The sequence below is a fragment of the Saccostrea echinata genome, unplaced genomic scaffold, assembly GCF_033153115.1.
Source record: "Saccostrea echinata isolate AGI-Se365-2 ecotype Australia unplaced genomic scaffold, CSIRO_AGI_Sech_v1 ptg000020l, whole genome shotgun sequence".
NCBI lineage: Eukaryota > Metazoa > Mollusca > Bivalvia > Ostreida > Ostreidae > Saccostrea > Saccostrea echinata.
The window spans coordinates 3,650,431-3,794,609 of NW_026889769.1; the positions used below are offsets into that span (position 1 = coordinate 3,650,431).

At 34.2% G+C, this 144,179-nt stretch overlaps 12 protein-coding genes and 1 pseudogene across 12 annotated transcripts in view; 4 read left to right on the forward strand and 9 right to left on the reverse strand.

Moving 5' to 3' along the window:
* The window catches only part of LOC133189843 (acid-sensing ion channel 1A-like), a 6,856-nt gene extending 449 nt beyond the window's left edge, over nucleotides 1-6,407 (reverse strand). The window contains exons 1-6 of the mRNA XM_061325235.1: nucleotides 5,877-6,407; nucleotides 2,642-2,740; nucleotides 1,226-1,403; nucleotides 442-498; nucleotides 169-331; nucleotides 1-27 (exon numbers count right to left, since the gene is read on the reverse strand). The exon at nucleotides 1-27 is cut by the window's left edge and continues 68 nt beyond it. Of these exons, the coding sequence (XP_061181219.1) occupies nucleotides 1-27; nucleotides 169-331; nucleotides 442-498; nucleotides 1,226-1,403; nucleotides 2,642-2,740; nucleotides 5,877-6,407 (1,055 nt within the window). The remainder of the gene's footprint in view (nucleotides 28-168; nucleotides 332-441; nucleotides 499-1,225; nucleotides 1,404-2,641; nucleotides 2,741-5,876) is intronic.
* A 7,567-nt stretch (nucleotides 6,408-13,974) lies between these two features.
* LOC133190079 (acid-sensing ion channel 1A-like) lies at nucleotides 13,975-28,394 on the reverse strand. Its single transcript, XM_061325550.1, has 8 exons — nucleotides 28,176-28,394; nucleotides 27,245-27,779; nucleotides 18,321-18,419; nucleotides 15,564-15,741; nucleotides 14,782-14,838; nucleotides 14,509-14,671; nucleotides 14,273-14,367; nucleotides 13,975-14,159 (listed from the first exon to the last, which is right to left on the reverse strand). The coding sequence occupies exons 1-8, from the start codon at nucleotides 28,388-28,390 to the stop codon at nucleotides 14,011-14,013; spliced, it is 1,491 nt and encodes a 496-aa protein (XP_061181534.1). The 5' UTR covers nucleotides 28,391-28,394; the 3' UTR covers nucleotides 13,975-14,010.
* Nucleotides 28,395-30,261: 1,867 nt separating this feature from the next.
* On the reverse strand, nucleotides 30,262-35,175 carry LOC133190080 (uncharacterized; annotated as a pseudogene).
* Nucleotides 35,176-36,639: 1,464 nt separating this feature from the next.
* Nucleotides 36,640-54,273, forward strand: LOC133190081 (farnesyl pyrophosphate synthase-like). Its single transcript, XM_061325551.1, has 9 exons — nucleotides 36,640-36,656; nucleotides 36,996-37,207; nucleotides 37,292-37,426; nucleotides 48,542-48,622; nucleotides 48,882-49,004; nucleotides 50,731-50,895; nucleotides 52,256-52,333; nucleotides 52,513-52,647; nucleotides 53,882-54,273. The coding sequence occupies exons 2-9, from the start codon at nucleotides 37,064-37,066 to the stop codon at nucleotides 54,080-54,082; spliced, it is 1,062 nt and encodes a 353-aa protein (XP_061181535.1). The 5' UTR covers nucleotides 36,640-36,656; nucleotides 36,996-37,063; the 3' UTR covers nucleotides 54,083-54,273.
* Nucleotides 54,274-59,435: 5,162 nt separating this feature from the next.
* Nucleotides 59,436-61,696, forward strand: LOC133190082 (cytochrome P450 2B4-like). Its single transcript, XM_061325552.1, has 4 exons — nucleotides 59,436-59,840; nucleotides 59,979-60,491; nucleotides 60,934-61,377; nucleotides 61,513-61,696. The coding sequence occupies exons 1-4, from the start codon at nucleotides 59,522-59,524 to the stop codon at nucleotides 61,689-61,691; spliced, it is 1,455 nt and encodes a 484-aa protein (XP_061181536.1). The 5' UTR covers nucleotides 59,436-59,521; the 3' UTR covers nucleotides 61,692-61,696.
* Nucleotides 61,697-72,134: 10,438 nt separating this feature from the next.
* Nucleotides 72,135-73,062, reverse strand: LOC133190083 (complement component 1 Q subcomponent-binding protein, mitochondrial-like). Its single transcript, XM_061325553.1, has one exon. The coding sequence runs from the start codon at nucleotides 73,023-73,025 to the stop codon at nucleotides 72,249-72,251; it is 777 nt and encodes a 258-aa protein (XP_061181537.1). The 5' UTR covers nucleotides 73,026-73,062; the 3' UTR covers nucleotides 72,135-72,248.
* Nucleotides 73,063-77,785: 4,723 nt separating this feature from the next.
* On the reverse strand, nucleotides 77,786-78,988 carry LOC133190085 (uncharacterized). The gene has a single exon (XM_061325554.1). The coding sequence runs from the start codon at nucleotides 78,861-78,863 to the stop codon at nucleotides 78,213-78,215; it is 651 nt and encodes a 216-aa protein (XP_061181538.1). The 5' UTR covers nucleotides 78,864-78,988; the 3' UTR covers nucleotides 77,786-78,212.
* A 6,596-nt stretch (nucleotides 78,989-85,584) lies between these two features.
* On the reverse strand, nucleotides 85,585-99,721 carry LOC133189948 (probable dolichyl pyrophosphate Glc1Man9GlcNAc2 alpha-1,3-glucosyltransferase). The gene is made up of 13 exons (XM_061325389.1): nucleotides 99,617-99,721; nucleotides 96,134-96,212; nucleotides 95,500-95,693; nucleotides 93,819-93,943; nucleotides 92,966-93,033; nucleotides 92,712-92,832; nucleotides 92,482-92,585; nucleotides 92,182-92,302; nucleotides 91,958-92,091; nucleotides 91,529-91,668; nucleotides 91,275-91,372; nucleotides 86,745-86,817; nucleotides 85,585-85,990 (listed from the first exon to the last, which is right to left on the reverse strand). Exons 1-13 carry the CDS (start codon nucleotides 99,679-99,681, stop codon nucleotides 85,753-85,755), a joined length of 1,560 nt encoding a protein of 519 aa, XP_061181373.1. The 5' UTR covers nucleotides 99,682-99,721; the 3' UTR covers nucleotides 85,585-85,752.
* A 6,293-nt stretch (nucleotides 99,722-106,014) lies between these two features.
* Nucleotides 106,015-115,541, forward strand: LOC133189947 (ras-related and estrogen-regulated growth inhibitor-like). Its single transcript, XM_061325388.1, has 5 exons — nucleotides 106,015-106,518; nucleotides 112,524-112,654; nucleotides 113,305-113,498; nucleotides 114,043-114,166; nucleotides 114,808-115,541. Exons 1-5 carry the CDS (start codon nucleotides 106,464-106,466, stop codon nucleotides 114,943-114,945), a joined length of 642 nt encoding a protein of 213 aa, XP_061181372.1. The 5' UTR covers nucleotides 106,015-106,463; the 3' UTR covers nucleotides 114,946-115,541.
* Nucleotides 115,542-115,977: 436 nt separating this feature from the next.
* On the reverse strand, nucleotides 115,978-118,489 carry LOC133189949 (uncharacterized). Its single transcript, XM_061325390.1, has one exon. It carries the CDS (start codon nucleotides 118,484-118,486, stop codon nucleotides 116,120-116,122), a length of 2,367 nt encoding a protein of 788 aa, XP_061181374.1. The 5' UTR covers nucleotides 118,487-118,489; the 3' UTR covers nucleotides 115,978-116,119.
* Nucleotides 118,490-122,665: 4,176 nt separating this feature from the next.
* Nucleotides 122,666-125,208, reverse strand: LOC133189844 (ankyrin repeat domain-containing protein 50-like). The gene is made up of 2 exons (XM_061325236.1): nucleotides 125,113-125,208; nucleotides 122,666-124,778 (listed from the first exon to the last, which is right to left on the reverse strand). The coding sequence occupies exons 1-2, from the start codon at nucleotides 125,206-125,208 to the stop codon at nucleotides 122,790-122,792; spliced, it is 2,085 nt and encodes a 694-aa protein (XP_061181220.1). The 3' UTR covers nucleotides 122,666-122,789.
* A 704-nt stretch (nucleotides 125,209-125,912) lies between these two features.
* On the forward strand, nucleotides 125,913-128,543 carry LOC133190086 (uncharacterized). Its single transcript, XM_061325555.1, has 4 exons — nucleotides 125,913-126,095; nucleotides 126,593-126,663; nucleotides 127,468-127,617; nucleotides 128,182-128,543. The coding sequence occupies exons 1-4, from the start codon at nucleotides 125,914-125,916 to the stop codon at nucleotides 128,493-128,495; spliced, it is 717 nt and encodes a 238-aa protein (XP_061181539.1). The 5' UTR covers nucleotide 125,913; the 3' UTR covers nucleotides 128,496-128,543.
* A 2,744-nt stretch (nucleotides 128,544-131,287) lies between these two features.
* LOC133190087 (putative nuclease HARBI1) lies at nucleotides 131,288-134,335 on the reverse strand. The gene is made up of 4 exons (XM_061325556.1): nucleotides 133,694-134,335; nucleotides 133,013-133,125; nucleotides 132,681-132,792; nucleotides 131,288-132,272 (listed from the first exon to the last, which is right to left on the reverse strand). Exons 1-4 carry the CDS (start codon nucleotides 134,139-134,141, stop codon nucleotides 131,881-131,883), a joined length of 1,065 nt encoding a protein of 354 aa, XP_061181540.1. The 5' UTR covers nucleotides 134,142-134,335; the 3' UTR covers nucleotides 131,288-131,880.
* Between the last annotated feature and the right edge of the window lie 9,844 nt (nucleotides 134,336-144,179).

A 144,179-nucleotide genomic window follows, 5' to 3' on the forward strand; every position in this document is an offset into this window, starting at 1 on the left:
AATATCGATATTTCCAATATATTGTCCCTATTTCGAAGATGTACATTTGTATATTAATATTTATGTGTAATTTGTTTTTGAGGAATAAAAAGAAATAATTCAGAAAATGGGCGTGTAAAAAGTTGACATTTTTCTCCATTAAATTGGAAAAATTTGAAATTGTATTACTTTAATCGTTCCTTTGATGTGTTGAAGTGTGAAGACAGAATCTGGACCAAAATATCGGAGGGAAACTGACTAGTGGACACTGAGACGTCATAATTCGTTTGCTGGCACGGGAAGGGGCAGTCACAATGGATAACATTCTGAGCTTCCTGGTATATCAGTTTCACTGGAAAATTACTTCATAAATAAAATTTTACAGTTTTCAAATCTCATCCAGAAAACATATATATACTTATATGTGTTAAGTATAATGACTTTCTTCAAAATTCTACGTACCTATTTCTTTCAGGTAACATTTCGAGATCTGGTACTTTGAACAAATAGGGTGAATTCCTGAAAAAGAATTACTAGTACTAGTATACCAAAAAATTTCATATATAATAATAAATATATAATAATTGGGGCGAATAAATCTCATATCATGTACCACCCACTATATCAGTGTCATGAGAAATTCATGATTTTAAATACTTCTTTCAGGAATCTAGTTTAAAACACAAGAGCGAATATTGCTAAGTATTGATTATTTTTTAGAGAATTTTTATAGCACAAGTCAGGTCAGTAGAAAAAAGTAAAGAAATACCATACCTTAGAAGACTGTTTGTTGCAGGGGTAGCACGGTCGAATGTTGCCCATTATCTTTGACGTAACTTCGACCTGGCATTTCTTAAAGCTTATGACATGAAGAAATGAAATTTGCCCCCCCCCCCCCCAATGAGCCAAATGGCTCTCCAGAAACATGATTAAGTGCACGATATTGACTAACACCTGGGACAGCGCTTAGAACGCGGGGGGGGGGGTGTTACTATGTAAATTTTCAGTTGGAAGCTGCTTGCCCCCCCTCTCCCCCCCACACACTCTTTGTTGCTGTACGGTCAAACACTGGCGAATTCAGGCAATTGAAAATAAAATGTACCGATTTTTTTTATATTTTTACTTGTCAATTTTTTTCGGAGGTCAGACCCCACTTTGAAAAACGTTGCTACGGGCCTGTGGGATATGGCAACTTGGTGATACTGGCGGAAGAAAAGCACGTGATCATTAGGAAAAAAATATTTACCTAAATCACCAACCCGCACACAACCACATTTCTTGAATATTAATTCTGAGAGGCAGAACTTTTTACAAATGCCAACACTGTACGGTCTGGGATGAAATTTGTTGACAAAATCTGGCGCATCTGTGTTCAAACAATACCCATCCGCAAATGCTTTGAACGGATATGGCAAAAAGGTAAACTAAAACAAATCAGTGAAATACATTCTCATTAGTTAGAATTTGTATGGTGTTAATTACATTAAGGTTCATGCACGATTGTTTTTTATTATCTTCATGTCACAAAAATATTTCTGGCAATATAAATTTCAAAACCAGAAATCGTCTCTAAAAAGGTATGGCCAGAATGATATATGTATTCACAATTCATTATGAGATCTCGTATGATGTTACCATGCAGCTCATTAATCAACCAAAGATTTGCGATCTTTATATATTTTTGCAACTAGCTATTTTGTATTTATATGCGAGAAAAAAAATCACGAATTTTGGTTATTGCTTTAAATACAACCTTTCATAATACAAATATACGTGACGTTTTCTAGAGAAAAAGGTCTTGAGTAATTACGCAGAAAATAAAGTTAATACGGAAGAAAAAAAATAAAAGTTGAGATAGGCGCATGCCCGCTTAACTTATATATCTACCAGTTCCGAAACTAAGTTCGATCAATTTTCAAAAAATAATGCCTGGGTCAACTTGATTGAAATGTGAAGATAACGAACAATGATCATGAGCAAAAGTCCATTTAAACAATACAAGTCGTGAACAGGGTTCGGTGCCATGGAGGAGTAAGGATCCCCTGTCGACCGGTCACACCCGCCATATGCTTCTTGTCATGATCGGGTAAACGGAAAAATTCCGTACCCAATATAATGTGAATCTTAATTTTACGTATACTTAAAGTGGAAGAAGTTAATTAGAAAAGGTACATGTAATTTACAATAGAGATGAGATGTGAAATTGACCAATAATAAGTCAAATTACTCAAATATCAAGACAAGGCAACGAGAGTCCAAAAGCAACATATAAAAGGGTTATTCAATCATATCTTTGTGCAGCTCAGATACTTGTACTAATACATGGTCATCCTCTACAGGGATTCACATGTTTTGATACCAGTCTCAAAGGTTTTCAAGGAAAAGAAACAAAAATAGAAAAAAATGGGGGTTATTTTTTTTAGGGGAGTAAGGTTGTGTCTCGAAAGAAAAGAATTGCACTTTTGAGTAAAACCATACTTTTGCAACCTTTGAAATTGTAAAGCAACCATGGCATGGTCATGGTTACATATTCCCAAATCCCATGTTTATTTTCTACACCCGCCCCCTTTGTCCGTACCACTGCCAAGATACTACAAGTAGAACTACTAAAACAAAACTACTGAGTAGATGAGTGGATTAAAGCCACTATTTTTATGGTTACCCTCTTCTTGGACACAGCTGCCAGTGCAGACACTCCGGGGGCGACAACAAACCCTTGATTGATAGGATCCGGTACGGTGCCTGGCTCATGTACCACAACCTATATCATATATAAAAGAATGAGAAAAGACATGCATGTAGCTTGAGTAGAGTCTTTAAAGTAGAAAGAAGAGGTGTCCTGCCACATTTTGAAATACAATCAGTGTTTATATATTAGGAGTAAAATCTTTTCATCTTAAAATTACTGGTTAACATATGTTGTGGATATTTAATGCATATTGTGTGATTTTAGCTCAATCCAACGATTTAAAATAGCAGATATGTTCGAGAGCTTTGTTGTAAAAAGTTCCAATGACTAAAAGATGTCCTGGCTTTAACTCGTGGTCAGATCTCATATATTTACGTCAAGGCATTAAGCCCACTTTTTTCTGAGTATAGTAATTTGTTATAGTAAATTTTCATTTAGATACTGGTCCCCCCCTCCCCCGACTTTTTGTTGCAGTAAGATCGTGCACCTGCATGCAAATTCTAGAATTTGGATAGTTAAGGACGTTTTTTTTCCTTGTCAGATAGTTTTTGGAACTCACGACCCCCCCCCCCACCCCACCCCACCCCACCCTTCGGACAGTTGAAGATTTTTTTTGGTTAGATTTTGGGGAGGGGGGGGGTTGCACCCCTCCACTTTATGTCACTTACAAATTTACCGTTGTAATATCTAAAGTATAAATTTAAAGATCGATTTCAACTCTTAACATACACACATGGTTTTGTATATATTAATCCGATACAGTTACAGTTTTGATATGAACATAATGTAATGTTGAAAAACGTATTCCACTGCAAATCCTGATGTCACTTCATTTACTTACAAATTTCAAGATGAAATTTTCAGCCGTAAAAGCGTTCCGAATACATTGTAATGAATGTTAAAAAAAGTTTATTATCCTATATAAAAAGAAATCAAACCACTTCTTGCAAAGAAATGCATGGATCTTCTTTCATGCGAAATTATAGCATGTTGCTAAAAATCGATTAACTTCCGTAACGATTTTGTTTTAAATTTCACGCACATAATGCATATTTCAAAAAGAGCTGAAACTTATCTGAAAGTGACCACGGAACCTAATATCATTGATTCTAGTTGCGAGTCAGCTATTTTAGACAATTACATTTTCGACATAACAAAATGAATTGGACAAAAACAGTTGTCTCTTAAAATTTTACCTTCCGTAATTCAGGAAAGTTTTTGCATTAAAGGTATAAAAAAAATTATTATGTTGGGAGCGAAATGCTTCATGCTTTTGTTTCATATCCTAAAACAAACTTTAATTTTAACTATTGCCGAGAATTTTAACTTTTATTGCTGGGAATTAACTTCCGTAACGATTAACTTTCGTAACGATATTTTTCCCGAAATTTTAACTTAAAATCGGATTCATGCGAGACTTCATGAATACTGTTGTGTTCTATACTGTACATCAGAAACGAAAAATTGGTCAAATTCAGCTTTATTCAAAAAATAATAAGACTTGTTCAAGCAGTTACTTCCGTAACATTACCTTTAAATCAATGGTATATTAAAATTGTTGTAAAAAGTTAACGATACCAGATTTGTGGACAATTGATTTTTTTTCAAGTTCACTGATATGTCCTTTAAAGAATTACATATATGATGTTCATTTTGCTCTTTGAAACAATTATTTTTTTCATGTTTTAATTTTATACTCTGATATGGTCCATTTATCGTAGAATGACTGTGCTACGGGCCTGCTATTGTAGCAATGCGGCAATAACAGTTTGCTTTTGATCTTTTCCCTCTCATTTTCAATTATAAAAAAAAATCAGTCTACATGTGTAAACTTGGGGGCCGAGGGTGGGGGCTTACATTTTTATTTTACATTATTGAACAATCTTAGCTCTATTTACTCCTCAAATATTTAAAACAGATTCTGTTGCGTTTGTATCTTACTGCTTATTATAATAAAATAACCAGAAGTCTCTGATGAGACTGTAGCACTACTGGTTTGTATTTATAACAATGGAAGAAAAAAGTAGCACTTGCACTTGAAACTATGCAACAGCAATAAATAGAATAATGGTCCTTGATTTAGTCTCTTTGTGGCAAGATTTATTGCAATCAGATTAAAACTGTTGGATGAGTAGCCTTTTGAAAGAATTTCACCAACATTTCTATTTTTAGTAACCATAGCAAGACTGTTAATCAAAAACAAAAATGAAATAAAATTATGTATCTCAATGTAGTCTACTTTTGGGCAAAGTTATACTGAAATCAGATCAAAACTGTATAGGAGGAGTAGCATATTGGAAGTATTTCACAGAGATTTCTATTTTTTTAGCATGGCAACACTATTATTCCAAATCAAAAATCGATACACAGAATTATTTATCTGGGTTTGAAATCTTGTGTCCAAATTATATTCAAATCAGACCAAAACTGTACAAGTGTTTTGAAAGTATTTCACTTTTTTTTCTATTACCGTAACCACAGCTACAATGCTCACAAAAAATCCATTAAAAGAATTTTGTATCTCATTGTATTCTACTTGTGTGCCATGTTATCCTGAAATCAGACTATAACTATAAGAGAAATAGCATTTTGAAAGTATTTCACAGAAATTTCTATTTTTAGAAACCATGGCGGCAACACTGCTCAAAAAAGAAGCAAAAAAACAAAAACAAAAAAAAAAAAAAAAAAAAAAAAAAACAAATAAAAATCAAACACTCATGTACTAAATTGATAATTATGCATCTTAGTGCAGTCTACTTGTGTGCCAAGTTATATTGATATCAGACCAAAACTGTAGGAGGGGTAGCGTTTTAAAGGAATTTCACAGAAAATTCTATTTTTAGTAACCCTTGCAACGCCGTTCATCAAAATCAAAAACCTCTGCACTATATTATGCATTTTAGTGTATTCTACTTGTGTACCGAGTTATACTAATATCATACCAAAACTGTAGGAGGAGTAGTGTTTTGAAAAGTTGTTTACAGACAGACGGACAGCAGACAGACGGACGATCGCCGGACACCTTACTATCACATAAGCTCCTCTGGTCTCTGACCAGTATGGCTAAAAATATTGAAAATTTGACCAAACATAAATGGTTTTATACAGGCATCGAACGAGATTATGTTTGAAGAAACTTTCACTGTCTTTTTCCTAAAATACGAAAGGCAATTTGTCTCTGTTTGAAAATACAAACATAGATATAGACCTTGACTCCAGCCGTGGAGATGAATCCGGCTTCATAAAGATCCCTATGTATGTCCAGTAGGACGTAAAGATTGTAAAGAGATCCGCTCACTTTTGTTGTCACGTTTCCGTCACCGTTCCATGTAAAGCAAACTCCTAAAGAGGTCAGGGTAGGTTCGAACACCTGTCCATCCACAAAGTCGAAGGTGCTCATCAAAATAAACTTTGAGACGTCCATGCTCATGCTCAGTTCTTGTTTCAAACTATTTGGCTCAAAATAGCCATTTTCCTTGTAATACGAATCATTCCAATCCACTTCATTGGTAAAAGCGGCCATGGTGGAGATCGATAACCAATAATCAGTATCTTTTTGAGATTTAGAAGATCTTGATTTGTTCTTGGAACCCATATTGCAGATAGTAACCGCGGGAAATTGCATTCTTCCAAAACTCTCCAGAGATATTTTGCTTAGAAACGGATAGGAGTAGTAACTCCGAAACTCGTCTATCAAAAACCAGACGATGGAAACCAGTGAGGTTAGAAGGAAAAGCATCCATAAAACTCTATTTGAATAAGAAAACACATTTATTTAGATTTTGCATATTTTGTTCGATTGTTCTTTTTTCCAGGTAACATCATATGAATACAATTGTAATAAAAAAATCCTCTCAAAATAAAATTAATGTATTTTGTTTAAAGAAAGGCTTTGGAAACTACAGATATTCCAAAATGTGGCAGCATCTGTGAATCAATTAAAAAAAAAATCGAGTATTGATTTCGAAAACTAGACTAAGAAACAAAACCTATATAACAAAAACACAAATCTTCTATATAGTCTTTATTTGTATTGGTACAGTTGCACTATTAAAGTAAGAAGAGCATCTGTGGTTAGTGACACAGGAAGACTTATGAACAGCATGAGGTATAATTTGAACAGATCAAACAAATCAAAATTGTAAAACATTCAAAGAAACACAATTTATTTACCCTTTCAATCTGTTTCCTCGCACGGTGCCCACTTTTCCAAATCCATGACAAGTTGTCTCGGATACAAATTTCCACCAAAGTTCGCCGAGTGAATCCTTTCTTTTTTCGACATCCGCATCTTTCAAGTTAATCGAGTTCGCACGATCTGATGAAATGCCTGTCCGACTTTTTTGTCGAGGTAAGGATTGCTTCGGGTGTGTCACAACTTGTATCATCATATGTCTTCTTTTAGCATCGCTTCAAAAGTTTCATATACTACATTTTAAACTCAAAGTTTCCTTGTTGAGTTTGAATAAAAAGGTAGTTCTCAAATAAATTTCCTTTTCTGACAATTTTCGTCTTTTTAAGCTGAAAGTAACTCAATCACAGTTCCAAATACCATCTTTTAATTTAAAACAACAGCTCAAAGATTTTGTCTTGCAGGAATACAGCGGAAAACAATTAATTATTACTAGTAATCGTCATACCCCATATATCCAATTGGTAAATTACAATTATCTTTATACTCGATGTATCGATTTGGGAAATTGCAATTTTCATTAAACAATAGTTCAGAAACAAATGTACTAAATTTTTTCATGCGTAATGCCTTATATGAGAAACTTTTGAGTATTACAAACATGAATTTTAAAGATATTTCTCATGAACTGATATAAAAAATGATAAAACAAATATAATAGCCTTTTGATTCGGAACAATCCCTCGGTCGATATGCTTTCTCTAAGCTATATATCTACGGATTGACCTCATCAAAAGACTATATGAAAGTATTTCAAAATATTTGCATTCAAATGAATTCTGTCCTTAATCTTAAATAAATCATCGTTACCAGCTATGATTGTATGAAGACTAAGTGGAATCTTTCATTAAATGAATACCTTTATATTTGACTTATTCCCCAACAGAACATAACACCGACTATAGGATGATTTAAAATGAATGTTTAATGCAGGAAGGGAATTCAACGTAAAACAGCAATATACAGTTGTTGACTGGGGGAGAGGGAAACAGTCGATCTGTTGGACCGGAGTGCAAGCTGTTGCCCAAGGCCGTAGGCCGCGGGCAACAGCTTGCACTCCGGTCCAACAGATCGACTGTTTCCCTAGACTCCTGTCAACAACTGTTTTATTATACTCCTATACTAAATTAGATTCATAAATTTAACGATTTATCCCGAAGAAGAGGTAGCGATAAGTCCAGAGTCACCAAATATTCGTTGAGAATATTTTCAGCGTTTTCACAACATTTTTCGTATTTTTACTGTCCCTACTTTCAAGTATCGCCTGGATTTCATCCTCGTTCGCCGCAGCAAAACGAACATCGGCCATTGTTATACCCCTACTAAACAGTCCCTATATACTTTCTTACTTTAAAAAGTCCAACAGTTTTAATTAACAGGTTTAAATCACTCGGCATCCTTCGGCTGATTACATTTAACTTACGGTTACCCGAATCAGCCGAGTTTGCCGAATGAGGAAAAGATAACTCAATTTAGCGCCATTTGAGGTCAGCGGGCAACAGCGCCTCGGGAAATAGACTTGCTCTTGGAGAACTGGAATCTTGCTGACTCCCTCAAAGATATACTTTACTGTTTTATTACACCGATACAAACAAGAAATTGGAAAAAAATATAAATAAAATCAATACTGTAACAATGTTTAATTTTAATTCAAGTATCCAATTTTGTAACAGCGATAAATAAAAAACATAACAACACAACAGAATTTATAACAGTCATTTAAGAAATTCCATTTTATCATTAAATAATTTAGTTCATTGTCTGAACTACTTTGTAAAATATTGAAGGAAACATTACCGTTAGCCGAGTTTACAAAGTTACGTGATCTGTCTAGCTCTCTGCACATCAGTTTACCATCGCAGCTCTAGCTGTTGTAAATTAAAAGAGGTAGAAGATGAAGTACATTTTCTTTTGGGTTGTCCTTGCCATAGTCTATCAAGAATTAATTTACTCTCCACAATATCTCTGAGATCTCATCTTTTTAATAGTATGTCTAAAAGTAACCAATTTTTATGGTTAATGAACTGTGAAGATGTTGATGTGCTATGCAATTTGTGTGAATTTATAAGTCATGTGTAGTTAGACAAATTCAAAGTCACATGTTGATCTTGACTTTACTTACATGTACTTTGATTTAATACTTATACTATAGTATGTTATGTTGTTAATATGCGTGTGTTGTTGTATACTCTGCATTGAGCAGAAGTGGATTAATTAAAATAATAATACTATCCTTCAGCACTGACTCTTGCTGTCCATTGCAGTTTAATGTAATTTACACATGCCATTCAACATACTATTTTTTTTCTTAATTATTATTATTATTATACTATTATTATTGTTATTATTATTATTTTTTTTTAATACTCTTTTCCATAGATTATGTATCTGTTTATTCTACATGAGGCAGAAGTGGATTTCTGTATATCCTTTAGCACCGTCTCTTGCTGCCTCTTGTTGATGTATCAGACATTTTTTATGTGTTCAGTTATATGTATAATATTAGTAATAGTAATGCACATCATTGCACATTAAGTTGTATTAATTAAGAGTACAGATATATCTTAAATAAAGACAACCTATGTCTACATGTGAAACTCAAAACACCACCAATGTACTAAATGGGAAGAATTGCTCTTCATTATATGTTGTATTCTGTCTGTTATCTTATCTGTAATTATACATGTTATATGTTTATGCCCATTGGGTCCTGATTTGGTAATAAATCCTATTCTATTCTATTCTATAAAAAGAGCGGGACCTTAATTATACGGGAAATGCTTACTGTGACATCACACAAAAATAGCAATTCCTCACACTAACAGAAAATGAAAAAAAATTGCGATTTTAAACTGCATATGAGTAATGAACTACATCAAAACTAACCACTGCATTTGTTACGGTGTAAAATACGACTTTTCGGACTAATTATAAATTACTGTGTAAATTAACTTTTCGGACTATGTGTAAATTGTTATAAAAACTTTTCGTATATTTCGGCAAATGTGATAAATTCTATAAATTCCGCACAGCTTTAATCCTACCTGAGGCAGTCTGACATGGACAGTTAATCTCCTAATTGACTTCTGTTTATATTTATTGTCACTTAATCTTTCATCTTCTTTAATTCTATTATATACATATGTCGCTAAAATGTCATCAGTCGCTCAATAATTGTTGATACTTGATTTCTTTATACGTTCTTGTTAATCCCTTTATTTTGTCATATCTTTGTTCAATATGTATGTTTTGTTGTTAAAAATTATAGTCAGTTGGAATCAGACCTTCGGTGCTGATACATCCCAAACTCATGTAAAAGTATATTCCATGCTGATTCTATATAAAAGTACTAAACTATAACGCGTGTTGGCTTATTGGGGGTTTCATGAAACTGGGTTCAACAATAAGAGGAAAACTCACGGTTGGCCCAGAATTAAAATTTGACGGACAAATCCATCCCGTAATACTTGGTGTGAGAAACCTAAGGGTAACGACACCCGGGGCTGCTACATATATTTTGTAGTAGTCAGATCCTGGACCTCTACAAGAGCCAAATAGCGAGTTTCCCCCGGTTTTTTAGTGCTGATACACATGAAGCAGACGTACACGTGTTAGGACTAGCAATGGAATATTCTTTCCGACCGCAGTGGAGACAGAAGAAGTTCAACTTCCCTTCATGTCAGCATCCAGTGTGCGGAAGGTGTGGTAACGTGCATCCTAACGTTTTATGTTTCGCGTTTAACCAGAAGTGCTACAGATGTCAAAGAATTGGACATTATTCTAGAATGTGCTTCACACTGATTAAAGAAACAAAGCCAAAAAGTGAAGACAAGGGACCGGTTGCTAGCAGGAAAAACGCTCGAGACATGAAACGACTGTGCAAGTATCTCGAAAATAAACGAATTCTGCGAGAATTGCCATTCAGTTCTCTTCGGGACAGTCAGTTTCGTTCAATATGTGATAATTCGTGTGTTCTACGAACTGAGCTGAAAAATCTAAAAATTCAAATATGCAATGCAAATAAAGAGAAAAGGAGATTGACAGCCGAATTAACAAAAGCCGAATCTGAAATCAAAAAACTTCAAAATCAAAATATGGTTATGAAAAAGATGCAAGAACAATCTAACAATTCTAATGATAACATCTATCGTGAGAAAATTCGCAAATTGGAAGACGACGCGCACGGTGACAGAGTGATTATGGACTTAATGCAGAGGAAATTGAACGAGATCGGAAAGGAACATAATCAGTATGTAATGAAAATTCAGGCAGAAGCTGTGAAAACAACCAAACAGTTAAGGGAAGAAAACAAAGCCCTGCTACAGACCATCCGAATATTGGAAAATGAAAAGGATCATTTGCTCGCCTTGTTTGTGGAAAATAAACAACGATATCAACCACGTAGACATCAGGGAAGACCAAGAAGAGGCCAGTTTTATTGAAAAAAAAATCAAAACACGAGGACGTGTTTTACGCGAAGGCGGAGCATGTGTTACGGTGTAAAATACGACTTTTCGGACTAATTATAAATTACTGTGTAAATTAACTTTTCGGACTATGTGTAAATTGTTATAAAAACTTTTCGTATATTTCGGCAAATGTGATAAATTCTATAAATTCCGCACAGCTTTAATCCTACCTGAGGCAGTCTGACATGGACAGTTAATCTCCTAATTGACTTCTGTTTATATTTATTGTCACTTAATCTTTCATCTTCTTTAATTCTATTATATACATATGTCGCTAAAATGTCATCAGTCGCTCAATAATTGTTGATACTTGATTTCTTTATACGTTCTTGTTAATCCCTTTATTTTGTCATATCTTTGTTCAATATGTATGTTTTGTTGTTAAAAATTATAGTCAGTTGGAATCAGACCTTCGGTGCTGATACATCCCAAACTCATGTAAAAGTATATTCCATGCTGATTCTATATAAAAGTACTAAACTATAACGCGTGTTGGCTTATTGGGGGTTTCATGAAACTGGGTTCAACAATAAGAGGAAAACTCACGGTTGGCCCAGAATTAAAATTTGACGGACAAATCCATCCCGTAATACATTCATTTTTATCGCCAGTTAAATCCCACAAAGCAAGATATAAACAAGTCACTGATTACAATGCACTTGTCGACATGACATCATCATGGTAAAATTTGACGCATTTTATGTGCAGTAAGAGGAGGATCAAGTAATTTTTTCACAGTGAAAACTGTATTTTATTATTAAAGAGAATATTTTTTGCAAATGTTAGGAAGACCATTAATGCAAATCTGAAACCATTGTTTAGTGCCACCATTTAAAAACTATCAAGAGAATGTATTGAATTAATTCTACCGTGTTTTTTGTACAGGGTTTGAATGTTTCACGCCGAGGTGTCTCATTAAATCGCCTTTTCGCAAGGGCATACACTTTATAGATCTTGACCAATTTTTAAATATACACAACGGAAACAATCCTTAACTTGAAAAGTGCTGCTGCTCTCCTGAAATCGAGAGCATTTCTTAATAAATACATAAAATACTTGGTAAAGATCATGCAAACATATTTCGACTAGAGCTAAATAACTTGAAATTTAAACTAATAAAATGCGAATTCTATTTAAAGTAGTAGCACTTTCAATAAACTACAAGATATGTAGAAACAATTTATTACTTAAGTTTTTAATTTGATTTAGGGTATGCCCTTGCGATATTGAAATTTGTTTATGACCTACTCTGATACAGTACACATTACATACATTTATCACGTGACTGTCAAATAACGTGACCAAACCAAATTCAATACAGAGCGGCGTATACAATGTTATTTCTATTAATATTAAAGTCATGTGATAATATAGTAGCTTTACAAAAATAAATTCAGTTTAAAAAGATATGCATTTATGCACGTTCATATTCCGTTGATTTCTTCGTAGCCTGTGATTTATACTATGGTATATCTAAAAGGAACTACATATAGGTTCCCAGAAATTACACATAATCGTGTCAAGCGATGCAAGTCTTATGCTATACTATAGTCAGTCCCTTTTTAAGTATCTTTATCCGGCAAATCTCTAGTCGGAGAAGCTTCATAAAGATATATCCAACTTTTTATTTGTTATGCAGTTATAAACGAACCAATCTTGTTCTAAATGTATGCGACATTTGATAATTGTGTTCGTGTTCCGAGTGTTACAGGCTCTAAACTTGATTGAAAATTAAAACAGGCGGACAATGACTGGAATGCTCCCATAGGATTAGTACATACATCCAGGTCATAAGCGGTAATTTCTTGATTAAACTACACTCAGATAGTTTCAACGAAATACCTCTATATGATATAAATGACGTAAAGACATTCATAAGACAGGTGTGAGCGATCTAAGTTTGAGTAGGGGGGGGGGCACAACAGGTTTTTCAATATTATTAGGGCTGGGACGATATATCGAGATGTCGATAATATCGATTCTATGTGAAGACGATACGCATATCGATACGTACGAAGAAATATCGCAAAAAAAATTCTGACGTATGTTTTTCTTTGTTTACTTAAGTAAACATTTTTTGGTTTAATATGTAAAATAATTATGCTAAATATAGATATGAAATACATAATAATTAACATCAATTATGTAAAATAATTTTGTTTTACAACAGATAAGCAACTTCGTTGAATAAATCTTTCTTATTTGTGAAGAAATGTTTTGTTCATTTCAATTTTTAAAAAAACAAATTTATAACCAATTCAACATATCGTTATACATATCGTATCATGGCTCAAATATCGTGATACGTATCGATATAGAAAAAGTTGTAAGTTGTCCCAGCCCTAAATATTATCCGTGAGCATTCTTGTTTATTCACGATTAAAAACGCTTAACGTTTCCCCCTAAAATAATACAATGCAAATAAATACACTTTGCTGAATCTGATTTCAATATTCACAAATTAAATATATATATATAAATCATATTGACATACAATTTATACATGACAGTTTACATCAACAAGTATTACAAACTTTATTGTACAAAATTCACCGGTTATGTTTATTAAAAATCTCTTTCTATATGTATTTGTCAGCTTTTATTTTTTTTACTTAATATCCTTACTCACTCACAAAACTCTCTCTCTCTCACTCTTTCTCTCTCTCGTAAAAAATAAGATGCTAGGCACCATTGTCTTTCGGATGTTTTCTTGACTTGGAGCTTAGTTGTTTGAAGATAAACAGCAAGACTAAAAACATTATTTCCATGAATTCCATTATTGTGAGAACACTTGCTCCAATGAATAATCCCATCTGGCCACCAATGTTAGCTAAATAACAATTTTAAGGACCATAAATATATGAATATATGCATAATAAAGTGAATTCCTTTACACAAATTTAGGTATTATCACAGAAAGGCACAGACACCAAAAGTACGCACCCAAGACATCTCCTATTCTTTCATACTTCGGAATTTGCCTCGTCCAGAAGTAATTCAGCTTGTCATAAAATATCGATATTTCCAATATGGTGTCCCTATTTCGAAGATGTACATTTGTATATTAATATTTATGTGTAATTTGTTTTTGAGGAATAAATAGAAATGATTCAGAAAATGGGCGTGTAAAAAGTTAACATTTTTCTCCATTAAATTGGGAAAATTTGAAATTGTGTTACTTTAATCGTTCCTTTGATGTGTTGAAGTGTGAAGACAGAATCTGGACCAAAATATCGGAGGGAAACTGACTAGTGGACACTGAGACGTCATAATTCGTTTGCTGGCACGGGTAGGGGCAGTCACAATGGATAACATTCTGAGCTTCCCGGTATATCAGTTTCACTGGAAAATTACTTCATAAATAAAAATTTACAGTTTTCAAATCTCATCCAGAAAACATATATATACTTATATGTGTTAATTATAATGACTTTCTTCAAAATTCTACATACCTATTTCTTTCAGGTAACATTTCGAGATCTGGTACTTTGAACAAATAGGGTGAATTCCTGAAAAAGAATTACTAGTATACCAAAAAATTTCATATATGATAATAAATATATAATAATTGGGGCGAATAAATCTCATATCATGTACCACCCACTATATCAGTATCATGAGAAATTCATGATTTTAAATACTTCTTTCAGGAATCTAGTTTAAAATACAATTGCTAAGTATTGATTATTTTTTAAAGAATTTTTATAGCACAAGTCAGGTCAGTAGAAAAAAGTAAAGAAATCCCATACCTTAGAAGACTGTTTGTTGCAGGGGTAGCACGGTCGAATGTTGCCCATTATCTATGACGTTACTTCGACCTGGCATTTCTTAAAGCTTATGACATGAAGAAATGAAATTTGCCCCCCCCCCCAATAAGCCAAATGGCTCTCCAGAAACATGATTAAGTGCACGATATTGACTAACACCTGGGACAGGGCCCTAGAACGCGGGGGGGGGGGGGGGGGTTACTATGTAAATTTTCAGTTGGGAGCTGCTTGCCCCCCCCCCCCCCCTCTCCCACATACACACTTTTTGTTGCTGTACGGTCAAACACTGGCGAATTCAGGCAATTGAAAATAAAATGTACCGATTTTTTTTTTATTTTTACTTGTCAATTTTTTTTCGGAGGTCAGACCCCACTTTGAAAAAAGTTGCTACGGGCCTGTGGGATATGGCAACTTGGGTGATACTGGCGGAAGAAAAGCACGTGATCATTAGGGAAAAAAATATTTACCTAAATCACCAACCCGCACACAACCACATTTCTTGAATATTAATTCTGAGAGGCAGAACTTTTTACAAATGCCAACACTGTACGGTCTGGGATGAAATTTGTTGACAAAATCTGGAGCATCTGTGTTCAAACAATACCCATCCGCAAATGCTTTGAACGGATATGGCAAAAAGGTAAACTAAAACAAATCAGTGAAATACATTCTCATTAGTTAGAACTTGTATGGTGTTAATTACATCAAGGTTCATGCAGGATTGTTTTTTATTATCTTCATGACACAAAAATATTTCTGGCAATATAAATTTCAAAACCAGAAATCGTCTCTAAAAAAGGTATGGCCAGAATGATATATGTATTCACAATTCATTATGAGATCTCGTATGATGTTACAATGCAGCTCATTAATCAACCAAAGATTTGCGATCTTTATATATTTTTGCAACTAGCTATTTTGTATTTATATGCGAGAAAAAAATCACGAATTTTGGTTATTTCTTTAAATACAACCTTTCATAATACAAATATACGTGACATTTGTGGCAACGCACTTTGAAAAAATTACGCACTTTGAAAAAAATTTTCAAAGTGCGTTAAAATTGGGACAAAATCAACGCACTTTGAAAAAAAATTTCAAAGTGCGTTAAATTTTGGACTAAATCAACGCACTTTGAAAATTTTTTTCAAAGTGCGTTAAGAGTGTACATCAACATTTTTTACCATGGAGACACTCAACGCACTTTGAAAAAATACGTATAAAACAAAAATTGTGGACTTAGATTTTAATAATAGACAGCATTAATTTGTTACATTTCTTCCGAAAAACTGATGAATTGATCTACCCTCATCGAGAATGAGGAGATGGCAGGTAGAAAGGCCCTCAGCCCAGCTCTCTATCTTTCGTACACAAATATATGTATTTACATAACTGGTGTGACATTGATATTATTTCTCTCAATAAATTTGAGTTAACGTAAAATAGATGAAAAAATTGAGATAAGCTTCCCTGAAAAAAAAAAATACGAACCCTATTATATTAAAGAAGAAAGCCGCATAACCTTTATTCAAAAATATATCCACAATGATTCCTCAGAAAAAATGCTTTTACGTGGTAATTAAAACACGCTATTTGACATGTCTAGCGTTTTTATGATATCAAATTACAGATTTCGAAGTAATCTGACTGCATAAATTTTTGAGAAAAAGGTATTAGTGAACGAGGTAAAAATTTCAGTCGAGTGAGTAATGTTGCCAAGGTTTATTTTCTTACTATCAAATAAATGAGTCAACCATTGTTTCATATATGTTCACAATAGATAGATAGATGAATATGATAGAAAAAGAGATGAGATAGAGAGAGGTATGGAAAAATCATGATTGCTCCCTTTTCCCTAAGAAAAATGCGATGCTTTAAGTCACTTCTCGACACCTATATCTACCGAACTTATTAGAGACTGGGTAAAATTTAAAAAAGAAAAGAAAAAAAGAAACGAAACTGTGCCATTAAAAAATCATTCCTCCATTATTCCTAGGACCCATTTCCCTTTTATAACAGTTACAAGAACCTTTGGAAACAAGACAACTCCTAAAAATCTTTAAAACGTCTATATCTCAGATCCTGACGTCATCACCGAAAAGTTATCCAACCAGGTTCAAATAATTATTTATCATACCTAAAATTTGCAAGAATATTGACCAAGCCGTGCACAATTTTTTTTTTCAAAGTGCGTTAATATGGTCGATATTAACGCACTTTGAAAAGAAATATTTTTTTTTCAAAGTGCGTTAACGTGGTCCCAAAATTAACGCACTTTGAAAAATTTTTTCAAAGTGCGTAATTTTTCAAAGTGCGTTGTAACAGACGTTTTCTAGAGAAAAAGGTCTTGACATTAGTCTAATTACGCAGAAAATAAAGTTAATACGGAAGAAAAAAAAATAAAAGTTGAGATAGGCGCATGCCCGCTTAACTTATAGATCTACCAGTTCCGAAACTAAGTTCAGTTAATATTCAAAGAACAATGCCTGGGTCAATTTGATTGAAATGTGAAGATAACGAACAATGATCATGAGCAAAAGTCCATTTAAACAATACAAGTCGTGAACAGGGTCCGGTGCCATGGAGGAGTAAGGATCCCCTGTCGACCGGTCACACCCGCCATATGCTTCTTGTCATGATCGGGTAAACGGAAAAAATTCCGTACCCAATATAATGTGAATCTTAATTTACGTATACTTAAAGTGGAAGAAGTTAATTAGAAAAGGTACATGTAATTTACAATAGAGATTAGATGTGAAATTGACCAATAATTAAGTCAAATTACTCAAATATCAAGACAAGGCAACGAGAGTCCAAAAGCAACATATAAAAGGGTTATTCAATCATATCTTTGTGCAGCTCAGATACTTGTACTAATACATGGTCATCCTCTACAGGGATTCACATGTTTTGATACCAGTCTCAAAGGTTTTCAAGGAAAAGAAACAAAAATAGAAAAAAATTAGGGGTTATTTTTTTTAGGGGAGTAAGGTTGTGTTTCGAAAGAAAAGAATTGCACTTTTGTGTAAAACTATAATACTTTTGCAACCTTTGAAATTGTAAAGCAACCATGGCATGGTCAATGTTACATATTCCCAAATCCCATGTTTATTTTCTACACCCGCCCCCTTTGTCCGTACCACTGCCAAGATACTACAAGTAGAACTACTAAAACAAAACTACTGAGTAGATGAGTAGATTTAAGCCAGTATTTCTATGGTTACCCTCTTCTTGGACACGGATGCCAATGCAGACACTCCGGGGGCGACAACAAACCCCTGATTGATAGGATCCGGTACGGTGCCTGGCTCATGTACCACAACCTATATCATATAAAAGAACGAGAAATGACATGCATGTAGCTTGAGTAGAGTCTTCAAACGTAGTAGAAAGAAGAAGTGTCCTGCCACAGTTTGAAATACAATCAGTGTTTATATTAGGAGTAGAATCTTTTCATCTTAAAATTACTGGTTAACATATCGGCTTGGCCAAGACCAGGTGCCCATTTCCAACTAAATGATGTTATATAGATGTAACTCTTTATAGTTACATCTAATCTAAATGTCTTTTGTTGCATTGCAAAGAGCAGAAAGAGAGCTTTCCATTGGTATATAATATCATATATATAGTATCTGCGTCTTTGAAAAAACAACAGAATAAAGTCAAAGATTCATAATATTTGAAGCGTTATGCTGTTGCACTTGATTTTTTACATTTTAAATAATGGTGAATTAAAATTATTTTGAATGAAACATTTAAAAATAAATATACTTAATTATAGAAAAATCACTCTGGTTTAGTTTAATTTTTACAGAAAAGAAAAAGGATAAAAATTGTGGAAATTGTGAATAAATGTGTGTAGATATACTTTTGTTATATAATTCAAGATTTATCAATGTTGGAATAAATGCATAATTTTTAGCAAAAAAGAGCAAATATAATGTGTTTAATTTTTTTTATTTTACTTAAGAAAAAAAGTACTATGAGAAAAATATAGTGGTTATATGGTAAAATGCGTGCACATTTTGTAATTTTTTTCCCATACTGGTCAAAGTTTTTGTATAGTCCGTAGCCCCATATTTCTTTATAGTTTGTGTTCAACAAAAGAATGTATAATTAATCATGCTCTTGCTTGATATTTTCACAGTTACCAGTCAAATAAAAAACAGTAATGAATAGCTTTTGCGCTAACACCAAAAGAAGTTATTAAAGAATAATTGGTGTCCGTAGCCCTGTATAGTCCGTAGCCCTAATATAATAACTTCCAGAAAAAGTCATATACATTATTGATACAATAACTACAATACAATAATATCTTTATTCAAACAAATGCAATGTTTTTAAATACAAATACCACTGTAATTAAAGATAAAATGTCTGAAAATTAACATTTTTCAACTAAAGGCTTGCTTCTGTAGTCTATCCTGTTATGTTTGTGGTCACAACATATTTCTAAATATACAAGATAATGTTTTCCTTCTTGTGATACATACTATCATTCCATTTAAAATAATTTGCATTGTAATATTTCTAAAAGGATATTTAGCCACAAAAATCCTACTTACAAAAGGGCTACGGACTCTACAAATAAAAGCATATTCAAAGCTGACATGAATTCTTAAAAACGCAACATTTGCATCAATGTACGACTTGTTTCATACCAACTATTCCGCCATATTTCTTTCAGATACCTTGTCTTATGGTAACGATATATACCCCAGTGCCTTCGTTACACTTGAGTGAATTTTTGGTTTGGCTATCGACGCGTGCACATCTCCGATAGTAAAGTATTTGGGAACACATGAATTGATGAAAACATTTAAAATCCAGAACAGATAAAAACAGTCATAACGATAATTATGAATAATTATCGTTTTGAATAATATAAATGCAAGTTTGGAAGAAAAAACATAGTTGCGCGTGTTTTTTAAGGCATACCAATATATGCATAATAAACTTGAAATTATACATAGTAAACTCGTACAAACAATTTGCAATAATCTATCGTAAGAATGGAACAAACAACCAGCATATTTGCTATGCATATCCATATGCATTCAAATACAATTGAGAGAACACGTCGAACGCTGTAAACTTATTCATACCTGGAAATAGACCACTATACCTGTTCGAAGATGTGCACATGCCGAGTGAATTACACCTTGTATTCCATTTATTGAAATATGCATCACAAAAAAGTAATAAGTCCATAAATACTCAACAATAAACACGTTGTCACTTCATCGTACAGTCTAGCACTCAAATACACTTAGTCCGTGCTGATCAGATTTTGGTCAGGGAAAATATCAAAAGTGAAAAAGGGAATTAGTATTTGCGCGACTGGGTAAAAATTAAGAAATCACTAAAAAAGTTTGATTGCTGATTATCTAAAAAAATAAACTGAGTAATTTGGTGTAAGAAAATGATTTAGAACACAACACAAAAGCATTTAACCAGAACACAAATCAACAAATATATAAACACACACGTGGAGCGGGGGGGGGGGGGGGATACCCCCTTTTCTCAGAGTCTTTCAGGCATGTGTGTCGTTTAGCATCTAAGAAATAATTAACACTTTACCTGAAAAATCTTTGACAAGTAAATATATATATATATATATATATATATATATATATATATATATATATATATATATATATATATATATATATATATATATATATATATATATAATAAAAATTATAACAATAATAATAATGATAAAAAATAAACAAAAATAATTATAAAAAATCTCCAAAATCCAATTTTGTGGCGGTGATGGGGGGGGGGGGGGGGTAGCGGCTTTTTCGACGATTTGACTATAGTGCAACAAAAAGTGGAGGGGGTCAGCCTTTGAGTGTGTATTTCATACTAAACAGTAAAACATTATGCTCGAAAAAAACCCACCCACGCGTTCTACAGGCCTGTCTTTTACGGTTGATTTTGTAAGGATTTTTTTTTATTTCAAGACTCCCCCCCCCCAACTCTTATCCAACATTATTGTACATTGTATTCAATTATTTTTCTGCTGAAAATGATAGTATGAATGGAATCTGTCCCTCCCCTGACTATTTTTTTTAAGTGCCTGTTTTCTTCTTCACTTCCCCAAATTTTTAAGTGCCTAAGTTTTAAGTTTTTCTTTTGCTTGTCAATCATTTTACTCCCCCCCCCATTCTCCCTCGCATACACACATTTTGAGAAACGGTGCTACGTGCCTGTTTTATATGCATGTATAGGAAGCCTTTCCAGACTGGAGAGTTTCCACAGGCAGTCTAAAATTTGGTACCTAATCAATTTCTTGTATTTTGAAAAAATCTTAAAAGATAGTTTAAGGATTACTTGAAATCTTATCCGCAAGATTATGGATAAATATTTTTTTGCATTTTCAATACAAGTATATTCTCTCTCTCTCTCTCTCTCTCTCTCTCTCTCTCTCTCTCTCTCTCGTGTAAGCATCTTTACATGTAAGAGCAATAATGCATAAAAAAATCCGATGTAGTAGAAATCTTGGGAAATGTTATAGTCTTTATAACGGCAGATCAAGGAATTTTTCTGGGGCAGAGTGGATCAAACCTGCTGAAAAAAAGTCTCCTTTTTTTGACAAGCCAAAAAAAAAAAAGAAAGAAAAGAAGAAAAAACCTACACACCCAAACGAAAGGGGAACTAAACAATTGTGAAAACTATATTTCACGGGAATGGAAACATGTGGACCCCTCTCACGTACTTTCCAGAGGAAACAAAGTCAGTTTTTTTTGTTTCTCTATACCTATTAGAAACACTGAAGAGCACAGAGGCTTCCTACCAGAAATATTTAGACAAGAAAAAAAATATCAAAACTTAAAAAAAAAAAAAAAAAAAAAAAACTTGGAGGGGGGGGGGGACACTCTCAGGGGCACATGTTTTCCTTTCCTACAAACTTTGACTATTAATTATATAATATTTAAAGAAATAATACACATGCACGCGCAACTATATTTTAATCACTCAGTCATATTACAATTTTTATATTTTAATCATTCAGTCATATTACAATTTTTTTTTAATATCTAGAACGTGTAAATATGTGTAATTGTTAAAAAAAAAACACTTACGTAATGTAATGATTAGTACTTTTGCATCGCCTCGTGATATCTTTGACAATACGAGGATTGTTGAATCAGCCCACTTTACATTTGGGTACACAGTAGAACTATTTCAGTTATCAATATTAGTTTCATATAATACTAATAGTGTAATATATACTCAACTTCAAACATGTAATGTAGATTATTTTAACTACACATAATTATGTCTGTGCTTATGTGTATATAAAATAATCTACATTACATGTTTTTGTATATATTGAAGTTGAGTAAGTCTGTCAGTGCTTGTTGATAATTGTGCTTGTAATTTGTAACGCCTAAAAGGGCTCTAATTTGAAAATAATTTGTCTACAGAAACAAATTGTTCAGTGTGTGTAAATTTAAGATATATTAGTTTTATATCTAAAATAGTTGAGGCCAGTTCATTGCACGTATTTAAATATATTTGATCAAGGAAAATCCTACCTTTTTCCGACATATTGAAAAAAATGTATTCTACATATCCCCCCCCCCCGCCCCCTTTTCATTCTCTTTAAAAGATGTAATTAAGATCCGTAACAAGAATGTATCTTTATGTAATAAATTTGAAGTAGTGAAGCCACATTCATGAACATATTTACTACATGTACCGACAACAGCTAGTTCGATTTCTTTGCGTGACTATATTGTCTAATCAGGCAAATAACACCAATGTCATTTCCACCTTCGATATTTTCCCTGACCAAAAATGCTGATCGGCAGGGACCACGTGTGTTCAAGTGCTAGTGACAATGTGTTTGCCGTTTGAGTTACAAATGGATTTATTTCTTCTGTGATGCATATTTCAATAAAAGGAAAATAGGAAATAATTCTTTCGACATGTGCACATCCCTGTAGCGATAGCAGTATTTCAGGCAGATGATTTTAGAGCGTTCGACGCGTTTTCTCGGCATGCATGCATTTACAACTTGAATGCGTAAGTTGCATAGTATGTGCTTATACCGTGTAGCATGCATAAAGCTCAAGAGTAGTGTTATTTGGAGGAAAAAAAATGGATGTGGTAGCCTTTTCTTCTTTATTGTTCAAATATATACGTATACCAAACTTGAATTTTCCGTTTTGATTTTTTAGCATTGCATCTAAATTATTCAAATTTTATATACTCATTTCCAGTTTTCAAAATAAAAAATCCGAGTTTTGGTAGGATTGCTAAATTTATTGCATATTCCAAAACTGCTTTATCGGAGATGTGTACAGGCCTACATGTTTTCGGTCAGTTCATAGCGTGTTCCAAAACTTTGCTATCGGAGATGTGTACATGTCAACAGCCAGGCTAGAAAATCACTCAAGTGTAAAAAAGGCATCAGGGTTTATATAGCCGGTAAAATAAGTGAGCGAATATGAAAGAAATATGGCGGGAAAGGGAGTACGGGAATGAAATAAGTCGTACAAGGATGAAAATATCACATATTTAAGAGTTCATGTCAGCTTTAAGGCCATATAACCGTACTTCTGTATTAGCAAGATTTTTTTTCCTGCATGCATCTACTGCAAAATTGGGCTTCAATGGTTTATTACTTCTCATCAACCAGTCTTAACATCCCATAGTGGGATTTGATCCCAAAACATAAGGATCAACTCCTTACTTTGCAATTTAGTACAGAGTGAGACCTTCACTCTTATAATTGTGTCACCCACTCTACTTGTCACTGAATCGTTAATTTAAAAAAAGCATTGATTCTTGATGGATAAATATTGTACTAATCATGTTTTTACTTCAAATGATCAATCATGTTTTGTAACTTTTTTATGAATTACACCATATGATCATGAGAAATTATATACCCATACACCTTTTGAATGACCACCTTGAGCTCCATGTATTACAATGTATTACATTAAAGTAAAAAAAATATGAAGCAATATAGTCTGTAACCCCCATCCCCCCCCCAAAAAAAAAAAACATGCCTCGATTTAAATACAGCTCCTTTTGCTTTTATTCATTATAGTTTGAATACCAATAATGCATTAATTAGTTGAACTGAAATTTCATTTGGCATTAAAAGTACACAATACATTAGACAATTGATTTTTAAATATGGTATTTTGAATACTCAAACTCAGTAGCGTGAACTTTTATGGAATGCCAAATAATAAAAAAAATTGCCCAAAATTTAATTATACAATTATATTTTCTTTAAGTGGATTGTTCACAACAGAGATGTCTAACGGTATAGTCCGTAGCCCCAGTGCTCACGTGAAATCCAGCCTTCATAGATGCTAAATTAAAGCCAATTCTTCGTCTCCAGATGGTCTTGAACTATATTTTGTTTTCAAAACACCAATTACATGTAATTCAGACATGTATTATTTTGTTCTGACAATTTATATTTTACTCGTATTGTGAATTTATTCGAAGTTTTTCGTTTTATTTCGTTAAATTTCACGGGATTTTTGTATAAATTGATTTAATATCCAAATGAAAGAATTCATTAAACACTTGTGAACTCCATGATGATAATTTTAACAAATATTTACTGATACAAACAGGTATTTTTCAACAAATAAGTTTGAAATTTTCATCCCCACATACAATATCTTTAGAAAAATTGAAAGTACTTTAATGTATTTTTACTTCAGATGTCCAAATAATAAGGGTAGAAAAACTCCCAAAGATTAACAAATTTACCCATGTCCTTTATATACTGTAACATTTTAATGGAAATGAGTTATGTGATTTTTCTTGCTCAGACAATGTTTTGTGAAGAGTTTGTATTTGGGTTATACTTTTTTGTTTAGTTGAATATGATACAGATAAATGTTATGCCTGAATATGTATAGTCCGTAGTCCACTTGGGTCTCTGCTATATTAAGAGTGAAATCTTTTTAACCGCTTGACAGAAATGGACAGAAATTTCAGACAATCTGCCAAAAGGATGTAGTGTTACATAGAACATATTTGTAATACATTTTGTTTGACTTCATTTTTTTGTTAATCTGCAACCAATACGGGCACCTGATCTTGGCCAAGCCGATATGTAGTGGATATTTAATTCATATTGTGTGATTTTAGCTCAATCCAACGAGTTAGAATAGAATATATTCGAGGGCTTTGTTGTAAAAAATTCCAATGACTAAAAGATTCCCCGGCTTTAACTCGAGGTCAGATCTCATTTATTGAGCAATCTTAAGTTAAAATAATGATACATCACAAGAGTGAACTAAATTTCAGTATTACACTCTTTTTTCTTAGTGTAGTATTTTTGCTTTAGTAAATTTTAATTATATACTGGTTGCGCCCCCCCCCCCTCCCCGTTTTTTTTTTCTGTAATATCGTGTACCTGCAAATTCTAGGATTTGGATAGTTAAGGAGGTTTTTTTTTGCTTGTCAGATAATTTTTGGAAAATCCCCCCCCCCCAACTTTTTGGACCGTTGAAGATTTTTTTTTTTTTGCCTGTTAGATTTTTTGGAGGGGGAGGGAGGATTTGCTTCCCCCTTCCACTTTTGAAACCGTTCCTACGGGCCTGCTATTGTAGCCATGCGGCAATAACATTTTGCTTTCGATCTTTCCCCTCTCATTTTCAATCATAAAAAATCAGTCTACATGTGTAAAACATGGGGGCCGGGGGTGGGAAGCTTACATTTTTATTTATCTTATTGAACAATCTTTGCTCTATGTACTCATCAAATATTTACAAAGATTCTGTTGCGTTTGTATCTCACTGCTTATTATAATAAGATAACCAGAAGTTTCTGATGAGGCTGTAGCTCTGCTGCTTTGTATTTATAACAATTAAAGGAAGAGAAAAGTAGCACTTGAAACTATGCATCAGCAATAAATAGAATAATGGTCCTTGGTTTAGTCTCTTTGTGGCAAGATTTATTGCAATCAGATTAAAAATGTTAGATGAGTAGCCTTTTAAAAGAATTTCACCAAAATTTCTAATTTTAGTAACCATAGCAAGATTGTTCATCAAAATCAAAAACAAATAAAATTATGCATCTCAGTGAAGTCTACTTTTGGGCAAAGTATCTTAAAATCAGATCAAAACTGTAGGAGGAGTAGCATTTTGGAAGTATTTCATAGAAGTTTCTATTTTTAGTAACCATGGCAACACTATTATTCCAAATCAAAAATCGATACACAGAATTATTTATCTGAGTTTGAAATCTTGTGTCCAAGTTATATTCAAATCAGACCAAAATTGTAGTAGTGTTTTGAAAGTATTTTACAAGCTTTTCTATTAAAGTAACCACGGCTACAATGCTCAAAAAAAAAAAAATCGATAAAAGAATTATGTATCTCAGAGTAGTCTACTTGTGTGTCATGTTATACTGAAATCAGACTATAAATGTAGGAGAGGTAGCATTTTGAAAGTATTTCACAGAAATTTCTATTTTTAGAAACCATAGCAAAACTGCTCCAAAAGAATCTAACACTCATGTACTAAATTATGTATCTTAGTGCAGTCTACTTGTATGCAAAGTTATATTGAATTCAGACCAAAACTGTAGGAGGGGTAGCGTTTTAAATGAATTTCACAGAAATTTCTATTTTTAGTAACCATAGCAACACCGTTCATCAAAATCAAAAACCGATGTACTAAATTATGCATTTTAGTGCATTCTACTTGTGTGGCAAGATATATTAAAATCACATCAAAACTGTAGTTTGAAAGGAATTTCACAGAACTTTCTATTTTTAGTAACCATGGCAACACCCCCGTTCATCAAAATGCACTATATTATGTGCACTATATTATGTATCTTGGTGTTGGCTACTTGTGTGCCAAGTTATATTGAAATTAAACCAAAACTGTAGGAGGAGTAGAGTTTTGAAAAATTGTTTAAAGACAGACGGACAGACAGACAGACGGATGGAGGTCGGACACCTTACCATCGCATAAAATCTTCTGGTGTCTGACCAGTAGAGCTAAAAATATCGAAAATTTGACCAAACATGAATGGTTTTATACAGACATCGAACAAGATGATCTTTGAAAAACGTTCACTGTCGTTTTTTTAATTAAAATACGAATCAAAGGTGATCAGTCTCTTTGTTTAAAATACAAAAATAGCTATAGACCTTGACTCCAGCCGTGGAGATGAATCCGGCTTCATAAAGATCCCTATGTATGTCCAGTAGGACGTGAAGATTGTAAAGAGATCCGCTCATTTTTGTAGTCACGTTTCCGTTACCGTTCCATGTAAAGCAAACCCCTAAAGAGGTCAGGATAGGTTCGAACACCTGTCCATCCAGGAAGTCGAAGGTGCTCGTCAAAATAAACTTTGAGACGTCCATGCTCAGTTCTTGTTCCAAACTATTTGGCTCAAAATATCCATTTTCCTTGTAATACGAATCATTCCAGTCCACTTCATTGCTAAAAGCCGCCATGGTGGAGATCGATAACCAATAATCAGTATCTTTTTGAGATTTAGAAGATCTTGATTTGTTCTTGGAACCCATGTTGCAGATAGTAACCGCGGGAAATTGCATTCTTTCGAAACTCTCCAGAGATATTTTGCTTAGAAACGGATATGAGTAGTAACTCCGAAACTCGTCTATCAAAAACCAGACGATGGAAACCAGTGAGGTTGGAAGGAAAAGTATCCATAAAACTCTATTTGAATAAGAAAACACATGTATTCAGATTTTGCATATTCGATTGTTCTCTTTTCTCGGTAACATCATATGAATACAATTGTAATGAAAAAAAATCCTCTCAAGATAAATGTACATGTATTTTGAATTTTGGTTAAAAAGGCTTTCGAAACTACAAATATACCAAAATGTCGCAGCATCTGTGAATCATATAAAGAAATCGAGTATTGATTTCGAAAACTAGACTAAGAAACAAAACCTATATAACTTTGTAGTCTTTGTGTTGGTACAGTTGCACTGGTAGTGGCAAAATGAGCACCCGTAGTTAGTGACTCAGGAAGACTTACGTATGGCATAAGATATAATTGGAACAGATCAAAATTGTAAAACATTCAAAGTAACACAGTTTACTTACCCTCTCAATCGGTTTCCTCGCACGGTGCCTACTTTTCCAAATCCATGACAAGTTGTCTCGGATACAAATTTCCACCAAAGTTCGCGGAGTGAATCCTTTCTTTTTTCGACACCCGCATCTTTCAAGTTAATAGAGTTCGCACGATCTGATGAAATACCAGTCCGACTTTCTTGTCGAGGTACGGATTTCTTCGGGTGTATCGCAACTTGTATCATGATATGTCTTCTTGGAGCATCGCTTCGAAAGTTTGACATATTACATATTAAACTCAAAGTTTTTTTGTTGAGTTTGAGTAAAAAAAGTAGTTCTCAAATAAATTTCCCTTTCTAGCAATTTTTGTCTTTTTAAGCAGAAAGTAACTCAATCACAGTTCCAAATACCATCTTTTAATTTAAAACAACAGCTCAAAAATTTCGCCTTGGAGGAACACAGCGGAAAACAATGAATTATTAATCGTCATACCCCATATATCCATTTAATAAATTGCAATTTTCTTTATACCCGAAGTATCAATTTGGGAAATTGCAATTTTCATTAAACATTAATTCAGAAATAAATGTACTAAATTTTTTATGCGTAATGCCTAATATGAGAAACTATTGAGATATTTCTCATGAATTGATATAAAAAGTAATAAAACAAATATAATAGCCTTTTGATTCGGAACAATCCCTCGGTCGATATGCTTTCTCTAAGCTATATATTTACGGATTGACCTCATCAAAATACTATATGAAAGTATTTCAAAATGTTTGCATTCAAATGAATTCTGTCCTTAATCTAAAATATGTCATCATTACCAGCTATGATTGTATGAAGACTAAGTGGAATCTTTCATTAAATGAATACCTTTATATTTGACTTATTCCCCAACAGAACAGAACACCGACTATAGGATGATTTAGTCCAATAACTAAAATGAATGTTTAATGCAGGAAGGGAATTCAGCGTAAAACGGCAAATATTGAGTAGTACACAATAGATAGGCCAAATTTTAATTTCTTTGAAACTTTGAAATTTTGTCGTAGGATACAAAATCTCTTTTCATATGTAACTTGAAAGAAATTCAACCGAACATTTTTTGCCCACATAGTTTGAAATATGGCCTATCAGCCCCCTGTAATAAGATTGTTAAATCAGACAATACACTCCAGAATATGCATTTTTTAAATTACCGATCAATCTATTGCAAAGTTGTGTGAGGCATTTTATAGATACAACCTTTCTGTTACTAAATTTCAGTAAATTATATTGATACTGATATATTTGAATAAAATGTGATGAAAAAATAGAACATACATAGCCCAGGAATTGAAAATTCACATGTAAGTTTGCTACACTTTAAGTTCTCTTAAGAGAAAAAGTATAAATCAATTTTTACAAAAAATCAACAGAATGATATTGAAATGGAACTCATATTAAAATATGTCAGAATGAGGAACATTCAACCGACAGTTTTGGATATTTTGGCGATTAAAAACAAATTCAATGCAAAAAACTGAAAAGAATCAGTAGGTGTCACAATATTTGATCTTTGACCTTGACCTTTATTGTGTGTAAAGAATGGAGACTTATTATAAATATGTCCGAATATCAGGTCTCTACTAAAAATGGATCAAAACTGACTAAATGAAGTAAAGTCTTTTGATTTAAATGATTATTTTCTTTCTAAACCAAGTCAAAGCTTGTATGTATGTACAGTTTACTTGCACCGTGAACACACACTGAGTTGGAACTCGTCGAAAAAATCTAGAGGAAAGTAGCCATGCGAGTTGGAAGAAAGTATTGGCATGTTTTCCTCTTCCAGTGTCGCTTGTGTGTGTGTGTGTGTGGGGGGGGGGGGGGGGGGGGGGAGTTACATCTATATGAAAGTACGGTCTTTTTTCAAGCAAGTATTGACTATAATGCTGATATTTAATCAAAGGTAATTGCAGCAGCAATCCCGAGGTACTTCTGGGCTTCATAGTAGCTGCCGGGAGCCATTTCGGCTTGTCAGTATACATATTATGGCATTTACAGACATATTTTTCTTACCAATTCATCTCGAAAAATATGGTAGTACCGTCTCTAAAATGTCTACAACTTCTTCAATAATGGTTAAAACCTCATAAAATTTAGTATACATGTAAATCAAAGTTTTTCCTTTCTAAAACTGCAAACCAATATTTATGTTACCTGGTAAAAAGTATTGAAATACATTGGCTCTCTATGACTTCCACAATATATTTTCTACTCTTATCTTTAAATCCAGTGATGTGTTAACTCAATAAATCTTGAAATATAATTGACACTTCAATTACTCAATCAAGAAATAATGCTAAAACTGAAAATATATTACATTTCTACTATTCCACTTATGACTACATTTTCTCCCCACTTTCTACATGTACATGTCAGTTCAATATACATATGTACCATACATAAAATGTATGTATGCTTACATACTAAGATAATCAACAACCTTTTGAATAATCTTTGAGGATTTTGTTATTCTTACACTCTTAGGATTTTCTTTCAATGGTTCTGAAAATATATATCTAATCCCATTTTCTGGGTCTCTAGCATGAATTTGTCTTAGTTTTGACAAAGTAAGTCCACATAGAAACAATTTTCGAAGTATTAAAGCTGACACAACTTTGCCTCTCAACAATGGCTCTAAAGACTCTTTACATGTGTAATATGATAAATAAAAAGCATTTTCAGACACTGTACTTTCTGACAGACACAACTTAGAGTAATATAACTTTTCTAATGCTGTCACATCTGCCATCGCATTATGAGCCTCATATTCCTCTCCTAATAGATTCTGAACCAATGTCTCTTGCTTGTAGTTTGGAAGCTGGATATCTTTCAATAATTTCTTGGAAATCTTTAGAGTATCTAAAAATCCAGTTACATTCTTACGAAATCTTTCAAGAAGATCACAGTTTCCCAAATGGTGTCGCAGTATTGGTAAGTCAAAGTTTTGAATGTTGTGTCCCACTAACACTGGAAGGTCAAAAGACTCTAAAAATGTAAGAAACTTGGTGAGTGCTTCAGGTGGAGGAAATGCAGCGACTGCTTCTCCCTTGTAGCAGAGGTTGTTTCCATCGAAGGTCAAAGAGGTTGCTTCAGATGCTTCCTTGCTGATGGAGCGAGTGGGCAAGGCATACACTGAGAACTCCTTTTCTTTGCATTTTGCAGCAATTTGAAGTATATCAGATGTTCTTCCTATAGAAAGAAACAAAATGTGTGATCTTATGATATTGGCATACTCAATGTAATGATTACAAGAGGGATTTTGAAAGTATTATATGATTAACAAACACCTATAAATTATACATGTACTGAAATTTAAGTATGAACAAACCTAATCCTCCTGTTTCCAAATCAAAGAACACCAATGGATGTGTATGCAGATTGTCAACAGGGGCATCCAGTTGAATATCATCTATATCTAGGTTTTCTTCAGCCTCTAAGCATATATTTGGCTTATATGTATCTCCTTGAAAAATAAATCATTTTGTTCTCAGATTGTATCAACATATGAGTAAATATATTAAAGATGACGAAATCACTAAAAATTAGTCAATACTAAATAAATGTACATACTAAATAAATGTACATGTACCTTCAAGAACAGACTGTGATGCATTCTTAGATTGCCTTTCAGCTTTTAGCTCCAGTCTTCTTCTTTTGGCACTTGGCTGTATATTTCTCAGGCGCTTTCTTTTCAGCTTAGCATCCTTGCGTCTCATGTGTCTCATGGTGTATGTACCAGGTGATAATGAGCAACTCTTATTTAGCTACAAATCAAAGTTACTTAATTACTAAACATTGAAACACATATCAGCACATTTGACACACGAGAAAACAATTATAATAATTGTGGAAGTTTAAAGTAAATTCTTCTCTTTAAGTTCCAAGACATATCACTGGTTAAAAATTTTTAAGTTTATATTATTATTTAATACATATATTAGAAAGAATTAATGTTATAAATATTAGTTGGTAGAGTCCCAAATTAAAAAAAAAAGGTAAAAATAAGGTGCAATTAAAGAAAATGTAAACAGACATAAAACAATATTCAAATTACTCTGAACAAAAATAATGCCCAAAATTCGGCAAATATAAACATGATAAATAACATAAAAAAAATCAAATCATGAATGGCTGCACGTAACACATTCTACCTCAGATATGTATTCAAAACCATCATTTTTTGGCAAACTGTGGCAGAGAGCCTTGAGGCAAGGCTTTCTGAGCCCCCATAAAACCTGCATTACAGATGTATTGCAAAATAAGCTACACTGCTCTTATATATTTATTGCTTTTAATGCTATGGGGCTGAGTACATGTAACAATTTGCTCACAGACATGTAAGTTTCAAACTTAAATTCAAGAACTATTTTAATTATAGTATGCACAGGTATGTCATGTACTTACAATCTCTTTGGTGCTTTAGAAGCTGCCATATGGTTAAAGCTTTCATTTGACTGAGTGGACCCCATATTGGCCAATTCAGATGATCTTGATATGAATTTCTCCATCAGAGACTGCAAGGCCACCCTAAGGTCTTTGTCATCAAGTGGTTTTCCATGTGGCAGTGCCTTGTGTTTATATCCCTCCTCATTACCCCTGCACCAGGTTCCACAACTAGAATGCTCACCTACACAAGATAATACTTCATTAGCAATATATACATATCATTACATAATCATGATAACAACCATTACCCAGATAGCAATAAGTTTTTCAACAGACTTTTAACAGTAGTTCTAATATCTCACTCAGCAAACATTCTAGTTGACCTTCATTACACACCGTACAAATGAGGAATAATACTGCTTAGTCCAATGGCTAGTTGCTCTGGTTGGCCCTTGTTTTGCGAAATACTGTAGCTGAAACATCTTTCAATGTGGGAGCGGACTTTAGTGTTTCGCAGTAGCTTGTGGGTCTTGCTCAGTTCTATGAGGGAAGCCGTGAACCCTTTCCTTGCGTGATTACTGTCGCACTGCTTTCTGATGTTCTTGTCTACAGTTGACTTCACTCTAGCTATCGTAGTGCTATCATTGTCCATCACTAATGTGGATACCTGTAAAATAATAATGATATAAGGCTTATTCAGAATCATCTCAAAGATTACTTTGGAAAAACATTCTGATTATTAACATATTTTACTTTTTCTCCCTGGTCCAAAACAGACTGTAGCATTTCACAGGCCATGGCTGGTTCCATTGATTTAGCAGAACCTTCCCAATTTTTCTTACAGTTATGCTTTCTTGGTGTTACATTTTTCTCTTTAGCTGCACTGCAGATACGACATTTCTTACTCTTCAGTGCATAACCAACACATTTTCCTGTTTTCTGCCCTATTAGAGTGGCATGACCTGAAAGACATTTTCAGTTATTTTTAGAAAGTTCCTTCAACTGTACAGAAAATATAAATTGTTACTCTTATCAGTAAAAGAATAATGTCAAAACACATCTCACCAGTAAGACTATTATAAGACCTGCCAGTGCCTCTTTTTTGCCATGCTCCATCAAAACTTACAACAATGCCATCCTCTTGAGAATCAGTTCTACAAGAAATAAACCATAAAAATGATGGTCATAGCCAGTAAAACTTACAGATAGCATGTGCAACAAGTGGTCACTCACAAAGGGTGCTCTACATTCTAAAGTACATGAATAGTGGAAATTCTGATAAATTATTGTGTGTAATTTCCTGTATTCCTATGCAGTGCTACCAAAATTCTATGAGATAATTGCAGACTGTATATAATATAGTATCAAGAAACATTTACATTTTTCAAATATTTTCCATAAGATACTTTGCTAATTTAAAAAGGTTCATTTTCTCTTGAGCTACTATGGAGGAGTATGAATATATCCACTTTGACGTCATAATACCGTACTGACATCTAACTATAGTGCAAACTGTTTTGCTTCAAAAATGATAGTTGAATAAAAGAAATTTGTGGAAAGTCTGGCATATAAATAAGTAGTAGACTTCATAAAATATGCCAGAATGAAGGGTAATAGTTTATGTTCTCATAATTTCTCTAATACTATCAGTACATATATCAATTCTTTGTGTTTCTAAATGAATTATCCATGTTTATACTTACAAAGCTACTTCAGTTGCCAGATTTCTTGAACATGATGCAGTTGCCATTCTCTCAAGCTTCTCTCCAACTTCCCTTTCTCTCTCTTTTAAGTTTTTATGACATATTCCAGGAATATTGAGCATTGCCAGAAGAGTGTTAACATGGCTTTCTCCAAACCCTCCATTGACCATACCTATGTTGCACATAAAATATATATGTGTTAGACTATAAAACCATAAATACAATATGAAATTGGATAGAAATATTTGATGTAATAGCAAATCTAAATGATCCACTTTTGTCTATTGTATTATTGAACTAAATGATGCAATATTGGAAGTTTTAAACGACAAATTATCATGTTATTTTACACTGGCCATCTTACCTGCTGCTAGTTTTGTATTGGCATCCCATGCCAGTCCCCCTTTTTCTGTCCGATGACGGCTTCCTGTGGCAACGTCGTTTACTAGCTGACAGCTTTCACACTTAATTTCCAAGATCTGGGAAAGTCCAAACTTTCGTTCGTTTATGCAGTTATGTAAATGTAGGGGGGACTGGCAAAGCTGACAAGCCCTTAACCCATCTGCAAGAACGCTCAGTTCCACAATACGTCTACCCACCCGCCAATCATAGCTTTTACCGTTGTCTATAGAGGGATATCCATCATCACACACAGTCACTTCTTCCTCTACACCAAAATAATCATGATCTAAGTGCACGAATTGTTCACATTCAGTGTGATCAATGTTATTCCGGTCACCTTCCGAATGAATCGGTGGTAAAGGTTCACCCCTGTTCTTGGCTAAGCGCGCTAACAAACCTTTTTTTAATCCAAGTACTTTTTTGCTATGTCCTCGCTTGGTAAATTGTCCGTTTTTCTTACGCAGCAGATGTCCGTTTTTGGCGGACATTGTAAATGCATAGCCGGACTTTAACTACCGCTAACTAATATTAAAAACGATAACGGCATAAATATTCCGGAATATTACTCGTGATGCTGATGACGTCATACGACAATCGAAACACCTTAAACTTTACTTTGACCTATATATAAAGATTGATCAGTGCCTTAAATATAAAATAGAACACATACCGGATGGTGTTGGTGCGTTTATTGAACCGGGCCATATTGTTTTAGGATTGTTTCTGTGTCCTGTTAATAAGTCTGCATGCAACTTTGACACAAAAGAAAACTTCATGTTTGGTCAGATTGTCCCTGATTACTTTAAGACTAGAGAATATGCTATGGCCTTGAACTGAAATCATTCGAGGAAAGCCAATATCATATATAGATGGGCAATGTTAAATTCGATTATGATCCTTGATGACAGTCATGATTTACTACAGAAATTTACATAGCAAGAAAAGCGGAAAACCATAGTGATGGCCTTGCCCAAACTCACAATATTCACAAGATGACAGGAGTTCGAAGACTAAGTCAGTGTCATATATGTAATTTTGTAAATGAGAAACAGTTTACTTTAAAATTGCTGATGAGTATGGTGTATAAAACGTTGCTTTATTCGAAAATCTTGTGAACTAATATTCAAAATCTTAATTGTTGTGTATATTCAAAATCGCCATAGATGAGGGTGGAGTATCATATACCTGAATTGAGGTCATATGAGGGTCAATATTTACAATGTTACCTCCAATAATTGATTCTTAAAAGATTATCATTCAAATGATCGCCAAATTAATTAAAACGTGCCTAGTTGGTCACATATACATTATATTTCTGTCAGTTCAGTCTCGCGTTGAATTATTCTCCTGTCATCTTGTGGATGGAAATGCAAAACGGGGAAAAATTGAAAAAAATCTAACGAAAAAATACTTTTTTTTCTACAAAAGAACATCATAAATCACTCATTTTTATGTTCAATTATTTCATACAGTTGTACTAAGCAATAATTCATACATAATCATGCGCGGATCGAGAGGGGTCGGGGGGGGGGGGGTCCGGACTCCCTCCTCCCCCCGGAATTTGCAGTTATTAAATGTACATACTAAACCAAAAGTGACCTTGGACCCCCCCCCCCCCTAGAAAACGCGGATTTGTGTTAAGTTGGTATGGAAAGTCATAGGTATGAACCTTTGGAAGTGAACACGCCCTCCCCCCGAAATAGGTTTATCGAGTGTAGGTTTTTTTTTTTTTTTTTTTGCTTGTCAAGAAATTTCTGGATTGGATTTTTTTTGGGGGGGGGGATTCCTGGATCCGCGCCTGATAATTATGAAAGAGAATTACGAAGTAATTTTTTCAAAGCTGTTTTTAAATGTCTCTTAAACATACCATTTTTTTAAAAAAATGATCCGCTCCTTTATTTCTATTCAAGGGCAGATCACTCTAAACGATACACAAAGCAACATGCAGCATGATCCACTTGATTAGCCGGTATTTCACATTTACACTGTTTATTTTCTACTTGAAACACTGAAAACATTTATGAGTTGAATCATTAGGTTAACAGAATTACTGACGGCTAGAGCTAGGTAATGTCCCTTAGCTGCTATGCAACTTCAATTCGAATTTTCTCAATGACAAAGATGCAATGTGCTGTATGTCGATTGCGCTATTTATTAAGTAGGACTCCATTGATGCCTTTTTGTCTTTATGATTAACAGCAACTGTTTGGGTTACAGTATGTGTGATGCCTTGAAGCCACATATGCTGAAGACGTGTTCATTAATCATATCGCTAATAATAGAAATTCTAGTTTCCTTTTATTTTTAGGGACATGCCGTCGCACTAATGATCATTTGACCTTACACCGCCAAAGTAATAAGAAATTTTTCAGCACCATGAACCATAATTCAGTCCCAAAAAGAGCTAAAATGGACGATCTGGGAGAATTTGACAAACTTTTTCCTGAGTTGCTGGAATGTCTGAATGAAGGATGTACAAAAGAAAAACAGTTAGACAAAGTATTTGCATGGTTCAGAGAGGTAAATATTATTAATGGCATGTTCTGTGATCAATACATGTTGTTTGATTTTACAAAATATAATTTGTGGCATCTTTATTCCCAGGTATCGGAGTATAATGTTCCACATGGCAAGAGGAACAGAGGTCTGTCTGTCATTGCTTCATTAAGATGCTTGAAAGAAATAGTTTCAGAGGAGGAAGAAAAATTAGCCAGAGTGTTAGGATGGTGTGTGGAGTGGGTGAGTTACATCAGAGACATATAATAGAGACATATAATCTCTATTATATGTATGTCTATTATATGTCTCTGGTTACATGTACTGAGTACATAAACACAGATTTTGACATGAAAAATTATCAACTGACAAGGATTCAAATACATGTACTCATCATGCTCATGTATATATACTGTAAGCTACCCAAGGGGTGGCTAGTATTTCTGAATCCTCAGTATGTATACAGGTCATTGCTTCATCATCTAAATAAATCATCTATTTACCAGGATGCACCAATTTAATTTGTTCTCATGTAAAATAGACCAGGCTCTTCTCTCTGTAGATACTTAGTGGAATAATACTTAAGATGATGATCAGTCATGCTTATCATTTATTGTACGTACAGCATCTCATTATCATAACAATATAGGCAATACACAAGTAACAACATAAGAAAACATAGCTGATTCTTCAGAAACACAAGTTTAGGTCGTCCAGTGTGGTAGGAGATTTCTAACTAGGCTAATTACGTGTAATTTACATTATAAGTATCTCACCGTCTTAGCTTTCTTCTTTATCTTTTTAAATGTTGCCGCCGTACAACTAGCTGAAATCTGTCGTAACGTAGTACGCGCTTGCTTATATAACCTCCTATCCCCTGTCACATGACACAAATTATCCAATGAAAATATGCCGTACGAACTATCAACCAATCAACAGCTTGTACGGGAAGCTGAGTTCCCACACAAGTTCCCACACAGAACTACTTTTGCCACACAAGCTGCCGTACAATATCGTAACAAAAATAACAACGTAAAAATAACAACTGGAAATAGAATACATAAAATAAACTTGACTAGACGAATAAATTAATACCTTCAATGTTTATAAAACATTCCTAGGTTGTACAATAGGTACTAAACAAAGTAGCGTATGAATATCGTAACTACCAACGATAGCGTAAACAAATGTAGTTCCGATTAAGCTGACTGATAATAAAGTTAATGCTGACAATAAAGGACTACTTATAGCCTCAAAATACACAACAACTCAAATTAAAATGTAGAATCTGATCCAATATTCATAACTTGAATCATAGATTACTATAGTAAATATGTCACTAAACCGGAAGTGACGATCCGAGTAAAGTATGATGGCTACCAAAACATGAAATGTAAAATCCACCCTCTTATCCCTGATATTATAAATCCTACGACTTTACATGAAGCAACAACAGGTAAAATATGATGACAATAGCTATTTCTACAATCGTATCAAGATAGGCTGACATATTATTTTCAATAAAATCGTAAATGAACAACTTTTCTGGCAGGCACATGATGAACATAGATTTAACAAGTAAGAGAACTGGACGACCGCACAATATTACGTATAAAATAAAGTGATATATTACAATATATTACACTCCCCACAACTTAATTACAAAATTCTCCTGAATTTGAAATTTACATCAACTCAACATAGCATTAACAGTCTTTACAGATTTTAAAGTCTGATGGGAATGTTCTTAGAGTCTATAATTGCAAGAAGGTCATCAGTGGAGCGGTCCCTAAGAGCACAAGATCTCTCAAGCATCTTTACCCAGGTCGAATCCCCATTGTCTTCGCTAACTATTGTCTTCAGTTGTTCATATATGTACCGAGCCTTTCGAACAATTTGTTCCTCCTTTTTCCCAATCTTCTCTACTGTGCCCGGAAGTGCGAGGAAATTGAACTTGTCTAATAAATCCACACGTTCGATACTGGAACTTCTTGTTGGGTCCATCTTCTGTTGAATGGTCATGGAAGTGAATTCCCAAGATAGAAGCTTTCTATCAGATGACATCCCCTGCCAGTCCTTTGGAGGCCATAAAATACTGAGATCTTTCAACTTCAGCGTAATCTGTTCTGTGCCCCAGTCCCTTCTTGCTGGAGGAAATAATGGCAAACATCCACGTTTTAGGAGGTTGAGGGCCCTTTCTGACATACTTGCTCTGGGTTTATTACTAGAAGAAGATTCTTTCACTGACTGTGAGGCTGGCTCAGATGGAGTTTCTGCTATGGCTGGTGCAGTGAGAGCAGGGGTTGGGCTTGAACATCTGATTTTCTTTGCGGGAGGACTGTTGTCATCTGCCTCTGTCGTTGTATATATCATGTCAAGGTAGTTCTTGTCAAGGCCAGCAAATTTCAATAATCTGGACTGGAAGGTAGGTGAACTTAATTGCACCATCTTAGTCTGGTCAACCTGAGGGGCTTCATTCCTCTTCTGTACCGACATCTTCCTTGAGAGACTGGCTACTCCTTTAGCGTCTGTGAGGATGGCATCTCTTATATTCATCTTAAAGATCTGTCTGCCCTGGCCTATAAACAAGCAAATTTTCCCCAACATCAGGGAGACGTGTAGTATCTCCATCTCTTCTATCTCAGGGGCAGAGGGCGTGTAGCATATAGTTGGTACATGTATGTCTAGGGCTTCTTCATCATAGTCAGGTTGAAATAGAGCTTCTGGGGTTGGGGCCTGTGTGTGTGTGATCTTTAACTTGTCCCATCCTCTCTGCCACTCATCCTTCTTTCTGGTTGTTCTTCTTGTGGTGGAAAGCCATTCCAAGACTAAAACTCTAGCATGGGTGGCAGAGGTACTCCCCCATTCTGTTCCGTTGACCAAGCGACTATATCCTTCTGGGTCGAGGCTGAACCACACACCATTACTTTCAGAAATCAAGTCAGATGGGTATTTGGCGAGCTGGTGAGGATGTGTTGACTTGATGTGGCTCCTGAGGTCTGTGACTCTTTTATATGTTCTTTCGTCAGGGCACCAAGGACAAACAACTCTCATAGTTCCATGTGTAGGCATCATATGGTTCTTGAGGTCTCTGTTGGAGGGAAAATTCAGGTGGCATATCCAGCACTCCATTACAATAGTCTAAAATCAAAGTAAATGGTTGTTAAAGGGGAGTTCATGCGTCATCTTACATCGTCTTATCTTCTTAAAGAGTTTCTTTGTTGTTTAAACTAAATAGGAAATCATAACATCAACACTTCTACTTCTGAAGTTAGCTACCACATGCACTAACATCTACATCTAAATCTCTAAGAGACTGGTTAGAACAAGACATCAAACATCTATAGGATTCAATGTGTGATGTGTACCAGGTAGTAGGTCCACGTCTATAATACTGTCTTATAAACGACTTGTTAACCATCTCTTTCAACATCTTTGGGAGAAGAGTTCTGGGTGATCAGGCCAGCTCTATCCCAATCTCAATGGTGCACCAATCTCACATCTACCATCTACATAAACATCTAAGTATGACTTCTTAAAAGTAACTTGAAACATAGGAATACAAAACAACATCTGAAGAAACTTCTATGCTTTATTTAAAATTTTCTTAAACCAGTTAGGGAGGGTTTTTCCTTTGTAGGGCATTAATCTGTCAACATGATAAACTTTTGCTGGTTTCCGAAGTGTTCTTTGCACGAGGTAGTTCAAATCATCTATTCGTTTGGTGATGAGGTAAGGACCCTTCCATTTTGAAGTTAGTTTTGGACACACCCCAACTTTCCTGGTATCATCATACAACCAGACAGGTTGACCTCTTTCTAACAGTTGTTTCTTTGCTTTAAGATCATAGTGGCATTTATTATATTCTGTACTCTTTTTCAGATGTTCCCTGGCCAGGGCATGAACATCAATCAAAGTTCTTTGTAGCTCATCTATGTACTCATTTGGTTCTATGCCATCATCTGTCTGACTGGGAGGTTTGCCAACAACTGCTTCTAGGGGTAGATTAACATTTCTGCCTAACATCATGAGATTTGGTGTTGTATTGATACTAGAGTGTATGGAAGCTCGGTATGCCATCATGACTTGAGGGAGATACTTATCCCATATTTTCTGGTTGTGCTCGCAGTACATAGTCAACATAGTAGCTAAGGTACGATTGAAGCGTTCCACACTGCCATTAGCTTGAGGTCGCATACTACTTGTCCTAGTTTTGTCAATATGGAGAAGTTCACACATTTCTTTAAAAGCTTTAGACTCAAAATTTCTTCCTTGATCAGAGTGGACTTGTAAAGGTGTACCAAACCGGCAGACTATTTCATTGACAAAAGTTGTAATAACAGTTTCAGCTTCTTGATCTGGGATAGCTATAGCTTCGGTCCATTTAGTGAAACAATCAATCATGACCAGAATGTATCTGTTACCTTTTGTAGACTCGGGAAGAGGTCCCAAAATATCTAGAGCTATCCTTTCCATTGGTTCTCCAACTATGTACTGTCCTAATGGTGCTCTGTTTTGTCTTTGGCTGGATTTACGAGCAGCACATAAATCACATTTTTTACAATATCTTGCAATTTCTTTTGACATTGATGGCCAGTAAAATGAATTTTTTATGCGGGACGTGGTCTTCTCAGCACCAAGGTGGGCTCCTGTGGGAACATCATGAAAGTAATGAATAACCTCTGATCTCTTCTGTTTTGGTACAACTAATTGTAATATGACCTTGTTTGTATCCACATCTTGGAACTCTCTGTATAACAGACCATTGATGACTTTAAGTCTATCCCATTGTCTCCATAAGGTTTTGAATGCCTCAGAATTGTGTGATATGACATCCCATTTTGGTCTTACAGAACCATCTGTCAAGGCTAATAAAAGCATGCCCATAGATTGGTCTTCCAGTTGCATCTGTCGAATTTCATCCACCCCCCATCCCTCTAGTATTACTTGGTTTCTGAATTGGCATTGGGCTATTTCTTTACTTCTGGTTGTCACTCTAATTGTTGGGATGGATTCAAGACCTTCACTTCCATTGCATTTTTCATCATCGCTATTGTCACTGTCATCTTTGTTTTGTTGTTGTCTTAGACATGGTTTGCAAGGATTTCTCGACAAGGCGTCTGCATTTTGATGACTTCGCCCTGGGCGGTGAGTAACTGTAAGGTCATAAGTTTCGATCTCTTGAAGCCATCGTACTGTTTGACCAGTGGGGTTCTTCAAGCTTCTGACCCAGCTGACAGCAGCATTATCAGTGCGAAGTAAAACCTTCTGGCCATAGAGGTAGGGATGAAACTTCCGAAGGGCAGTGACAACAGCTAACAACTCTTTACGTGTGACACAATAGGATTGCTCATGGCGGTTCATTGTTTTACTCATATAGGCAATTACTCTTTCTTTGCCCTCTTGATTCTGAGACAAAACTGCACCAACAGCTTTATCGCTGGCATCGGTATCTAGTGTAAATGGTAGTCCAGGTAATGGGAACCCAAGTATTGGCGAAGTTGTAAGAGCTGTTTTGAGGGTGTCAAATGCATTCTGACATTCAGGGGTCCATAAGAACTTTGTCTTTTTCTTGTATAAATCATGGAGGGGCTTTGCTATCTCTGCAAAATTCTTCACAAATCTTCTGTAGTAAGAACAAAGTCCAAGGAATGATCGGATTTGTCTTTCATTCCTTGGAATTGGCCAGTTTTTGACAGCTGATATTTTCTCAGTATCTGTCTGGATACCCTGTGAAGAAACTATGTGACCTAAGAATTTGACTTGTTTTTGGAAAAATATACATTTTGATGGCTTGAGCTTTAGATTTGCTTCTTGAAGTCTCGTAAAAATATTGGCTAAGCGCTGAAGGCCTTCCTCAAAAGTTGAACTGTAGGAAATTATGTCATCCATATAGACTAAGCATTCAGTCCACTGTAGACCTTTCAGTACATTCTCCATAAGTCGCTCAAATGTAGACGGGACATTAACTAGACCAAATGGCATGACTCGAAATTGGAAAAGTCCTAGTGTTGTTAAAAATGCAGTCTTCTCTTTGTCCTTTCCAGCCATTTCTATTTGCCAAAAACCTGAATTGAGGTCCATTGTTGAAAACCATTTGGCACCAGACAGAGAATCAAGGCATTCATCTATACGGGGCAATGGATAGGCATCTTTCACAGTTTTCGCATTCAACTGTCTGTAGTCGACACATGCTCTAGTGGCTCCATTTTGCTTTGCTACTAAAACTAGATTTGATGCCCAGGCACTGGTGGATGGTTCAATTACACCTTTCTCTAACATGTTCTGAACTTCTCTTCTTTCAATATCTCTTTTTGCTATAGGTTGTCTTCTTAGGGGTTGTCTCACAGGCTTCTCATTTTCTGTATCTATCTTGTGTTTTATTATACCAGTGCAGCCAAGATCATCTGGTGTCTTAGAGAATACATCTTTGTGCTGTAAGAGTAGTTTGAAGAAAGCATCTTTCTGTTCTTGGTCTAGATTTATGGAACTTCTTTCAAACATGTCAAGGAGATGTTCTGGTAAATCTTTTTCAAGAGTTGTATTTTCCTTGGTATCCTTAAGAACTAAGACTCTCTGTGGTATGGTACCCTGATCCAGTAAATATGCATTTCTGCATTTACCAATTGTAGTTCTGGCTTGAAGTTTTACAGGTTCTTCTCCAAAGTTTACAATGTTTACATGTATCTGATCAGACTGGGTATCTATCAAACCATCCAGTACTTGTATGTCATCACTGAAGGTGTTAAGTTGCTCTAGGAAGCCTATGTCGGTGAGGTCACCATTTCTGGTCAAAGCTACTGGAACCCAGACACCACAATTTGCAGGTATGGAAACTGTTTTCTTGACCTCCACATTTGTAGCTGCTTGATCATTGGCAATCCAGCATTGAACAGTTGTCTTCTTGGTCTGAAGTGTTTTTGTTTTGTAGTTAATGTGATGACAATACTGCAAGAGGAAGTCTTGTCCGAGTATAGCAGGAAGATCCATGTCAACCACCAACAAGTCAACTGCATGTGGAACATCTTCTAGAGAAATGTAAAATCTTCCAATACCATGGACCGACAATGTATGACCATTCAAATCTTGCACACACATGTTTGAGGGTTGAAGATCAGGACACGACTCCTTCGGAATCTTCAGAAATTCCACATGTGACAAAAGTGATGCAGTAGAACCACTGTCTAGTAAAAAATTAACATCCACCCCACCCAGTGTTCCAGTAATATGGAAACCATTATCTGAGATATTTTTCTCTTTATTTAAAACCACCCCCCTAGAGTCATCAGAACTAGGTCTTGGCTCCTCCACCAGCTGTCGACCTACAAGGCTGATGGTCTCCCATTTCCCTGTTGGTAATTTTGTCGCCTTAGTACATCTTGATTTCTTCTCTGCCCAGGTCTTTGTTTGTCCAAATAAGGACAGTCTTTAATAAAATGTTTAGGTGAGCTGCAATGGAAACAGAGTTGAGGGGAAAACTTCTTGTTGGCTCTTTCCAGGCGGTCCAATCTGCTACTGATTTCTTGAATTAGTGAAGATGAATCAGGAGAGTTGCTTCTAGGCGCAGTAGAAGATGTTAACTTACTCATCACTGGCACAGCTTGTGGAACATTAAATTCCTCATCATTTGTTTTAACAGCTCTAGCATGTTGTTTCTTTTTGTCATAGTTTTCACCAAGGATGGCTTCATATCTGTCAATTATATCAGCAGCTTCTGAAATGCTCTGACAATCTTTATCAATACATCTGCACTTCATCTCTACAGTTACCAGCTTGTAAAGGTGATTTAAAGCTAAGATTTCTTGAGCTTGCTCATCTAAATTACAGTAGGCTTTTTGAACCATCTGTCGGATATCATCACCTAGAGCAGCAGCACTCTCACCCTGTTGTCGTCTGCGTGATTCAAGCTTAGCTAACCATTTGTTCTGGTGTCTGGAATTTCCAAACCGCTGACTAAACTTGTTAATAAGGGCGTCAAAGGATCTTCTTTCAATCACAGATAAACTCATGTAAAATGTCCTGGCTTGGCCTCTCAAGCTTGCAGCAAGAAACAGTACTCTATCTCTCTCTGTCCACTGGCTTAGTTCTGCACAGTCATTGAAGTGTGAAATATACTCTTCCCAGCTTACAGTACCATCATAGGACTCTGGCTTCATCATGTAATTCACAGGTTGGATAGGGCTTGAAAACAGCTGAGGGGCAGGTCTACCAGAAAAACCACTATAGGTGCTTGGTGGTGGACCATGATTGTCTTCGTGTCTTTTTGGAGAAAATCTTTCATCATTGCTCGACTTCTGACGTTCATCATATGTGTCACCTTGACCACCATCATCAAATGTAACCGACTCAGGCACGCGTACCTCGACTTCATGATCAACCGACTCACCGGATTCTGACATCTTAAATTCTTTTTTTCGTCGTCTTAAATAAGTAGTAATGAATCTATTGTTAAATCTATGTCATCTTATCTTCTAAGACTTTAATGTTGTTAAACTACCACACTGGACGGCTCATGGGCTCGTATCAGGACACTAAAAAAATTTAGTATCCCACTTCTGACACCAGTTTGTAAGCTACCCAAGGGGTGGCTAGTATTTCTGAATCCTCAGTATGTATACAGGTCATTGCTTCATCATCTAAATAAATCATCTATTTACCAGGATGCACCAATTTAATTTGTTCTCATGTAAAATAGACCAGGCTCTTCTCTCTGTAGATACTTAGTGGAATAATACTTAAGATGATGATCAGTCATGCTTATCATTTATTGTACGTACAGCATCTCATTATCATAACAATATAGGCAATACACAAGTAACAACATAAGAAAACATAGCTGATTCTTCAGAAACACAAGTTTAGGTCGTCCAGTGTGGTAGGAGATTTCTAACTAGGCTAATTACGTGTAATTTACATTATAAGTATCTCACCGTCTTAGCTTTCTTCTTTATCTTTTTAAATGTTGCCGCCGTACAACTAGCTGAAATCTGTCGTAACGTAGTACGCGCTTGCTTATATAACCTCCTATCCCCTGTCACATGACACAAATTATCCAATGAAAATATGCCGTACGAACTATCAACCAATCAACAGCTTGTACGGGAAGCTGAGTTCCCACACAAGTTCCCACACAGAACTACTTTTGCCACACAAGCTGCCGTACAATATCGTAACAAAAATAACAACGTAAAAATAACAACTGGAAATAGAATACATAAAATAAACTTGACTAGACGAATAAATTAATACCTTCAATGTTTATAAAACATTCCTAGGTTGTACAATAGGTACTAAACAAAGTAGCGTATGAATATCGTAACTACCAACGATAGCGTAAACAAATGTAGTTCCGATTAAGCTGACTGATAATAAAGTTAATGCTGACAATAAAGGACTACTTATAGCCTCAAAATACACAACAACTCAAATTAAAATGTAGAATCTGATCCAATATTCATAACTTGAATCATAGATTACTATAGTAAATATGTCACTAAACCGGAAGTGACGATCCGAGTAAAGTATGATGGCTACCAAAACATGAAATGTAAAATCCACCCTCTTATCCCTGATATTATAAATCCTACGACTTTACATGAAGCAACAACAGGTAAAATATGATGACAATAGCTATTTCTACAATCGTATCAAGATAGGCTGACATATTATTTTCAATAAAATCGTAAATGAACAACTTTTCTGGCAGGCACATGATGAACATAGATTTAACAAGTAAGAGAACTGGACGACCGCACAATATTACGTATAAAATAAAGTGATATATTACAATATATTACAATACTGTAAAATCATATATTTTCTTTGGGTCAAATTTTCATGGTTTGAGGAAAAAATATTGGTTCATGGGGATTTGATTTTGTGGTTGAAGAAGCGGTGAGTTGTTATAATTATATGTGAAAGTAACATTTCGTGGAAGAGATGAATTCTTTGGTTTCTTCATACCTTGAAAACAACAAAGATTTAACAGGTCGGGGAATCTACCTTATATGGATATTGTTGTCATTGCGCACAGCGGTGCTTACAGCCAACAGTCGTCCAATCCAGTGAATGAGCTGAAAAGCATGATGATCTACTACATGTTTATATTTTACTACAAACACTTGGGTCAGGCAAATTTAGGACGCAATTTCAAATGACTGTGGGAAAGTCAACTAATAATTATTTTTAATGTTTTTGTGAAAAATACGAAGAATAGGTACTAATTAAGATTACCCATGCTCACGTTAACAAACAAAGTCAATTTTCCGTGTTAAATAGTACGTTGAAATACCGCTCGCAAAGTCTTCAAAAGTAAATAAGAATCCAGTTTTTATAACTTGATAGTCGTAATTTTGCCATGCTACTGCTGTTATTCGTTGTTGCTTTGTTATTTGTTCACTAGAAATTTAAAGTTAATGCATTTATTAAAAAAAAAACCCATAAGTTTATTGCTGCACAGCATTTATTTTAAACAGTATTAATTCTCATGTACATCGATCATAGAACGTGTATTGAGTAGCATATATATATCGTTGTAAACAATGACCACATGTGAGTACACCTCAGAGTCGATTATTTTGGACCACGGAATAGTCACATGAAATTCATATTCACTGATAGTACAGCACAGGAAAAGCAGCCAAACAATTGTAAACTTACGGACTTGTACAATGGAGTGTAGAAAACAGCCATTTTACCATTGTAAAACATCTGTATGTAAATGTGAGCATGGAGTTCGTAGATAATGATGTACAGATTGTATTAAGTGTGTTAAATGCTTGGATAAATGCATCATGTCTTTCCGAAAGCGATTTGAAAAACTGGCCTTTTCGAAACGTACATGTAGTATTTTTTGTAGTAACCCATAATGCAACTCATTAAGCCGATTGGACGGTTTGTCAGTCACGATGGTGCCTCATTTAGCATGTAAATTTATTACGTCACAGAAAATAGTTTCCTTGACCTGTTTAACCACCAAGAAAATTAGTGATTTCATGGTAAATATATATCACATGTTTACTCCTTTATACAGTAGGTATAGCTCACAGGATATCGTTTTCATATCCACAGTTGTGATGTCACAATTGTTTTTACGTGAATTTGATCAGGTCAAATATTGTGGATTTACATATAAATATAAGACAGTGTAAAACATGAAATGGCTTCATGTAAAACATGTGACAAAAAGAATCTCCCCTGGTTTGTGGTTTAATATATGTGATTTTTTAATCCAGTGAGTTGTGTTTTTATCCCCATGCCAAGGTTCAGGGATAAAAATACACAACTTGATGGATAAAAAAATCATTACAAACCAAGGGAGATCCTATATAGCATTATAGCACTTGTGAATGATTTCAGCTTCAGGCCTTTTTCCTTGTCGCAGATGACATAATGGATAACTCTACAACAAGGAGAGGAAAACCATGTTGGTACAAAAAGGTACAGTACACCTCAAACATTCATTAAATACTAAAAGTTAAGATCTAAAGCTGCTGGAAAGTTGGGAATTGCTGAGAAACACAAAATTTGTCATTCATTCACATGTCAAGTTCACTCTAGTGAATCACTAGCTATCACATATTCCTGCAAAGCAAAATATTTGAATCCTGTAACTCTTTGAAAACCTTGTTAAAACTTTTGTCTATCTGATTGGAGATGTAAACTGATGTTAACTGAAGTGGTTGACTGTACATTTTAGGATGGAGTGGGGATAGTAGCAGTGAATGATGCTTTCTATTTAGAATCCTGTGTTTACCACATCATGCGTAAATATTGCAGAGACAAACCATATTACATCAACATTGTAGACTTATTTCACGAGGTGGGTTTCTAAACTAACAATCAGAGTTTACTGCCTGTTCCTGTAGTTTTCCAAGCATTTATGCTTCATGTTACATATTTATATATATTTCAAATTACAATTTAGGCCATCTTTAAAATAATGTTTGTTTGCCCTCTCCCGACCCAGGGTAAAAAATTGGGTTGGTAGGTAGGTGGGAAAAATTTTTTTTCCTCAGAAAATTTCAGTATCAATTCTGAATTTTTAAAATATATTCAAGTTAAATTTATAATAAATACATTGTTTCCTGGAGGTTAAAAAAAGTTTTGAGTTGGACCGTTTTTAGCCAGTCGGTCAGTAGAGGGCAAACAAACAATTTTTTGAAGATGGCCTGGGTAAAAACATTAAACTCTCCACAAGTCAGGGTGTGAGGTATAATTATCTCTTGGGATGGTCGTATCAGGGTTCTATGATAATTATTACTATCATCTAAATCTGTATGCACTCTTAAGCCCAAGAGTGAAACAGAGAATATACATGTATAGTAATAGAATTACTGAGGATAGTAAATCTCTGCACAGCCCTGATCAGTCTGATTAAAATCAAACCTTCACTAGCTCCTTTTTATTTTGATTGTCAAAATAAAAAGGAGCTAGTGAAGGTTTGATTTTAATCAGACTGAACCCTGATAAACTCTCAATGACTAATGCATATATGGTACATGTATAAAATAAGCCACTCAAATTTACTAGGATGAAATACTTCAACATATTTAACTAGATGTGTTTGTGAAGCACTGATGCCCCTGTATGGCAACTTATTGCAAAGGTTAAACTTTCTCAAATGCAAATCAAATATGTTGGTACCCAAAGTAAGGTCTTGTCTCAAGAAATATACCTGTGACATGTGAAAGCCCTAGCAGCAATCATTGAATAGATATGGAAAAAGTTACAGTTTTTCAAAAGTAAGTCAAACATCAAGGTCAAGTCAAAATTAATGGTGCCCAAGGAAAGGCCTTCTCACAAGAAATACACATTGTGGAATATGAAAGCTGCAGCACCAATCATTCAAAAGTTATGGCCAAGGTTAAAGTTTTTCAAAAGTAGGTCAGACTCCAATGTCAAGGTTGATGGATTACAATTGTTGGTATTCAAAGGAAGGTCTTGTCACAAGGAATAGACTTGTTAAATATGAAAGCCCTAGCACCAACTGTTCAAAAGTTATGGCCAAGGTTAAGGTTTTCCAAAAGTAGGTCAAATGTCAAGGTCAAAGGATTAAAGTTGTTGGTATCCAAAGGCAGGTCTTGTCTAAAGTATTATATATGTGAAGTATGAAAGCCCTAGCACCAGCCGTTCAAAAGTTATGGCCAAGGTTAAAGTTTTTCAAAAGTAGGTCAAACTCCTAGGTCAAGGTCAAAGGGTCAAAGTTGTTGGTATCCAAAGGAAAGTCTTGTGACAAGGATTACATATGTGAAGTATGAAAGCCCTAGCACCAATTGTTCAAAAGTTATGGCCAAGGTTAAAGTTGGGTAAAATTTTGCAAAACTTGGTTAAATTCCAAGGTCAAAAGGTCAAATATGATGGTACCCAAAGAAATTTCTTGTCACAAGGAATACACATATGAAATGTGAAAGCCATAGCTCCAAACAATCAAAAGTTATGGGCAATGTTGAAGTTTTTGCGGACAGTCCGATGGACGGGGTAAAAACTTTATACACACGAATTTGCGATATGGGGGAATAAAAATGAAAGTATTCTCTCTCTCCTAGACAACCATGCAGACGGTGAGGGGTCAGTGCCTGGATATGATCACAGCTCCCTCTGGTGGCAGAGTAGATTTCACAGACTTCACGGAAGACCGATACAATGCTATTGTCAAGTGGAAAACTGGCTATTACTCCTTCTATCTACCTGTGGCACTGGCGATGTACATGGTAGGGAATACACATATTGTAAATAAAAGTATACATGTAACTGATGACCATTTGTGAAAGAGTGGCATAACTTATTGCCATTCAGTATTTGTATAGTGTTATAACTGATTACCATTTTGTATTTGTAAAGTGGTATTACTGTTTTGTATGGTTTGTAAAGTGGAATACATGTAACTGATAACCATAAGGGATTTGTAAAGTGGTACAACTGATGACTATTTCATATTTGTAGAAGGGTTTAACTGATAACCATTTGGTATTTGTAAAGTGGTAAAACTGATAACCATTTGGTTTGAAGAGTGATATAACTGATTACCATTTAGTATTTGTAGACTAGTACATGTTTAACTGATTACATCTTTGCTAGCCAAGGGTTTCTGATACGCTACTCTCCTCATAAGCCCTTGGCCTACGGTGTTAAAAAAAAGTTTGGATTTTTTTCTCAAGTTGTGATTGGAGTTGATTGACATCGTTCGACCAATCATCATTTGATTTTTTGTAAATGACGATATCTGCGTTCGGGATATATCTTTACTCTTTAATCTCCGGAATGAAAAACGCAAGTAAACAACGACCCGTGATATAACATGCCATTCTATGAATAGCTATGATGTCATCCAATATCTTAAGCTATGTGCAAAATATGTGATTAAGAATCTGTACTGAAGATGTAGATTTGCACTTTAACATGTTAAAATAACAAATTAACATAACTCAATACCTTCTTGTTAATTATTCTTTAAAAAACATTTAATTTTTTTTAATACACTTTTTATTTCTGTCGATGATGCAATCTGTGTGTACTTGTAAGAATCGTGATCATGTGACGAAAACAATCCCTTCTTTTGTCAGCACCATAGGCCAAGGGTTTATGAGGAGAGTAGCATATCAGAAATCCTTGGCTAGCGAAGATGAACTGATTAACGCTTTGTATTTGTAAAGGAGTATAATTGATTACCATTTTTGCATTTGTAAAGTGGTATAACTGATTACCATTTGGTATTTGTAGAGTGACAAAGGTGATGACCATTTGGTATTTTTTTAGTGTTATAACTGATTATGGTTAGGTATTTGTAAAGTGTATAACTGTTTACCATTTTATTTTTTGAAAAGTGGTAAAAATAGTTACCATCTAGTATTTGTAGACTAGAGTATGTGGTTTAGATGGTCAATATTTGGTATTTGTAGAGTGGTAAAACTGATGACCATTTGGTATTTGTAGAGTGGAATAACTGATGACCATTTGCTATTTATAGAATGGTTTAGCTTATTACCATGTAGTATTTGTAGAGTTGTTTATAACTGATTATTGTTTGATATTTGTAAAGTAATATACCAGATTACCATTTGGTATTTGTAGAGTGGGATAACTGATGAAGATTCACATCAGAGAGCACAACACATTTTACTGCATATGGGCAGATATTTCCAAGTACAGGTATATCTCCATCTGTATCTTCATCTATTCAAATATTATTTTTAGATTTTGTTGAATTTCTCACTGGTTCTAAACAATTTTCCAACTCAGGTACTGCTAGTAAATGTAGGGAAAAAAGACCATAAAAGAATCATGATTAAAACATTTCTAATGCATAGAGTAATGTTTACTTTTTTCAGGATGATTACTTGGATTGTTATGGCAATCCGGAGGTTATAGGAAAAATAGGAACTGATATTCAGGAAAATAAATGTAGCTGGTTAGTGATACAGGCTCTGAGAAAGGCAACTCCTTTACAGAGGAAGATTTTAGAGGTATGTGGAAGACATGGTAATTTGGACAACGTCTAGGTCACTGGATTTGAAGTGTAAAATTCTTGCCCACAGCATAATTTCTTAATGAAATAACTTTAGAAGTTCCACTTGCCAACATTGTTGATAATGTGACTATAGGATATGTCATGACCTTAAACAGAGGTCATTTAGATAAGTTCAGGCCTGGAGGTTATAAAACTTTTTGAGTATGTATTCCGTGCTCAGACTTATACACTGTACTCCAAAACCATACTCATGCTCAAAATTCCATTCTAAATTGTATAAAAAATTTGAGTGTGAGTGTGGTTTTAGATAATGCAGTACGAGCTTGATCACAGAGTACGTACTCAAAAAGTTTTATAACCTCCAGGCCAGAAGTGAATTCTAAAGGTCTCAGACATATAAAATAACTTTGTATTGGAGGAGCATCAGGAGGATCCTAGCCATGGCTATTTGTAGAAGGTCAAGGACTTGTAAGTTAAATGTTCTATTGGCCATGACTCTTTAAAGATAGAACTGTGAAAGATCATATTTTTCATACTCAGCACAGAGGTTGCTCTTGACAAGTGGTGTATAAACTTCAACCAATTACATTGCGGCAGGATTCAGGCCATGTGTATTGGCAGTATGATTTTCTAGCAAAATTGCAAAGTTTTTTTTTTTAAGTTATGCCCTTTCTCAAAAAAGAAAGTATGTTCTTTCTTTATTTGACTCCTGGAGGTATTCCTATTAGGACAGTTGTCCATTCTGTTTCTTTCTGTAATTTGTCACATCAATCTGCCTAACACACTTATCCCTTTTGCCTCTAAGATGTACATGTACCACATTGAAGTGTGTGGTTTACATGATTCACTTCACTTATAATAGTGTTATATACTATTGTAATCATGGCAGCATACTGACCATACTTTAATGCTGTACATGAACTAATTTCAAAACTCATATTTTTTCCCTTTTGTTTTTTTATGCAGATTCATGCTCACTGTCAAATATGAATCTGTTTATCCCAATTAGCACTACTTCAAGGGACCATTGATTCCCATGAGCGTCTTTTATATGTTACATCTAATTTTCTCTTTGCAAAATTTTAATGGTGAGATGTAATTAATACATAAAGGGAAAAATAGCAAAATAAACCACCTCTAAAGTCCTCAAGTAAAGGGACATTCTTCAGTAAAACTATTAATTTGTCAACATCTTTTTATATTTAAAGATACTTCAATGTATTTTTCAGGAAAATTATGCAGATACTGATCCAAATAAAGTACAGAGAGTGAAAGATTTATATAAAGATTTAAAACTGAAGGAACTCTATCATGAATTCGAAGAAGAGAGCTACAAAGAACTTATAACTTTGATTGAAAACCAAAGAGGGAGTTTGCCGGAATCTGTGTTTTTAACATTTGCAAGGAAGATATATAAGCGAGAAAGATAACAGAACATTACATTAAGACTTTATCATTTAAAATATTTCGACACAAGTTTTTATGTAAATACAAACATGAACAAGTAATACAGAACAAGAATCATACTTATTTATCAAAAGTAAGTTCCTTATCAAAGTTTGTCATCCATCTGTCAGTGTGCATGTCTCCAACCTTTTGTATGTGGTCTGTGAACAAGAAATTCATATTCTACATGTACTTATATTGAGCTTTTAAAGTGAATACTTTAATTCTGGTTGTAACGCTGTATTTGATTGGATAAAAAATTTACTTTATATCATATAAAATGGGTTGCCTACGTCACAATGACTTGCGTCAAAAACGTGTCAATCCGCCTGAGGTTACATTCAAATTTTGTACAAATTGAAGTCATTTTTTTAAGGACAATCATCCTTTTTTCTTATACCAAATGAATGAAAATTAAATTTTAAGGAATGAATTTAATAGCTACCCAATTTATACAGTATAAACTGGGTTGGAACAGTTAACGCTTTTTTATAAACTGCTTCGCGGTTTATAAAGCGTAAACTGCCCCAACCCAGTTTATACCATATAAAATGGGTAGCTATTAAAATCATTCCTTAAATAATAAATAGGTAATTGACTGAATACTAACAGTTATAAAGTTAGTTCTGGTCCAAATAAGTAATATGGAGGCATCCGAGGTGTGAAATGGAAATCTGTATTGGGCAAGACGTAGCATGGAATGAATTTATCCTGCTGGAGACCTTTACAAGATTTGTTTTTATTAAATAAAATATCATTGAACATCATATATTCTCAGTATTACATAATTGCAGTTCAAGATACGAACAATAAATTTCTTCAAACAAAGGTTTTCTTGCTGCCATTTATTTACAACAGATTCATGTAGAACAGAATCTCACGCCCCTGCTCAGAGACGGTGCATTAGAAAATTTCAGAGAGTCATTTTGCTTTTGCAAAATTTTACAAAACTTTAACCTTGGTCTTAACTTTTGTATGGTTGGTGCTAGTGCTTTTATATTTCACATGTGTATTCCTTGTGACCAAGACCTTTCATTAGTTACATGTACCAACATTCTTGACCTTTGAGTTTGACCTACTTTTAAAAACAAACCTTGGCCATGACCTGCCATATGGAGGCATCAGTGTTTCACAAATAAATGGAATCTCTGAATTTTGAACATATGGCATATAGTAATTGCCTATGCTTGGATGATTATATTTGTCACATTACATGATGCTGTAGTAGTCCCATTACAGTGAGGGCTTATATGGCACTGTTATTGCCCAGGTTCACTCTATGTATTGCATTGAAAATACATGCGCCTTAGTTGACAATGGTTTTCGAGGGGTGAAAATTTTCAATGTTACACTCAACTACATGCAATATTTATTATATTATACTGAATGTTTTATACAAGTACATTATAACAGTGAACCTTGTGCGCATAAATTCTGCGCAGTCACTATTTTTTGGAATATCACCTGTCGTCAAGCAATCTTGACTGTTGCTATGCTGCAAGGTGTGGCTTCATCATTCAGCAGGTAATAGTGTATTTTAACAAATGTTTCTCGACGAATCAGATTCAACTAATTTATATGAAAGTATAATATCAAAATATGTAATAATATGAATATTTTTTTCATATTATCTCCTTGGGGAACTTATATAGCCCAATATGTGCTTTTTGAGAGGATGAATAGACAGATTGTTTATTTTTTCTCTATTTTCATGTTACTCGGTTGACTTTCGTTATTATTTGTGATCTAAGGACTGACTTTATCCCCTGATTCCTAATCTGTCTTTGTGAGGGTGTGTGTGTGTGTTTGTTTCCATCAGTAATGTCATTATACAAGCTTTGTAACTCATTGATTTTGTTTGTTTGCTTTTTGTCCTATTGAGAATTTTTCACTCATTTTAGAAAGCCACCAATTGCCGGTGGAGGGCTACAAATTTAGATCTGTACTAGGCATTTATAGCCATTGAGCAATGAAACATCTTTTTCATGCCAGCATCTACTGCAATATGAGACCTCTGTGTATACAGTCTCATCTGATGAACCAGGGTAATGCAAGCAAAGAGAAAAGGTCATCAGAGGTTTTTTTAGGGTGCATAACCATAAACTAGCTTTGTTTGTTTTCTAATGTAGAATATATACACTGGCAAAATCATGAGAAGGGGGCACAGCTGCAAATTAGCTTTGCTTTCTATAGTAAATATATGAATACTTGCAAAATTTATTGGGGGCATGTCCTCTCCCATTCCTGTATGCCTGTATTTTCTGCTCAGCATGAGTGATACAGCTGAGGAAGAGCTAGGGGACATCAGACTTGCTTTGGATGCTGTACATTACTGCAGTTTGCATATAAGTGATGCAAGACATTTGCTGCAAGTCCAGTCCCAAGTACTGGTACGTCTGGTAGATGCTAATTGGATCAAACTTGAATAAATGATGCATCAAGGGATGATTACAACCAGACTAGCTTCAAATGACTTGATGTTTCTGGAGCAGAACCATTTCCTTGTTAGTGGAAGCCCTTGTTACTTAACAAACTTGCACAAGGATTCTTCTTGTCAGCCTTGCATCAGATGCTGCACCCAAGTAACTGTTTTTGTGATAAGCAGCTAGTGAGTATGACCCTATAGAGCTACATCCAGGTCAAACTACTGTATGGATTTTAAGTTGACTAATGTAAGACTTCATTCCGATCTTATATTTTAATGTGTAACTATAGTCATTTGTTGATAAATTTATTATAGATAAAGTGTCTTAATATTCATTTGATATGAGACAATGCCTCAGTGTGATAATCATATCCATGTAAAATTTTAAAATTACCTGTTGTTTGTAAAAATGGCATTGTTTTAAACTTTGTTTTAAAATTGGAATGCATCATGTATAAAACAAAATTATTTTTAAAAAATGTGTAACAAGTACAACACTTTGTTATTATTCAAAAAATGTTAAATAGTAACTGCTCAATGATGTAACATTGTATTATAAAGGTCATTGTTGTTATATCTTACACATGTAAACTCTTATTATACCCTCCACTTATAAAGTGGGCTGTTTATAGTAATGGGGATGTCCGTCAATATATATATCTGAACATCCTTCCATTGTCCATAGCACTTGGGGATACCCAGCTAGTATCCACAACTCCTATAGCCTACCACTGAATAAAAGCGTTTTGATTAACTGAATTGAACGTCTATTTATCAGCAATATAATAGTTCAGAATAGTAAATCGGGAGTGGGGTGGGGGGTCCTTTGTTTTTTTAGTATAATTTAACAAAGAATACCTCTTCTTGAATAATTGTATATCACTTGCATGAATCTACAATATATTTTACAATGCACAGGCCCTTAGATTGCTTTAAAAAAAATTAAAGGGTATCTTTTTTTATACACCCCAATTTTTTAAGTCGAATTTAAGCGATCCAAAGGCCTGTGTACGATGTATGTATATAAGCTACATTTTGTAATGCAGATGTAATCGAAATAAAAGCTTTTTAGACATGCTACCAATGCAGAAGATCTACAATTATGTTAAATTAATCTCTAATTATAATCATTATATACCGGTACATTTTCAATTCATTGTAAAAAAAAAATGTAGTCATTCGAGTATGGAACAACCTTAATATTTTTATGAAGCTAATGTACATGTTTATATATAGGGTGTCTTTGAATTTCCTCTAACACAAGAACATGCATCAGAAATATGGCGAGGTTTAGGTTGAATCTGAAGCAACATCTTGTGTCAGTGATGATGAATTTTTGGGTGCATTTTTGGGGTTGTTGAGCAAAGTAAGATTTCAGAATCTCCGATGTTAATTAGTAACTCTTACAATCTTTCAAGGTAAAGGTAATGGCCTAACAACTTCAAATGGTTATTTTTCGATAAAACATACAATAATTTAAAGTCAATTGGTATTTTAAAGGGATATTGTATATATTACGTTGGTATATTATTTAGTTACGATTGGTATTGGTGATGAAATACGAAATGCGCATCTAATTTTTCTTTATTGTCTGTATTGTCGTTACATGATATATAGAAAAAAAACATGACCGAGTTTATTGATAGCAAACAAGATAATGCGAATTAAATCCAATTTGGTGTTATAACGATATTTAAATGTATTTGTACCATAGGACTGGCGGTAAATTTAGATTTTGCTTTCTTGTTGCTGTGGTGTATTTGCCAGAAGAATCACAGTTTTTTAAAGTCACGCCCACCTTTTGGCATCAAGCCATACTGTGTCAAGACCTTGACTAATGAATGAATGATGTCAATTTCAAGACCAAGGCAATGGCTGATGAATGAATTAAGTCAACATTTTAAATTTCAAAAATACTAACATTATTTAGCTTGTCGGTGTCCGCTTCATAAATGGTTCTGTATGTTTTCTCCGCGTATCCTTAAGCAGTAAATGATACGTCCTATCTCGAATTCTCGTCATTTTCTTTCCCGTCTCCAAATACATATAGCAATTTCACATCAGAAGTCCCCGCATTTTTTTTACTTCCAATACCATTTCAAACTTTCACTAAAATGTCACAAATCATTTCATTTTTTTCTGTACGCCTATTGCCATAAAGAAAAAGTTCAATGCCGATGTTTCCCATATCCATCCCCCTTTTTTTCAAAAAAAAAAAAAAACACGATCTAGAAAGATAAATTTTCTTTCAGAGTTGACGGCTTGAACATAAAAGCCTACAATCGCTACCCCTATACCTGTACCTGACAAAAATCATGTTTTCTGCGTCTTCAACATTTCAAAGGTACAATATCTTCACACGTACCAATTCCGATTTTTTTACCAACAACTTGTAGTAGCAGTGCCGCAGTAAAATATGATCCTTGCAGATGGAGACAGCTATTTATACAGACTCCGGACCGTGTCTTGACACCTCGTAGTAGGCGGTGCTATTTATCAACTCGCTTTTCTCTCATTGGTCCTCTGGTACAAGTAACTTACACAATAGATATTAATTGGTTAGCTGTAAATACACTCACAGTTTTTATTCACTCGGAGCTCCGCCCCTCGTGAATGAAAAACTGAGTGTATTTACAGCTAACCAATTAATATCTATAGTGTAACTATAACATATAACACAGAAAAATAACAAGACACAGGGGTAAAGTGAAATTGGCACGTCTGTAGGTCATTCAGTAAAGACAGCGAAATATATGAATATTTATGGTCTTCTTTCATCAGTTAGTCCTCAGTGTCATATCGAAAGTAGGTTGAAAAACTAGAACGTTTAAGGTGACAAGCTGGAACGTTTTAGGTTAGATATCGTTTGCAAACATTGTATTAAAAAGTATTTAAGTTGATGGAAAAAATACTTCTCTTTAGAAGGTGCGAATTTAATTGAGAACTTGGATGAGATAATACCAGTTCATTAGATTTGAAAAAAAAAATATTTTGCATTATGTGGGTTACTGTGGCCATTATTGTTGTTTTGGTCTGTTTAATTTGTGGTCTGTCCAGACGACCAAAATGTCTTCCACCAGGTCCGAGAGGCTACCCAATCATCGGCAACGTGGGACTCTTCAAACCTTCAGAAGCTTTGAAAGCTCACAGAAGTCTGAAGAAGATTTATGGAGACATATACTCTTTAATGTTTTTCTACAAACCCATGATAATTGTCCATGGATATCACCATATAAGAGAAATTCTGGTAAAACATGGCGATGTGTTTTCAGAGCGACCCAAAATTCTTCCTTCTGTAGCTGTTGCAAAGGGGAAAGGTTTGTTTTTTGTTGAACATAATGTACAGTACGTAATGAAAGTTTAACCATAGTAAAAACAAAACATATTCTATCACTAAACATGTGAATCAGCACAACATTAAATGTAATTTGTGTGTGACTTATTTTGCTTTATAGGATTGCTTTGGTCAACTGGTCCATTATGGAAGGAACACCGAACGTTTGCTCTGACAACGATGCGCAAGTTTGGATTCGGGAGACGTTGTCTGGAAAGCCAGATCATGGATGAAGTAGATTGTTTAATGGACGAATTAGAAAAATATGAACAGGAGGCTTTCGATATACAAAGCATTCTAAACAGCTCGGTGTCTAACGTTATTTGCTCACTTTTATTCGGTAAAAGATTTAATTACGAGGATGCAAAATTTAAGCGATTAATTTATCTGATAAATAAAGTAGCCTCTACTGCAAGTGCTTCTTCAATCCGCTTTCTTTTTCCTTGGCTTCGCCATTTCCAAACAAGAAGGACTCGCACAGCAATGGAGAGCAGTAATGCCATGACTGCATTTGTCACAGAAATGGTAGAAGAGCACAAAGTAAATTTCGATGAGAACAACATCAAAGACTACATCGATGCTTACCTTCTGGAACAAAAACAAAGAGGAAATGAAATTAACACGACATTTACAGGTAATAAAATGGCAATCAAATTGAAACTACTCATCCTCCAAAATGAACACTATTACGCGTTATTTAAACTTTGTTAAGAATGATCACCGAAGTTTACATCTATGCGAGAAAATTAAAGCCATTTTTGCCTTTAGACAAAATTTCAGTCAAATTTTTTTTACATTTATAAAAGTTTTGAAAGTTACTAATGAAGTTGGAATAGGTCTGAAATTGTTTTGGAGGAAAGTTTAGTAAGTTGAAAATACTATATAAAGTTGTGAACCATACACATAAGAAACTTCAAGTTTGGTTTAGAGGTAGGGTTGTTTTCCATGAGATTAAAGTTGAAGTGTGAGCACAACTTTTGGTTTCCGTACTGTAGTACATTACATGTATGTAGTATAATAGAAAATCTATTATTTAGACGGGATTGCTTTTCCATGATGCGTTTCACTTTTGACAGATGAACAACTTATCGTCAGTGTACGAGACTTCTTTGCTGCTGGCACTGAAACTACTTCCACAACACTTAGATGGGCGCTTCTATACTTGATTCATTATCCACATTGGCAGAAAAGGCTCCAGAAAGACATCGATGAAGTAATCGGTCAAGGCCAGCCTAGGATGGAACACAGGGAACAACTGCCAATGGTGGATGCGTTCATTCTTGAAATTCAACGCCTGGCAAACATACTTCCATTGAGTTTGCCCCATGCATCTAATGAGGATTTTGTGTACAATGGACATCTCTTTCCAAAAGGGGTCATTGTATTTTGCGTTTTAGATTCTGTATTGTCGGATCCTGAAATTTTCCCCGAGCCTTCAAAATTAAAACCAGAGAGGTTTTTAGACGAAAGTGGGAAATGTCAAGGAGAACAGAAAAATAGACTGATACCGTTTTCAATGGGTACAGAGTTATGATCATATTAGAAACACGTAATAAGTCATTATTTCAATCAAAATTCCGAAAATCTGTTCAGAAATTACTAGAACATACACTAAATTCTGTGTAACTAAACACTTCCTTAATTTTCTTTTATAGGACGCAGGGTGTGTTTAGGAGAATCGCTTGCCAAAATGGAGCTATTCTTATTCTTCACCAGATTTCTACAAAAGTTTGAGATAAAACCAGAGAATTCCGAGTGTTTGCCTCCTCTGGAGGGAACCTTTGGATTAACCCACATGCCACAAGCCTTTAAAATAAGACTTTCAAAACGCTAGATCTTCATAAAGGAGATGGGTGAACATGACGAGCGATAAGCCTATAGTGTGACAAACATGAAGATGAAAAATTAAATTTCAATTATATCAAAATTTCCCTTGATATTTCCTCTAACATTAAAATATACTTTATGTAAAATCTCTACAATTTGCAAAAATCCCTCAAAGATTGAAATTATTTGCCTGTAAATATTAGACACACACTAAAGCGGGCAAAAAGAGTCATTTTCTCATACTATAACACTATTTTTCGATATGAGTGGGTCTTCGCTCCACCATTTCGAAAGTTAATCCTTAAAGTTTACATAAAAATATACATTTTTTGGTTACCAAAAATATGGAGCAATGACCCACTATACCTTAAAAATATACTTTTATGACATAACATTCGCATCTTTTCGAGAAATACTAGAAGTCCATGAAGTCAAGGGTCATATCACAAACATGATTTAAATGCCACTGTTCATCAGGACTTGTGTAGTCTATTGGTTAGCGTGCTAGTCTCGAAAGAAAATGATACTTCAGTATTTTTATTGCTAAGGTTCGAACCCCATGAATACCACATTAATTTTTTTAATAAAAGAATAAATTTTGCCGAAAAAATTTTCCTCAGAAAAATTTTGTTTATCACAATTTCATAAATTTGAATAATGAGAACTTTACTCTAAATATTACATTCACAAACTGAACATGATTTTTATATTTCTGAAGCTATAGGCTTTCTGCACGCTATGTTCGCCCATCTTTATTATCTTAACAATAGCATTACGAAAAGATTTACGAACGTACAAATACTATATATATAATACTATATATATATATATATATATATATATATATATATATATATATATATATATATATATATATATATATATATATACTGTCAAACCTTGTTATCTCGATCGAGCTCGGTGGGACTGAGGAAAAAATTCGAGATATGCGAGATTGCAAGGGTACATGAAAAAAATCCGCTCAATGAATTTTTCTCATTTTTACATATAATTTGCCTTACGTTAATGGTATCATCATATGAAAATTTCAACCATGGTCATCAGGGTTATAAGGAAGATATGGTTGCCATGGTAACCACCGTTTTTCAATATGTTGATATTTATGTAGTGAATTTTTAATTATGCCATACAGGTATCAAAATTGAAACAAATTAAATAATTTTCACCAGATATTAAATAACATGCTTTATATTCATCGGAAATAAAAATTGTATCGGAAACTATTGATAGATGTACTAATGCCCCAGTTGCTTTGGGGAGTAGTCATTGTAAATTTGCAGTAATATTTTCACCCCAAGAGCAGTTTTCAACGTCTTGACAAAAAATTGCCCAATGAATTTTCCCAAAATTAATATATTTTGTAACAATTATTATAAGTGACTTATGTTTAAAATATGAAGTGGGGTCATCACATTCTTTTTTAAGCTACATGCATTTCAATACCCCCCCCTTTCCTAAAATATTAAAAGATTTGATAAATTTTAATCTGATGGTTTGTTGCTGAACCTTAAATATGCATAATCTGTTAAAAACTATAGAAAATACGTATAGATTAATAAATATTTTTTCCTGAAAATCTTGTAGTGGTTGCTCATTTTATGCGTAGAGCAGAATGATAGCAGAATGATATAAAATAATGTACACAAAAAACAACAATATGCATATTTTTTTTATTTCCCCATCTCCAAAATATTCATTCCGTTATTATATCAACATAAGTACATGTATATACATTCTAAACCAGTGCACAGTGGTCTAAGGGCAAAATTGTTCATGCTCTGAACACTCATCGAGTTCTCTGCACTGTGACTTGGAATCGGAAAGGGGGGGGGGGTGAGTCACTTGAACACATTGAATGAATAGGTTATTTCAGAGAACTTGTACCTGCAATATATACCGTATATAAAAATCCTAACTATTATCTTATTTGACAAATTTCATGATTTGCTATTTAATATTTACATTTTGCAAATATTTTCCCTTCAGATTCGTTGCAAGTTAGAAAACAATTCATTTTTTCATGAACTAGGTAAGCCTACATATCTCCATTGTGACGTCATAATGCCACACTTGACGTCAAAACTATAGTGCAAACTGTTTTGTTTCAAAAATAATCGTTGAATGACATTTATAAATTTGCGCTTCATGCTCACGCGATTCATGAAATATGCTGAGGTGAAACGGCTTTGTTTATGTCCTTGTGAATTTTAAAAAATCAAATTCATTTTTTAAATATATTCCCGTGAGCAGGATGAGTTGAAATTTTTTTTTCAAAAATGTAATATGCTCAAAACAATTTTCCCTCTCTGGTATACCTGGTACCTCCGTAGTACCTCGATTGTCAGAATTAACCTCTCTTAGTTTCATCTGTCATTCTTACACGCGTATTTTTTGCTAGATTTGTGAAAACTTGCAAAAAGAAACTTTTCTTTTCTGTCAGAAGAAGTGTGTTCAGTTTCAATTTTTTACCAAATACGACGAATAAAACATTTTACCACAACAATTATAAATGTTTACGCAATAATGTGCCGACGATTCAATGTTTACATGGTCGATGTAAGAGTTGAAAATGCTAGAGAAGATCTTACCGAGGAAAACAATTTCCTCTGCGATATTTTTAACCCTCTTACTGCCAGAACTGTGTCAAAAATGTGCAGTTGATACGCCAGAACTTTTTCTTACAAGAAACAGAGTGCATTGAATATTTCTTTTCTAATTGTAAGCAACATCCTAAAGATAAATTCTTTATTGTAATAATTTTATAAATTACTAAATAACGAACAAAAGGAATTTCAACTTCTGAGTTAATGACGTCAGCTCCTTTGCTAATATTACGTCACAGTCGTTAGAAAAAGTCCGCGTAATTTGTCAAAGTAATAAAAATCATAATGTACAAGAGTATTTAAAAAAAGAACATTTCAAACGCAATAATGAGCTGATTTTTTTTCTTCCTGCTGTTTAAATTACAACTTATAAATCTCTCATTTAGAAGAGAGAATAACATAATTAAAAAGTATTCTAGTTAAAAATTCAACTAGTATTTTATGTAAAACGCTTCTTCCTTTTGCTATAAAAATAGGAAAACGTCATCTAAATAAACCCCACACTTTTCGCCTAGAATTTTTTTGGACAAAATAAATAAGACTATTCTGTATGTCTATTCGATCCGCTGGGATACAAAAAAAAAAAAAAAAAAAAACTGCGTTACCAGTATTTTTTAAAATGTTTAGGCCTATAATATAATATTTACTAGAGATCGAAGCTCAATAAATTATATACAATGTATAATCTCATTTTTGCAGAGAGACGAATTCAAACAAAGCACATTTTAACTGAGAATTTCAAGTGCAGAAAAAAAGAGATATTTTCATAATTTTGACACATAATTTCAAATGAGATGTTTCTTACAGAAGTAGATCTAGCCGAATATCGCGGGGGAGAGGGGGGGGGCTAAGCAAACGATGCGCACATGTGTTACAAATATTTGGAGAGGTGGGGGTAGGGGTTGGTGAAATTAATGAATATAATCATATGTAACATAAATTGTTTTTGGAACATTCAGTCATTGAGAAAATTGTTTGATGTAAAGGTGTGCATGTGAAGTTGGTCTACGTCATGGCCATAGAAACCGGGGGGGGGGGATTGGCGGCCGTAACGCACCCCTAACTTTACCGATATATAGTAGACTGTGGGAAACATAGCTAGTACAATATAAAACATAGTTACTTTAAATTAGCCCCCCCCCCCCCATGAACATAAAGAGCGCCTGCGTACTTTTTTTAGCTTGTCAAAGAATTTCTGTTTGATAACCCCCCCCCCCCCCGCTTTCCACCACCCCAAATGAATTTCCTTACTATGGATATTGGACTGAAACGCTCGACAACATATAAGTCATGAAACTCAACCAGTAATTTTAAGAATTTAAAAGTCATATATGTCCCATTTTAAGAATTTAAAAGTCATATATGTCCTGTTTAATGCCATGATATGAAAATCTGATGGGCCTAATTTTACAAATTTGATTCATTATTCTGTTCAAAATTTTTTGCTGATTGTAAGCAGGGTTAATCGAAATCTTTAGGCAAATCTAAAGAATGGCGTATGAACTATCTGAAATATAAGGAATATAAAAGAAACACACAGCTTACGTGTAATTGCAGAACACAACATTTCTTTAATTACACGTAGTCATATTGTTAAATAGTGTTGCTTGCATAAAAATTTCGATATTTCAAAATTGTTGTAAAAATAAATTTTATTTTCAAAAAATTAATGTAAAGAAGAAAAGTAATTAAGTTACATGTAATCATAAAATACATTTTTCTGATAGTCGTTAGTTATTTGGTAAAACAGACCATAGTTGCATAAGTATTCTTATATACGTTTGTTGTGCAGAACAAATATACTTGTCATAGTCAAAGCAGAAGATCGAAAAAAGGAGAAATCATTTCAAATCCCAAGCCCCCCCCCCCATCCCAGACACTTCTTTGACGGTAAATTTAGCAAATTTAGCATTGAAATTGAAGCAGTCTTGAATGAAGGGACAATCGGCTTTCCTACATTTGGTGCAGAATATGTTCAACTCTCGCACGATTTTGCGTTTAACAAACGTGGAAATCTCCAATCTCATCAAGAATTTTTTTACGGATAAACGGCCTGTTTCTGACAGAATTCAGAAACTGTAGCAGATCATATCCAATCGATGAAAGTCGTTTAAAAATGTAAACTAATTCAACCGAGGTTATACAAGTATTACTTGGGTAGCTATTAAATTTATTCATATCAATACACTGTTATAATTTAACTATCAAGTGTAAAAAAGGCGATGATTTCGCCTCAAAAATGTCTTCGAATTGAGCAAGCATCCAGCAGTAATATGCATCCATGTGCGTTATTAGCAATTTGTCCTCCACCTTTCTGGTTCTTTCATTGATGGATATGTTGATATCAAGGTCGGTGGAAAATAATGAAAATTTTCAAAAAAAAAAAAAAAAAAAAAAAAAAACAGCTTAAAGATGAGAACAGGAATAATGTTATAGATGTTTATTTCAGTGGTGTGGCTATAGGCAAAAATAATGTGGATGCTTTTTTTGAATCAAGCTAAGGGGTCTGGGGAAGCGTTTAGCCTTCCCCCAGCCGAGGGTTGGGAGGGGATCCACGGAAATTGACAACATTTAGGAGTGTTAGATTGAGTATGCAGTGTTTGGATAATGTAAAAGAATTTATCTTTGAACACTGATACCAATTTATTAAAATACGTTCTCTTTTCAAAGAATTTTGTATTTTTCTTTAAAAAAAAATAATGTGGATGCTTAGGCATGCAAGCATACATAGAAGGGTTTGTTCCCGTTTTGCACACATTTGAATTTCAGGTATTGAAAAAATGTGTGCAAAACGGGAATTTGTCCAGGTAAGATAATTACTTAATTGCTATAGTCTATATCATAGTTGTTAGTTGGGAGAAAAAAAATCTACTGAAAAAAAAATGTTAATTTTGCATTTGATATTTTTATTTATTTCCTTAATTTCATAATAAAAAAATATATTTTAAAACATAAATACTAATCAAAATTATACATGTAATTTTACTATATGGATGAGTTAATCTTTAGGAAATAATAAAAAAAAAAACCGGGGTGAACTGCAATAAGGATATCTGTCTAAATTATCAACCTCATCTTTATTTGGGTTGGACAAGTAAAATTTCCAAAATGTATTCTTTAAATATAATAATGCATTGGTAAAACACAGGTAATTCCAGGTAAATCCCAGATGGGGATCGGACTATAATTGTTATCAAAACATATTTCACACCTATTGTCCTATACCTAATTATCAAATGTGTGCAAAACGGGAACACACCCATAGAAGCTATGCCACTGTAATTTATAAAAACCAGGAAATATTAATCCCGCTAAAAATGTATTTCAAGTATTCTGTCTCGTTAATACTATATAAAGAAATTGTCAGAGGAATATATGCACAAAGTGCGAACGATTTTATTTGCTCAGAAACATATCGGAATTCAGGAAATAAGTTAGTGTTTCTCAGGAACGGATCTTTCAATATATGTAACAATAGTTGGTGCGGGAGGAAAAGTTTTTTTCTTCGTGTGACATCCCGCAGTCACCGAATGTAAAACAAATCAAGCGAGTATTCTATCTGTAGATCTTTAGATATATAATATATTAATCGAACAAACAATGATTTATTGAAGATGCACTATTTCAAACATAAATTAAACTATTTTCCTTCTTCTAAAAAAATGGCGTCTATACGTTCCATGATTCACTTGTACATGTAGTACATGTACTCCTAGTTTGATTTTCTGAAATTCCCATTCCATTTTTTCTTTTGATTCCCAAAATCAAGTTTTTATAGTAAAGTTTACTAAATAGCCATAAACATCTGATTTATTTCTGATCAGCTAAAAATTCATAATCTAATTTTTTTGTATATAATCTGGCCCCAAGATCGTTTGGCAATCCTAGACTTTTAAAATCAAAATTTCAGTAATTCACAAAACGGATATTTATTACAAACTGACCTTTGAAAATTAAAATTCTGAGAGGAAAGTTAGGTGGAGAGGGTGATTTTCTCGATTTAGATTATATATTTTAATACCCTCGCACCTCGCAGGACAGAGTACTGTAGATCACTAAATTTTAACGACACATTGTTTCCGCGAAATAATCCACCCTTAATAAGCGAGACAATTTTTTTTACGAATTGTGGTAATTGCTCTACATAATTTTTAGGAATACTTCTATACGCGAGAATGAAATTTTCGCGAGCACATTGTCTCGCGTAATTATGCGAAAATAAAGTTCTCGCGAATAAAAAAATATTTACAGTATTTATTTCCAAGATATACAATTTTTAAATTTTATTCTTATTTACTTTCTTTACCAGAAAAAAGTTTCTTCCTAAGGTAGAAGAGATGATTTATTAACAAAATTTTCAAGGGCAGAGTGTTTCATTCCAAAATCTGACACCCCCCCCCCCCCATTTTAACTAGTCGTCCCCTTAATAAAACGAGAGGGAAAGATACATCTTAAATTCTATGTATGTTTCTATGAATAAAAATTAAGACAACACAAGTATACTTATCATACTTTGCAAACTATAAGTGCTAACAAAGATTCTAAGCCATGTCTTTAAAATAGGCTATGATATTTTTGAAGACATTATATATCATTATTCTTTGTAATGTTCTTTTTTTTTTTTTTTTTTTTTTTGTGACTCTTAAAGTTAATCTATAGTAAAAGTACCAAAAAGAAATCAAAGACCGTTTCATTTATAATTAAATTTTGCAAAGTCCATTGCAAAGTGTCTTGAATATGCCCAAACTTCTGCCAGAGTCCGGAGACGCAGAGGACTATGGGTAGTATGGAATATGCCCTGTACGTATTGTGACGTTTTTGACGTCATCACTGTGAGTTTGACGTCGTCATTGTATCTCGGTTGTCTTTCAATATTTGCCAAGATAACATTACAATTTTTATTACTTTGAGCAAATAAATGCTTAAGAATAAATACGTGATTCATAAACTTAAACACTGAATAGATCAATACTTTTTTTTATATAAAATACTTTTGATGGGACATATATGACCCCTGTGGCAGCCAGTGGGTAGAGCCCATATATGACCCCTCTGGCAGTAAGAGGGTTAAAAATACGTTCATGTCCAGCATGCGGCCTCAAACTGGTCTATACACGTATATATGAAAAACGCATTCATTTATCTGTCCATCCATATAGGCCTATATTCATTATAATCACTGAGAAAATCACGCCGTCTGAAGCTTCTAGGAAATGAATATCGATTCATAGATGTAGATCCTATAGGAAAGAAACCGATCTCAAATAAAATTCTAATATTTTAAATAAAACTAGAGGACATAAAGATCCAGATATGAATTAAATTTATTCATGAAATAGATTTCAGTGTTCAGAACTACGACAAAAGGTAGACGTGTCGAAACGAAAAAAAAAACAACCAGGAATTAAAAAAAAAGTCTGCGTCGACGCTCACCAACACTCTGCAACATCACATCTTAATATTATTCTTTCTCTGCTTTAAAATTATTGCCACGAAGATATTTTGTCATGGGCGTAATCATAATCACGCTCCTTATTCAGCTGTTATTCCGGAAATGGTTACCGTAAATCTTCTTTTTTTAAACATCACATGAGTCGATCACGTGACGCCTTGCAATCGCTTCCTTATATATAGGTAAAAAATCTATAAAGAAGCTTCCCAAAACATTAAGGCAATGCTAGTCATAGCTTTTCAAGATCTTTGGAACGACAGTCCCTCTACTACTTTAACCCATGCCAACGAAATATCGATGTATCATTTTTATATTCAATACAGTTGAACTTTGGTATCTTGAGCTTAACTGTATTGAATATAAAAATGATACATCGATATTTCGTTGGCATGGGTTAAAGTAGAAGAGGGACTGTCGTTCCAAAGATCTTGAAAAGCTATGACTAGCATTGCCTTAATGTTTTGGGAAGCTTCTTTATAGATTTTTTACCTATATATATATATATACAAAATGCAGGTATATATGCAGGAGAGGATCAACAGTTTTTAAATTAAGGTTACACAATGTTATTTTTACTTTTATACTTAAAGTCTGATAATCGCCTTTTAGACCACCATATAAAATACTAGTAATATGTGTGGAGCAAAAACTGTGAATGGGATAGATATGGGGTAGTGTGAAATGGAATAGATATGGGATAGTTTTTTGTTTTGTTTTTTTTTTTTTTTTTGGGGGGGGGGGGGTAATGTAAGAAGTTACTAACTTTATATCGAGTACAACAAATTTTGTTGATGTTATTTAAACTAAACTGGAATATGAAATGTTTTATGGTGTATTATATGTATAATATATTTATACCTATGAAATGTACGTCTCTTGGTTTTAATAAAGTCTGAAAAAATCTGATTTGCTAAAATATGGCTTAAAACATGGAGCGTTTATTTCAATCAAATCGTTTGCCGGTTTAATTTTATTTACTCTGATTTATTTAAATTTTTAAACAGTTAAATTTTGGTTCAATTGCATCGAGAGCGAAAGGTTTTCTTCAAGTTATGGTAACTATTAAGATAAGAAGACTTAAATATTCCAAACTGACAAATCGTCCGCTTGACAATGTTTCGTACACGATTCCTGCACATCACACACCAAATACGCCTATCTTCTTTAATATTGTGAGACTAGGTCGGCCCAAGAATTTAGACGGGTCGGGCCTTAAATTTAATAGTACAGACAAAACACAGCTGCTTGTCACAAAATATTTTCCTTCATTAAATATTATCAATGACAGCCTTATTTTCTGCATAGCAGAGCGACCTTTGGGATCACTTTGCCCAGCGTCTGTCCGTCTGCTGTCACACCTTATAACTTCAGGACTGTTAAAGGCAGGGATTTGATTTTTTTGCTCACGTATTGCTTGGAAAAATGGCTATTGTAGATTACCAGGGTTACCAACCTTGTGACTTTTGAACTGGACCTTTTAAAGCCTACGTAGCTTTAGGGGGGGGGGGTTTCCAAACATAACTTTTTGCTATTGAAAATGTTCATTGAAAGGCCGCCCCGTCCTCCTTTTTGTTGCAGTAAAGTCAAATAAGGCTAATGTTGTAGTTATGAATAAAACATAAAAGAAGTTGGAACCTAACCCTCCCCCTTCCCCCCACAATAGGATTTTCGAGTTTGGACAATTTTACTGTGTTGTTGTTGTTGTTTTGTTTTGTTTTTGTTTTTTTTTGGTCTCGTTGTTCAAGTATTAAAGTTGAATTTTTTCGGGTTGTCCTCCTTTCAAAAACGATGCTATGTCCTTTTAAGGCTTTAATATTTGACTTACTTTTTAAAATACACCCTAGTGCCGATATATGAGGGGTGTCTAAACAGTTCGTGGATAATGGCGTGTTTGTCAGTTTGAATGGTCCTATATATACAGAATACATGTTACATGTATATACCAAAATGCTTGTTATGAAAATCCAAGTCAGAGTGTTGGGGTTTTAATTGTTTGAAGTTGATATATTTTGTAATTATAAATCGCGTCTTACAAGGGCGCAGGTAGTGTGCAGAGCCCAGGGTTGAAATGATGGCAAATGGATTAAACCATTAAAAGTAGGTAACAATGTGATACATATTCAGTGTGCCACTTTGTAATTAGAATCAGGATATACATGTAGCTTTTAACTAACTTAATTGTGTTTTCTCATGTTTCTTCATGACAAAGCCATGCAAGGAAATAGAAAACACAAGGTGGATAAAAGCCACCTCCAATAACGAAACATGAGAGATCCTTTAAATAATCATAGTTTTTCACATTTTCATTTTGTTCACCATACTCAATTTTATACACAAGGATATAAATATGTAAATTATCGGAAAAAAAGTCAAGTCAGATGTCATTCTTTCATTAAATGTACATGTATACAAAGCATTCATCTTTTTGTTAAAAACTATTATTCTTCTACTTTGCATGAAATATTCACAAATTTCTACTATACTGTTCTTATTTCTCATCAACAAAAGATTTGAAAGTGGTGAGAAACTTGATATATTCATTGTGTTCATAGCTGGTGCTAAAATCAATCAACTCTTTGGCAAATTCATTGTCTATTCTGCGTTCATCCAACATGTCCATCAACTTTTCATACATTTCTCCATCCATTGTCTCTCCACTGCAGACATACGTTGATGGCATAATTTCACCTTTGCAGACGCTGAAGTGTACAATTTCAAATTTATCTCGAACGTCCTGCTCGTCCCCATCATCTGCTTCTAGTTCATTGAGAAACTGGCAAGAAATGCGGATTTTCATGCCACTCTGTTTTTGGATCTGTACAATAAATGGTGGTCTACAAATCATTTGTGGCATTTCATTACTGTAATCTCCTGATCCTTCATCGACCAAATCAGTAGCGTTGTTGACATTGAATTCAACTGTTATCGTTTCGTTTCCCTCTGTTCTAGACATGGAAACTTCACATCCATCTCGCACAATTTTCCAGTTTTTTAAATATTCTGTCGCCTGACTACTTGGGCCCTTTTTCTCGTTTTCAATTTCTTTTGCAATATGCTGAGACATGTCCTGGTCTGTCTCGGTGTATAGCAATCTTTTCTGGAGTGAACTACATTCGAGTTTCCTCGACATGGCCAAAACGCTGGACTGTGGGTTACTGTGAAAATTTGCAGATGACAGATATCTTCCAAATGAGGCAGCTGTGCAGATCGCCCTCTTTGACTTTTGAAAACTGTTAAAGAAATGTTTTGCAAGTAAAGAAGACATATTTTCCTGTTTTTAACAAACGAAGGTTAACCAACACTGTTCACAACGTGATCCAAGTTGAGTTGTTTTCCTTTTTTTGAATACCGATCTCGATTTGTGTCAGTTTTTTTTGTTTTTGTTTTTGTTTTTTTTTTGGTGTTTTATTTTTAATCTAAGGTCTGACGACATGTTGCTTGAATATCTGTTTAACATTTTTTTTGTAATAGACAACAAAATAATGATAATTATCACTGTTTTGAAACTTTTAAACTGTTTTCAAAATGTCTAAGTTGATAAAGACACCAAAAAATTGCGATATTGGCAATGCTAGTGATTTTCAATAGGATTATATAGTAAATAGCATCATCTGGTATCTTGCACAACATGCACAAATGCCTGGTAAGGTACCTTAATTTATTGTAAGGAAACTTGTTAAAGTAGCAATACTTCAATAACAAATTCTTGGAAAAAATAATTTATTATTGAGGAACGTATACATTTAACCTTTGAAGACGTTACGTTAGCAGATAATGCACATGAGAAAATCAAAACATGAGTAAAAAAGGTTTTGGCAACATGGTTTTTGCAGAAAAACGTCGATTTTGGGCCCGAAGCAATGTTTTTCAAAAGGGAGGGGGCACAGCATCCTAAAAACTGACAATATATAGAGATTTAAAAAAAAGCAGAAAAATAAACTACCCAAACTCGAATAACTCATCTAAGGAGGTGGATTGGGGTGCTTTTTTTGTTTTTTTTTTGTTACAAATGCAAGAATTTGCCAGAGTTCGCGCCGAACTTTACTGCATATATGGTGGGGACCTATAAAAGGAAAATACAGCGAAGATTACTTTCCAAACTAGAGTGTTCCAAGGAACGCATGTGTCGCCTGCCTTCCCATTTTAACAGGAAAGGAAAAAAAAAGTGACGGACCACACCGGGATTCGAAACCGGGCCCCGTGAATCTCCAGTCAGGTGCTTTACCAAATGAGTTATCTGGCCACCGGCATCGAACCCGGCCGACACCACATTCCTCCATCCTTAAAGGTCTTCACCCCCTAAAAGACACCAACCCAGGCTCTTTCCTAGCAGATCTTTCATCTGTCATTCCAGGGTATGGCACGTATGGCACCAAATGCAACAGCTACATGTATAGACCCTTTTCCTATGACACATTTTGCTTAGGAGTTATTCCCCTTAGCCGCCATCTTGTATGGCAAAGCAGTGAATTTACCTCTTTGAGCAACCAGTTTTAAACATGCATTCAAGAAAAATATGGGGGGAAATACGAGGGGTTATCAAAAAGTTCGTGGACTGACTCGATAAAATTAATAATATGTAGTCTTTGCTTACAAAATTTATGGGGAACATAAAACAACAAAAGTTTAAGAAATGTTGAAAATTTTAGCTTTATACGTTGATAATTTGCCAAATTATTCTAACTTTAAAAAGACTTTATGTGATCACCCGGCGCTGTCGCCGTTTAGTGTCATGACGTCCACTTAACGTCATTGTTTCTTAATGTCCACTCTCTCTACCTCATACACTTATCTTGATGAGATTACCAGGAGTTAAGTAAGGACTTAAACCCGTCTTGTTTATATGAATTTACAATGTCATGAGCAGCTGTTTTCAATGCATATAATATTGTAAATGGATCTATATATGGGGAAAGATCCTCACTTGATTATGCCAGAATACTTAGCTTGTTGGAGTTCAATTTCTCCACACATGATCAACGCCACTTTTCGACGTGACTGACTTTTGAAATACTGACTACAACTCGACACTAACTGTGCATATTCCATCTCTCTGAATCTTTTTGGGCATTAAAAAAGAAGTACTCTGGATTCAGTTTTTTTCTGTAGCCAGTTTAAACATTCCTTAGGTCTATACCAGTTTTTCTAGGAGCGAAACTCTAAAGAGTGTTTGAAAAAGAAACCCCTCCCCCCTTTAGACGTTATTTTCAAGCCCATAATTGTTTGGACACTCCATATAAATTTACGATAACATTTCATAGAAATTACAGAATTGGGTAAAAATTGCAAATTTTACTGAACAAATGTGTCGTACCACATGCCTGAATTAACGAGATAATTTTATGACAAATACTCATATCTAAAGAGTTTTTCCCAGTTACACTAAGGTGGTAGAAGAAAACGTCATATTAGAGGTTGCGCCGCCTGGACATACCTTTGCTTACAAAAACACTAACAATTTATTTAAAAAATAAAAATTATGACTTATGGTTTAATCTCTAGATAGAAAAGATGATGCTTACTAAATGTGTAAAAATTCATTGATGTACCTAAAGCGGTTTTAATTTTATGACGCTAGTCCACGAACTTTTTGATAACCCCTCGTATATATTACAATCTTATTATCATGAATTAATAGAGGATATAACAAATGTGTATTCATAAGAAAAATAGTGTTATCTTTACCTCAGTAACCAGTATAAGAAATTGAACTTGGTTGAATAATGAAGGGATCTTGGAATGTTGCCCAATATGGCGGCTAAGGGAAATAACTCCTAGGCAAAATATGTCATAGGAAAAGGGTCTATAGGAAAGGAGAAAAATGCGACGGACAAGACCAGGATTTGAACCCCCCCTCCCCCCCCCCTTATTGCTCTACCAATTTCCTTTGCAGAGTTGTCGTTCGCTCCCCTTTCAGACAACTGTGCAATGGACTCGCATGAAATAAACATGATATTCCAAGGATTATTTCAAATTTAACCAATAGTTCTAGATCTATTTTGTAATTATGTATCTTAAAAGGCCAAACATTAACGCAGACATTTAATTATAATGCACTATTTATCGTGCTTTTCACTGTGATATACCGCGCAAGCCCATTATGAACCGATGGTAGAGAGTGGTGCTCTACCAACTGCAGGCACGTTGTATCGCCCCCCCCCCCTTTTTCCATCATAGCCTATTACTGGTGGATATGTTATCTGAAAGGCAGGTTGGCCTCCCACTTTTTGTTGCAGTATATGTAGTCAAATCATGGTATAACTGGGTAATAAAACTGCAGATTTGGTTGTGAAGAAAGTTGGAACCTTTCCCCTTCACCCCCTCCCAACGAAATATGACTTTCGAGTTTGGACTTTTTTTTGTTCGTTCTCGTTTTTTCAGGTAAGTTGTCTTTTTTCTGGTTGCCCCCCCCCTTTTTTTCAAAGACGATACTACGTGCCTGAACTATCTGGCCACCGGCGATCGAACCCGTCTGACCGCCACAGCATCACTTAATATATACATGTATATAAAAAGAGGGTGTTGCAGTTCTTTTTGTTATTTTCCCTAAAGTTGTAGCAGTATTAAAAGAAAAATTTTAAGTAACAGAAAACGGTCTTAATTTTTTTCAGATACAACGGTAAATACAGCACAATGTAGAACAATATTTAGAAACTGCATATCCACTTCCAATTTGCCATTAAATTAAGTGTAAATTAGTCACATAGCAAAAATTAAATAAGTCAAGTTTTCTGTTTTTCAAATAGGGAATCCCCATTGTCCTGAAAAATTGCCTCCTTGAAACAGAATGAATTTGATATACGCATAAAGAGACAGGATTTTTCTTCAAAACTGCCATTTCCAATTTTTGTTTCAAAGAGGCATATTTATGAAAATCACAAAAATCGAATAAAAATCATTATCCATCCGAAATGCAAAATGTGCACTTAAATTAGCAATTGATACTTCAGGGTCGGAGCTGGTCTAGGGGTAGAGCGTGTGGACTCTATGCAAATATTCTTTTTTACCTGAGAATGGGTTCGAATCCTGGAATGGCTGGTATATATATAAATATTTTTTTCCTTATATAATGGAAGTACAATGTAACATCTCTCTTGAGAGAGAAAGAGGGAGAGAATGTCAGAAAGTTAATGGGTAATACATGTATTTTAAATGCATGCAGAATTAAATTGTTATCCTTGATATTGTGATCTAAAACTAATAAGACATATATTTAATGTTATTATTTAGTGGCAATGTCTTAAAAAATAAAGTAATGTCATTTTAAATAACTTAATTTTTTCATACGCATTTCGTTTCATTATTGTTCTTTTAATTAGTGGCTCAGATTTGACTTGAAACAATTAAATTAAAATGACCACTGCATCAACAGCTTGATTATTAGACACATTTTTACATATATATTGAAAAATATTAACGCACGTTGTCTACAGTACATCTTTTAAAATGATGTGCGAGGTGCACTTGCCATTAATTGTGATTTTTTATCGTTCTAACTTTTCTCGTGCAATATGGCGACAGTGACCATAGATGTGAAAAAAAGTTTACTTACAGGTCGCCAGTCTATGTTAGGAAAAAACTATGCATGAAATAAACGTAAAATGTGAAATGTTTTGTCATAACAAGCTGGACATACCCATCATATAAATTAAGTCATCTACGTAGCATTATCAAAATAAAGAGATAATGTGGGTATTTAAATGTCCTTCTCGATTTAGGGAATGCATACTATACTATGAATTTTCATGTAAAGAAAAAAAATCTCCATGGATAGTAGGACTGCGATGAAATACTATATATACAGACAGCATTTATCATATTAATATAAGTTATAACGGAATATTGCTATATAAATACTATATAGAAATATCGAAATATCGCAAAAAAAAAAAAAATCCAACTTATTATTTTTGTTTTTTTATAAACATTTTGGGTATAATATATAAAATAAATATGCTAAATATAAATATGAAATACATAATAATTAACACAATTTTTGTGAAATAATTTCAATTTGTACAGATTCTATATGAATATATTCTTTTTTGGTTCATTTCAATACAAAAAGAATATTGTATAACAAATTCAAAATATTGTGATACATATCATATCATGACTAAAATATTGTGATACAATCGATAGAGATTAATAGTTGTATTGTCCCAGCCCTATAATCTACACCCACTACACATTTTAAAGCAATGCCTTAGCAGAGAGAAAATTCGGACTGTGCACATTTTTTTTTTTTTTGCAGTGAACTCTGTCTACAATCCTCTCGCTTGTCCAAACAGTTGTACTGTCAAACATATTATTTGTAATGTATACCCTTGAACGGTAATTGAATACTTTGTCTCATATGAAATAAAAAATATGTCTTCCACCATTTGAAATTGGTTACATCTAGACTAAACTACATTTACAAATTATCGATAATTACATATATTTTAAATTATTATTTTTCACTTAAATGTCTTTTCATTTTCTTAAGGAAATCAACATATAGCTGGTGTTCATAAACTGTGCTATAAGAAATCAATTCGCTGACAAACTGATTATTAATATTCCTTTCTTCTAGAACATTTAACAGTTTTTCATATAGCATTTCATCAAATTTTTGACAAACAAAGTTTGTGGGCAAACGTTCACCTTTGTACACCTGAACACTTGTGATCTCGATCTGATCAGCATTAGTACTATTTTTATCAAAACTGTCAAGAGACTCTTGGTCAGATACACATTCACAGCTGATCATCATTTTTATCCCACTTGGTTTTGCTATCTCCACCACGAATGACGGCCGTGAAGACATTGGAGGACCATCTAGATCAACATTCTCATATTCGTCATAATTGTCTTCTAAAGAATCATTCACATTAAATATTACTGTGATGGTTTCTGATTGGAGTTTCTTGGTCATTGTGATTTCTGACTCCGCCTTTGCAAGTTTCCATTCAGTGAAATAAAATTTATCACTAAGTGCATCTCCGTCTGCCTCTTCTTTAATTTCTTTTTCTAAGTAAGTCAATATTTCTTCATCAGTTTGTTTATTTGCACCAAACCGCACATGAGAATGTGATAGTCCACTGCATCCAAATTTTCTCATTATTCCACAAGTCCTTTTCGAATCAATCGATGTTTTTGAATTAGACGAGATGATACAGAAAAATCTAAATAATTGTTTACATCCCACATACTTTCTACCAAATGTATACACAGATTTACAGAGATTTGACATTTTAACCTAATATTCTCGGTCTTCTCCTTCGAATGTTGGAGGAAAAATACTTAATTGTATTCCGAACCCGATCTTCCGATCTATAGCGTTAGCATGAATAGGCTTCCGTAGTAAATAGATATTTGTACAATATAAATACGATTTTATTTTCTGTGCCAGTAAAGAGTTTGGTCTAATATGAAATCATTCTACAATATGCATGATATACCGACTACGATGATATATATTATAATATATAAAGGATCTGTTTCACCCATAAGGGCTCGGTTTCAGGATGGTGTATTGTGTGTTTTTCTATGTCTGTATCTATGTATTAAAAATGTTCAATTTCGATACGATTTTTTTTAAACTGCAATTTTCAGCGATTTTGTTTAAAGTGGCATACAGGCCCGATGGGCCAGGTGTTTATTGTTATTTTATACAGTTTGTAAAAAAAAATAATTTATGTACACATGTCAGTATAAAATATATAAATTATGTATAAATTACTTACTTACTTATAATCATCAGGATCTCTGTTGAAATATACGGTGTGGCGAAAAATTACCAAAAAAAAAAAAAAAAAAAAAAAAAAAAAAAAAAAAATCATAAGTTGATAATCACTATATTGACTAGTAATCAATATCATTCTCAGTAAGTCCTTTAGGATATAAATGTGAAATCTCGCACTATATTTTCGGAATTTCCTGTTATATATAAACTGCCTAAAACCTCATTTTTTTAATACTACTTAAAAAGGGTCTCATTTATATCACTATCAAATACACAGCGTAGTTTTGTCCACTGAATTTTCAATTTATCAATAAAAGTCCATCGTCGCAAACCACGGCCAAAATATGCGATCCTCTCGCATTCTGGAGATTCAATAATTTCCAGATATTATATTTCCGTGTGAAATGGTATAGTAACATACAAGTCATGATATTAAATCTAGAAAATTTTAGAAAATATTAACTTCAAATCTGCGTCCAGGCACCTTTAAAACTTGTTTCCGATCCTTTTTCATTGGCTTTTCCTACGCCGTATGTTTGTAATAATTGCTATTAATTGTCAGTTAAACATAGCTTAAACTAAGATATATTTTTAATTCCAATTTCAAAAGGATACTGTTTTTTTTAACAGACACGTGGTTCATTCTTCAAAGGGGAAGGCCCATGGACCACTTCAAAGGGGAAGGCCCATGGACCATATCGCTTACTAAGTAACTTTATCCTCGCTGTCCCTCGGACTTTTATATTCCCATGATAAATTGTGATCCCATATTATGGACCCCCGAATTAAAAGGTCTTTAAATCCACACAACATGAGAATGCCTCAATATCACTAAAATAGCCTTGCACTTATTAAGCCAGCTCTAACCCAGGATCCATTATTTTTATGAACAAGAGCCTTAACGGTCACAGGAGTATAATACAACACTGTAAAGGATCCATAATTACTTGCCTGTACTACTATCACCATGTAAACAAAACAATAGTCCTTGAGCAAACCCATCTCATCTCCCCCTGACCTCTCTTGGTCTTTGAAGAACAGGTAATGTATAAAGACAAGGTATTTTGTCTCATTTTTAATTTTTCTATTATTCCCAAGTCTACCTGATCCTTAAAAACAACGAAAGTACTTTTTATATGACATATTATTGAAATTCTTGCATAAACCTCTTATTCAATTGACCTTTCAATTACACTATTAACAGTAATTAAATTATCATAGGTAAATAACAAAGGGAAATAACTTCTCCCAGTAGAATACAAATTAATAGAGTCCTGCCCCAGCACCAGTATACTTAACCAAGTGGTTCCGAATTTTGCCTGAGTATGGTAAAAATACACTTGCTCATTACAACTTTGTTTGCCCAGGAGCAGAGCAGCAGAATTTCAAAGAAATAATGCATTTTCACTATAGATTCAACAAAGCCTCACCCTATTATAAAAATCCCTGGCCCAAGGGTCATGAAACTCACATTTTTTTGTTTGATAAAGCACACTTGTTCATTATTACTATGTATTTACTATTTAGTTTATCTACTAAAACCCTAGGAGCACTGAAGGAGATTTTCAAAGAATTAATGCATTTTCACTATATAATTAATACAGCCCCACCCTAACACCAGAGCCCCTGAACCAGGGGCCGAGAAACTCATAACTTTGGAAGAGCACCCTTGCACATCATAACCATGCATTTAGTATGTTTGCTAAATACCCAGGGACAGAGAAGAAGATTTACAAAGAAATTATGCACTTTCACTATACATGTATATTCAACAGAACCCCACCCTAACACAAAAACCCTCCCCCAGGGGCTATGAATTTCATAATTTGTAAGAGGCATCCTTGCTCATCATTACCATTCAAGTGGTTTGTCTGCTAAATACCAAGGGGCAGAGAAGATATTTAAAGAATTCATGCATTCCACCATTTAATCTATAGAGCCAACTCCAGAACCCCTTACCCAGGGGCCAAAAAATTTACAATTTTGGGAGAAGCACCCTTGCTCATCATAGCCATGCACTTAGTTTTTCTGCTTTATACCCAAAAACCAGAGAAGATTTTCAAAGAATTAATGCATTTACACTTTATAATCCATAGAACCCTGCCCTAACACCAGAACCCCTGACCCTAGGACTACGAAATTCACAATTTTGGAAGAGGCACCCTTGCTTATCGTAACCATGCACTTATTTTTTCTGTATTACTCAGGAGCAGAGAAGAAGATTTTCAAAGATATAATGCATTTTCACTATAATCAATAAAGCCCCCCTGAACTCCAAATCCTGGGGCCACAAATTTCACAATTTCGAAAGAGGCAGTTTGAAAGAGGCACTATTGCTCAATCATAACCATGCACTTAGTTTATCTGGTGAATCTACAGGGCAAAGTGGGGGGGGGGGGGGGGAAGAAGAAGATTTTTGAAGAATTAATGCATTTTCACTATATGATCATTATAGAGCCCTGCCCTAACTCCAGAACCCCTGAACCTGGAGTAATGAATTTCAAATTTTTTGTAGAGGGATCGATGCTTAATACAACTATGGCAACAGTTTGACTGCTTGATGTTCAGGAGTAAAGAAGATTTTAAAAGATTGCATTAATTTTGATGGTTTTAGACCCATCCCTTAGGCCCAAGGGGGGGGGGGGGGTAGAGACCTTGAAATTCAAAATTTGTCTTCCCCTTCACTCATAGATGTTTAATGCCAAAATTGGTTGAAAGTGGTTCCAGAGAAGAAGTTGAAAATGTTAAAATGTTAATGCACAAGGCACAATGATGGTCAAAAACAGATAGCAATAGGTCACCTGAGTCACTCAGGTGACCAAAAATAAATTAATCTACACAACTTGGGGATGCTTGTGAATTAATGGTTCTATTATAGTTCTTGAAAAGATTTCAAACAAGAGGCCCATGGGCCACATCGCTTACCTGAATCACTATGACCCTGCTGTTCATCAGCAGATTATCCCCCATATATTCCTATGTACAACTTTGATACCCATTGTGGCCCCACCCTACCCCTGGGAGTCATGATTTGAACAAACTTGAATCTAAATTACAATGTATCTGGGGATGCATTCATATAGATATGACTTATCATTGCTTTGCTTTTCTTGAGAAGATTTTCCCTATAAATTCCTATGTAAAACTTTGATTGACCACTGTGGCCCACCCTACCTCTGGGGTTCATGACTTGGACAAATTTGAATCTACCTTACCTGATGATGACTCCATATAAATAGGACTAATCATGCCTTTGCTATTCTTGAGAAAAAGATTTTTAAAGGCTTTTCCTATACATGCCCATGTAAAACTTTGATCACCCACAGTGGTCCTGTCCTAAACCTGGAGGTCATGCTTGAACAAAACTTGAATCTTCACTTCCTGAGGAAGCCATTGTATTTTTACTTATTCTAAACGTTCTCCCTTAGAATGAGGGTATGGCCATTCATTTAAACAAACTCTAATTCCCTTCACCCAAGGATGCTTTGTGTCGATTTTGGTTCAAATTAGCCCAGGGTTCTTGAGAGGAAGTTCACAGATGAACAGCTGGTCATAGGACAAAATCTCACTTTAGCTTTCATCTATGATGAGCTAAATTTATTCCTTAAACAATTCTATGTAAAATTTTGATCCACTATAATGGCCCCACCAATCCCCCAGGGGCTATGAATTGAAAATTCAAAATTAACATTATATTAGGAAGTTTTCACATAAGTTCATCTTATCTGGTCCAGCGGTTCTTGAAGAAGAAGATTTTAAAAGTTTTTTCCTAAATATTCCAATATACAATTTTGATCCCTATTGTGGCCCCACCCTACCCCCCGAGGCTGTGATTTAAACAATTTAGAATCTACATTTTTGTCTGGAGGATCTCACTTAAGTTTCATCTTTTCTGGTCCAGTGGTTTTCGAGAATAAGATTTTAAAAGATTTCTCCTATATATTTCACTGTTAAAACTTTGATCTCCTATTGTGGCCCCATCCTACCCCCATGGACAATGATTTGAACAATTTAGAATCTGCGCTACCTTAAGAAGCTTTCACATGTTTCAACTTTCTGGCCCAGTGGTTTTTAAGAAGATTTCTTAAAGACCCCATTCTATTTTTGCATTTTCCTGATTATCTTGCCCTTGGAAGAGGCTTGACCATTCTTTGAGTAATTAAGAATTTCCTTAACCCAAGGATGTTTCGAGCCAACTTTGCTTGAAATTGACACAGTGCCTCTTGAGAAGAAGCTGAAATTGTGAAAAGCTTCCAGACAGATGGAGAGAAGGACAGATGCTGGCCAACAAGTGATCAGAAAAGCTCACTTGAGCTTTCATCTCAGGTGAGCTAAAAATAACAAAAAAAAAAAAAACAACAACAAAACAAACAACAACAACAATGAAAAATACATGTAATTGAAAGTGGAGAAGGAAGAAGCCCCCCACCCCAACTCCATTGATTCACTCTCTCTTAACACAAATACTGCTACAGTATTAAGATAACTTAATTAGACTCTACATCAAACCACTGTGCAGAAGCAGTGTACCAAAAAACATGAAAAGAATTAAGATTTCCAGCTTTTTGATTCTACAGCTTGTGACATGAGTGTCATTATTTCCTTGGAAGGTTCCTGACCTGATATTTTGTATGATTGTATTGAGTGCAAAAATTACAGTGCCTTTTGGGATCTTTACATACAAAGTTTCTGAAACTATTTTCCAGCCATTTATATCAGCTACGAATCAAAGCAAATTAAGCTTTTTTATTACATGTATCATAATCATTGATTTAGGGAATATTTTCTCATTTGTTATTTGCGACCATAAATGCTGATTTAATGGTTGCAAACTGAGTTTTACTGGCAACGCATCAGCGGAACTGGTAAAATGGACGTTTGCAACAATTAAATCAGCATTAACGGTCGCAAATAACAAATGAGAGGATAGTTTTTTAAATCTAATGCAATCTATGTAAATTTATTTTGTTTAATGTTTACGTCTTATTATGCCCCCAGATCGAAAGATCCAGGGGATATATTGTTTTTGTCCTGTCTGTCTGTTTGTCTGTTTACCTATTTGTCTGTCTGTCTGTTGTCAACTTTAACCTTGCCCAAAACTTTTGATTGGTTGGAGCTATGACTTTCATATTTCACATGTATATTCCTTGTGACAAGACCTTTCTTTGGGTACCATCATATTTGACCTTTTGACCTTGACCTTGGAGTTTGACCCACTTTTGCAAAATTTTATGAGACTTTAACCTTGGCCATAACTGCTGAACAGTTGGTGCTTGGGATTTATAACTTCACATGTGTATTCTTTGTGACAAGGCCTTCCTTTGGATACCAACAACTTTGACCTTTTGACCTTGACCTTGGAGTTTGACCTACTTTTGAAAAACTTTAACCTTGGCCATAATTTTTGAATGGTTGATGCTAGGGCTTTCATACTTCACATATGTAATCCTTGTGACATCACCTTCCATTGGATACCAACCATTTTGACCCTTTGTCCTTGACCTAGGAGTTTGACCGACTTATGAAAAACTTTAACCTTGGCCATAATTTTTGAATGGTTGGTGCTAGGGCTTTCATATTTCACATATGTAATCCTTGTGACAAGACCTTCCTTTGGATACCAACCACTTTGACCCTTTGACATTGACACAGGAGTTTGACCTACTTTCCAAAAAAATTAACCTTGGCCATAACTTTTGAATGGTTGGTGCTAGGTCTTTCATACTTTACATATGTAATCCTTGTGACAAGACCTTCCTTTGGATACCAACAACATTGACCTTGACCTTGATGTTTTACTTACTTTTAAAAAACTTTAATCTTCGCCATAACTTTTGAACAGTTGCAGCTAGAGCTTTCAAATTTAACATTTTTTATCTTTTGGCCTGGATTTTGACTTGCATTTGAGAAACTTTAACCTTCGCCATAAGCTGCCATACGGGGGCATCAGTGTTTCACAAACACATCTTGTTTTGTTATGTTTTGCTATATGAAATACGTCATAAAGGGTTGTGTTTTTGCATCGTTTTATTATGATGTCACAATCAAAAGCCTTCGCTCTTGTTAATACTCGTTCAACTGCTTCAAACATCAGTCCATTAGCCAATCAAAATGCATTTTACAAAGCCATTGCATTAGAATAAATATTTAATGTCCCAATTCATCCACCTCTGTCTCCACCCTCAGTACAAAAAGTGTTGCTGAGATATGCATCAGTACAATCTATACAATATATAAAATATATGCAAAGCTTATTTTAAGACATTTATTGAGACTTAACTTTTTTGTCCAATAAAGTTATTAAATAAAACTTAATCCAGGAATAAATAATTCCTACAGAACAATACACAGAAATTAGCATTAAAGGGAGAAATGGATATTTTTCAGAGGAGCTACACAAAGGAAATATTGCACTGTTCCACAGCTCCAATGGAATAAGTCCAATAATGTACAAAGATTCTAAAGAATTCAGGAGAGGGAGGGATTTCCAATTCCATGAAGACCTGAAAATTGTAACAAAGTATTGTAAATGTTATATTGTGGTAAAATTATTTTATTATAAACAGTAATCAATTAACTGAAACTAAATGTAATATGTAGAAAGAGGGGAGATGTGCAATTGTAAATAACTTTGTCAGGTTATGAAAACAAGAGGCCCATTTGCCACACTCTCACCGGAGTTACTAATGGCCCTGCTATTCTTTTTCCCTATATATTCCTATGTAAAACTTTGATCATATACTGTGGTCCCACCCTACCCTTGGGGGTCATGATTTGAACATAACTACCCAAGGATGCTTCCATATCAATCTAACTTATCATGATACCTGCTGTTCTTGATAAGAAGATTTTTAAAGATTTTTCCCAAATATTCCTATGTAAAACTTTTATACCTGGGGTCATAATTTGAACAAATTTAAATCTACACTATGTAATGAAGCTTTCTTATAAGTTTCATCTTTTGTGGCCAAGAGGTTCTTGAGAAGATTTTTTATAAGTTGCCACCAAATTGTCACGACTTCTTCGTTATCTCCCCTTGGTAGAAATTAGTCCAGTTGTTCTAGAGATGAAGTTGAAAATGTGAAAAGTTTACAGACAACACAGGACAGACTGAGGAATGCTAGACGCTTTTCAATCAGAAAAGCTTACTTGAGCTTTCAGCTCAGGTGAACTAAGAAAAACTTAACCTATTAGACTAATTAACATTGTAAACACTTTTAATGAGTATTTAAAGATATAGAAAATTTTAAAACTCACTTGTAAATATATCCAAGACTAGAAAATGCACATACAGAATACACTAACATCAATAGAATCTTGGTCATGGTTTCTGAAATAGAGTAGGTGTCTTTAAAACTACACTAAAATGAAAACCTAGAAATGTTGAAAACAGAGTTAATGAATTGAAAGATGACAAAGCTCACCTTGACACACCTATCTACATGTAGGGCAAAGTTTCAATACCAAATGAATGTTCAGTAAGATTACTTGCTACAAAACAAACTTTTTCACCCCAAGATTTCTCAATAATGTTCTATAAAGAAATGTAAAAATTACATAAAAGAAATGGCAAAAAATGAGAAATTCCAAAAAAATTCACTGTTTCTTAATATTTTAGAATTTGACATCATTTACAACAAATTAAGTCCAAATATATATGTATACCAATCCATGCATCCTAAGTTTTTGTTTGTAGCAAGTGTCTAATACTAAAATAAATGTCACTTGCAGTGTCCTAAGCAAAGCTATGTTTCTTTAGACCTATCATTCATGCAAGTTAATCAAGGCAAGCAGAGTTTTCCCACCATTTCAAAGTAAGGGCAAGAGATCAATTGCTACAGACCTGAGTTTATGGTTTATCATCAACATACATGTATATCTGTAGATGTTAAAATAATTATATTTGAACTTTTGGATTTTAACTGGCATTTTTATTAATTGAAGCAGTCAATTTGCCTGATTCATAGGGAAATAAAGTGCCCCGCCACAGCATGATACGCCCGTCAAATATTGTTCAAATGTCATAAACAGTTTAGAGTGCAAGAAAATCATGACAACCTTGATACAAGGATTTCAATGATTTTTCCATTCCTTATAATATTTGTTGTGGTTGTGTTAGAGCTTGACAAATGCCCATCTGCAGCCCCCCCCCAGCTTTCAGATTTGTGAAACATGATGCTCTGAATTAGTTGATATTTTCCAAAAATTAAATAAAAATATCATATTAAACAATATCAATTTAGTCTTAACAATTTAATCTATATCAAATTAATATTAAAAATAAAAGGCTGGCCATCAAATGACATATGCTATTAACTGACAAGCAGTTCTTCTGTCTAATTCCCAAAGGATAAAGATAAGAGCTGCTTGATCAGAGATCCTCTAACAGAAATGATTGAGACAGCTATAGCTTTCCTACACTGAACTCATTAATTAATCTTTAACTGGATGCATGTCCACTCATTACTCCCAATGGATGAATGGATCTATACATACTTTCTGCTTTGTAGTGCCATAAAAATGCATATTTATGTCATTCTGAAATTAAATTTGAAAACAAAGATTTTTTTAAAATTTGTTACAAAGATTTATAAAAAGAAAAAAAAATTGTGCAATCTTGATGCAACATTTTTAATGAAAGAAAAAGTGAGCAAGCTCACATACCCCACGCTCCCCCAAAACTCTACAATGCAACACATAATGAATGGCACCGTGCATTAAAATACACAGTATAATTCAAAAAGGGGCATTACTTGCAAAAAATCATCACATCAAAACTTCTTGCATATAAGGACATTCAAATCTTTGTATGTTACAAATTTAATTGGGCTGAAGTTTCTAGATAAATAATGGAATCAAAATTTCTTGGTAATATACAAATCTATACATTATGTCTGAAATACCTACAAAGTTTCAGGAAATTCAGTGCAGGACTTATGCTGAAAACTGTTATTTAAATTCCTCAGTGATTTCGATTTGTTAATGAGTGTAAGTCCATGTCCAACACATGACAATTTACACATATAAATAATTGATGGAAACAAAATTGTGATGTAGTCATATGAATTTGTTTATATACTGTACTTATGAAATTATTTAAGGCTAAGCACCAATTTGAAAGTGGGGTGGGGAGGGGGGTGAGAACTATCCAAGATTTTGTGTGTGTGTGTGTGTGTGTGTGTGTGTGTTAATTCATTAATATTTTGATCTCAAAATCAAAAGGGGTCTTTTAAGGCCACAAACTATTTCACATAAAATTTCATTACAAAAGCTGATTCCAGTGGATTTCCTTATTACTTAGCTGGAAAGTTTCTTCAATAATAGACAAATCTCTTAAGGCAAAAATAAAGAAATCGGAATTTCCTGGTAATATGCACATCTACACATTGTGTACTAAATATCTGCAAAGTTTAACCAAATTCTGTGCAGCGGTTTAAGAGGAGTTGCACTAACAAACTGTTCATCTCTATATTCAAGATATGGCCAAAAATCTAAGTTGAAAAGTGCCGAAATTCCCAGAAAAATAATGGAATCAGAATTTCCTGGTAATATGCACATCTACACACTGTGTACTAAATATCTGCAAAGTCTGACCAAATTCTGTGCAGTGGTTTAGGAGGAGTTGCGCTGACAAACTGTTCATCTCTATATTCAAGATATGGCCAAAAATCTAATTTGAAAAGTGCTGAAATTCCCAGAAAAATAATGGAATCGGAAGTTCCTGGTAATATGCACATCTACACATTGTGTACTAATTATCTGCAAAGTTTGACCAAATTCTGTGCAGAGGTTTAAGAGGAGGTGCGTTGACAAACTGTTCATCTCTATATTCAAGATATGGCCAAAAATCTAAGTTGTAAAGTGCCGAAATTCCCAGAAAAATAACGGAATCAGAATTTCCTGGTAATATGCACATCTACACATTGTGTCCTAAATATCTGCAAAGTTTGACTAAATTCTGTGAACCATTTTAAGAGGAGTTGTGCTGGCAAACTGTTCATCTCTATATTCAAGATATGGCCAAAAATCTACATTGTAAGTTGAAAAGTGCCAAAAATCCCAGAAAAAATAAAGGAATTGGAATTTCCTGGTAATATGCACATCTACACATTATGCTCTAAATATCTGCAAAGTTTGACCAAATTCTGTTCAGCGGTTTATGAGGAGTTGCACTGACAAAAATACAGGAATGACGGACTGACTGACTGACTGACACACTGACTGACACACTGACTGACGGAGGGGTCAAAAACATTATACCTCATGCAACAAGTTGCGTGGGGTATAATAAGGTTCCTGCATTACTCTTAGATTTGTAGGGACTATCTACCATAATTAAAACATTTTTTTTAAATACTTTATTTTTTTTAGATTTAATGTCAGACTGGTTTTAAGCTGCAATTCATACAGACAACAGGCATGCTGATTCCAATATCCCTACCCCTCCAAGTCTAATTAGTTTTAATTATATTGTGCAATATCAAATTAGTTTATTATACAATATCAAATTAATTTATTATACAATATCAAATAAGTTTTAATTACTTTTCACCAAATTCATTTTAAAAGTTAGGCTAGCCAACTATTTAATCCAACATGGCTGATTCTTTTTGCCCAGTTCCCAAGAGATATAGATAACACTGCTTGATCAGAGATGCTCTACCAGTTAGTTCCTCACACTAAACTCATTAATTTCTCTCTAATTTGACATGCAATTTTCTGTTATCAAATTCTCCTTGATCAGTGCTTGATAATTACACCCATGGGAGAGGTGGAATTTCTCTTGTAACATTACATTTGTTATCGATTGCTGTAAAGTAATAAGTAAAGTATAATGAAAAAAATAAGTATTTTCTTGATTTAACATTTTTAAAATAAGGACTGCAACACTCTTGCATTTTTTGGGATTGTGTAATCTAATAGTAAAAAGACAGTTTTTTTTAAAATTTCACTTAAATTAAAGGTCACAGTGACCTTGAAATAGGTCACGACACACCTTCTACCTAAGATGCATAAATTGGCCAAGTTTGATGATTCTAAGTCCAATGGTTTTCTAGTTATGAGCCGGACAGGATTTTTCCATATTTGGCCATAGCATCTTCATTAAAGGTCAGAGTGACCGACTTTTAGTGCGCTACACTCCTTCTACCCAAGAAGTATCAGCTGACAAAGTTTGATAATCCTAGGCCTAATAGTACTAAAGTTATGAGCTGGACACGAGAAAAGCTAACAGACAGACAGATGGACGGACATGAACGCCATAACATAATACGTCCCGTCTAAAGACGGGCGTATAAAAACTGGGTACAGCTCATAGACAGTAGACATATACATGTAGGTCAGATGCAGCATCTTAAGCAAAACTGGTAGATGCAGCATCCATACAAATCAATGGGTAGGATTCACAGTTACATAGAAACAAACCTAAGCAAAGATCTCTAACAAGGTCACTCATTTAGAAAATGTAGGTAAGATGCATTGTCAGAGGCATGACTGGTAGTAAGCAGCCAATGAAGCATCATCCAACCAAGTTTGATTAAGGGAGGGCCTATAACTACATAGGAAAAAACCTGCTTCAAAAATTTTAAGCTGGGATACCAACACTGAGGTATACTACAGCATAAACTCATCCTGACTTTGTCAAGGTGAACTAAAAAGTGATTCTGCAGAAATGAGACTGATTTCACAAGAACATTTAAGTGACCATGCAGAAGATTATTGTGAATGAGACATACCAGTATATACAGTATATTTTAATATGACTGATAAAACAAGACAGTACTATACCTGCTGGTGTGAACAGTAATGGAAACAAAGAATAATGGCCTGTTGTTGAGAGGATTAAGAAGACAGAGGCATCTTCCCTTCTGTTCAACACTAACAAACTGAAAACAGTCATTTTAAATGTCTAAGAATAATAAAATAAATATTGTAAACTTAGCTTTAAAATGAAAATATTTTGAAAATGGATTTCAAATACTGAGGAGTTAATTCTATGAAAATCACTTTTATCATGAGAAATTATAAGAGAATTTGTGTACCATAATGGTAATATGATGATGAGGATGGCCTTTTCATGAACATGCCAGCCGAATAAGTAAGATCCAAAAGCACACAATACAACTGCTCTGACAAAACTTTCTGGTCCTTTTGAGATATTCCATAGATAATACATGACTGGCTGCAAAATGACAAGTCAATAAATACACTGTACTTGCAGCTGTAGTTCAAAATATGACTGCCAACTCACATCAACAAATCCCTGCTGTTATGTGACAAATTTATGTTCAAGATACCATAGATCAACTATGTATATATGGAAAACATAGTTCAACTATGTATATATGGAAAACAAGAATTATTTTCCCAAATATATGGGATATATGTATTGGTGTTTGGAACTTAAACACCCTTTAAACATTTCCAGAAGCTAGAAATACCTTATTCAACAACAAAGTATTTATACAAACCAAAATAGAAAGAAGAGTTGCTATAAGTGTAGCTATTGGAGGAACTGATGGTAACACTACATGATGGAATTCTTGCACTAGTCCTCCTGTCATCACTGCGGACGGGGCACCAGTTGTCAGATGTAGCCTTGACGCTGTTTTAAGTAATTCTTAGTGGTTAGGAGTCAATGATTTACAAGGAAATGTATCATAAAATCATTCATGCTGTCCATATCATTGCTTACCTATTATTGTTAAAATTTTATCAACAAAGTTATATAAAGCCCAGACATTCGGAGCCCAGTAGGCATGGCACAGTCCTCGTTTAAAGGGAAATAACCGAGACAGAACTTGTGGTACTTGTTTCTAAATGAAAGTAAAAATAATCTGTTAATTTTGAAGCTTCTGAAAGAGAACAGTCTTAAGGAAAAAAGGGGTTCATAAAAACAAAATAAAAAGTACTGGCCTTGCATTTTATTACAATGGGTACGTATTCTACATACTTTATAACAAGACACTGGGTATCAATATAAACTTGGGCTTACTAAATACAGGAATGGTCCAAAGGATAAGGCAAACACATAAATGACAACAAAACCAAGAGAAAAAAGACGAAATGGTGAAAATGATGACCACTGGAACTTTCCATCTAAAATTTGAAGAAAAAGAAATTGTAAAAAAATTAGATGCAAGTTAGGTATTTTAAAAATCCTAAATTTCACAATATTCTTTAGATTTTTTCAAGTGAAATACTTAATACTAGTAGTCTACATACCTGTTGATTTAAAACAGTAATGTCTCAGCAGATAGACAAAATATGCAGGTGCAATGTACAGATAAATGTGTTTGAAGTTGAGCAATACCGAAAACCAAAGAGCTGACCAAATAATCTGATTCTGCAAGAACAAAATGTTATTTCAATAACCCTAACTTAAATCTTGTTTTTATGTTGCTTGCCTGTTTTCTGTCAGTTTGTTTTTATCTCAATAAAAAAAAACACAAAAAGAGAATATAAATTGAATTCCTTACCTGTAACAAGCAGGTAATGGACCATAAAAGAATTCCAAACATAAAGCCATTGTATTGAAAATGAATATGTTACAATGTTAAGGTTTTCTAATATTGAAATGGAAATAGAAGCAAAATAATTTTAAAGATGAAGTCAATGTGACCTATTTTAGTAAAGGACATATTTCCACCTAAAATACATCAAACGACTATGTTTGATGAATACTGGTTTCAGAATGTACAAGATCTGCACAAAATATGACAATGTACAGCCATAGATTGCCAAGACCTACATTTTAAGTCATCTTCCCACCAACATGCATTAACTGAAATGGATATGTAAAGGGTTACCAATGATGATTCCAATAATGTGGGTATGTAGTGTTATCCTTTTCTGTCCATCATTCTGTCACAGTTTTCCAGACTTTTTTCGCTATGCTTGTAGATAATGAGCTTATTTTTGTTTCTTGATATTGATGACTAACAGATCAAGTGCTAGCTTCATAATGATTGACCCATTTTTATAAAGTTCATGGCCCTTAGAATTTGAAAATTTCTAATAATTCACTGAAAATTTCTATCACTCCAAAATAACCTTAAAAAAAAAACAAAAAACAACCAACTTATAAGTGGACTGGCTTATAGGTGAGTATACACACTTAAGATACAGAAACAAAAGTTTTGCTGATTCTTGGTTTTAAAAACAATTTAAGATATGATCAAGACACAAGAAAAATAAACCTAACAGATGGATGGATAAATGAATTTGTAATATATGTACCAGACCATACTGGGCAAGTCAAATGAGAGACATATAAAAACTCTGGTCTACTGCAAGAAAATGCCAGATTATAAACTTGTAATAAAAGGATATGATCTACAACCAGCAGGCCGAAGTTACACAGAACCAAAAAGGAGAGAACCAAGGCTTTGTTGGTGAACATGCTGACATCTGTAGTTTTGGTTTCTCTCCATGCACTTTTCATGTAATTACAGAACCTATAAAAGTAAACAAAGCATTCTGACAGTTTATTTCACTTAATTGCAGTTATTATATGAGTAGATACCAGATTATGAACACATACAAAGTAGTTAAAATGATTAAGCAAATCAAACCAACTGCAAAATGTGCATGTACATTTACTAATTGCTTTCCCTTTTTCCCCATGGGATGGATATGTTTTTCAAGTATACACTAGACAAAATTGCTAACGCAACACCAAAGGAAATTAATATTTTCCTTTTCAAAACTTATTTATGATGTATTTGATATATTACTATGTTACTTGAGTAAAAAATGAGGCATTTAATGTCTTAATTGATAAATAACCACAATGATAACTGAAGCATAACTCTTTTATAGAAATAATGAAATTTGTGCCCATGCTTTTTTGAAGAAATAATTTTTTATTTTTTTCTTTGTGTTCTATATGTTTGTACCAATTAAAAATTCAGGAAAATTACACTGTATGCAGTGTTTGACCCTAGAAGTGCATGCTAAAGCAGTCAGTATGCTGTCTGCAGGGGGTTCCTTTGGAGAAATCTGTAAAAAATTAAACAATTAAAAGATTGTTCATTCCTCTAGTGAAAAATTGTTGCATATAGATTAAAAAAACAAAGATGTTAAGCAAGCACCATATGACAATTTCAAGATTGTTCCTTAAAATTGGGGCAACCAGAAGTTAGGTGGACTGGGTAATGACACCAAGGCACTTGATAACTACTAGGCAATATGATAGTCAGTTGCTGTATATCATTTGATTTTTAACTGTAAGACTGCTTCTGTTGCAACCTCTAGGACCACCATCTGTATCACCAACTTCATACCTAGGAAAAAACTGCACAGTGCACATCGGGAAATTGGTTTTCAGGCAAGGTCATTTAAGGGTCTTGTCAGTACTCCAAGACATATGTCAATCCCACTGTATCAGAAAAGATGGCATATTAGGTATACTAGTACCAATTAAGCAAATGTTCAATTCACAAATAAGAATAACAAGTGATGCGTTAGCAATTTTGTCTAGTGTACATGTAAGTGTTCACAAAAAATATCTCTGTTTGCATCAATAATACTTAGTGTGGTAGTGTTAGATATACGGCTTCCTACTAGTTTGGGCTAGTGGAGTAACTCTTTAGCTCAATCGGTAGAGCATTGAAATGGCATGCCAGAGGTCCCAGATTCAATGCCAAGCAGAGGCAAAAACTGTCTCTGTTACAAATGACCTAACAACTACAGTCAAAACTCCTTATCTTGAACACTATAAGACCAAGATTAAACTTTGAGATATCAGAGGATTTGAGATAACGAGGGTAAAAACACAAAGAAAAAGTGCCTGGCACTGCCTACTAGTATCCCTGGTATTCAAGTTTTTGGTGTTTGATATAACAAAGTTCAATTATAAATTGCATTTAAAGTTTCTACTCCAAAAAATGAAAGTTTAGTCTTATAAATGAGACAAAGAATGTTTTAAAACAACATTATGTAAATTCATAAAAAAAAGTTATGGATTTTACTTAAAAAATTTATTGTTGAATCCCTTTTGTCAAGCTCTTACTTGTTGACAGCCAGCATCAGGATGAAATCTGTGAGAATGACAGAAAGTCGCTGGAAAAGGACTGTGGCTTCACTGGCATAATTCAGATTCTCTACCCTCAGCATTTCCTTGTCAAAATAATAGGCCACTTTGGCCAGGAAATACTCAAACCAAGCAAAGAAGGGGGGATAATCTAAGGTCCATTCTGAAGTTTTCTGAAAACAAAACCATAGAAAAATAAAATATGTTCTTGTATACACTATTCTTCTAGGGACAGTGTTAAATCATGAGAACTTAAACATTTCAATATTTCCTGTGTAGTCCCTGATTTTGTTACTTTATAATTAATGCATAAATCAGAGATAACATAAAACTTTCAAAATTTAAAATCATTCTCATAATAACTAAGTGTAAACTTCAACTCATCAAGCTTCATTATTTACTACAACAAAGTAATTTCTTACTATAGGTAAGGTGAATAGCATTTAACATATCAAAAGATGTGCATTACTATCAATTAAATTAGACAAAAACCATCAAGAAATCATCATCAAAAACCTAAATGTACGGTCTGTCTTCCTTTCGTTCAGAAAGGAGAACCAGCTGTGTCAAAAAATATTATTAGAATTAAAATGTACTTCTTTTAAAAACTTACCTCATAGTACCATTGCTCTATAGGTCTGCTGAATGTAATCGCCAACCAGTTCCTGTGAACTTCAAAATCCGTAGAATGGCTGGAAAGATCATTAATAATCTTTAAAACACTAAGCAAATGACATTATTGCCAATTCAATTTTATATCTGATCTCAAAAACTAGTTCAACCCTCATTGCTTACACTTTTGTTGTTAGATATTTAAACAGGTATGTCATACGAGTATATTGATGTAATTTATATAGACTTGATTGCTATGACAGAAGTTTTTGAGCTCATTTGTGCATTCTGACCAAAATTTTAAGCTATTAAAATGTATGAGAGAACTAAAATTCAATGTATTATAAATTTATAATAATAACATCCGGATTAGACAAGTTTCACTGTATATAATTAAACTGGGTCTGTAAAACAATGTTGTTTAACTATAGAGCATTCTACTTAATTATTATATTCAGTTTAATATTAGTAGTGACAGCATTTAAGGTTTAGAGGGTGTATTTCATTTCCGCAAATTTTGAAAAATTTCAATTCTTCATGTATGTTTCCTAAGATGTTTTATTACATTTCCACAAAAAAGATCTCTACTACTATTATAACTATATCCTGTGGCATTGAGTTCAACTCAGGTTGATTTAAATGGCTTCATCAAATGAATCCAACTCATTGGAAATCACTTGAGATAAAACCTAACTTGTTATGTGTATGTACAACATGGAGATTGTACACTTTCTTATTAATAGGAGGAAAACATGTCTATTATATGTCATCAATTGGTATTCCTACAGATTATTGAATTCTTTATTGCATATCAAGTACATGTATTGCAAATAAATGTTTTAATTGTACCATAGGACTGGCAGTAATTTAGATTTTGCTTTGATGTTGTTGTGGTGTATTTGCCAGAAGAATCACAGTTTTTAAGTCACGCCCTCTTTTTGGCATCAAGCCATACTGTGACAAAACCTTGACTGATGAATGAATGATGTTAATTTCCAGACCTTGGCAATGGCTGATGAATGAATTAAGTCAACATTTCAATTCAAGAATACTAACATTGAGCTTGTCGATGTTCGCTTCATAAATGTTTTTGTATGTTTTCTCCGTGCATCCTTAATCAGTAAATGATACGTCCTATCTCAAATTCTCGTCATTATCTTTCCCGTCGCCAAATACATATAGCAATTTCACATCAGAAGTCCCCGCATTTTTTTTTTTTACTTCCAATATCATTTCAGACTTTCATTAAAATGTCAGAAATCATTCCATTTTTTTTTTCTGTACGCCGATTGCCATAAAGAAAATTTTGAATGGCGATGCTTCCCATACCCATCCACCCACCCTTTAAAAAAAAAAAGATAATAGAAAGATAAATTTTCTTTCAGAGTTGATGTCCTGAATATAAAAGCCTACAATCGCTACCCCTGTACCTGACAAAAATCATGTTTTTTGCGTCTTCAACATTCCAAAGGTACAATATCTTCACATGTACCAATTTCGAATTTTTTTTCAACAATTTGCCTTGCAGATGGAGACAGCTATTTATACAAACTCCGGACCGTGACTTGACACCTCGTAGTAGGCGGTGCTAATTATCAACTTGCTTTTCTCTCATTGGTCCTCTGGTACAAGTAACTTACACAATAGATATTAATTAGTTAGCAGTAAATACACTCACAGTTTTTATTCATGAGGGGCGGAGCCCCAAGTGAATGAAAACCTGTGAGTGTATTTACTGCTAACCAATTAATATCTATAGTGTAACTATAACAAACACTATTTCATCATGCATGCTGTTTTTGCTATTTACTAATTAACATAATTTATCTGCATGTTTTATGGGTGCTAGTAAATAACCAGATAACAAACTGCAGAAAAGAAGTACATTTTTGTGGAAGCATAAACAAAGAAACTGTGGAATCATTATACTCCTTTAACATTTTATATGTATTATATATACGTTTTTTTTATGTTTAAATATTATATGTGTATCTAAAGGATTTTGATGGTATCCAAGTTCTTAATACAATTGCATTTGCCCCATTAGTCACACCCATCAAATATTTCGATAATATCAACATATGTAAGTGTTCTTTTTTTCTTTGGTGTATGTATATGTACAAATAAAGTTGAAATGATATTCATTTTAAATCAACACATTAACACAACACATGGGTACTAGTTTTATTTAAGTGTAATGTTTTGGGTCGTGGATATCAGCCTTGGTAGCTCAGTCAGTAGAGCATCTGACTAGTGATGCAGGGGTCCCAGGTTCGATTACCGGTCAGGTCATATATTTTTCTCCTTTCCTATTACATAATTTGGTGCCGTTGACCACCCCCAGAATTGCGGGTGAAAGTCCTGCCAGGGGCAATAAAAACTTGGGTTGTGACTTTGAGGGCAAAGACAATTTAAAGAGAGAAATGTAATGGTTTTGGCTGTGGATATGGGCCTGGGTAGCTCTAGAACACCTGACTAGTGATGCAGGGGTCCCAGGTTCCATTCCCAGTCCAGCCACACTTTTTCTCCTCTCCTCTTACATAAGTAAAAACTGGGTGCAACAGAAAAATATTCTTTGTGATATAGAAAGAAAAAAAGTCATCAACTCCTATTTCGTACATACATTCCCTAAATTACATGGCATGTATTTTTTAGAAAACTTTTGGCTGTGTTTTGAAACAGGTGAAGATTTCTTAGACACTTAAAAGTTAAATGCTTTTGTCAGTCTTGCCAGAAGCACATCTAAAGTACTACAGAATGCAAACCCTTTGCACTTATTCAATGGCATATGCATAGTCAAAGACAAAACAGAATTATATTGCCACCAAATGGTTCAAAAGCCACCTGAAAAACTTAGGAGTGGGACGATCCACCGGTGCACCGATGCATCACAGTATTCACTTTGACGATCTACAGATCGATTCATCTAATTTAGTATCACGATACCTGACCGCACTTTTTTTTAATTTCCAAAAATGTCCGGGCTTTAGAATTCGAAATTTTTAGTCCTTTAGTCTGTATCATCAAGACGTTTAAACAAACACAAATAAAGTACAAACGTCTTTCTGATACAGAATTCAAGATATAAGCGTCAAAATGGCATCAGACACGCCGGATTATATTAAATTAACTAAAGATTTCTGATTAATTTTTATATAATTGACTGTAATTTGAGTCAAGAAACTTGAATTCACAGTTCATTTGTTGAATTGGTTTGTTTTCATACACTGTTATGTTCCAAATTAAATGTTCTAAAAAAAATTCATAGTTTTATTTGGTTTTAAATGTATCGTGATATGTATCGTATCGCACCTAAGGTATCGTGATATGTATCGGATCGGCTAAGTTCAGTATCGTCCCAGCCCTAGAAAAACTCCGACAACAATGGTACATAGAGTGGTTCTGCATTGCATTACAGCCCATGTGTTCTTGTATACATAATTTAAAAAAAATCTACGTAAAGGTAAAAAAAAAATGCATTTACTATGAAGGAATAAGGAGAAGTTTTATGCAACTGACTGCAAAAGAGATCTGCCACACTTCTCTCATTTTTCTTTCCTCAATGTTGAAGAATTTCTTTCACAGAAGACCTTTATACCCATGCAAGAGAGCGTTTTGCTAACCATGCATGCGAATATATACAATACAAAACCCACTCAAATCGAAACGATTTATTCCGTGAAAATATAAGTATTTTAGAAAAAAAAAAATGATAAAACATATATATGTGAATTACTATATTACTACAAGAACCTGACATATTAGGAATATATATTATACACTTATCCACGGCTGTGTATGGGGATAGCTCTGTAGGGGACTACCATTTGGAAGTAAATAATATGTCCTCGAAAATGTTGACAATAAATTATTTGTCCTCGACTAGCAAGAAAAAATAATCATTTTTTTGCTGGTGCTACATGTATGTACTACCCAAATCAATATTAAATCAACAGGTTAATTGTTCGATTTATTGAATTTATGCTATGGGCTCCACAAAATTAACCCTCATTCATTTCATTCATAATGATTTTGTGTGACACCTCATTTTATCTTATTTCTTATTTTTCATTATGGTATTGAAAGACACAATCGATCAAACAATCATTCAATCAATCAAACAATCAATCAATCAAATAAAATAAAATTAAAGGATAAGAAAAATATAAATTTAGAATGTATCTTTAAATGGATATTGTTTAAAAGGGTGTTTAAAAAAAATAAATATTTTTATCTAAAAAAAAAAAAAAAAAAAAAAAAAAGTCAAAATTTAATTTTTCAGTTGTAAAAAAAAAGTAATAATAAATGCAATAAATATATTCGAAAGATTCACCAATCTAGGTCCGGAAGTGGCTGAGTGGTGGTGCAAACGCAGCGGACGGCCGATGAGACGCAGAAGGATCCAAGCTTGGATACAAATCGTAGTGTTAGGGATCTCTTTGCTTTTGAGTCATCACTCGACAGAGCCGCAGACTTAGCGGAGGACTTTGAACCGCAGGCAAGTCACAGGCCACATAAAGACGAGAGAGAGTGGCCTAAGATGGAGGATGTAACAGCATGGGACACAGCTTTGACAATGATATCGGTACGATTCTGGAAACAACATTGGAAGGCAATACAGAAAGGAACATTGGAAAGCAATGCAGAAAGAAGCTTGTAACACTTGCCAGCATAATTTATAACATCGGGAAAGAAAGATTTGCCACTAAAGAAGCAACTTGTAGATCTATGGTCACTTATAAAGGTGACAACAGGAGAGAGTCCAGGATCAGGGACTGTCGTGAAGAACTGAGACAACCTAACTAGCAATTCAAGAAGGGTCAGATGTGGAGAAAATTAGAATAGCTGCACTGACCGATGATGTTACACCGGAGCTCGCAAGGCCGAGGCGAACAGAAAGAACAAGGAGGATGAAGAGGCGAAGAACTGTAGACAGGGCACGTTTGTGAAAGATCCATTCAGGGTCATAAAAGAGTTGCTAGGCAAAGAACTATAATGTACAACGCGATGGTCGATCACGGAAGTAGATCATTATCCGAGGGAAACCCATTCTGACCCACAACGAAACTTAGATCTAGAACCTTATGTTGAAGTGGAACCAAGGGAAACAGAATTTGATAGCAAAGAACCATCTTGGAAGGAAATAACATCCATCGATAAGAAGGCTAGCTCTGGATCAGCCCCAGGACCCAACAGGGTTATGTACATAAAGCCCACAAAAAGCGCCCAAAGGTACTGCCGAAACTATATATGGAAATTGTGCAGAATCATGGGGAAAAGGGAAAAGTGCCAAACGTCTGGAAACAGACAGAGGGTTGCTTCGTGCCAAAAGAGATGAACTCCAGGATTATTGGGTAGTTCATAACAATGTCTCTACTCAACGTGGAGGGAAAGATCTTTTTATCACTGTTAGCAAAGAGGCTGTCGGACTACATAGTTAGAGACAAATACATCAACATATCTACCCAGAAGACAGAAATCCTAGGTTTCTCGGAATGTGTGGAAAAGTATGAATTCAGAAATATACCAATCGCCAATACGAGGCTTCATGGATGACCTCATAGTGACTACATCAACATGCATACAAAATAGATGGGTTTTAGTTTCACTGGAGGATACCGTAACTTGAAGTTTAAAAAATGAAATCAGATGAAGGGACGAATCAGTCATTTAAGGTGAAGGTCCAAGACAAAGACGAAAGTTGACAACCCCATAAAATACCCTGATCCATCACACAGGCACTTGGGGTATGGACCCCCCCCCCCTTTCCATTTTTTTTCTTTTAAAATCGGGGGTAGAGTCACCTTTTTCCTATTTTTGTATTCTAATACGCACTGTATGTTATCAATAATGTAACTCTTTTGTCTCTATAAGCTGTTTTTAAATATATTGTTTTCGACTGATACATAAAAAGAGAGAAGGCTTGCAACTCTTTTCTCATCGTCTGCCTCACCTCGCTTAAACTTCGCCTGATTATTTATCGAAAGAATAAGAAAACATGGAATATGCATACATCAATAAATTCGTTATACATTCTTCTTCCTTTTCATATTTCCATTTAATTTTTATGTGCCCCCGATTTTTAAATATTTCGATTAAATCACCTGCATCTAGGGTAAATTTTGTTGATGTGCACCAGCTGGGACGGAAGTGCCCGGTATTTACAAATCGGGGGCACATAAAAATTAAATGGAAATATGAAAAGGAAGAAGAATGTATAACGAATTTATTGATGTATGCATATTCCATGTTTTCTTATTCTTTCGATAAATAATCAGGCGAAGTTTAAGCGAGGTGAGGCAGATGATGAGAAAAGAGTTGCAAGCCTTCTCTCTTTTTATGTATCAGTCAAAAAAGATATATTTAAAAACAGCTTATAGAGACAAAAGAGTTACATTATTGATAACATACAGTGCATATTAGAATACAAAAATAGGAAAAAGGTGACTCTACCCCCGATTTAAAAAGAAAAAAATGGAAAAGGGGGGGGGGGGCATACCCCAAGTGCCTGTGATCCATCACTGGCAAATAGTAATCAGTCGAAGGAACTAAAACCTACTGTAACATCATTGCTGAAGAAAGTAAATAAGAACGGGAAAGTACAAAGCTTGGATTTACTAGCAATACCAACATGGAATCCTGCCGATATTGATGTGGTTTTGCTGATTTACGAGGTAGCGAGGACAGTTGTAGAGGGCTCGGAGAAGGCAGTCAACCGTTACGTACATGTAAGAAGATGGTTGGGAGTTCCATCAAGTTTTGCTTCAATTAAATTCTATAGCAAAACATCTCAGCTCCTATCTTTGATATTTGTTTGTTTGTTTATTGTTTAACGTCCCTCTCGAGAATTTTTCACTCATATGGAGACGCCACCACTTGCCGGTGGAGAGCTACAAACTTTGACCTATACTCGGCACTCAGGGCCATTGAGCAGTGAGGGATCTTTTTCGTACCAGCACCTACTGCGATACGGGACCTCGGTTTATACGGTCTCATCCGAAGGACCGGTCTCCACGTCCCACAGTGGGATTCGAACCCGCGACGTAAGGATCAACTCCTTACTCCGCGACTCTAGAGCGAACGCTCTAACCACTGCGCCACGCGGGCGACCCTATCTTCGATGATTGAAGAGTTCAAAGTGGCTAAATGCAGACTAGTGATGACTTTACGAGACTCATTAGATCAAAAAGGTCCGTGATGCTGGAGTAAGAAAAGGTCAGGACTCAAGTGGTAAGCAATTATCGCAGAAGACCAAGCGGAGAGCATACTAGGATTGCAGAACATTATAAGCAACACGTGCAAAGGCAGAAAAAGTCACATTTCCAGCAATGACAAGACCGAGTGGAGGAGCATGATTCAGGGTGAGGTGAGAAGAGAAGTTAATGAAGATGCCACAAGATCACGGGCAATTGAACTCAGGAAGCAGGGGGTTTGGATGAGATGGGAGCTTCCACAAGAAAACATGACATCGTCTGCCCTATGGAAAATGGACCAATTCAGTTTTTACTGCGATTGGTCTATGAGGAAAAGGACACAAAATAATTTTTTAGGATGAAAATTCCTCTAGGAAGTGGAAATGGTCTTTGAGTTTTATCGACCCACACTCTTTCGTGATTCAGGTGGTTAATTCAAAATTACTCGAGTTCTGTACATGTGTCATCAAAGTCGTACTTATATTACAGCCGCTGACATTTACTCCTCTCTTCTTATTCCAAAACATTGACCTCTTACTGTGCATTGAGTTTCTTTATGTCCGAGAAAATAGACAGTAGTTGTTTTCACAGGCACTTGGGGGCTGGACCCCCCTCCATTTTTCTCTTTCTTAATCCTGGGGTCGACACACCTTTTCCTATTTTTGTATTGTAATATGCACTATATGTTATCGATAATGTAACCCTTTTGTCTCAATAAGCTGTTTTTAAATATATCGTTTTCGACTGATACATAAAAAGAGAGTATCAGTCGAAAACGATATATTTAAAAACAGCTTATTGAGACAAAAGGGTTACAATATCGTTATCAGGTATTTGCATATTTGAGTACAAAAATAGGGAAAAGGTGTGTCGACTCCAGATTTAAAAAAGAAAAGAATGGAGAAGGGGGGGGTCCATCCCCAAGCGCCTTTGGTTGTTTTTAACAAGCAGCTACATGTAGGTGATTACTCGGACATAGAAAACAGCTAGGAGGACCATGGGCTAAAACATATCTCTTTCTCTGTCACATGAAAATGTGAATGAAACTTCTTAATCATTTTGTTTCTTTAGTTAAATTTAAAACATTTTTCAACATTTTTAATCTTACAGAATATCGATGTTTGAAAGTAAGATTGTTTTATTACTGTATTCTTAAGAAAATCTATTTTTTTTTTACAATGGGGTTAACATGGTGAAATAAATCCATGTACATCTTAGATAAAAGTTATTGCCCCAACATAGGCCTTCAGATGGCTTTAACCTGACTGACATACTTGGGATAAATAGATATATAAAGATTTTAATATACTGTAAATCACTTTTTATTCGCGAGAACTTTATATTCTTGTAATAACGCGTGTCTTTCTGCTTGCAAAAAATTCACCCTACGTTCATTTCATTGCATGTTTTTATTGTTAAGTATAATATACAAAAACCATCGTTCGTCAAAATTTTGTTTCGTTCATAAATACCAAATGACTATCTCGCGAAAATAAGATGTCGCTAAAATATATATAGTGATAAACATGCAGTATCCAGGATGTCAGTCAGATTTTGAAGGATGTGGGCCCATGGGACCTCCATGGTCCACTTGAACCTGACAGGAGGAAACGATTTAATCTATTCTATATAAATAAACTGACTTCCATATGAGTTTGGTCTGCTCTGGCCTTGTGTTCGTGAAAAATAGGGGTACTACAAACAAATAAATCGACAATATAGAGTAACTCGATCATAGAGTCCTTGATATTCGCAGTACTGTGAAGTGTGTGTGATCAAGGAAAGATATTTTTTGCAATTTTCCTAAGTAGAACTTAAAGAAGAAAACAATTATTTGATACCAATTAGTACAAATATCTTTTCTGCTTGAATATTCAGTAAGGCGTAACATTCTCGGCTATACATAATTAGCGTCTCTCAATTAGTGACCTAGATTCTCATTGGTTGCCATATTAGCTCATCAATACTGAAATTTACACAGCTTTTCATTCACGGGTGAAGTGCACATGGGATAAAAATGGTTCAGACGTCAACGAGTGACGGAAGGAACCAATTACATCGTTTCTTACAGTAAAGAGGTGTGGCTTATGTCATCTCATTGTTTGTTAACAACAATCTGAAGTTGCTAATGTTAATAATAATAATGTCTTAACCAATGAGAATCTAGGTCACCATTTGAGAGACGCTAATTAAGTATCGCCGAGATTGTCACGCCTTACTGAAAGTTTAAGCAGAAAAGAGATTTGTACTAATTTGCAATGGTAAAATAATTGTGTATTGTAAATGTTGAATTGTGTATTGCATAATTGTAAAAAAAAAATGCAATAGTAAATTGTATACTTAGTTTTTAGGGATTAAAATTATAAAGATCCCTGCGTGGTTTATCAGTATACTATTAACGATGAAACAAACTTCTTTATAAATAAAATTTATTATATTTCTCAAACTTAAATACTTTTACACAGTTCGCCAATTCTATGCAACATTTCTATGCAACTTGTGCCGTGACATATGGCAATTTAAAAATCTTTCAATTTATCACTAAAAATTTGCCAATGCACTTTGCCAAAACAGAAAGATAAATATACTATCCTTTGCCAACAATGTCAAGGAATGTAACATTATTTACTTAGCCCGTAAATTGACGTGAAATTGAAGTGTTTGATAATTACATTTTATCATGAAGTCTGGCCGACATTCTCTGCTCAAATCCGGGGGGAAATTCTTTTAAACCGCAAAATCTCCCCGTCACAAGATACAGACACACGAAGATTCACCTTTATAGCTTCTTCCTATCCTTGCTCGCAACAGCAAGATTTCACTCGTTCTTTGGCGATCTCTTATCTAAACAATCACACACATTTTGTAAACTACCGTTCAATTAACCCGACTCGGCTTGAACTGCTAGTAATTTATTACAGACGAGATTGGACGGTCAAATCCATATAATTTTTTTGACAAGTACAGGTGTAACAAACCTGAGAATCTTTTTGTGACACAGGCTGATTGATAAATTATACGTGGAATTTTTAAAAATATATATTTAGTTATGTAATGTGTGCGCTAGATTCGTTTTTGATGTTGACTCGAACAGGAAGTATGTCTCGATCCTGATATTTTTTTTATTGATCACGAAAGATGAAAGGACCTATTAACATCCTGGTATTGGGGAAGGAAGGCGTCGGCAAAACAGGTAAGTTCTGTAACTCATTTACATATACGACTTGGTGAATAGCGTCATCAAATTTAAAAATTTAAGACATAATTAAGTCGTAAGAATTGAGTCTATGTGAAAATTTCAATCAATAATAAGCTGTTATTTGTGTATAATATGGCTGGATTGTGTCTTCATTCACAATGATTTTCTTCTTCATTTTAACAGCCATTGCCAATATAACCCTTATTAATAATTGAAGTAAAAAAAATATTTTGAGAATAAGATTCACGATATGGTATTGATATGTACACTAGTAACAGTAGTTGAACTTGAACTTTGAACCCACTCAGTTCAGAGTCAATAAATGACATCACATACATTTCAATTACATTTTTTAAATTCTCATCATAAAAAATTCGTATGTTTTTCTTGGTGTTCTTCAGTTAAATACTCCACAAAATTCGCAACAAAACACTATGCATTCAATTAAATGTATAGATGAAAAAATATACTAATTGGTACAAGAAAAAGAAATATTTTCCACCCATCAACGAAGGCTAGGGCCGTCCTATCGTCTCGTTACAACATCAAATGCAAGCGAGCAACAACATTTTGACACTAATTAAGCATGTTAGGAAATGTTGTTCATTGAAAACTTTTAGACATTAATTAGATCATGATGAGTGACGATGAGACTCGATGTATTAATTGACAAAAAATTAAAGTAACGATTACCCATTTCTCTTGTCCTAAGGTATGGGGATACGTAACATTTCAGAAATGCATACAAAATCCATCATTTTCTAAGACTTGATGTGATTTTGGAAGAAATAATTACAAATATTCCCGATAGGTTTAAAGCAAGTTTGATTCTTATGTCGAATTCAAGAACTAAATCCATCGATCAGGAGAAAAAAAATCAAGATACAATCTGTGTAATGAACAATATTCTCTACTAATTGGCGACAGTGCGCCACCAGGGAGATCTAACTGGAACCTTAATACGGTAGATCTACTCTGCATTCTCTTACACATTGCTGGGGAGCTGAAGTTAAACCTAATACTCTACTAAAATAATCAAATCTCGCAGAAAGAAAATATTTAAAATCTATCAGACGAATTAGTCAGTACATGTGGAATCAGTGTGTAACCATAGTTAAAATCAAAAACAACCTTCAAGTTGAATTATTCTTATACCTAAAATGGTAAAACATCCAAATTCAGCTAATATATACAAATTGTGCCAATGGAAAAAAAACAACAACAAAAAAACGGCCGCTATATTTCACAAATAATAATGAAGAAAACTCCAAAATGAAAGATGACAATTAACAGTGAAATTTGAACCTGGGTATAATATTATTTGAATCAAATGTAACGGAAATCAACATATTTCACAGAAAGAGGATTATTGAAAAGTTTTACAGCATTTTTAAATAGCTATGATAAATAAAATCAATAGCATCACTGATATTATCGATTCATTAATTAACGTTCCGAATACTGTATACAGGGCTATTTTCGCACCGTGTTATTATCGGCCTCTCACACTTGCAAATAATATACCCCGTTTTAAATTCGCCCAATCACAGTTCTTTTTAAGAAATTGAACTGTGTTTTTTTTAATTCGCCCCTTTTTAAATTCACCCACCTGTGAGTAAGGCGAAAATAAAACGGGGACAAACATTTCCCTGTATACAGGCAACAGCTGTCGTAATAAAGGTAGACGTACATTAGGTCACAAAAAAATGGAAATTTGAAATACTATAAATTGTACTGAAATTTTTAATTTTATGGAACTGTAGAAAACAGGAAATGTTATAAATAGATATTATTCTTACTAAACAATACATTCATCTTAGATAATTATGATAATTTACGCAAGGGAACCATCAAAGGTTATAGGGTTAAAGGGCAATATAGAAATATAACGTAATTCACCATACTTTTTGTGACAAAGATATTTAGCATTTTCATTTGAGTCGCACTGTTCCAGTAACTGCCTTTGATACAGTGTTCTTCTATAATAAAAATTGATTACAGTAAATAAATCGCCAAGATTATATATGTCCAACAAAAATACCATTTTTCATTCATACCATTGGTTTTTACTGACACGTGTATATTTTCAGAGTTTGTCGGCACTTTTATGTTTTAAAATAACTTATAATGATTTTTTTTTTTTTTTTTTTTTTTTTTAAAATCTTTTTAAATGGCCCAGTAAACGAAGATTCGGGGGCATTTAGTTTTTGCTCTGTCTGTCTGTCTGTTTGTCCGCAAAAACTTTAACCTTGCCTTAACTTTTAATTGGTTAGAGCCAGGGCCTTCATATTTCACTTGCCTGTTCCATGTGACAAGACCTTTCTTTGGGTACCAACATATTTAACTTCCTGGCCTTGACCTTGGAGTTTGACCCACTTGCAAACTTGTATATTCCTTGTGATAAGACCTTCCTTTGGATACAAATACTCTTGACCTCTTACCTTGGAGTTTGTCTTACTTTTGAAAAACCTGAACATTGGCCTTATGATTTGAATGGTTGGAGCTAAAGCATGTGTATTTCTTGTGACAAGACCTTCTCTTGTTTGCAAATAATTGACTTTTGAGTTTGACATACTTAACATTACCCATGGCCATACATGTAACTTTTAACGGTCAATGCTAGGGCTTTCATATTTCACATGTTTATTCCTTGTGATGAGACCTCTTTTTGGGGGGATACCAACATTTTTTTATCTCTTCATCTTGGAGTTTGCCTTGCATTTGAGATACTTTAACTTTCGACATGAGCTACCATATGGGGGCATTAGAATTACACAAACATTTTTTGTAGTTTAACATACCTTTATTCTTTGAAAAAAAAATACGTGAGTCAATCACTTTAGAAATATAGTTTTTCGTTTGTGACAAGATAATTTCAGTTTGGCAAAGTTAAACTAAATTTGGACGTAAAACCAACTTTTCCCCTGAAATTTTTAGTGCAAACTCTCTCGGGACAAATCGTACTTATTTCTTAATTTTAAAAAAGCAGTTATCACTAGTAACGTATTATTGTCTCGAACAAGATTTGAACAGTACGTGTAAACAGAAATTTACTATTTTTAGAAATCAAAGGGCTTAATGTTATTTTTATTAGCATATTATCAAAGAAATATACATATATTTTGTGTGTGAAGTTGTCTTAGTTGTAAAGTCGATAAAAACACACAGGATTCAGATGTTAACACGTCAGATCTTTAACCGATCTGAAAATATTTCAAATAAAACTGCCAGGTTCTTATCATGATGAGTGTTTTATTGGACAAAAAATTTCGGCTTTATTGACTGAAATGTGAATATAGAAAGAGGAAACGATATCATCCAAACGAATTTGAAATAATCTGAGATTTTATGCACAGCTTTTAAATGTTTGTATACATCAGGTTTATTAACGTTTTAATTCCAGTGACGGATTAGGAGTACCCTACAACCCTACGCTCTAAAATCAAGAAAGTCGTGTAAAAAAATTGTGTCATTAAACTGATAACTACAGGTATTTTGAGTTTCTGTCGTCGTTTATTTTGCTCGCAAATTTGAAATCCTGGATCCGCCCCTCTGTATTTAACAGTTTGGAATTTAAAAAAAAATCCCCCTTTTGCACACATATCGGTAATATCAGTACTGAATTTCCCACACTTACATTTACCATGCACTCCAGATATAAAGTACCATATAAGGTGTAAATTAGATATGACACCTATATTTATGCCGCTATCACCATACTGGTACACTCTGTCTGTTCTTACACCACTTTCTGTCATCTATATTTACTATATTAGTAATTCCTAAATTGACAAGTTCTTAAATTCCATTTGGGTTCATTCTATGGTATATTTATGTAATTACAAGAAAATTAGAAATCCAATATTTATTAAGTTCTGTAAAGTTAGAATCACTTTAATATATTAATTTTGTTTCACTGCATTAACATAATATGCCTTTTTTAAAGCTAGGTAATTAAGATTAATTAAAGATAGAGATTTAATTTTAAAAATATCGATGTTTAGGAAAAATGATTTGATCTAGATGATTTACCAAAGTATATATACGTATATATGTATGCTTTCCACACTATTGTTATGATATTTATGTTAAATTTTGTCATTAGACGTAAGCACTGTCTTATTGTAGGACCGTAGAACGTATGCGCCGGGGGGTGGGGGGGGGGGGGGTCCGATATAGTATTCTGCTATAGTAAATTTTCAATTAGATGCTAATCCCCCCCCTTCCCCGTTTTTTGTTGTTGTTGTTACTGTAAGCTCGAGCACTGGTAAATTCCATGATTTGGGTAGTTATTTTGGAAGGTTGGCCCCTCCACTTTTGAAACCGTTGCTACGGGTCAGTATTGCTGTATAGTTGATTTATTATCATCTAATCTCGGCTTCTATTTCTTTGCGTTGCACTTTCCTGTTTTTATTGATGAAGAAAATTCTATGATTGGAATCGAGGTATATTTATAGTATAAAGGTAAAGGCTACTAATCACTTGGAGGTTTATTTCAATAATTCCAATTTTCTTCCTAGACATTCGCCTGTTTACAAAATCTTGTTTATTTAACGAAACCTGTTCTGATAAAAGTTGAGCCTCTGATAAGTTAATTGTAAATATTCCGATTAATGCTGTCAGCTTGAAATACAATGAACTTTTTGTTGAGTGAAGCTTCATTCTAAATTCTCTTTTATTCAGATAAGAAAGACATATTCAATATCCCAACGATAATTTTAGTCGGTAGGTAAAGAGAAACGTGAGAACATGATACACAAATTGAAATTTATTGTTGTTTTGATCCAGAGATGTATCCCGAGTAACCCTGAGAAGATTTCCTGTAAATATCTTACTGATATCTTGATAATTAAAAAGAGCCCAGTTGTGAGCTGTAATAATCGTTCACGATTCTGCCATCAGTGGGTATCACCTGTATATAAAAATAATGTTCTCATTGAAGTAGCAAATCCATATACCAAAGTATAAACATTTTTGTACATCTATTTTTTTGGAGAAAATCATTCGATATGTACATAGGACTGTTTTATATAGTTTTCATGGGGACCTTGTTTCATCTGAGATTTTTTTTTCACCCAGACTATTTATGAAGTAATTAGTGTAGCAGAAAATAACATGTGTTTTAAATTTTTCGCCGAGTGCCAATACATCTCCATCAGTCGTTATTTTCGGTAACTGATTGATGTTCTTAATATTTTCTCACAATCCTGACAAGAGGGAGTCATGAACTTTCATACTCTCTAGTTTTAATGGTCCCCTCGACTTTCAAGATGAAGAAGACGTTAAAAAATATTAGATATATTTATCAACTAAAAGAGTATTTTGCCGTAAAAGAAACGTGACATGCTTGTTTCGTATTGAAAAAAAGTATTTCAAATAGAATTTTTCTCGTGAATGAGGTAACATAAGGATTGAGCATTTCAACAGACTGAAATCAAATTAGAAAGAACATTAACTGATTTCTTCTTTTGAGAATAATTGAGAGGTTCTTTTGTTAATGCATTTTCATTCACTCCTGTTTTGAAGTTGGAATTTTATTTGTGTAGGAAACATTTGCTTTGTAATTAGAAACATCTAGAAGTGATATCTGATGAAAAAGCAATAAACATTTATCTAAACGGTGATGAATAGTACGTTAATTGTCAACATCTGCAGTAAAAACTAATATTATGTGCTATCCAAACATTTTCTATTTGTTTATTAGATGAAAACAAAAAATAAGAGAATCTAGTGCTCTGATTAAGAGTTTTGTCAATAAATTGTGTAAAGTTAATTGAAGTAAATGTTATTTCTTCAATCTTCTAAACATTTTTGTTAACATGTTTTTGTACAAACAGTTCCAGAGGTCATAAGGGAAAAAGAGAAAAAAAACCGAACTAACTTCAAGCCATCGTAAAAGTTTAAATGAATACTTTCAATAGCTTTGGCTTATCAATTTTTATTTTATTCATAACCTTTTCCTTATTTACTTATACTAATTCAGTAATTGATTATTTCAGCTATTGTGGTGCGCTTTTTGACTGGAAGATATCTAAGTGAATACGCATCTCTGGAGGAAGTGACGTATGAAAGAAATGTCACAGTTGATGAAAAGCAAGTGTCGATTAAAATAACAGACGTTGCAGGGAAGGTATGTTAAAAAAATATATAAATCAACAAATAATTTTTTTTCTTCAATACATAGAAAATAAAAAAAAAAATAGTGGCTATCATCTTATCTTAATTAATAAAAGTATTTTCTGTGGATAAAAACCAAAATTTTGTAACAGCAGTCAACTAATTTAGCGTAACGAATAATTATAACGCCAAAATATATCTTTAATCGCTAAGTAAAGTACATTTCAGACTGGAATCAGATCACTAGGAGATATAATCCACAGTATTTGAAATACTCTGCGTAAAGGATTTCATCTTTAAGACACAAATATCGTGTTTCGCGATTAAGCTGTCGGAAGCAAGTCTCTAACTGCAACCTTCTCACTGTACATATATTTGTGTTTACGTTTTATAATATTTATCTATAATTAAAAGCCAAGAATTTTTAAGCTGTAAAGATTTAGTGGAGATTCCTCTTGTTTATCCGATTTTTTAAAGCCTTTGATATAAAAATGTTTGCTCTTTTATTAAGAATAATAGTATTGGTGTCAAAATTTTTCACCTTTGTTTAAAAGAATGTCGATTCTTAATCTCTTTTGGCTTTGGCTTAGACTTCTTTTCACAGTGAAAAAGATAACTGACATATTAAGGGCATTTTCAAAGTATTAATTGTTACGTTTACAGAACCTGGACAGGAAGTCGACCTCAAGGGATTGGTTGCATAAAATAGATGGCGCTGTGATCGTTTACTCCGTGACAGACCGGAACAGTTATGACATAGCGGAAGTCGTCATGGATTGGCTGAGGAAAGAAAAGAAACCAAATCAGATTATTCCAATGGTCTTGTTAGGAAACAAATGTGATTTAGAACATTCCAGGTTCTTACAACTTTATGGAAGTCAGAGTCTAACCTTGAATTTGCAAAGAGTACTTGGATACAATTCCTTGAACTCGCATTCTAGCAGTGCTTTCTCCTGTGCTACATTGCATTCGAAACATTTTCCAAACATTTTGCTTAATTCTGCAGACGTTTGACAAATATTTATAATTTAGAAGTCATACATTATCGTGTTTATTTAGTCGTGAATATACGATGAATCAATTCAGAGGAACATATGCAACATCTTCAAATATCATTTACAGCAATTTAGAAACATACTCATCGTCTGGTTAAATAAACCTGATTGATCAATCTTAACATAAACATATTAACCTTACCACACAAGCAATTTCTTTAAAATGATATAGGTTATGACTTGCCCCCCCCCCCCCCCATCCCGACCTCCAGTCCATTGACAATAAATCCATTCTACATACTCCAAACTTATTTGAATTTAAGACTACCTGACATATGTGTATTATGACGTAACCCTACATGTGGCCAGGGCTCCCCTCTAACACTCTTCATGTTTTCCTTTTCAGAACTGTAACAAAACAACCAACAGAGGAGTTGGAATGGCGAACAGATGGATTAATGTTGACGGAATGTTCGGCCTCTGCTAATACGGAGAACATTAAATGCGTGTTTCACGAGCTCATTAGAAAGGTACTGTATCTCCTTCTATTCTTTCAGTGCTGTGTGTTAGCACAAAAATTATTGTACTCTAAGTTATTGGTACGGGTATTAGATCAGTAAAACACTTTAATTCACCTACAAGTTCGTTGTCCAAGGCTCGGATTTTTCATACGAGTTACCCTTCAAGTGTTTGAATAGGTTATAATAGTTCGAAACGCATACTTTCAGAATCTTGGACTAAATGATTGCGTTAGCAGCACTTCGTTTAAATTCTTATAATAAGTCTTATTTCCCTTGCAATATATTTTTTATCTGAGAATTTAAAGGTTTTCTTTTTTTGGTTGTTTGTCATGTATCATCGATACAAAACCTAATGAATTTACACATGTGACATTGACCTTTCACTGCTTTGAGTTATAATTCTTTGATCAAGGTTACTGGACATTCCTAAAGCAGGGAAATTAAATACGTAATGTATTACTCTTTGATGCACAGACTGCCTTATCACACAAGGTCTCCCACAGAAGAGACCCTTTTAAATTTTAACAGGGTTTTCATGCAATCACTGCTTTACTCATTAAATTTGTTGTTTATTTACTTATTTTTGTTTTGGTGCATTGTAACTTGTTTTAATATTTCTGAATTGTATCAACTATCTGCATTACTTACAGATAAGTGAAAAAAGGGATTCGTCATCGAAAGCACAACGAAAACTTTCTCATGCACAGATTGGATCTCCGAAATTAATTCGAGCGTCATTAAGGAGACGTTTTAGTGTGTTTACTCGAGAGCGAACCTCTACTATGTGAAACAGGAAAGCCAGGGTATACTTATGAAGTGACAGTTAATCAACAGAGATTCACTCGGATTTGAGAATTAACAGGGTCTCTCTACTTACTAGTATTAAATTACGAAGTTACACTTTCCTCACAATTCTTGAATACCACAAAGAAGGAAGGACATTCCAATTCAAAAACACTTTAAATTTCATTTGGAGAATTATAAAGTGTGAATGTTGACGAGTACATGCAAGTACGAATATTGATTCATTTTATTAATTATCTATTGTATGACATGTACATGTGCAATGAAAAGTATTTATTCTGAAAACTCATTGACAGTGTGTATTGTTATCCTTCTTATTTACATGAATATAATCTTCCTGTTTATTCTAATCTACTCTAGTTTACAATCGCCATTCATTCTGATGCCTTTACATTTATAATTTGCACACACACACACACACACACCCACACACACACACACAAATGTTTTTCTTTAGAATAATATGTATGGAAAATGTGATACACACGGAAATATTTTTTTTACGTGTTCACCTTAAGTGCAAAGCATGTCTGAATCTAGACGTTAACCTAAAATATTCTATCCACTAGCCAAGTTTTTTTCTTCAAATAAATAAATGATATGCACTATTTCAAACAATTTTATTATAATTCAAGACAAAATTTAAGGTAGTACACTAATAATGGCACTATCGCTCTTGGAACGAGCGTGGAAACGAAAACAATAGGGTAACGATGCGAAGGAGAAGAGGAGTCTATATGCGAGGGCTACAACTCGTGTACATGTACTTAAAATACAACTGATGGTAATCTCGCTCCAGCGTCCTTTTGTGGTACCTCTCGCTACCCCATTCTGTTGCTCCCACATTCTCGCTCTATAGCCCTTACGGCAATAAACCAGGTGCATGTAGCCCCATCAGTTTATCAGGAGAAAGTATGCATTTAATGTTTTATAAATACTACAAAAGGCTGTATGTAGCATGACTGCTATGTTTAATATAATAGTTTTCATAAAAGAATACATGACATTTCCACAACTCTTTATTAATTGAGAGTTTAATGAGATTTTTGCCAGTAAATTGAATTTGTGGTTTAATTTCACGGATTAAACTATAAGAACAATTCATAATACTACAGTATATAGCGTAATAATTGCTGCCGAGAAGAAATGGAACACCATCTATAAAACTTCTAAATTTGATGGACCTCCTGGTGCGTCGACCTCTCTGGAGGGATGACAATATGCATGTATGATTCTTTTGATTTCCTGCGACTGACTGTGATGCCTTCGTTTCTTAAACATGGAACACGAGTCTCCTAAAACCTTTGGTACAAGACATACAATAATTGTGGCTGCAGCTTGTGTAAGTATACTTAAGTTCTTAGAGGCGGAAAATTCAAATAAGAGATCCACAGAAATATATAAAATAAGAACAATAACGCTGAGTTTTAACAAGGAGATAAAAATCTGCTGTCTTATTGGTCTGTACTTCTTCACAATTAAAAAGAAAAGATCTTTCGGGATGCCTTTGCATTCTTCCTCCCTTTTGAACAAAGATGTGTCTGGATATTGACCATACTTGTGTATTTTCTTGCATATTTTTCTGGTATGCAGGAATATATTATCGTAAACCTTAGAAATGTCATTAAGACTGTCGAACATGTACATAAGGACCGTAAAAGAAAATATAAGGTATCCGTACGTTACCTCTGGATGGGCAAATAGTCCAGTGTATGTATACACAAACACTCCACAAATGAAGACGAAGCTATCGACAAAAATTATACTGAACATGTAATTGCTAAATGCCACAAAACAAAACGCAAAAAGACAGCATATGATTTTTAATGGGACACAGATATCTAGATCCCGCCAAGGTGCAATAACGTATGCGCGTGCTATTGTCATAATGAAACTAATCAATGGAATTCCATAAAGCAAAAGGCATAACGCTAGTTCCAAAACAGAAAACAAAACATACAGAGGTGCTATGAAAAGAAATATTCTTCCGATAAATGCTGATTTCCTCCATGCGTTAAGACTGTACTTATTCCAGCGCCTGATCTGTGTGATTACAGCAAATTTCCAAAAAGATGGATTCAGAACCATAAAAAATTGCGATAAGAAGAAACGGAATATTTTTTCATATCCATTAATAGATTCCGTTGTTTTCATGGCACCAAATTTCACTCGAACAAATGCATCAACTTTCAGAGGAGATGTGATTTTATTTTTGTTCTCAACTAATCCTTTTGCAAGAAATGTTGCCAAATCGGAGGGAACGCATGTACTTAATATGAAACACACGGCATATAGCAAACATGCTAGAAAAGGTCCCCCGAACACTCGAAGAAAATTTTTACTGCTTAACTCGTATCCCGCTAACATAGACTGAAAATCATTGGGCACACCTTTTTTTACACTTGCAACTATATCGTTGTATTGCATGAGTCCATGCAGCAGTACCTTCAGAGCGATGATTGATATACTTACGAAAAAGAAAGTGATTCTAACAATTCTGGAAGTCCAAATCGGGCATTTTACACAACAATATTTAAAAATACTCGTCACAATGGTTCCAATATGTATAGGATTGTAGAAAATCCAACTTTCCTTCTTTCCAATTAATCGAATATGACTTTCCATATCACTGCTTGGAAAGTTTTGGAGTTCATGATAATTAGATCTACCACTGTGTGTGATTTCATGGACGTATTTCAGTAACCACACTAGAATAAGAGGAAAATACATGTATAAAACCAGACCAAGAACAAATGGTAACTTCCAGCCGATTTTTCTGTATTTCAGGTATGTTCCAGAGCACTCCAAGATTCGTGTCTTCTCCAAGAAATTCCACTTCCAACGACAACATCGATAACCCATTGCTTCCAGGGGACAAATGACATTGAGGCAGAGCAAATAAAGTGCATGGCTCTTAATGAATATGCGTTCTCTGTAACACCAGTAGCTCTGATTATAATTCTCCACCATGTCGTTAACATCGCCATCTTTAGTATAAGATACAAGATAATCTGTAAGATTGGCTAGAGCTAAAGAAATCCGCTGTGTTGTCTCGTTGGCGCCATATTGGATTTGACAGTTTCCATTAACTCTTAATGGAACAGAAAAATTTTCCAGAGCGTATACATCTAAGAGACCAAGAGACCAGACCCGGTATCCTAACGGCCAGTTTAGGTATTGCCTCGAACCTTTGGGTCCAGGAAATGTCCATGTCCATTTGTTGCCTTGTATAACACATTTTGTTTCATTGATTTGATGACGGGGAACGTTCTCAAAGCGGAGCGCAAAATTTACAAGACTATATGAGTGCTGTGCAACTTCGTGAAGAAACCTTTCCTTGGTTGATGCTGACACAGAAAACCAACATGCGGAGTCTACTCCACTAGAGTATGGGTAAGTGTAGTCCCAGTATGGACAAACATCTGTATTTCCGGGAGTTACTTGTGTCCCTTCACTTGCGTCCTCTTCAGCTAAGGCTGCCTGGAGGACTACCAAACTACAAATTATGTGGTAGATTTTTTTCATAACGAATCGTATTTCTTGGTATTAAGTCAAATAATGACACTATTAACTTCCTTTTTCTAGATTCTTTAAACACTTTACTGTTCAAGTATGCGTTTCAACAGCGATAATTCGGTCGCTGATTCATTTAACGTCCAGGAAATTTTTGTTTGATACGGATGATAGCCATTATTACATCCTTTATCGAATATGGGAACTTCCCTGTAGGAAAAAAATCTAATTAGTCCCGCCTTTTACACACCCAAAATGATTTAACAAAAATGTCATATTGGAAGTACTTATATATATGACAAGTAAGGAAAAACTCACCATATTTTAAACCATTAATGAATTATTCTTCCTCAGTACAGAAATTTGAACAAGTCCCTACATTATTTATTACAAGAATCCCCTTTAAGCTACATTGACAATCCAGGAAGTTTACGACCCCAAGAGGATATTTTAAATCAAATAAGATTCGTAACACCCGAACCAATACATCAGTGTGCAATTATTTCTCTTATTTTATATATAAATCTTTCATTGCATTATAGTTTTACTAAAATTTAAATTATCCAATGAAATGCTAATCATAGATGTGTCGTAACGCCACAAATGCCCTCGCCGGCAGCCAAAATTTCAAATGCCATATTAGTTTTAAATTTGTATTCGAACTTGACCTGTATTTTCTGGTAAAATACCTGCATATGCAATTTCAACCTTTTGCATACATCCCTACAAAAGTTAGAGAGCGAAAACTGAAAATTTCTTATTTTTTCTAAGTTCAAGAGGGATAACTCTGTCAAAAATCATCGCAGCATGACCAAATTCAAACTTGACCTGCGTATTCCTATATATATATATATATATATATATATATATATATATATATATATATATATATATATATATATATATATGACGTATCTATATATCAAATTTGAGTTGATTGTGTGCAATCGTTGCCGAGATAATGAACAGAAAGTCAATGATCACGGAACAGGGCAACACTATATGCCCCCGGCCATTTTATGGCGTGGCATAACCAGAAGTCTCTGACGAGACTGTAGTTTTACTGGTTGTACTTATAAAGGAAGATAAAAGAAGCATTTGCACTTGAAACTTTGCAACAGCAATAAATAGAATAATGATCCTTTGTTTAGTCTCTTTTTGTGGCGAAATTTATTACAATCAGACTAATAAATGTAGAAGGAGTAGCCTTTTAAAACAATTTTACAAAAATTTCGATTTAAGTAACCATGGCAACATCATTCAACAAAATTAAAAAAAAACAATAACAACAATTATGTATCTTAGTGTAGTCTACTTGTATGCCAAGTTATACTGAAATCAGACAAAAAGTGTAGGAGGAGTAGCGTTTTGAAAGTATTTCAAGAAAATTTCTATTTCAGTAACCATGGCAACACTGTTCATCGAAATCCAAAACTGGTTTAAAGAATTATGTATCTGAGTGTAGTCTACTTGTGTGCCAAGTTATACTGAAATCAGACCAAAACTGTAGGAGGAGTAGCATTTTGAAAGTATTTCAAAGAAATTTCTATCTTTAGTAACCCTGGCAACACCGTTCATCGAAATCAAAAACCGATACACAGATTTATGTATCTTAATGTAGTCTACTTGTGTGCCAAGTTATATAGAAATCAAATCAAATCTGTAGGAGGAGTAACTTTTTGAAAGTACTTCCAAGAAATCTCTATTTTTAGTTACCATGGCAACACCGTTCATTGAAATCAAAAACCGATAAACAGAATTATGCATCTTAGTATAGCCTACTTGTGTGCCAAGTTATATTGATATCAGACCAAAACTGTAGGAGAAGTAGCGTTTTAAAAGTATTTCACAGAAATCTCTATTTTTAGTAACCATTGCAACACCGTTCATCGAATTCAAAAACCGATATACAGAATTATGTATCCGAATTATGTATAGTGTAGTCTACTTATGTGCCAAGTTATATTGAAATCAGACCAAAACTGTAGGAGGAGTAGCGTTTTGAAATTTGTTTACAGACGGACAGACAGATAGACATACGTACGGACGACGGACACCTTACTATCGCAAAAGCTCTTCTGGTTTCTGACCAGTAGAACTAAAAAAAATCGAACTCGGAAATCTTCATATCTTCTGATTGGTCATCTTCAAAATTGGTTTGTAAAAAATCACTCTGAATATACACATACGTACTCTAAGGTTGATATGCAGGATGCCGAAGTTCCTAATAGACAAAATTTATATAGTCTTTAGAAACCACGTTTTCCAACAATCTTTTGGAATTTCAATGACCAATAATTGTGCTCCTTTATTAGTCGACCCCTTTTTTATATTCCTTTGAAGAGGCATTTATTAAAAAACTTCTACATGAGAAGAAAACTCTTGCTGTAGCCTTCAAATCGTCATTTAGATATGTCGATGACGTTTTTTCAATGAACAATAGTTACTTCCATTCATATGTCGACTCGATATATCCCAGTGAAATCGAAATAATAGACACCAGAGTAATATTTTTACTATCATCTTCATATGGTGTTTATGTCAGCCAACTTATTTGACACTCAGGAGCATATTCTGAATACGATCAATTTTTAAACCGAGGCAGGCTACTGACAAGTTGATGTTACAGGGATTTCAACAACCTTATTAAAAGTCAGCGTATAAATTTCGTAAATTCTATGGTCGTTATAATGACCTTGTTAGCAAATACAACCTATCATTGGGTCGTATTTTGATTGACGTATTTAAAACCATTTTTTTGAATATATTTTGTTATATAAATAGTATACAAATGGTTTGAACACAAGTTCTTGAACTTGTGTGCAAATCATTTGTATACTGTTTATACAATAAAATTACAATATAATTAATTGAATCACAGTCTCACACTAAAAATTTCAAACCAATTGTAAGGTCTTTGTTTTTATACTAAATTTGATTACAGATTTTCCCGTCTACCTGTCAATATATAGGGCTCACGACGGATGGGACCGGTCGGCAGGGGATGCTTACACCTCCTAGGCACCTGATCCAACCTCTGAAATTTCCAGGGGCCCGTGTTTTATGCCCTGTTTACAGATTTGTATTGTTTGTAGGGTTTTGGAGATCGATCACTGTTCGTTGTCTTCACCTATTTCATTCTTTATGAAAGAAGCGAACCCCCGTTGAATAAGTATCTGATAAACTGCAACATAAAGAGCTGTAGCTGGTAATGGTAATTATACAACATAATATTCTGTGATTTAGGTAAGAACTAAAGAAGCAATTTTGAATTAACACAAAGAAACCTTTTTGAAAACCAAATAAAACAAGATGTGTTTGTGAAACACTGATGCCCCAGTATGGCAGCTTATTGCAAAGGTTAAAGTTTCTCAATCTCCAAGGTCAAGAGATCAAAAATATTGTTACTTAAAGAAAGGACCTGTGTCAATGGATATGCCTAGTAAATATGAAAGCCCAAGCACCAATCATTCAAAAGTTGTGGTCAAGTTTCAAACTCCAAGGTCAAGGGGTCGAAAATAATCTTATGCAGGTGAAGACCTTGTCATAAGAAATATACATTGCAAAATATAAATGCCCAACTGTTCAAAAGTTACGGCAACGGTTTAAGTTTTTCAAAAGTAGGTAAACCTCCAAGATCAAGGTCAAAACTGTTGGTATCCCAAGGAAGGCCTTGTCACCAGGAATATACTTATGAAGTACTATCTGTTCAAAATTATGGCCAAGGTTTAAGTTTTCTAAAAGTGGATCAAACTCTAAGGTCAAGGTCAAAATATTTACACTCATGGAAAGGTCTTGTCACAATGAATATACATGTGAAACATGAGAGCCGAAGCACCAACTGTTCAAAACTTATGGCTAATGTTAAAGATGGGTAAATTTTTATATGAAATATGAAATCCATAGCTCCAACCATCAAAAGTTATGGGCAATGTTAAAAATTTTGCTGACAAACAGACAGACGGACGGACAGGGCAAAAACTGTATACCCACGAATCTTCAATTACGGGAACATAAAAAGTATCGTCAACTTAAAATGAGATACAAGTTCATGAATATGATTGACAAAGTATTAGTCATAAACAAATAATTATAAAGGATATTAGTCGAAATCTTCAGATCTTAATACAGTATATTGAATCTCTGTTGAATTTAAATACAGATTTCTAATTGAAGAAACAACAAATGAAGTGAGCTGCTTCGGTAACTTTTTATTGCCGAGGAAATATTTCTTAAAACAAAATTATTTGGAGGAAGTCTTAGCGAGACAAGGCCTATCAAGAGTACTTAACTACCTAGTACGTGCTTATCTTCATTACTGTTGATTACCAAGCAAGATAGTCATCACATCCGTGAAGCCGTAATCCCTTGCAATACCTACTGCAGATTTGTTCATTTTACATAATGCCATACTATTACATCCTGATTTTAACATATTTTCAATTACTTTAATGTGATCGACTCCTGGTCCATATTTCGGCTTTGGAACACATTTGGTATTACATGAATACTGCAGCATAAACATGTAACCTTTCATCAGCAATTCTCTTTCAAACATGTATGCTAACTCAATATTTTTAATGAGATAAAGATTTCCTCTGCTTGCTGCTAGATGAAGTCCTGTATATCCAAAAGTATCAGTCGTGTTAACATTAACTCCTAACTGAAGAAGAATATTCGTGAATTGACAATTACCACTAGCGGATGAATAATGAATTGGGTACCGGCCGTTAATATCCGGAAAGTCAAAGACAGAACCATGTTGAATCAGCAGTTCGGCAACATCAAAATGTCCGGCAATACAAGCCTCGTGTATTGGCAAGTTACCCTGCTTGTCAAACGCGTTAACGTCGCCTCCAAATTCCAAAAGAAGCAGCACTATTTCCAGACAAACTTGTCGGCAGGCCAGATGCAGAGGTAGCAATCCTTGTCTCGTTTCGTTGTTGGGATCGGTGCCGTTTTCCAATAAAAAATTTGTCAAGGAGATACTTTTTCTTGATATGGCAACTTCAAGTAACGAGAAGTCATTAAATGGTATATCAACGATTTGTTGAATCGGTCTCCGACCTAATGTTTCAATGTCTCCCATACGCGCAGCCACATGGACATCCGTAAGTAATGACGTACATACGACAGCAAACTTGGTGTCATAGAATATAAAGCCTTGTATAGCTGGGGCTGTAGGTAATTTTATACTGCGATTTTTAAGCACAGAAAGGTTCAAATTTTGCAATACTACATGTCTACACAAATTTTGCAGTTTTGGTACCTTTCTTAACAATTCATGTGGTTCCCTTGCTGCAAGAACAATCTCTTCTCGACTACATTTTAAAATGTACATGTCTTCTAAAGACTTTTCCAAAGCCCCAAAGAAGCTGTTCATCTCACTAGTATCCTTTTGTTTGTGCTTTAAGTACTCTTTTGTTTTCCTATAGAATCCCAAGGGAAAGCTTTCAAAATATCTATAGAAATTTAGGAAAATAATGAAAGCGATCTCTAAATAATTTTTTGACAAGGCAACTTCGTAGGCAGATTGGACTGCTTCTTCTTTAAGGCAGTTAGATTTTGCTCCTTGGTGAATAAGTACAGAAGCTGCCAAGATGTTTCCGTTTTGTAAAGCAATGTGAAGCGCGGTATACCCTCTAGCATCTGATATATTGATGTCAGCTCCTTTTTCTAACAACACACTTAGTATTTTTAAGGATTGTGAATATTCCTCTTCACTATTGGCGTCACATGAGATCAGAGATTTTCCTGCACATATCATTAATGGAGTTCGAGATGTCCCATTTTCGATAGCATTGACATTTGCCTTACATTGCAGCAGAGCTTCAGTTACGTTTACAAGCGAGTTTTGAACAGCGATATGCAGAGGCGTTCTATTTTTCTCATCTACATCATTGACATCAGCTCCTAAACTTGCAAGTTCATATACTGTTGTCTCATCATCACGACCACCATGAGCACAGCCATGTAACAATAACTTTGATTGGTTTATATCAGCACCTAATTTTATCAGCTTCCTGATTAATGGGATTTGACCAGTTTTTGATGCAAAATACATTGCAGAACGACCAAACCTGTCTGTGGTGCTGACATCGAGGTCGGAACTTGTCATAACAGCATCGATAACTTCACTGACCTTGAGATCTATGGCCAAGGTCAAGGCTGTATGACCAATCAGGACTCTGTTTACAAGGTCACCATTCTTTGAGATGATTTCCAGAACGGATTTAGTTTCCCTCTTTTTTATCGCATCATGGAGATTATTTAAAACATCATACGAGTCAAGGCATTTTTCATTCTACAAGGAAAGGATAGAGTAGGATGGATCAAAAGTAGATCAACAGAAGAAAAAAACCCCAACAAAACATACAAATGCTATTAATGAAGAATACATGTACCAGCATTATATGCATTTTCCCCGCTTATCATGTTACATAATTTGTGTAAGGAAATTACCCTCTTATCTGAGTAATTCATAAATCTCAATTGGTCAACGCTAGCAAGTGTAAATGTTAAAGTGGAAAATAACTCATCTTGAAATAAATTTGATTCATATGAATTAAGAGCTAATTCAATTGGATGCAATTTTCAAATATGTTAAAAACAAAATGAGATATATTGAAAATGCATACTTGTTCAAATACTGCAAGTTGCTTTTCCTTGGTGCTTGGATTATTTCCTTCCTTGGCTGGTCCACTATTATTTTGCCAAACCTGATTCGTTATCATTTGCTGTATACTTGTTGCTATAAATGATGCACAGCTAGTATATAGTCTAATAGTATATATACATGAAGGAAATCCTTTTACATTTCCGGATTGCTGTACTTTACTTTTCACATTTCTTTAAAGTCTAATTAACAGGCTTTTTTTTGTAGTATACTGACATGTGTATGAATCATATAACTAACATTTTATGCGCCAACAATACTTTCATTCAACTCTGTTGGTAAAACAGTAAACAATTTAAAGTGATAATTTTCGATAAACTATAGGCCCACGGAAAGATTTCAGGATGGAGGAAAGCTATTCTGTACATTTATTATCTCGTCAAGCACATACATCCCCCCTTCAAATAAAACAAAACAAAAGAAATGTCTACTAGGAAATAAAGAAACTTCTCAGAGATCCTCCAGCTAGGAAATTTGTATAACAGTTCAGTTCAGCTTTACAGCTCATCAGGCTCCGGGATCATGAAACTGTCTTAAATTTAAGTCAGACTTTTGACTTAAATTTAAGATTTAGACTTAGCTAAGATCGCTTACTTAAGTGGATCACAAAACGATCTTAGCAAAAACTTAGTTAAGATTTGTCTTAGTTAAAAAACCCTTTATTGTCATAGTAACTCACGCGGTGTTTAGAGCGTATACGGTAAATGTGGAACTCTCCAATGTTTTGGAGATACAATTTTCGTCTGCTTACATTAGTTACGCAATGGATGCAGAAACTCCCAAAAAACGATCAAGAAAAAGTAACTGGGACCCCAGGGACGAGATTACATTAGTGGAGGAGGTACAGAAGAGGGAGAAGGTACTCTTCGGAAAATTAGACGGGTCAGGGAGGACTTCTGTTGATAAGACAAAGGCCTGGAAAGAGGTCACTGACCTAGTCAATGCGTAAGTGTTGACATATCACATTTTCCCCAAATCATTATACATTGCCACAAAATAAAAAATTGATGAAAACTAATTGAAAAGAAAACCAATGATGTCTTAAAAATCTACTAGACTGTGGCAGTTTCAACGGTGTTCATACTATCAGTAATGCAGCTATATATAGGCCTAGTTGTGATTATACGAAAGCACAACCACTAACGAACTTAAAAACTCGGACTGTGCATTATAACAGCTGATTTTAAGCAAATAACTCATGCATATACAAGATACAGTAGTCTCAAGATTTTAAAAATATTGTATGCAATTTAGTAGAAAAGCAAAATACACAGAAGGGGAAACCCGAAAGCTATAAATAGATATTCCAAAGTATCTACATGAGTACATGTATGTATTCTTTATTATGGAAAATAAAATATTAAAAATTAACCACAACTGGTTAACAGAAATATTAAATTCTTATAGTTTGTTAAATAGATTCATGTTTTTTTTTTCCGCAGTGGAAGTACATTTAGTTCCTCCAGAGATGTGAATGAAATAAAGAAGAAATACCAGAACATCAAACAGAAAGGTATGATGCTCTTCTGAGAATTTATAAGTACATAAAAATATTAGATGTACTGTGTTAAGATATTTAAGTTTATAAGTAATAATTAAAATAATATTGATTATATAACTGTGCATGCAGCCCAAGAGATTTTAAGATTAAACAAATTTTCTCCCTCCCCCCCTCCAAAAAAAAAAGAATAATAAAAAATAAAAAAAAAATAAATGAATAAAGAAAATAAAAGCATGGGAATTTTTCAATATTTCTTTCAATTTAATGTCTGATTAGGAAATTCTTATTGTGTAAAATGTTAATATAGAATCTGAAAAATGTTTCCCAGAAACTTTAAATTAACAAAACTTCATATATAAACTTCTTATAATGTGTTGTGCCTTTGCCAATTATTGTAATTGTGTTTGTGCCAATAAATATTTGTATTTATTTGTATATTTCTAAAACATTACAAAAAATTTTTATTGAACTGAAAGTTAAACATTTTCGCATTTTTCACCAAATTATGTGTCTTGGTCAAACATAATGTTGTTTATCTAAATAGATATCAATTCTTTAGTCATAGAGGCACCTATTTAAGCAAATTAAGATACATGTATTTGAATTTTGGAAGGAAGAATTTTGTTTGTGTTATTTATCCTCAAAGCTGTGTTAATAAATGATGTCAATACTATAAATTTTATAAATGGGATCAACATTTATTTTCACTACAAAATGTCGTGAATTAAAAACTTTGAAAATTGTTGTCACGCGCAAAATCCCCCATGGGAATTTTCAAAAGTTGGCATGTATGGATTGTCTATATCTTTATTGTAGCAAAAGAAAAGAGAAGTGCTATTTTAAACCCTAAGACTGGGGGAGGGAAAAAACCATCATCCCCGAATGTTAGTGAACAGTTGTTGTTGGACAACTTGGAAGGCAGACCAAGTCTATGTGGCCTTCCTAGTGGAATAGACACTGCAACTGGTAATGAATAATAATAATAAATGAATAAGTTTTTAATGCACAATAACATTAATGATTAATTTTATTTAGTGTATGGTGAACTATTAAAGTATATTAAAAAAAGATGAATTTTTAGATAATAGTAAATGGGGTTTATTTCAGTTTGTTGGTCTTATTGTGATGAATACTATGTCATTGTAATGCATCAAGGGGTATATTGATATTTCAGTAGTGTGATTTTTAAGTACTGTTTCTTGTTTATTCTGTATTGTTGTATTATATGTAATATTTTTATATAGTCAGAAAATAGCTCTTCAGAGCTAATGTTTTCTGTTTGATTTACCCAACTTTAAATAAATATTATCTTATCTTATCTCTTATGAATTTTACATGGATAATTTTTGTTGATAGAGTCATCAATAAAGAAAAATTATGAATAAAAAAAATCAGATCAATTAATTATCAACAATCTATTAAAAATATGAATTTGAATGTATATTCAAAAAATTATGTAAATTTTTATGCCTCACTGCAGGGGCATTATGACACAACAAGTTAAATTAAAAAAAAAAATCATTCTTGCAGAATCAGTTGTGGATTTCTTGGATGACAACCATGCCTTGCATGAATTTGATTTGACTAGTGAGACCACTCAGCTTGAGCATTTGTTACCACAAACACAGCCTCTGCCCTCCACATCTACCACTTCATCAACAGAGCTTCATTTGAAAGTTACACCAGAAATGCTTCTTCAAGAAGAACTAATCAACATCAAAGAAAGAAGAAAGCTTATAAAAGAACAACAACAGCTTGTCCATCTTCAGAAACAGCATGTAATGTTAAAAATTAAACAGAAAGATCCCTTTTTCAATTTCGAACACCTTATGAATGAAATGTAAATTTTTTTGAATACGTACTAACAAATACACTGGTTTTTGCATGTGCGATGTGCCTGACATCACAACAGATGTATCAACATCCATGTATTACAAAGCTGCAATGCATGCCTTTAGCTATTTGTATTACTGTAATGGGAGCAGTAATGCTTGGGTGTTGATACATTTGTTGTGACGTATAACATCATAGTTAATTCTTATGAGCTTTTCTGATCACAATTTGTCTGGCGTCAGTCTGTCTATATCTGTCTGTAAACTTTTAACTTTTATTTTGCCTTCTTCTTTCCTGTCCTCTGGCTGATAATTAAGTGTCTCTGTGGTCAAATTAAATTTATTAAGTATGTAAAATGTATTCTTTACACATTGATAACATCCATCCAATTATTCTCATACTGTATGTGTATTTCCAAACATTATGACATCATTATGATATTTTGTATCTACGTACATGCTATAATTGGTTTCTCATAAGTATGTGCATTTGCTATAATAATTCACTGAATGTTTTATTCTTCTTTGTAGAATTTAGGATCTATGACTTTGCATTATTAAATTTGTTTAACACATTAATAGCAATCAATATATTGATAAAATTTTTGACAAGTGGCATTGTATTACTGTACTACTGTTATAACAATTAACTGCAGTATAATCACTAGTACTGGTAAAAAAGGGTTTTCTTGTGGATATGTATAAAAGAGTATCTTCTGCATCAATAATGATCATGTCATTATTCTAGTTGTAGTTTTTGTTACAAAATTTATCAATACCTAATGTATTTTAACTCTACACTGCTTGCACGCTGTATCAATTTCATAATTCAGTGTGATTGTAAGAATAAAAGTATACCATAGAATCAGACCTCATTAGTATGCAGTTTATAGAGGTTCCTAATTTATGAATGATAGTGACTGTATACTTGCATACATTTAAACTTTTCATGGCATTTTTCAAATATTTATGCCTTACCACCTGCAGTAAAAATTTCTAAAAAGTTAAAAGTAGAGAACTGCATGTATCTTTAGTTCTTTACCATTCATCTTTATTATATGCATTTCTTCTCTCTCTGATGTTGCAATACTATAAATACTATATTTGTACTTTTTTGGATTTACAGACAAATTGTATACATACTAAATCCATCATTTACTGCTTTGAAATATTGGTAATTCTTGTTGTTGATTCAGTCCACTCTTTTTGTTCAAATTACATTTTAGTATCTATGATGTATATGTTTTTGTTTTTCTTGACAATTTTCTTTAAAATTTGCTTCTATCAAATGGAAAGAAAAACTGAGTCTTATACAATAAGCCATATGTTATATCAATTCAGCTTTTGATTCAAGTATCAAAGTTTAAAAAAAGCAATAAGACATATTCAGTGTTTTCTAAAATCCTTCATTGAGCATTGATATCACTGACAATCAACTAACATGATATATGTATAATAAAATTCACAATTTTCCAGTTTGTTTTTTTTAATTTAACAGATGTTGTACATGTTTATAAATACAGTATAATTAATTCCCATCATTTTCTGTTCTTTGAAATTGTTAAATCTTTAGTGGTATATTTTCTAAAAGTTGTTATTTTAAGAAAAAATATACAAGTTATTATCACTGAGTACAATTCCATATACTGTACATATGTCAGAAACAAATGGGAATATTGAATAAGCTTTAATTTGCTATTAATTGTTATCATTTATCTTGTAATTTTTTTATTTGAACATCTTTCATATAATTATTATTGTTTTGTTTGGATGACAATTTAACTTTAAAAAATGCCCATACACATTGATAGTCAAAACAATATGACAATGGTGATGCTTTAGGTTATGAAAAAAACATAAGGTGCTTATCAATACATTGCAAATTATCCCATTTTAAAGTCAAGAGTTGTTTCCCTTTATGCAGTCATGCATAAGCATGCATGTGCTAAAAAAAAATTGCACTGAATTTAATTAGAATATTTCTCTTATTGAAATATAAAATAATTAAAGTACATTTAATGCATTTGAAATATAAAATAAAGTACAATGCATTGGTGCATGTTAATTGTAAATTGAACTTCATCATGCATCCATTTAGAAACTGTTTAACTAAATTGTTATGAAATAGACACAACAATGAAGGATAAACTTTACAAACTAATATGCTGCATATACACGAATAATCAGATTGATTTGGGCCAATTTTTTTTTTCATAATTCAGTTCAAAATGCAAGATTATTAATTAACTTCATGAAAATCAAATTTTTTTTACATTATTAAGTTACACATTTTTTCCCTCATGTGTCATTTGTTGGTAGTTGATATTTTACTGCATTGTTAATGTTGAAGGAAAGTTAAGCAATCATATTATTATCATTGCTTTCATTGCAATAAATTTGTTTTATTTTCATTATAAGTATCTTGTGTCTCATAGAATTACTCAGAGTGTCACAAAAAAAAAAAGAAAAAGAAAAATACTACACTGCAAGACAATCCATATTGACACTTGCTGCTTTCAAGAAATATGAGATGAGATATAGAGAGGGAATAATTTTTATGCCCTATAATAAAATATTTAGGAGTATATAGAATATGTCTGACTGGCTGTGTCGCCAAAAATTTTAACTTCATAACTTATGAATGGAGGTGGTATGGTTTTCATATTTAAGATGAATATTCATTATAACAAGACCTTTCTTTCATGTATGACCTCATGACCTTGACTTTTAAGTGTGACCTATCTTTAATAAAAATAACCCACCTCGGCTATAACTTCTGAAGGCTGGTGATACATGTAGCTAGCTAGGGCTTTCATGATTCACACATGAATTATTTTTACAAGACCTTTCTTTGGGTATCAGCACTTTTGAATTCATGACCTTGACCTTTGAGTTTGACTTACTTTAACCTCAGCCTTAAGCTGCTTAAAGGGGGCTCCAGTCTTCATAAATCTTATATAATAGGAACCACAAATAAAGGGAAATTTCCTTATTATAACTACATGTAAATAACGGAATATAATATACTGGTAGAACTATTAAGGTAAATATATTTCATATACTGGTAGTTGTAATAATTGCTAAAACGAACACAGAATATTACTATTAATAATAATGATTTATCACACTGACAGATACATACTGAAATGTAATGGTATGTTTGTAACCTTACAACAATACCAATGATGTACTAGGTACAGAGAGTGATACAACAGTGCACTGTGTGATTTAACTGATATTGGGAGAAAACATTAAATAAACTGCAAGCAGTATAAATTTATAAATGACTTCTGCTTTGTGATTATGACTGTATATTATGTAAGAACTGAACAAGTTATAAATTATTATTCTTTCCTAGTTTCTCATGAATTAAGAAGAGAATGGCCTGAGATATTAATTAGTAATCAAAACATTGTCTGGCAATGAGTTCTCTGTATCCAAAACCATTGTTGTTACCGTGATTGATCTCATCCACATCTGGGCCGGCTATGATTAGGTCACGTGGGTCAAGGGACACAATATCTTGCCTCAGGATCCCTATGTTATGCAGGACAACACAGGTTATCACATACTGACAGGCTCTTTCTGGGCTTGTTCTAAGGTCAATGGAAAGGCAAGGGAATCTTCTCTTTAGTATGCCGTATGTCTGCTCGATAAGGACTCGTGTTCTACACAGTGCACTGTTGTATTGCTCTCTGTACCTGACATCATTGGTATTGTTGTAAGGCGTCATTAGATATGTCCGACAAGGGTACCCGGAGTCCCCCAAAAGTATACCATTATGCTGACCTGAAAAATCATGAAATTAATATATTAAAAAAAAAATAAATTCAGAATTACTAAAAGGTCTGGAAAGCAAAATGACGAAGATTTCAGTATGATTCAGCAGATGTTGAAAATATTTTAACTACATGTACATATACTAAAACTCAAATTGCGTTTATTGTCTGGCCTTTATGGGCCATATGACTTTATCATTTGAAAAAAAAATACCTTAAATCTACTTTATGTTAGTACATATAATTACTGATAAACATTACAGTTTTTTTCCTGTTCCTTATTTAGTTTTGTTTTATTTGCCATATTTTTCTTATACTTATTACATATATATCTTCAGGGAGGTATAGGAATATCACAGTTAAGTAATAATATTCCATCAAAATTCAGTTAAAATTAACTGCATGTGATATTATTTACCATTCTCAAACTGCTGACAGAGAACACTTTCTCGGAAAACCCTTGAATCATGACAAGATCCTGGCCACTTGGCAACACAGTTGGTCACCATAAAATTAGCATCACAGGTCATCTGAAATATGATCAAATTAAACATTAATTTATTGTTTGTAAATTTAATTTTCATAATACATGCATGTTATTTATCTTTAAAGTCAATGATTGTGATGGATTCACATATAAGCGGATTTATTGCCTACTTTATTTCTAAATTTAAATCATTGAAAGCTTATTTAGCTCTTTTAATGTTTTTTTTTTAAATTTAAAATCATTTTTAATCAAAAAACAATTACCATGACATTTAAAGAATGATATCCTTTTCTATTCACATAATCAGGCTCATTTTCAGTAGGAGTTTGGATGCAGATAAAAGTACCATCAACACATCCCAAGACACCAGGGAACCCTACAATAAATAGATTTCATAGATTAATATTTTCATCAGGCCAATAGCAGCAAATATCATAAGTTTTCAATTTGTTTGTGTGAGTAAATATATATACCTTTTGATGATATCTGATTCCCTTTTTATTTTTAAAATCATACAGAAGTTATAGTTATGAACATATCAAAATAGGATTAATTATTTACTGAACATGATAATAAAGTTATGAAGAGTAGAATAGTAAAGATTTCAATGTACAATATGACTGATTTTGGAGTTACCCCCCACCCACCCCCCTTTTCTGTCACATATTGTATATATACATGTAATTTAGTAACACTACACACTCACTAAAACACACATATATATAATGATTACAATTGATAATGTTCGAGGGATCCTTATTTTTTTCTTAGATGTAAGAAATACATAAATGCATTTAAAACAGTGACTTGAGATATGGGTCGAAAAGGTAGAACCGAAATGCTTATAGAACGAAACGTGTTTACTGATTCAAGGGGGCGCTGTTGTTTGTTTTCAATGCGAAGGTCTCGAAAACATGTGTAAGTGAAAAGCCATGGATTCTTACCTGCGATAGCATGAAACATTCTCTTTACGTTGGTGGCATCCTGTCCAGAAGGAAAGCGAATAAAACGGCCAGCAACATTCGCTATTGCAGATGCCACCCTGCGGATGCATCGTCCTGCCGTGGCTTTGGAGATGTGGATGGCATCCCCCACAAGTTGATGGAAGGCCCCCGTAGCCACAAACCGGAGGAAAACCAGCAGCTGAATCATCGCTGGAAGGGCCAACGATCTCTTGGTAGGATGAGTTATTCTGTCCTGAATGGTGTCGTAAATAAACATTATCGTAGGGCGGCGAAAACGATATCTCTCGAACAACTCGTCATCTGTTCGGAGGTCCAGTGGATTCAACCGATCCCTGAAAAGCCTGGGGCGAGGGAGACGCCGTCTTCGCCGGACAGTATCAACATTTCCCCCTTGAACACGTCTCAAGAAACCAACAACAGCGGCCATTTTGAAAGAACTTAAGATCAATCTTAAAACTTAAGACTGCCCATGAGCAGTCTTAAAATTTAAGACAAAATTCCAGTCTTAACTCTAAGTCATTTTTTTGTGATCCACTTTAAGAACAATCTTAAATTTTAAGTGCAAATTTTTGGAGTTAAGTCTGACTTAAGACTTAAGGCAGTTTCATGATCCCGGAGCCAGTACACTTAAGACAATATATACAAGTACAAGTATAGGTTTACAGGAGAGTTATCTTCACCTTTTACACACATTATCTTTTAACTTCTTGAATCTTTGCATATTTGGATAATGTTTAAAACTGATTCACTCATTTTCGTACGAGAGGGACTGTTTTTGTCTGTGAACTTGACCCCAGTACAAATGATATATACAATAAATTAGGGATGGCAATTGGTAACCGGTTAACCGACTACTCGGTCGGAACGATGGTAATCGGTTATAAAATCTGTAATCAGTTAGTCGGAAAAAAAAAAATAAAAATGTGTATTTTTGAACGCAGTTTCATAAAATTTTATTTCAAATTCTTTCAAAAGACGAATAAACACTGATCCTTGATAAGTTAGGGTTTCGAATATATGTAATTAAGTTAATATGGAGATAATTAAGTTTCTTCTGGTTGATAAATGTACCAATTCGGTAATTGGTCAGTTTGTGAAGTGTTAATTACTGTTTAAACAACCTATTATGATTTCTTTAATAAGTGGAAAATAAGAAAACACTGTTGAGTACTGCAAACGTTATAAATGGTGAATATACTTTCAATACGTATATTGAGTATACGCTGCATTTGTCAATCAAATATTAAGATTTTCAACTAAAAAAAAATGTAAATTATCAATGGTTCTTAATAACAGCGACAATACAGAATGCAACTCATGACTTGAGAAATTATTTGTGTTCTTGACATATCGGCATTAAATTTTTATAATTTTCTAAAATTGAAATAAAATTCACAATGTGTTCTGTTAAACATAAACAGAATATTATATCGATGTCTTTCTTAGTTATAGACCTTACCTGAGAAAGAGTATCTATTAGGAATATCGATATCTAATTATGCCATATACACTAGACAAAATTGCTAACGCATCACCGAAGAAAATAAAATTTATATTTTACTTTTCAAAACTTGTTTATGATGTATTTGATGCATAATTATCCTACTTAAATAAAAAAAAAAAAAGAGGCATTTAAATGTCTTGAATGATAAATAACCACAATGTTTACTGAAGCGTAACCATTTTATAGAAAAACTTAAAATCGTGTCCATACTTTTTTGAAGAATAAATTTCTATTTTTTCTTTGTGTTTGTGTTCTTTATATTTGTACTACTTAAAAACTCATTAAAAAAGCAGCGTTTGTCCCCAGAGCAGCGAGCTAAAGCAGACAGTATGGTGTCTGCAGGGGGGTCCTTTGAAGAAATTTGTAAAAAATGAAAACAATTAAAAGATAATGAATTCCTCTATTGAAAAATTGTTGCAAATCGATTAACAAACATAAAAATGTTTACTATAGATAGCCACGGCATTAAGTAAGCAGCACACGATAATTTGAAAATTATTCCACAAAATTGCAACAGTGGCTGTCAGCTATCATCCGCAACTGTACTCGGCAATGCTGGTACCGGACATCCATGACTGTACCTGCTCACTAATATCAAAAACGGAATGTCGAGCAAGATTTTCCGGATTGTTCAACGTATTAAACTATATGTTGTTGATTAAGTATGGATTGTTTTTTAATGAAAAATACGAAATGTGTTAATATGGAGGAAAGAAAATTTCTGATTTTAAATAAATCTACTTTATGGAAGGCTGTAATCGCCAAAACGGTAACGATAACTGGCTTAGTGAATATATATAAGCTTGACTATGCCTAAATCCATTGTATGAATCGCTATTATCTCTAAAATGTAACATTTACTACAGCGTACATTTTGTATATCTATGACTGTATCCTGTGCCTGATATACAACCTGTGCCGTACATACACACTACCACTGACTCAACCCGCGCTTGATTAATAACATCCACAACAAAAAATTCTGTGGATTTTCTCCGATTTAGATTTAGACTGAATTCAATCAAAGCGCAATTAACGCTAATCTTTATATTACCCATGACAGTAATACCGAGACAAACGATGTCAGCAGTGATTAGGGAAAGATCCAAAACTTTTACAGATTTAAGTTTAAAGCTTTATGTTCAGAGTACAATATGAGCCAGGTCTTTAATTTTTTTTTTTTGGGGGGGGGGGGGCTGGGGGCATGATTTCAATATCCTACGTGCTCAATAATAATGATGAATTTTAAATGAAACATGCTAGTATAATTATAGAAAATATATGAGTAAACAATAAACAAAGTAAAATAAAAAAGGAAATTAAAATAAATATTGGAATTAATTTGTAATCCTTAATTTTATGTTAGAAAGTATAAGTACGTCACAATATTATTAATTTCACCCATTTCATTGATCACGCAAGTGGTGTCCATGAAAAACACAGGTTTTTTTTCTCATAAATATATTTTTACGATATATACGGGTGGAATGGGCTGATTCACCCGTTTTCAATGTGTTATATATAAACATCTCAAGTGCACCCCAGGAAGTAGCCTCCTATGCCCTGCATGAAAAAGAATAGATCCTGACAAAAAAACCTTTATTTATTTACAAAGTACATAAAATTTACTAGGCACAGGCATCAAAGTTGTAAAAATAGACTGGAAGACCCCCCCCCCCCCCAAAAAAAAATAAATAAATAAATTCTCAAAAGAAATAAAAATTAATTTTATATGCATGGAACAATTAACATCTTGACTGGTCGATAACCGTGGTGTGATACCTGAAATATGTAGGGTATGGTATTAAAATAATTGATCAAATTAAAGGAAATTAATGCTATAATTATCGATAACATCCGAAGAAAATATTTGTATAAGTAAATATTTTTATTAGATCCACCTCTCTAAGATTCTGCTGTACTGTCCAGACAACTCTAGAAATTTTACACCATGACTGTACCGGTGTCTGATTGACAACATCCACGACTGTACCTGTCCAGTACACACACTTTATTCTACATCCATGACTGTACCAGTGCTTATAAACAACATCCCTGACTGTACCTGTGCCTTATAAACAACATCCATGACTGTACCTGTGCCTTATAAACAACATCCATGACTGTACCTGTGCCTTATAAACAACATCCATGACTGTACCTGTGCCTTATAAACAATATCCATGACTGTACCTGTCCAGTACACACACTTTATTCTACATCCATGACTGTACCAGTGCTTATAAACAACATCTATGACTGTACCTGTGCCTTATAAACAGCATCCATGACTGTACATGTGCCTTATAAACAACATCTCTGACTGTACCTGTGCCTTATAAACAACATCCCTGACTGTACCTGTGCCTTATAAACAACATCCCTGACTGTACCTGGGCTTATAAACAACATCCCTGACTGTACCTGTGCCTTATAAACAACATCCATGACTGTACCTGTGTCTTATAAACAGCATCCATGACTGTATCTGTGCCTTATAAACAACATCCATTACTGTATCTGTGCCTTATAAACGACATCCATGACTGTACCTGTCCAGTACACACACTTTATTCTACATCCATGACTGTACCAGTGCTTATAAACAACATCCATGACTGTACCTGTGCCTTATAAACAGCATCCATGACTGTACCTGTGCCTTATAAACAACATCCCTGACTGTACCTGTGCCTTATAAACAACATCCATGACTGTACCTGTGCCTTATAAACAACATCCATGACTGTACTTGTCCAGTACACACACTTTATTCTACATCCATGACTGTACCTGTGTCTTATAAACAACATCCACGACTGTACCTGTCCAGTACACACACTTTATTCTACATCATTGACTGTACCTGTGCCTTATAAACAACATCCACGACTGTACCTGTGCAGTACACACACTTTATTCTACATCCATGACTGTACTTGTGCCTTATAAACAACATCCACGACTGTACCTGTGCAGTACACACACTTTATTCTACATCCATGACTGTACTTGTGAGTTATAAACAACATCCACGACTGATCCTGTGCATTATTCACATCTAAATCTACATCCATGACTGTACCTGTGCCTTATAAACAACATCCCTGACTGTACCTGTGCCTTATAAACAACATCCATGACTGCACCTGTGCCTTATAAACAACATCCATGACTGTACCTGTCCAGTACACACACTTTTTTCTACATGCATGACTGTACCAGTGCTTATAAACAACATCTATGACTGTACCTGTGCCTTATAAACAGCATCCATGACTGTACCTGTGCCTTATAAACAACATCCACGACTGTACCTGTGCATGTATACATACTTTATTCTACATCCCTGACAGTACCTGTGCCTTATAAACAACATCCCTGACTGTACCTGTGTAGTATACACATCTTACTCTACATCCATGACTGTACCTGTGCTTATAAACAACATCCATGACTGTACCTGTGCAGTATTCACACTTTATTCTACATCCATGCCTGTACCTGTGCCTTATAAACAACATACACGACTTTACCTGTCCAGTACACACACTTTATTCTACATCCATGACTGTACCTGTGCCTTATAAACAACATCCACGACTGTACCTGTGCAGTATACACATCTTAATCTACATCCATGACTGTACCTGTGCTTATAAACAACATCCATGACTGTACCTGTGCAGTATTCACACTTTATTCTACATCCATGCCTGTGCCTGTGCCTTATAAACAACATACACGACTTTACCTGTCCATTACACACACTTTATTCTACATCCCTGACTGTACCTGTGCCTTATAAACAACATCCATGACTGTACCTGTGCAGTACACACAATTTTTTCTACATCCATGACTGTACCTGTGCCTTATAAACAACATCCACGACTGTACCTGTGCAGTACACACACTTTATTCTACATCCATGACTGTACCTGTGCCTTATAAACAACATCCACGACTGTACCTGTCCAGTACACATTATTCTACTTCCATGACTGCATCTTGCTTTATTAACAACATCCAAGAAAAGTTATTCAAGGCTCTACTTATAGTTTGTTCTTTTTCGTTTGTGACCCGAACCCCCACCCCCAATGCAACCCCCACCCCGTCAAAAAAATTGAATCATATGCCTGCAAGAAAGCGTGGGATTTAGACTTTTGTTTTTAAGAGGAAATACTCCTTCTTTCGATATACTCCATCCACGCCTTCACAACTTCTGCCAAGTTTTATTATTATTGTAGAAGAGTTTATAAGTAATAGATTAATTATTTTAAAACCAGTGTCAAAAAGTTAACTGCTCATTTAAAACTCTTCTCATAAAGAGGGGGAAGGGTTAGACAATTTTATAAATTGAAATCGGGCTTTAAACATAACCATAGTGAACCAGATTTCAAATACTCATGGAAATGGATAAATAACCATCAAATCTCTCCGTATGTTTAACTTATGTAAAAGTCAACTGACATATTAGATTCATTGGCAATAAAATGACTATTTTTGCTGCTTTTAGTCTGTAAACATATGTTCTACACCCTCACCCCCACCCCACCCCCAAATAACTCACTCCCCTGAAACAAAAAAAAACAATGGTATAAATTTGAAGTTGTGAAATAACAATTCATAATACTTGAAAAAGGAATTGTTGTTTCAGTGAGGGGGGGGGGGATAAAAGTATTTTCCGTTGATTTCTATAGAGATGAAGTTTTACCAAAATTATAAACTTATCTCTCTTTGTTTTCCCAAATGAGTTATGTTTGCTGATAAAATTCACATAAATATTCGGTATATAAATATGAAAAAATCATTCCAATATGTTAACTTTCTATAAATTAACTCTGCGATAGGTGGCAGAATTTTACTATCATTCCTGCTATCATATGGTTTATTCAAGCATGCGTATTAAAGCTATTGAGACAAGCCTTCTGCATTAGCAATACTAGTCCCCTACCGGAAATTGTAATCTGGTTCCCATTAAAAATTGAAAATGCTGTAATTCTGTCAAAAAATCATTGAAGCGGAACATAATGCAAACTTGATCTATAACTCATCAAGATACACTGCCATACCAAACATCAACACTCAATATCTGCAAACGTTTTTAAAAAAAACTGTGGAAAACCCTTAAAAATTAAAAAGGTTGTAATTCCCTCAAAAATCAATGAAGCGGAACGAAATTAAAAACTTGATCTGAAACTCATCAATACACACTAACATATCAAAATCAGCTTGTCTGCAAGCGTTTAGAAAAAAATGCGGAAAACCAAGTGGGACACAGTGACAGAGGGACAGCTAGGCGGACAGACAGATGGACAGACAGACTCAGAGGAAACCTATCGTCCCCTCCGGTTTCAATTTATTTTATTAGTTGTTTATAGAAACCGGAGGGGACGATAGGTTTCCTCTGAGTCTGTCCGTCCGTCTGTCTGTCTGTCAGTCTGTCCCACTTGGTTTTTCCGCACTTTTTTCTAAACGCTTGCAGATATTGAGCTGATTTTCGGCATGTGAGTGTATCTTGATGAGTTACAGATCAAGTTTGCATTTCGTTACGCTTCAGTGCTTTTTGACGGAATTACGACCTTTTCATTTTTTCAGGGTTTTCCGCAATTTTTTTCTAAACGCTTGCAGATATTGAGCTGATTTTTGGTATGTGACTTTACCATGATGAGTTATAGATGAAGTTTTTATTTCGTTTCGCTTCATTGATTTTTGACGGAATTATGGCATTTTCAATTTTTAACGGGAACCAGATTACACTTGCCGGTAGGGGACTAGTATTGCTAATGCAATACTCTCAAAATGCTTGTTCATGATGAAAGGGCAGACTAATTACTCTATTTGCATAAATGTACCACAAAATTAGAACTCTTTAGTGTGCAGTGTATAGAGGGCTCTTAAGCACATGAAAAAAAATCCAACTTTTTCCTCATTTTCCTCTCCTGTTTATGTCATGTTTCATCATCGGCTTATTTCTTAATTCTTTTGAATGCCATTTAAACATTGAATTGTGAAGTGTAGATACATGTAGTATTACATGTACTGCAATAATTATTTTCAATAGGTCTTTCTTTGTTAACACGATAAAATGCACTATTACATCCTAAAATGTTTTCAACTATGAAAACATTTTTACACCTTCTTCTGTGCCAATCCCAAAGTTGCGGGGTATTATTATCATAGTTTACAACTGATTATACGTCAAACGTATACGACAAATGTTTATTAAAATTAATAATAGTAATTGGCTATGAGTTGACTTATAGCTTTGAGTTTTCCACCTGTACACTGATGATTATTCGTGTCTCGAACTTGATTCTAATTGATTTTCATGGTCAAATTTTAAGAGTCAATGACACACTTAAAAATCAAAATTTGTGAGTGAAATAAAATTGTTTAAATATTGTTGTTTTTTATGGTAGGGTGGTCCAAATACAGTATACAATACGTACCTCTTAAACCCTGCGAAGTTTATTGTGTGTAAATCTTGATTATATGGCATAGGTACAGTCATAGATGTAGTGTGTGTCATACACAGGTACAGTTGTGGATGTTGTTAATAAGGCACAGGTACAGTCATGGATGTAGAATAAAGTGTGTGTACTGGACAGGTACAGTCGTGGATGTTGTTTATAAGGCACAGGTACAGTCAGGGATGTAGAATAAAGTATGTATATATGCACAGGTACAGTCGTGGATGTTGTTTATAAGGCACAGGTACAGTCATGGATGTAGAATAAAGTGTGTGTACTGCACAGGTACAGTCAGGGATGTTGTTTATAAGGCACAGGTACAGTCATGGATGTAATATAAAGTGTGTGTACTGCACAGGTACAGTCGTGGATGTTGTTTATAAGGCACAGGTACAGTCATGGATGTAGAAAAAATTGTGTGTATTGGACAGGTACAGTCGTGGATGTTGTTTATAAGGCACAGGTACAGTCATGGATATAGTGTAAGATGTGTGTACTGCACAGGTACAGTCAGGGATGTTGTTTATAAGGCACAGGTACAGTCAGGGATGTAGAATAAAGTATGTATATATGCACAGGTACAGTCGTGGATGTTGTTTATAAGGCACAGGTACAGTCATGGATGTAGAGTATGATGTGTATACTGCACAGGTACAATCGTGGATGTTGTTTATAAGGCACAGGTACAGTCATGGATGTAGAATAAAGTGTGTGTACTGGACAGGTACAGTCGTGGATGTTGTTTATAAGGCACGGGTACAGTCAGGGATGTAGAGTTAGATGTGTATACTGCACAGGTACAGTCAGGGATGTTGTTTATAAGGCACAAGTACAGTGTTGGATGTAGAATAAAGTGTGTGTACTGCACAGGTACAGTCAGGGATGTTGTTTATAAGGCACGGGTACAGTCAGGGATGTAGAATAAAGTATGTATATATGCACAGGTACAGTCGTGGATGTTGTTTATAAAGCACAGGTACAGTCATGGATGTAGAATAAAGTGTGTGTACTGGACAGGTACAGTTGTGGATGTTAATTATAAGGCACAGGTACAGTCAGGGATGTAGAGTTAGATGTGTATACTGCACAGGTACAGTCGTGGATGTTGTTTATAAGGCACAGGTACAGTGTTGGATGTAGAATAAAGTGTGTGTACTGCACAGGTACAGTCGTGGAAGTTGTTTTTAAGGCACAGGTACAGTCATGGGTGTTGTTTATAAGGCATAGGTACAGTCGTGGATGTTGTTTATAAGACACAGGTACTGTCATGGATGTTGTTTATAAGGCACAGGTACAGTCAGGGATGTAGAGTTAGATGTGTATACCGCACAGGTACAGTCATGGATGTTGTTTATAAGGCACAGGTACAGTCAGGGATGTAGAATTAGATGTGTATACTGCACAGGTACAGTCAGGGATGTTGTTTATAAGGCACAGGTACAGTGTTGGATGTAGAATAAAGTGTGTGTACTTCACAGGTACAGTCGTGGAAGTTGTTTATAAGGCACAGGTACAGTCATGGGTGTTGTTTATAAGGCACAGGTACAGTCGTGGATGTTGTTTATAAGACACAGGTACTGTCATGGATGTTGTTTATAAGGCACAGGTACAGTCAGGGATGTAGAGTTAGATGTGTATACCGCACAGGTACAGTCATGGATGTTGTTTATAAGGCACAGGTACAGTCAGGGATGTAGAATTAGATGTGTATACTGCACAGGTTCAGTCAGGGATGTTGTTTATAAGGCACAAGTACAGTCATGGATGTAGAATAAAGTGTGTGTACTGGACAGGTACAGTCGTGGATGTTGTCAATCAGACACCGGTACAGTCATGGTGTAGAATTTTTAGAGTTGTCTGGACAGTACAGCAGAATCTTAGACAGGTGGATCTAATAAAAATATTTACTTATACAAATATTTACTTTGGATGTTATCGATAATTTTAGCATAAATTTCCTTTAATATGATCAATTATTTTAATACCATACCCTGCATATTTCAGGTATCACACCACGGTTATCGACCAGTCAAGATGTTAATTGTTCCATGCATATAAAATTAATTTTTATTTCTTTTGAGAAATTTTTTTCGGGGGGGGGGGGGGGTCTTCCAGCCTATTTTTACAACTTTGATGCCTGTGCCTAGTAAATTTTATGTACTTTGTAAATAAATAAAGGTGTTTTGTCAGGAACTATTTTTTTCAGGGCATAGGAGGCTACTTCCTGGGGTGCACTTGAGAGGTTTATATATAACACATTGAAAACGGGTGGATCAGCCCATTCCACCCGTATATACATTATGTATCGTAAGACATACAAATGTATATTTATGGGAAATAAAACCTGTGTTTTTCATTGACACCACTTGCGTGATCAATGAAATGGGTGAAATTAATAATATTGTGACGTACTTATACTTTCTAACATAAAATTAAGGATAACAAATTAATTCCGATGTTTATTTTAATTTCCTTTTTTATTTTA

Bases quoted from the DNA above. Each gene is read 5' to 3' on its own strand.
- LOC133190079 (XM_061325550.1), bottom strand. From the start codon at position 28,390: ATGATACAAGTTGCGATACACCCGAAGAAATCCGTACCTCGACAAGAA. The intron at 18,420-27,244 runs GTCTATAGCTAT...TATATGATATAG, and splicing joins TCTCCACGGCTGGAGTCAAG to GTTGTGGTACATGAGCCAGG. The intron at 14,839-15,563 runs GTAAATATTTTT...ATTCTTTTTCAG, and splicing joins TGTGCGGGTTGGTGATTTAG to GAATTCACCCTATTTGTTCA.
- LOC133190081 (XM_061325551.1), top strand. From the start codon at position 37,064: ATGAACCATAATTCAGTCCCAAAAAGAGCTAAAATGGACGATCTGGGA. The intron at 37,427-48,541 runs GTGAGTTACATC...GAATGATTTCAG, and splicing joins TAGGATGGTGTGTGGAGTGG to CTTCAGGCCTTTTTCCTTGT. The intron at 52,334-52,512 runs GTATATCTCCAT...TACTTTTTTCAG, and splicing joins GCAGATATTTCCAAGTACAG to GATGATTACTTGGATTGTTA.
- LOC133190082 (XM_061325552.1), top strand. From the start codon at position 59,522: ATGTGGGTTACTGTGGCCATTATTGTTGTTTTGGTCTGTTTAATTTGT. The intron at 59,841-59,978 runs GTTTGTTTTTTG...TTTGCTTTATAG, and splicing joins AGCTGTTGCAAAGGGGAAAG to GATTGCTTTGGTCAACTGGT. The intron at 61,378-61,512 runs GTACAGAGTTAT...TTTCTTTTATAG, and splicing joins ACTGATACCGTTTTCAATGG to GACGCAGGGTGTGTTTAGGA.
- LOC133190083 (XM_061325553.1), bottom strand. From the start codon at position 73,025: ATGTCTTCTTTACTTGCAAAACATTTCTTTAACAGTTTTCAAAAGTCA.
- LOC133190085 (XM_061325554.1), bottom strand. From the start codon at position 78,863: ATGAGAAAATTTGGATGCAGTGGACTATCACATTCTCATGTGCGGTTT.
- LOC133189948 (XM_061325389.1), bottom strand. From the start codon at position 99,681: ATGAGAGAAGTGTGGCAGATCTCTTTTGCAGTCAGTTGCATAAAACTT. The intron at 86,818-91,274 runs GTATAGTACTGT...ACTCTATTTCAG, and splicing joins ATTACTGTTCACACCAGCAG to AAACCATGACCAAGATTCTA. The intron at 85,991-86,744 runs GTGAGTTTTAAA...TACAATTTTCAG, and splicing joins AGTCTTGGATATATTTACAA to GTCTTCATGGAATTGGAAAT.
- LOC133189947 (XM_061325388.1), top strand. From the start codon at position 106,464: ATGAAAGGACCTATTAACATCCTGGTATTGGGGAAGGAAGGCGTCGGC. The intron at 106,519-112,523 runs GTAAGTTCTGTA...TGATTATTTCAG, and splicing joins GGAAGGCGTCGGCAAAACAG to CTATTGTGGTGCGCTTTTTG. The intron at 113,499-114,042 runs GTTCTTACAACT...TTTCCTTTTCAG, and splicing joins TGTGATTTAGAACATTCCAG to AACTGTAACAAAACAACCAA.
- LOC133189949 (XM_061325390.1), bottom strand. From the start codon at position 118,486: ATGAAAAAAATCTACCACATAATTTGTAGTTTGGTAGTCCTCCAGGCA.
- LOC133189844 (XM_061325236.1), bottom strand. From the start codon at position 125,208: ATGATAACGAATCAGGTTTGGCAAAATAATAGTGGACCAGCCAAGGAA. The intron at 124,779-125,112 runs GTATGCATTTTC...CTTTCCTTGTAG, and splicing joins AACTTGCAGTATTTGAACAA to AATGAAAAATGCCTTGACTC.
- LOC133190086 (XM_061325555.1), top strand. From the start codon at position 125,914: ATGGATGCAGAAACTCCCAAAAAACGATCAAGAAAAAGTAACTGGGAC. The intron at 126,096-126,592 runs GTAAGTGTTGAC...TTTTTTCCGCAG, and splicing joins GTCACTGACCTAGTCAATGC to TGGAAGTACATTTAGTTCCT. The intron at 126,664-127,467 runs GTATGATGCTCT...TCTTTATTGTAG, and splicing joins CCAGAACATCAAACAGAAAG to CAAAAGAAAAGAGAAGTGCT.
- LOC133190087 (XM_061325556.1), bottom strand. From the start codon at position 134,141: ATGGCCGCTGTTGTTGGTTTCTTGAGACGTGTTCAAGGGGGAAATGTT. The intron at 132,793-133,012 runs GTAATTGTTTTT...ATCATATTTCAG, and splicing joins ATCATTCTTTAAATGTCATG to ATGACCTGTGATGCTAATTT. The intron at 132,273-132,680 runs GTAAATAATATC...ATGATTTTTCAG, and splicing joins CTGTCAGCAGTTTGAGAATG to GTCAGCATAATGGTATACTT.